The sequence below is a fragment of the Gobius niger genome (genome assembly GCF_951799975.1).
Source record: "Gobius niger genome assembly, chromosome: 1".
NCBI lineage: Eukaryota > Metazoa > Chordata > Actinopteri > Gobiiformes > Gobiidae > Gobius > Gobius niger.
In genome coordinates, this window is record NC_136852.1 from 16,302,107 (window position 1) to 16,425,600 (window position 123,494).

The 123,494-nt window shown below is 42.0% G+C and overlaps 3 protein-coding genes across 4 annotated transcripts; 1 reads left to right on the forward strand and 2 right to left on the reverse strand.

Annotated features, from left to right (window-relative positions):
* Positions 1 to 21,731: 21,731 nt before the first annotated feature.
* On the reverse strand, positions 21,732 to 81,271 carry arhgap35a (Rho GTPase activating protein 35a). 2 transcript variants are annotated; one of them, XM_079556160.1, is made up of 8 exons: positions 80,593 to 81,271; positions 58,473 to 58,583; positions 36,947 to 40,767; positions 32,923 to 33,061; positions 26,806 to 26,883; positions 25,063 to 25,194; positions 23,839 to 23,944; positions 21,732 to 22,792 (listed from the first exon to the last, which is right to left on the reverse strand). In XM_079556160.1, exons 3-8 carry the CDS (start codon positions 40,658 to 40,660, stop codon positions 22,285 to 22,287), a joined length of 4,677 nt encoding a protein of 1,558 aa, XP_079412286.1. In that variant the 5' UTR covers positions 40,661 to 40,767; positions 58,473 to 58,583; positions 80,593 to 81,271; the 3' UTR covers positions 21,732 to 22,284. The 2 variants fall into 2 exon arrangements, with proteins under 2 accessions (XP_079412286.1, XP_079412287.1); XM_079556161.1 differs by lacking the exon at positions 58,473 to 58,583.
* Positions 81,272 to 83,844: 2,573 nt separating this feature from the next.
* Positions 83,845 to 87,986, forward strand: ap2s1 (adaptor related protein complex 2 subunit sigma 1). Its single transcript, XM_079556296.1, has 5 exons — positions 83,845 to 83,958; positions 84,482 to 84,631; positions 84,836 to 84,949; positions 86,365 to 86,424; positions 86,870 to 87,986. The coding sequence occupies exons 1-5, from the start codon at positions 83,956 to 83,958 to the stop codon at positions 86,969 to 86,971; spliced, it is 429 nt and encodes a 142-aa protein (XP_079412422.1). The 5' UTR covers positions 83,845 to 83,955; the 3' UTR covers positions 86,972 to 87,986.
* Positions 87,987 to 91,182: 3,196 nt separating this feature from the next.
* Positions 91,183 to 95,147, reverse strand: rab4b (RAB4B, member RAS oncogene family). The gene is made up of 8 exons (XM_079561533.1): positions 95,001 to 95,147; positions 93,776 to 93,856; positions 93,489 to 93,603; positions 93,317 to 93,379; positions 92,377 to 92,531; positions 92,207 to 92,302; positions 91,815 to 91,989; positions 91,183 to 91,711 (listed from the first exon to the last, which is right to left on the reverse strand). The coding sequence occupies exons 1-7, from the start codon at positions 95,014 to 95,016 to the stop codon at positions 91,874 to 91,876; spliced, it is 642 nt and encodes a 213-aa protein (XP_079417659.1). The 5' UTR covers positions 95,017 to 95,147; the 3' UTR covers positions 91,183 to 91,711; positions 91,815 to 91,873.
* Positions 95,148 to 123,494: the final 28,347 nt, after the last annotated feature.

The window sequence follows — 123,494 nt, forward strand, 5'->3', positions numbered from 1 at the left end:
ACGAAGTTGACACATGCAGCTGATCATTGCATCAAAAACACCATTAAAAGCATCACTCCTCTGTTTCACTTCAGCATGAAATGTCCATTATCAAAGTGTGTAAAGTTGGTGCTTGCAGAGGAGTGGAGGCAGAGGAAAGGTAAAGAGGGGAGGGAACACAAGAGAGGAGCAGCTTGTTGCATTAGCATTCCGGCTGCACAGAGGCTGTCTGTTTGCCTCTGGCAGCGGCACAGAGAGGGGGACACTGTGTGCATCCTCACTCAGCTCGTCTATCTCTGCCTCTGTCACTGTCTATCTCTCCTCCTGTCTGTCCCTGCCTGTCTCCCTCTCCTCTCCAGTCTACTCCGTCTGATACCTTCCTCACGTCACGCCTTTTCCCCACTCAACTCTTTACCTCGAGTCTCCTCATATTTCCCTATCAGTCTATCTCCAGCTGTCATCTGATTGCTGGTGTTTCTTTTGCTAATTCCTGCCTCGCGGCCCTCTCGCTTCACCTCAGAGACCTCGCACAGTCCTTCACTCTCTCCAGATGAAAGTGTTTCCTTCGGAGAGTCAAGACCAACAAGTTATTCACAGAGGAAAATATCATAATATAGATTCAACGTTCAACAAACAATTCTCGGCTTGAACAATGAGGCAAAACATTTCACATTTCTCTTAATTTCAAAGCCTACAACCAGACATGAGCTGGGACAGTGTCCAATTTTCCCAGAATTCTGCTAGGCCCTGAAAAGTCCCAGCACAAATACTTTATTTTATTTTCTAAAGGGTTAGCGAAAAAAAACACTGGTTAATGTCGTATTCTTAGACGCAGATTTATGTTCTGAAGCCTTGCCGTTAATTCAACCTGGGAGACTAATTTCAGCATCACCTACCTACAGCCAATGATCGCTTCCAAGCGGGCCACACCTCCACCTCAGCCATCAGCGTAAAGAGCTGCACCTCCGTAGCCGCCAATCATCGTCATCGGTCCCGCTTTAAGCCTCCAGCAATCATGGATCATTCGCTTCCCAGCTGTGCTGCGACCCACCTCCGCCCCGTCTCCCCCTCTTCTGCCCACGGCTTCTCCCTGCTGCTTTCTTCATGGGGCTCCATACCAGCACCAGTGTCCAGCCTCCGGGGGAAGACATCCCTGACTCCAAGCTGTTCATCCATACTGACTTTCATACATACATCGATCTCTACCGCCGGGGTCTGATCGCCAAAACTGATATACATGTCAATAAATCTTCCTAATCGCTGCTGTTGTCTGTTTGAGTCTATCCAGGTTGAATTCCTCAGTGGGTGCCCAGTCACAAACTAAAAATAGATGCGGGTCTGAATAGATTTCACAAACTCTTCCTCATGAGTCGGGCACTCTCCTTTTAGAAATGAGCGGAGCATCACGCCGGCCGCAGGAAAAGGCTCTTGTGATTTACAGGCCATATCTATTGAATCATTTTGTAATCAATGGGCCTGGGTGTCAAAAGATTTGGGTGGGTCTCGTGCCCCGCAGCACCCACTGGATCGCCGCCAATGGTTATATTTAGGGATTTTTGACACATAACGAACTGAATGTTTATGAATGTAATTGTTGTTTTAAGTTTATAAATGATGAAAAATTACACTGAACAGACATGTAGTCATAAAAACACCATTCAAAGTCTGATAACTGTTTTCACACCTTCCACATTGCGCTGCGTGACCTTCTTCTACATTGTGCTGTCTATACACAAACGCATGCGTGTTTTACAGAGGGCGTGCGGTGCCTTGGTGGAGGTCTGCACTCTGAATGGGTCTGTAGTTGAAAAATGCTTTCATACACAAAACTCTGCTTTTAGAAAATTCAATTAAAATGCAAAATAACACCAAACAGTTGCGGCTAATCTGAGATTTAATTTGAAATGCCCAGTGAAGCTGAGTCACACAAGTCTAAATGTATTCAGGTCACAGTCATTGGACGCCAGTCAAGAGCAAAGTGTCGGCCCCTCCCTCTGTTGCCATGGCGATTTTAATAAACACCAGCCTTGACCATGGCGGGCATGAAGATACATAAAAAGCAGTCCATTACAGAGTATCACTTTCAGTTTCAATTATTCATTGAATGCATTAAAGGTTATATATCTGAATTAATTATTCAATGTAGTTTCTGCTGTAAATGAATACAAGTGGAGGAATGGAAGCTCAGCCAAAAAGCAAAAACAATATTCACTTTTAATGCTACTTTACTGCTACAAGACTTTACAATATGCAGAAGGACCAGTTCACTCAAGGTCTCTGTATAAATAACTCTTTAGAAAATATAAAAATAAACATTAGAAATACTTACATAGAGCAGAAAAATGGCAGACCCATTTTTCTGCCATTATGAAAAAAGAAATGGAAAGAGTCTGAACCAAACATTTGTGTTTGAAATTGCTTATTTGTTATAAGGGCTAGACACCAACAGTATGTTGGACGTAGACACTCAAACCGACAGACACTCAAATATAAAACGTTACCCCCGGTGATAACACTCCTTGGGTTACAATAGTTTTAAAAACAGCCACAAACGCTTTTGTTCTGAAGCGCAGCCACAGAGATGTCTGAATGTCACTCACAAAACAGACCTACAGTCAGACGGCATTTTCAACATAACCCAGTCTAATATATACCATGAATAAATAAAGACAGAAAAGCACACCCATTTGTCTCAAAACAGTCTCTGGATTTGTCAAATCTACACTGTGTGAAAGAAGCATTTAGGAAATCCAACTTTTGTCAGCTGTTTTAACCTGAGCGTTTTACTCACCTGTGCTGTATAAAGTATTATAGAGCCAGCACAGGTACCGGAACAAACCAACTGAGGGTCCATTCGAGTTTCAAAGGGTCGAATAGAGATCCTTGTCATTAAAACATATATTGCAACAAAAATTTAACATGAGATTGCAAAATGTTTTTCGTTTGTTTTTTTATTGTGACTTAAAAGTGCACTATACAACTTCATAAAAAAAAGTTGATATTATTGCTTATTTGACCTTTCAGTGACCCAGCGGATGCTTGGGTGGTTAGCATAGCGCCTTTACTTACCATCCCGAGGGCTAGGACGCTCCAGGATCAACTGTTTTGTTTTTAGGCTTTTGCTGCTGATTGAACCGTATCCATGGTTACATATACAATTCATTCGGAAAAACCTACCAGAAATCCTATTGATCCTGAAGCATCATAGGAGCCACCGGGATGGAGAGCGAAGCATAACACCCTTACAGCCGCTGGGTCACTGAGAGGTCAAATACGCATTAATAAGTTGTGTAGTGCACCTTTAAACACATTTATTTTGCAGGGATCTCTTTGTGACATGCACTTCAGTATTTCTGATCAAATGCACCACAAGTTTCAAGTCAGAAAACACCAGCGGCACAATCAGTCTCTTCTGTGCACAGGAGCACAATTACTCCTAAAACAAACTTTTTCAATTGTTTTCTACTCTTTGTTTTTTACTTAGAGTAGATTTGAAAGTAGATATTTTGCCCGTGTATCAGATTTTTACACCGGATGCCATTACTTGTACTTTGGGCTTGGATTGAAGTGGCGCCCTTGTGCCCTTAAGGTGAACGTCGCTATCTGTGCCACAGTTTAAACACTTGCCGTCACCAGAGGAGAAAAACCACCAAAACTCCAAAGCAATCGAGCATAAACAACACATAATAATGTTCAGTATAATACACAGACGATTATTCCGCTTTATCGGATTAACTTTGATTATAATGGAGGCTAAGTAAATCATCGGAGGCCAGCAGAAGCCAAGTCTGTACCGCAGCAACTGAGACCAAAAGCATTCAAACAAATTAATAGTCCATTAAACAAAGCAAGGAAACCTGGGCCCGCACTGTGTCTTAAAAGCGCATTAGCATTTGAAGAGAGCGCGGTCATTTATCTGCGGTCGGACCGTGGGCGCAGGCTCAAACTCCGGTACGGGCCTCATGTTTGGTGTTTTTATGTTCGAGTGACATCCGGGCGAGGTCTTAATCCTCCAAAGTACTGTAAGTGATGGTCCCACCTAACCCTGGCGCGATCAATTCTCGCCCTCCTCGTCGCCACACGTTGTCACCGCGGCTCATCCTTCTCATTTAAAAGCTACTGTATCTCCCTGTTTTCAATTAATCTAGCGGTTCGCAATGTTTGCCCTTCCACTTTCTTCCCTTGTCCCGCATCCGTGCATCCATCTTGTTTTGCGCCTGCCCCTACCCCCTTCTCCGCTCTCCCACCCCCCCCGGCCTATAGGCGCCGGCTCTGGTATTCCCAAAGTCATCTGCAATCAGACATCTTCAATGGATTAATTACACTGTCCTCAGCTGGGCCTGATTGAGCGTCTAACACATCCAACGGCCCACCTTCCTCCACCCACTTATACAACACAGCGGTCTTAAACGCCGCGCCTTTTCATCGCTTTCATGTCTTTGGCCTCGGCTTTCTCCGGGATCGCTCTCCACTTTTAACTCCAGACGTCACCCCCAACCTCCCCTCTCCCCCGGAATGACCACAGAGCACGCTCCCCGTCTTTTCCTGAGATGGAGAATCCCCCTAATTGGACATCGATTGGAAGTGGGCCTTGCCATGATCTCTTTGGACTACCAGGATCACCTTAACCGATGTTGATGTGCGCAAAGACAGAGAGAAAATAGTTTATTAAAATGAGGTTTGTCCACAGCGGATTGCAATTAACTTAAGGTATCTTTTTGACGTACATGAGCGAGCATAAATCTAAAGAAAAAAGTACTAACAATAAATAAATAGAGCTGTACTGATACTGGTATTGATTTTATACAGTTTTTCAAGTGGTATTAGAAAGTGCCTGAATAAAAACCTATCCAGTGTATTTGTAGAAGAGGAGTTTATTGTGCTGTGGCTAATGCGCCCAGCAGCTTAAGAAACTGCCTTCATTTAGACTTTAGAGTGGAGGCAGAACACTGGACTCGAGTAGTGTAACCCACAGTCCATGGATATTGTTTATAAAGTGGTATGGGCCTTAGCGTCATTGTACAGGCTTCAATATTGCTTTAATTCACAAGTCGTGGTATCGGATTGGTGCTCGATATCGGCAACAACTCTGAGCTATCAGCAGTGAAAAGGATTGAGGGGGGAAAGGTATCAGTCAAAACTACACTAGCAATGAATCTTTCTTGTTTTTGCAATACAAACAAAGCAATTTATAAGATGGAACATGTACACTTTGGCATTTATCATGGACATCTGGATTTGAACCAGAATCTTCTAAATCAGGGTTAGAAGCTGAAACTATAGCAATAAACAATTAGAAACATCAGTGTTCTTTCTTCTGAGTCGTCAAAAAGTTTCCTAAAATTACACTTCTTGCTTTAAGCTGATACCACTGCTTTGATACAATAATAAGATATGCAACACAGTGATCACATCTATAAATAGTTGGGCCTGACCGATAGCCGATATATACATAGGCCGATATTTAAGTAATCTAATTTGATAGCCTATAGCCTTTGTCAGCCTATAGTTAAACATTTATTATTATAGTAATGGTTTCAATCATAGAAATATGTAGAATGGCGGCGCGTGTACAGGCTGTGGCCCGGCACTTAAGTAAACGGCTGGTGGTTTTAGTATTATGTTTGATAATGGATACCGCGTATGCTGCAAGCACGAAATACAGTCGGCGCGAGCTGGTAGACATCGGCTATTCTAGCTTTTAATGCGGTGCTTGTAATGTGTTTAGTTGTGTTTTTACTGACCACTTACCTGTGCCCTTAAATTTCGTTGTATTTTACAGTGACAATAAATTAAACTAACTAAATATATCTAATAGGGGTCACCCGAAGTGGGTTTTTTTCTGCTTTTTGATATTTTTGGCCAAACCTTTTTTAAATGTCTCATCTACTATCATGTGTACAATGCTTCTAAATGTGTCAATGTTGAACTGTGACAGCAGGGGGAGCTGTATGGGGATATAGGGCTGATTTATTCAGGACAATTATGTTTAGTAGGTGCTTCAAAGGGAGCTTCTCAAAAATCAGCAGATTCCAAAACAAAAAAAGTCTCTATCTCTCATGGTTCCGAAATAACCTCTTAACCCCCGCCTTCACCAAGCCTTTCTCCAGTTTGGCTTTACCCAAATCTAAAAGCTTCTCGAGTTTACAGCCTCTAGGCCTCCTTTGAAAGCTAAGACCTAAAAAACTGATTGTGACTTTGTAGTTGTGTTGTCGCTGCCTTTTATTCACGTTTTTAAGGCATTTTTGTTTTTGTTTTGTTTGTTTCTTTGTCTTGTTTTCGTAGTTTTTTAATCATGTTTTCGTCACGCTTTTTTGTTGCTCACTTGTCGCTCTTTTATTGATTTTTCATCACTTTTTAATGCCGCTTTTGTCACTTGTTTATTGTGTTTTTGTCACTCTTTTGTTGCTTAGCGTACTTTCATCCTCGTTATCATCGCTATTTTGAGGCTTTGATCTAGAAGCTTTTAGATTTGGGTAAAGCCAGCCAAACCGGAAAAAATGTGCTCTGTTCAGGTGAGGGTTAAGAGATTAATACTGTATATAAAATAGGTGTACAAACTCGGGACCGTGATGTTTCTCCGCACCCCTGAGGCCTAGGAAGTTCTTTTGAAGCTCTGACTGAGCTCGGGAGGTCACGATCACGGAGATATCAGCCTTTTTATTTATCAGCCCAATATGTCGGCCAGAAGATCCAAGTAAAGGCAGTTAAACAGTAAAGGCACAAATATCATCTTCTACTTAGCCCCATCTTGAAATAAAAGCGAGTCTATCATATTGTGCTCACTGGACAATTATTTTTTCTTTTCTTGCATTTAAAAAAAAGTGCCAAAACCCAACAAAACTATCCCTGAATGGCAAGACGCAAAAAAGAGAGAAAATCATGACTCTCCAGCTGTTAATGTTACTGGTCTAATAAAGTCGCGCAGTTGGTCGTATTTCATATATCATTCATGATTCATTCTCATCATGAACCGCTTTGACAGTCTGCAGTGGAGTAACAGTGCTATAAAACAACTATAGGACATAAATGTCACAATACGACACGAAATACAGTTGGTCAAATTTCAGCACTGGTTTGAACGGAAAATGATTATCGCAGTGGTGCTGATGATTTGTGTTTTAATTGAGTTTTCAGAGAATTGAGCTGTGGAGCGAGTGTAATTAGCACAGTGGGAGATCTCGGCGCACGCTGTACTTATGAATAAACCACAAATCATGTACATTGTGTTTGAAAAATGGAAGATAAAAGGAAGACGCGGATACAAAGCTGATCTCGGTGTTCGCATGATGACGACGCGTGGGATATACTGTATCACAAACCGAGTTGATTTGCGGTACACGAGATCATTCTGAACGTATTAATCTTCCTGTTCATCGTAGATTAGAATGGTTTTTTGATCGCTTTTGCTAACCATGTGTGCCAGGAAGGGAAAGCATATTTAATTGCAACTGACTACAAAATTTAAGAGTTGTTCTTCATAATAATAATGTTCTCTGGAAGTCAAAAACATAATATGGCTCCAATGGGATTTATCTTGTACAAAACTTGCTAGTTCAGATCTCATGTTCTGATGTGATTCTTGTATTCCTCTCACAGTTGAGAACCGTATGTCGATGTTTAACACAGAAATCGCATATCTATTGTTTATCAGGAACAAAACAAATGCTGTGAAAACGTGTGCAGGCCTATTGCAAGTGATTCACGAGTCCAGAGAAAACTTTTAGACTTCTGCTCGCAGTCCTTTACTTACGCATAACCGCAGTGTATTTTTCACTGTCCCCTCACACATACACACACACACACACACACACACACACACACACACACACACACACACACACACACACACACACACACACACCTACTCCGCATCAATCACAGATCCCTGAGCATAACCCCAAACGCCGGGGGCTGCTTTGAGTCATTCTAAAATCATGATGGATGACAACTTCCCAAAGCAATCCCTCTGCGTGCCAGCATCATTTAACTAAAGGCATCGCGCTGCTCCAGCCGATTGCGACCCTCTCTCGGACCCACCTTTCAAACACCCCCCCCCCCCGCCCACCCCATCCTATAGCAGACGTACCGGGGCAGCCCCAGAAGAATGAGCTTTCCCCTCAAAGTTTCAGATGCGGAGGCCGTATTGTTTTTTTTTTGTTTTTTTTCTCTCCTCCCACTAGTTGTAGAGATGAGATTTGAGGAGGTTAAGCTGACCTCGGGCTGGTGCTTTGGAGCGGGCTTACCCTGGAGTGCGAGATGACAAAACATTTAGTCCGATCTCACTCGCGGCTCGCTGACAGGCCGAAACAAAAGAACAGCCTCGGAGGAATTTCAAATCATTGAGTGAATGTCAATTAATTTCACAGGACGGCGTTGGAATTGATTAGAATATAAAACGATCTTTCTTGAAAGCAGGGGGGAATTGATGTCCAAGGCCTTCAAACATAAGACAGAAAAATGACAAAATGAAAGAAAGACGGCTCATTTGGTGCATCTCTGGAGTGTGCGTACGAGCGTGCGCGCGTGTGTGTGTGTGTGCGTGCGTGCTCAGGTGTGTGTAAAGTGTGTGTTTGTGAGCTCAGCGGTTTGTTGCACGCTTGGCTGGCGGGCTGTGTGTAAAGTAATTAACATGATAGCCTCCCTCTCAGCCTGATAGCCCGTTCCCTGCAGCGAGGTCGTTCTGCAGACACCCGCCGCACGCACCTGTCTCACGTACAGCGGCGCCTCTCGATGCAAACAGCCGTACATGTTTAACCCACATACATCCCGCTATAGCAACAAACACAGACGCCGTATACGGAGGGGGCAGCGGCGGAGTCACTTATAGAGCACACTGTCGGACTTTCAAACGCATCTGACAAATCACGCGCAAATGAGGCGAAGGAAAGGGCCCCAAAAACAAGAATCTTATATGTCAACGTCAATGCTTTACATACAATCCCCCCTGAGGCTTTCGTGTTTGAACAACAAAATGAAATTTGCATGTAAGCTGTGGTAGAGTATGGTAAACATGAAGAGGCATGATGAAAACGGGGTAAACGGGGTTAATTCAGGTTTGGAAGAATGATAACAATTAAAGCTGCAGTCAAAGTATGTCTCCTTGGGTCCAAAATATGCATAAAACCTGCGAACCCTGACAATGACAAAACACATATTGCCAATCCAATTGTGTTTACGGGTACTTGTCAGAAATATCACAATAGGTCATGCTCACGACCTTGATGAAGCCATAATCAAAGATGGAGGGCAGGGCACTATACAGGTACCGTAAATGCTTAATATGATCAATATTTGGTCGGGAATTGGTCTCCAGACCAGCCATATTAATATTGCTGCAAAAAGTTCTTACCTCTATACTTAGTTGCCCACCACCTCGGTTTTAAACGATAGGCTCTTTAGGATGTGACATGTGACATGTGACATGTCCAAAATTGAGCAGCCCAAATTGTAATGATTTACAGTTCATATGACAGGTTTTAAATGCGTTTGACTCATTTAGATGAATAACATCTGTTGTAAGTAAATAATTATCATTTTATTTCAGTGAAGCAGCAATTTTAATGAAGAAATGTTGGGCAGAAAAGTCATTTATATTTGAATTTTTAAGCAGGAAGTCACATAGGTAGAGGTAAAGATTCAGAGCAGTTTGACTCATTTCCCATTGGCATAACATGGTCGGCATGACAACAGTTTAAAATTGTCACTTCCTGTCTGTGTCCAATCAGGAAGTGAAACTATAAACATCACAAAAGCGGTCAAACTAAATAAAGCTGGGTAAAATTTGTAGCAAAATCTGAAATATAATTGTGTTAACTATGTTTTAGCAGAAATTGTGTCTAATGTGTCATATGGACTTTAACCTCCTTATTATATTAGGTTTAAAATGTTGTTCATATTATATTACTTTCGTTAATTGTACAACTTATGTATAATCCTTTTGAAAAACATCTGCATTTAAAAAGCCAAAATAGATAAAAAGTCTAAAAGAGGCATAAAACTGGCAGCCTCTCACTTTTGATGTCTGAAACATTTTCTTATTATTGCCATGGATGTACTACATTGTTCAGCCAAGAAGCGCCAAATTCTACAGGATTGAGGTGAAATAGAGACATGATTGAAACTGACAGCAGACCTGAGACTTCACACCACTGAGGAAGCCATATGGTGATACAATATGGCACATAATCAACATGAAGAAACCCGTTACAGGCTGATTTGTGATTTCATTTTATCAAATCATTCCTCCTAAAATCGGGTAATTCTTCAAACTGATGAGTAACAAAGTGAGGTAATGAGACCACTGGTGGCTGACACATGCTGACAAAATCCTTTCATTATTCTCCAATACAAGCGCTGGTTTTATCCGCAGCTTTGCCAGGACCTTTCCTGTGGTCGTCTAATCCTGAGACAGTGGCGCGGCGCGGACCCCAAACACCCCCTCCAGCCGCACACAGAGCCTCATTTGCTGGAGGATTAGAGTGAGGGCACCGGGGTCAGAGAGAAGCACCCAGCAGCCCCTAAAAAAGCACAACAGCACGTCCTATAGAGACCAGAGTCTGAGAAGCGCACACACATTAGCACTGTGTGGACAAGGCGCTGCTATAAAGTCCAAGCAAAACAGCATTATGCATTCACGTACTGTAGGTGGGGAGGCAGCGCTCAGCAGACGCGCAGCAAAACACAGACACACATTTGCATGAACATGTGTGGAACAAAACAAACTGACCTCAACTCTAACTCAAAGAAATAACTAATACGTCTGTGTGACTTTACAGAGCAGGGTCAAAGAACTTCACAAGAGAAAGTTAGCAGCTTAAGGTGCTCTGAGCAGAGAGACGGGACAACAGAGTGAGCCAGAGAAAAAAAGTGATTGTGAGAGAAGAAGAAACATGGTTGTGAAAAGTTCCAAAGAAGGCCCTGCAGTGGGTTTAAATGCTCTCCTGCCTCGATTACTCCCTCTCTCCTCGCACTTTCTCTCATGCCTTTCATGAATTAAAAGCACGGCCGGTCTGTGGGGAGAAGCATAGTTAATTCTGATCAGATCTCCTCCTCCCCCCTCTCCGCCTCGCCCCTCCTTCCTCCCTTCTTCCCTCGGCGACGGTTGCCGTGCAGTCTGACAGACGGAGATGGGATCTGACAGTAAACAGGCGTGTGGATGCCCGGTACGTGATTGACACGTAGGCAGGTCGGTGGGGGCCCGCCCCCCTCCTAATCCTGCCCTGTCAGCTCTAATTGGGGAGGTGGGGCTCTGTGTCACCAAGGTGACTGATTGACAGGACCCCAGCTTTGCATAGATATGAGGAAAAGGTGGAGAAGTTCATGCATGGCATAACACTGTTAACACTACTATACTGCTAATAGAGATATGAGCTGGGGGTGATGGGCCCAGAGCAGGTGAGCTCTCATGAACATGCCTGAGCACACAAATAAACCCACAACAATAACCAAGAACAACATAGACATGCATACAAGATGTCTGAACGCTGGGAGCATCTCCAAACACACTGCAGCAGCTCTGAGGAGAGCAGAGGTTTCCAGTGGCACGAGTGCAGTGATACCTGAGGCATGGAGGAGCACTTCACTCTTTTGGGGCCACAGAACAAATGGAAGAGCGCCAGACAAGGTGCTATAACACTCTGACCCGTCAAACAGCTCTGTATGAGGTAATTAAAGCAGTGCCTATAGAGAGATTTGCATATACATGTGTCCACCTGGACAAGTGCTCCTCCATAAAGCAGTGGTCTGTTCAGGAGGTCAGCTCTCCACAGAGCACAGAGAACACATGGACATGACTGGACAAAAGACTACACGCTCCACATCAGGGGCAGCGCAGAATATTCATAACTTCAAATTAATCTCACACCTTCAAGGTATAGCGCTGTTGGTAAAGCGTAATTATGTGTGTTGAATTAACTCTGTTGCTGGAGGCATTCACACAAAGTATCATTAAAATGCTAAGTAAGTGCATTTTACTCTCCAAAGAAAAGTTTTATTATGAATTTGGCTTCTTTCTGCAACTAAACAAAATCAGAACACCAACTTGTTTTTATTATTATTACCTTAACATAATGTAACATAAAGTAACATAATGTATGGAATAAGTTGATGCTTGTGCAACTATTAATTATTACTTTGCTATAGACACTTAGGAAAAACTCAGGAAAAAGCTGAGCTGTTACAGTATATGCAAGTCTGAATTTATTTTAGTAATGGCGTGTGTGCATACCCAACTACGAGCCAAATATGTGTGCAGGGTTTTGATTGACAGCTGCCACTGACCCGTGCCAGTCAGAGTGCCATGCTGCGGGGCGGTGGGGTCGATCGCTACGGAGACGACCTTCGCCCTCATCTGCATCCTGCCTTCATTAGCGGAGCCCGGCAAGGAGAATAACAACCCAATAAATTAATAAAGAGAAAGAGAGAGAGAGCGAAAGGGGGGGGGAGAGGACGAGAGGGGAGCTGCTGGAGCAAGGGTAAATCGGAAAGGGGAAGTGAGTAGGGAACACAGGAAACAGACCAGAGGAAAAGCCAAGAAAGATTTGCGCACTGGAGAATAAAAGTGTGGAGATGGAGTCAGCGGCTCTGGGAGTAAAACATAATGCTTAAAGATGGACAGAAGGCTCAGCTCAAGTCGAAATTCTTACAAACTCACACAAAGTTCACCGAATTCATCCATAAACAGTTCGGAGAAATGCATGTCACGGGTTTGTCGCGGTGGCTCGGAGCCCTGCCCAAACAAAGCTGATACATTGCCATCTGCACGGGTTCCTAAATGCCAGGATATACACGGGGATCCCTAACCGGCCCACGGAGCAACATATCGATGGGGCCAAATGTTCCAGATTTTTTTTTTTCCCTCCCTCTATATTCATGAAGTTGGAGAAAGCCCCCGCGTTCCAACCACACAACAAGACGGTTAATAACCAATGAGGTTTAATTGTGCTGGCTACACGCTGCGGATCGTGTACATAGAAGTAGAGGCTCGGGACGGTACCTCTGTGATACCACCACATCCGCAGAAAAACACACACAGAGAAGAGGCCAGGGGGAAGCTACTGTGTAAATAAATTATGAACGAGGATGTTACGTGAAGATAGACTGTTGGTGTGGAGTTGTCCCTTGAGGAGACTAGAAATGATGCTTTCTCATGTTCTGGCAGACTTGTACAACATACTGTATCTCCCTATATGACTGCGTCTTCATCAGCAACAGAGGATAGGATTCGAAATGTATTCTTAAGAGAAAGCGCAACTGGCTCCCACTGGTGGATTATGTGTTAAATAAAGTTCATAATATCGATGGGCGATAACGTGCAAGTGACCAACTCCGATAAAGTTGTCAAGTTGAGTAAGTGAAGAGCACAGTTTACGAATTGAAGTACAATCTTTGGGACTATGCTGTTAGAATGAAATGAATGTGACCCTTTAATTAGTCAAGAAGTTCCTATTTCAGTCAAAATTGTGCAGCCCCAATGTTTATTTACAATCAGCCCTTTCCTCAATAATGAAAAACTATGCCATAACCCCTCCTTGCTCTCTCATTAATAAAAAGTAAGATTCAATAGCCAATTGCAAACTTCCTACACGAGAACACATTGTGGTTTGTGTATATTAAAGCATTCAGCCACAGTTGGAGAGTGCCAGCCGCAGCCAGTGAACTGCTTTGGAAAGCTAATAGCACTCATGATATGGGCAAGGCCTGTGCGCGGAGGAGCGTCTGTCTGAATGAGCCGCGCTGCCTGCTCAGGGTCGAGGAGCGTGAGCGCTGAAGATTGAGGCCTGCTGCGCTGAGGAGGAAATTCTCAGGGCGATCGATGCCGGGGATTAGGGCCGGCTTTGGGGGCTCAGAGGCCTGGATCTGAGCTGTATTCTCAGCGGGGCCCTTGGGAGCCGACGAGGAGAGCTTGAGGGGTAGAGGAGAGAGGGGCCGAGGGAGAGGGGAGACGGGGCTAACCTGAAACTGTCAGGAGGCTTCACACGGGGTTGGCCAGCCTGGGAATAGGAGGGCGCACCAGTCCCAGCTGACATTATAAATGACGCCTGGACTCTCCGCCACCCACTCCGATAAACAACGCGCTGACCACTGGAGCTGGGGGAGAAAACACAGGGGAGTGTAGAGGAGCACATTAACAACTAGGAATAAAGTTACCGAACCCACGTCTGCACTTACTTTTGATTTCCTCTCAGCCAAATGGGTAGTTGTCTTCGGAGTTGATGAGCCACACAACAAAAGGCTGCCTGCGCCCGTGTATGTGTGTGTGTGTGTGCGCGTCTGATGCTCATGATTGGTCAGCCCGTTCAGCAGCTCGCCGCGCTCCCCCGGGTGCACGCGGCTGGATCCATGATTCATTTTGCAATGAGGGGAAGAGGGGGAAAAAACAGGAGAGCGCATGTGAGAGAAGAAACAGCCAAGACCACTGGGAAATTATACGGTGGAGCAGCGTGGTGGATCTGGAATTAAACGGCATAATTAATCGAGCAAAAAAACAAGCACGTTGCTCATACATTTATTATTTGCATTTTTTCCACTTCAGGAGATGTAATCAGCAGATATATGTCGGGGGCCTGAGCTGTTTGATCGCGACCGCAAGGCCAAGCCTCCCGCACCGGCACTGACCCTAGAAGTGTGAAGTGCGATATTGATGTGTTTTTTCCTGCACGTCAAGTATCATCTCACACACGCCTTCATTGTAATCCAAACAACACAAGCGTTACCGGCTCGTTTTCTTTGTTGTCTGTTAAATTAGGGTGCCGGGCGAAAAAGTCTCTTCTCTCTGTGGACTTGTTTGACATTACGCCGTCAGAGCCAAGATAAATCTTAAACAACACCTGATTGTACATGTACACACTTCACCGATACATTTGAAAGTCATTCCCCTTAAAGGTCAAATAAGGTCATTGTTTGCTCATTAGAAGTTAATGCGCCTCGGCTGGTCTCTGTGCATCACTGTGACAACACTTTCCCCAAATCTGAAGTCGTTTTCCCCATTTTGGCAGAGCTCGGTGCAGATTGGGCACAGATGATCTGGCTTATTTAAAGCTCTGTTAGGCATCACATGAGGCTTACACTTCTCATTTATCAGTGTTCTCTTATGGAGATAGGGTAATTTAAAGATGATGCATGCTTATGACGGTCTTCAAAGCCAAACTGCACCCTTCGGATCATAACTTTCTTAAAAGACGTCAGGGTATTGCTGTTGTCGATACTGGTGTTGATGTGCAAAAGACACCACTTTTCGTTGTTGATTAAATGGGGCTGTAAAGTCGATTTACATTAGATGGTGTTTTTACCTTTAGCTTAAGTAATCGCACTCTCGAAATGCTTCTATGAGGTTCAAAATGATGGTACATAGTAATATTATAAAGCTGCGGTGCACTACACACGTGACGCACTGTATCTAGACCTAAATCTAAAGAAACGGTAGGGACATTTTTGACTTTCTTTGACACCAGGCATTTTCATAAGCGTATTGAACATTAATGCACAGTATATCCTTATGGGATTGTAGGCCATATATTACTTTCTCTTATCTATATCCGGTCCGTCTGCCTCTGATTTGTGCTGCTGTAGAAGCGGAACAGAGTTTGTCTTATCCTCGAGGTAGAGATTCAGCAGCCTTAGAGAAATAGCCTATGATGCTGTGATGATGGCATGATTTCTGATGTGGTGCTGGGTGTATCGCACTGGAATGTCTCTGCACTTTTTTTTTTTTTCATCTGGTCCTGAATTAAATGCTTTTTCTTATTGGACATCTTTGAGAAATTTGAGTAATAAAATGATCGCTGTAATGTTAGATGGCCCATGATAGGCGGATGACAGATACTATATGTACTGCGCCCCTGGAGTGAAAATAGCGCTGGAGTTTAAGTGCAGATAGTGGCAATTATGGGATTTGATAGGATTTAAAACTGTGCCGTTTAGTCGTGCCTAAGCCCCACAATGACTATTACACGTAAATACATCCGGCGAGCACTTTGAAACGTATCACTTTTCATGTGGTCAATATGGCTTGTTCCTGGAGCGCCGTCATCAATCGCGGTATCAATATGGAAATAGCACGGTGACCCAGACATTAATCAATGGGCTCCTCGGGGAGGAAAGGGAGGCCAGGGCCACCTCAAAGCATCAATGAGACAGATCGGCCCGCAGTCAGGCTCGGACAGTGCGTATTGATAAGAGCATTTCCACCTGTAGCGGGGCGCGCGCACGCACACGCGCTCGCCGGCCACATCTGAATTCAATACCCGCCGCCGCAGCTGCGAGCTCCAAGCCCAGAAAGACACGGTTGAGCGGAGATACGTGCCTCGACTCATCATAAGACCACTCTCTTATTCTCCATATATGTCCCCTTTCCTCTCTCTCCTTCCTCCCCGTCTACCTCAACTTCGAGGCCTAAACAAGCAGCTCACGTATGCGCCGCTACAAGGACTTCAAATTAACTTCTTTGTCTTTATTCTGAGACTTACTTTACTTCACACTCTCTGGAGTTTAGTCAAACCTATTTTCTTTCTCCAACTTCAAACCGAGAGGGGGAGAAGGGGCTTCACATCAATGCGGAAGTCTTCACATGCGGCTGTCTCTGCGCGCGCGGGATTAGCGGAGTCTCTGCGCTCACATCCAAATCTTGACCCAATCAATTAGATCAGCGCCTCCGATCCGCGGCACAAAACCCCCGCTCTACAGAGGCACAGTGGAGGCGACCAGAGTGAGGCAAGCAGGCCTCCTAGTGGCCATGCTCTGTACACACAGGGGGGAATCACAATAACAATATTAGTATTAGAATACCATTATTAGGGCAGCTGTGGCTACAATAATAGCTTACCACCACCGAGTATGGAGTGAACGAATAGTGCAATGTAAAGCGTCTTTGAGTGTCCAGAAAAGCACTATATAAAACCAATGCATTATTATTATCATTATTACTGGATTCTTATTCAATTCCATCGGTTTATAGTTAGGTAGGCTCAATAAAAACAAAATTCTGTGGGGCTCCCTAATAGGGTAAATTATAAATAAAAAGGTTTTCAATATTTAACCCTTGTGTTAAATATTTAACAAACCACGTCGAACTATGGACCAAATATAAGATTCTTTGTGTGATATGATAGAAAATAAATAGGTCTATTCACAATTACTTAGTTGATAAAGGAATGATCTTGGCAGACTTTTGCCTTTTGTGAGCGCCAAATTATTGGTCGATGATGGAGGAAAGGAATGTTCAATTGTAAAAGTAGGTATAAAAAACATAAACATACAGTTGTGCTCAAAAGTCTACATACCCTGGCAGAATTTTTGATTTATTTTTGATTTTGGGGGGGATTCTTTTTCAAAGAACATGAAAACCATTGTGTGAAGCCATTTATGGTGAAACAACTGAGTTTGCCATTTTCAAATCATAACGAAAAAAGAAGGTACCAAAATGAACCTGATCAAAAGATTACATACCCCGGTTCTTAAAGTACTTCCCTCTTTAACAGTAGGACAGCTTTGAGTCTTTTGTGGTAGTTGTGGATAAAGCTATTCATTTTTTCTGATGGTAAAGTGGCCCATTCATCTGGACTGTCTTGCATGAACTGCATGTTTGCGCTCCTCCCACAGTGGTTCAATGATACTGAGGTCAGGAGACTGAGATGGCACTAACGGGACCTTCACTTTATTCTGCTGGAGCCACTGACATCAGCGAACCACCTCCATGTTTCACAGTAGGTGTGGGGCACTTTTCATCATAGGCCTTTGTTGACAATAAAAAAGTGCACCATACCTACTGTGAAATATGGAGCTGCTGTTAGTGAGTAAAAAAAAAAACTTTTTTGTGTTATCTGTCATGTTCTTTGAAAAATAGTTAAAAAAAAAAAAAAAAGAATGATGCTTTTTCACCCAGCATTTCCTAATTCCCCATGTCTGGCATATTTGACCATGTCCATATTTGGCTTGGGCACAAACCCCTTGTGTTCTTCCCCATGTGACACGTTTTAAAGGTTACAGTTCAAGGGTCATGTGTTCTGTGTGCACACGGGCCTGCCCTTTTCTCTCCCAATCATCCTCGCCTCTCTCTCTCTCTCTCCCTCTTCCTGAGCCAGAACGGAGGGATGAGCCCCAAAGGTCATGGCCATGGATTTCCTTTGGTTTGACTCAATGAAAAGGTCAGCTGGGTGCACCAGGAAATGGCACCGAGGCCTTGGTGCAGCCCGCACTGGGAGCAAAGTCCTTACATTACCACAAATGGCACACACACCAAACCACTGTCACCAAATCTGCCCGGGACAACCCCAAGAGCTGACATGACCTCATCTGGACTCCCCCGGGATGTGGTCTACAGATGTAAGCGTAGACAGACTGACGGACGACGGTCACAATTTCTGAAAATCCTAAATAATAAAACGGGTGCACAAACAGTGAAATGATGCAGCATGTAATAAAATATGCACAAGAAAATAGAAGCAATTTAATCCCACTCATATGGCATTGAAAAAGATTGAAGAATTCTAAAACTATTCTTTTAGCGAGAGGAATTTGCACACAAAGAAAGCAAAGAATCGTACATTTTAGCAATAGGTAAACGGAAATGTTTCAAAAGTCAGGTCTTGGTTTGGCAAACAAAGCCCAATGTGCTTTTGGTTTCATCATACGGTAAATAAAAAATACACCTTTTGTAGCTAGTATTTCATCACTCTGCAAGCTTTGACACAGCAGAGAAGATGATGTGAAGCATTAGAGTTCCAGATTATGCTACAGTGGAAGATTAAGATTATGCCAAATGAAAGTAGACCTAATAGGAACCTTTACGCGTATTTAGACTGAATAAGATGGCTGAATTGCCATTTGAATGGTTGCAATTACCACAAAATGACACATGGTCTTAGTATGGAAACCCTGCAGTTTAGACCTCTACAAACTCGCATTAGTTCAGCCGTTCAGTTCTCTTAAATGTTTTTGCTCCAGGACACGTTTAACATAATCTGCTATGCAAACAGTAGAACACGAGAAAAGAGTCAGGAAGCAGTTCTTTACAAGATTTGATTTATTTACTATAATACAGATCACGTAAGGCCTTGCTGTATACACCATTCCCACTGAGACAAATTATCAAACTCAGCAATAAGGACAAGTTTAGTAAATGTTTCTTTTTTTTTTTTTTTTTTTTACTTTACAGTACTTCATTTTTTATTCTTTTCTTTAACCCACATCATTTCATCTTTTTAAATAGTGAGAGTGGTGGAGCCCTCGGGAAGATTCATGCACTATACCGGGCTGCTCTCTCAATCTTTCACAAATTGTTAAAATGCTTTGTATTTTTTTTTTTTTTGCTCTTTTTTTTTTTTTTTTTTTAGAAATAAAAACATGAAAAGAAACATTTCTCAATCACCACTGACTAAAGGGCAAAAGTGTTAGACCCCTAAGATACCGATAAACAACCATTTGAATATAGATCTGCTTTTATGTATTTTTAACTTAACAGACATCTGCCGTCATTGTTGCAAAAAAACAAAACAAAAAAAAGGATTCAAAATGCAGCCATGTATCGCTGAGCCAAGTCGCACAGTATTTTTATCCTTCCGAATGTTTCACTTTGCCTTTGTCTCGACTCAAACAGTTCAGTATCAACACACCCATATTGAGTAAACCACAAAACCCACGGTTAGTGTAAGCTCTCGGTGGTACATGAGTAGAAACAAGTTACTGCCTGTAAACCTTCTCTGTCACAAATGAACACCCCAGAGTTTCCCCAAATCGACAGCCTCCGCCATTTGCTGTGTGCCTCTCGAAAATGTCTCAGATCCTCTTTTTTCTCCCCCCCCACAAACTTCCTGTAGATGGTGTGTGTGTGATACTAAATAACAGCTAATATGGATGGCGACTGCATTCACGCTTCAGGTTGTGGATCGCGGGTCATGCTGCTTTTTGTGCCGAGCATAGCCATCAGCGCTTAACACCTCAAACACAGAAGACACGACATGCACACTCGCTGAATGTAAATGCAAAGATCCCTTTAGGGTTCACTGATTGCATATTTTCAATACAGTCCTCCATCAACAAATTACAATATGGAAGTTTATCTCGACTGCACTGATGTAGTCGACACGATTCAATTATTTTACTTTGACAAATTTATTTCAGATTTTTTTTTTTCATTGTTCACTCGACTAATCATTTCCAAACACAATTACTTTTTTTTTTGCTAACCAGAGTTGACCTGTGATCATTTTTTACCTCCTCTGGTGATCTACAAAATAACATGTAAACAGAGGTGCTCCTGTTCCCAGTTTGCAGCATGTTATCCTACAGCCCAAAGCGGCCGCTGAAAGTAAATGAGTTTCTCGCCAAAGAAAAATACTACAAAATGGCTTCGGTTATTGTCAAGTCCGCATCTTAAACCATAACCCGGAATGTGTACAGGCTTCAGATCAACTACACTATAACAGGGCCTAATATCTCTGTGTTGATGCAGGACTGTATCGTGATAAATTTAAAAAAAGGACACTGCACATTGGTATCTCCTCGTGCCCAATCGCTGTGGTTTCCATGGAAACGGCAGGCCGGGCTGAGGAATCCTCCCATGGCCGATTCCGGTCATGCAGACACATGAATGAATGGATGGGTGAATGACTCAATGGCCTGTCTGTTCCCCCAACTGTCTCTGGGACAAGGAGCGCTTAGGCCTAAGGGGAAGTAGTGGCAGGGCCAGAGACAGACGAGGCTCAGTGGTTAAGTTCATCGAGAAGGCATCACGTCCTTAATGTCCAATCCAAAACCACCACGGTTGACACCCTTAAATTAATTCAAGTTTTCACTTCAAGTGTCGTGAAAGTGGTTTTGAATTTTAGGGTTAAGTTAAACATAGAAGATCAAATGTGTTCATCGCCTTCTACTTGTAAAGGTTTGTGTTTTGGGCAAGGCTAAACAAACAGTCTTCACTTCCCTTAATATTTCTGCAATCAATGAACGATTACAATGCTACACAGAGAAATTGCCCATGCTCCCACGGCAGCATTAGCTGGCGCGAGCTGCAGGCCCCATTTTCCTCCTCTAGATGTCAGTGGTGCGCTCCCAAAGACAAGGCGTCAATAAGAAGATGGACCGACAAAGTGAACAGTGGCTGTCATCATGTCACGGCGAAATTAAACGGTGCCTTCAACAAAGTGCTCAGGAAAGTGCTTTTGAACAAGGTCCTCACTGTGAAAAATGCAGCAATCGCTTACATTCAGACCAACACGGCATGAAGGATGAAGATGAAAACACCAAAACCCCAAATTCCCCAGACAGACCCGAAAAAAAAAACAAAAGGTGGTACATGCACACAAACTCGCAAGAATATCCAGTGAACAGCCAGGCTATTTTCACATATGTAAAGAAAAGAAAAAAAAAAAAAAACAATGAATGAAATGAAATCAGCTGCAAAACCTTGTGGGCTTTTTTTTGGGGGGGGGGGAGGGGGGGGTGGCTTTGCTATTAATTTCAAATTCGAGGGAGAGCACACACAGCGAAACAGGGAATGCCAATGTGTGAGAGAGTACCCATGATGCTTTGCGCCAAACCTGCTGCCCCGACATATCCAGTCGGTTGACATTTCTTCCTGTGCTTGGCATACCGCCCCGTCTGTCTTGTGCATGCGTGAGGGATCGCTAGATAGGAATGTGAGAGGACAGAACATTCCAATGGGTGAGCAAATTTTCTCGCTTTAAATCCTCTGTACAGTGGTGCAATCAAAACAAAAAACAAAAACGAAAAAATGTCCAGTTTTCTCTCTCTCTCTCTGCTCCTCACGGCCCCAGTCGCGGTTATGTATTCACATACGACAACAACAACAACAAAAAAGGTGTTCCGGCCACCATTGTTCCCAGCAAAGTTAGTAGAGGCTCAGGGTTGGAGGGGTATGGGGGGGGGGGGGGCGGGGGTGCTTCAGAGGTACACTGGCCAGATAATGTTTGTGAATGGTGAAAAGTATTCCCCAACTCCTGTTCACGATAACATCAAGAGTCCCTCCCCGAGTCCTCTATAAGCAAATCCTGGCAAAATCTCACTCTTCATATTTTAAGTAGATTCTCTAATAAGGCAAGGAGGGCGAGTTTAGCTAAAGTGAGAGGCAGAGGGGTGACGTAGTGAGGAGCAGCACGATCCTGTGGCCAATTTACGAAGGAAAAAAAAAGAAAAGAACAAAAAAAATCCCCTTTCTGCCTTGTGCTGAAAATCAATTCTCCCTAAACGTACTGCATCTTTCTGAATATCTCTCAACTTTCTCTTTTCTCTTCCTTACCCCCCCCAAAAAAATCCCATGTTTTCTCTTTCCCTTGATCTGTTGGTTCACAGCGTGTGTTGTTCCGCGGCGGTGTGGTGGTGGGGGTGAAGCGTGGGCGGCAGGAGCGAGGGAATGGGCGACTGCGGCGTCGGTGGCGGGGAGTTCTGAGGGGACTGGTGCTGTAGATGGTGGTGCTGAAGGTGGTGGTGATGGTGGTGGTGGTGGTGGTGAACGGGCGGGCCGTAGTGCGGGATGACCGGCGGCGTGGCTGGCATGACGTAAGGAGCAGGGGAGGGGGCGGGGGAGGGAGAATAGCCCCCGGCCATGCAGGAGTAGGCAGAGGTCCCGCCCCCCGAGCTGAGCGTGGAGGTGGGCGACCCGGGCAACTCGGCGAGAGGCTGATTGTAGAAGAAGTAGGAGCACTGTTGGATGAAGCTCTCGATGATTGTCTGGTAGGTGCGTGTGGCGGTCAGCGCGTCCATGGTGGTGAAGTCCGGCCGCATTAGCGTCGGCCAGAAGCAGATGGACAGGTTCTCGCTGGTCATCAGGTTCAGCTTATTGTGCTGGCTCACCCTGCAAAAATAGAAATAAAACGATGACTAAGGAAGCCCAATATAGGTTTACCACTAAACATCCACAGAAATAGCAAATTAAAATGTGCAAAGGTCTTCCTGGAGATTTGAGACCGGCCTGTGCTGTGACAATGTTCAAATCCAGGCTATTTATTATCTCCACTTATCGCTTTTAATGTAATAATGACTTTTTCTGTCATATTGATTTTATGCACTTTATACACATCTTTTTGTCGTTAAGTACATCAAATTGCTTTGTGTACAAACTCGCCTTGCTTTTAAAGCTTAAGTTATAATGTTGTGCCAACTCCAAAACGTTATTTAGTATCTCACCACCACAGTGCAACATGTGCATATGGTCAAGCAATTTAAAGCATATAAAAGGATTGTGATAAACTATGCAGATAAGAGTCATTACAGTGACCTTCCAGCACAGTGCAGTGTGAACAAAGTCCTCTGATGAAGCTGAAAGTAGTTCACTTAAGAACTTTTTATTTGCAAATGTGTGCTCTTAAAGGGGCTGGATGCAAGTTGGCCATTTTATACTCACTACTGCCACCTCAGGTCATACGTGTAACTGCACCGTCTATATTAAGCACGTGCATGACGGCACTTCGGACCCGAAGTGACACCTTTTTGAGTGAAAGTGCATTTTAGAGGCAGTTATGGTGAACAGGTCTGGGCTCATTCTACACATTAGGACATTGTTGGAACATTTAGGGGGAGGAAATTAGATAATTGTACCATTTTTAAACTCCGTATTGTCCCTTTACCTTAATGAACACAATATTTACAAACTTATATACTGTATGACTCGCTACCATTGCTTCACTTTGGTTAAGGGTGTAGTTTCTAAAATACATCACACATGCAGCATCATCCTGACCTATGCAGGAATAAAAAAAACTACAGAAAACAATTCTTCAAGAGGTTTGAATGAGTCGATGTGAACAAGGTTTGTGTTGAGCTGACAGTGCGGGTGATGTCACCCCTGGGAGCCTCGAGTGTGTGACCAGCACATCTATATGGAGATGTGGGAGCACTCACTTGTTCAAGTGGCTGATGACATATTTGAAGACCTCATAGTTCTCCTTGGGGAAACGGCGCAGAATGTCCTTCATCGTCTGAAAGCGTTGCTCTCTATCGTTGATCTCTGAATAGTGATAAAAACAGGTCAGAAGGGAGACGAGTACACGAGGATGAAGTCAAAGCTTAATTAAAGTCGGTTAAAGTATTTGTATCTCTAGCTGAATGGAATTTGTTCTTACAACTGTCTAAGACCTTGTGTACCCAGTAAATTGAATACGACTGAAAAACAATTCAAGGAAACACAAATGCAAGGCAGAACCGCAGCCATTATAAAAGGATAGACTCATGAGGAATCCACCCATCGCAGTCTCCCTCAGATTACAGCCACTCTCAGAAACACGCAGGGTGTGTACAGGCTGATGGAGCTTGCAGTGACTCAGAAAGCTGACGTCACTTACAACACAGTCCAGTTTGTGTGACTGAGAGAGTGAGCACCAGTGAGAGCAGCAGATGTTCCTGCTATATTACGAACATCTTTTACAATCACAAACTGTAGCAATGTATTCCCACAATGAGGTCAGTCTGGATCAAAAACATATGATCGGTAATGACTCCCAGTTGTTCCTGCTGCACGCCCATAACCTGATCAGACTTTGTCTTGAGTTACTAATTATCACAAATAAACATTATCAGCTTATAATTAATTACCAATTCAAACATAAAACTTAATCCTGGAGGCTTCAAACCAATAGAAGCCGTCCTTTAGTCTCTCACACTATTCTCCCTTTAGTCTGGCCCCGAGTGCTTTATCAGGTCTCAGTCACGGCTGAAGGGTCATTGAAAAAGCACTCGCACACACATACGCACATACGTGTGTGTGTGTGTGTATACATATTTATGCAGAGCTTGGAGAGCCTCGCCTTGTCTGTACGGCTAGGCACACTTCAGCTATGCATTAACTCTCCATTCCCGCAGATTACAGCACGTAGGTCAAATAGGAGATGGCAACTGTCTCTCACATATGGTTTATTAATGGCATGTCCACAATCATTGTGCACTGCCCCAACTACACACCCACTGCTCAAAAATGCCCTGCAGAGACGTCATTTTAAATGGCATTCATGGCACATCCTTAGTTCCATGACTTTCATTAAAGATGAGTGGATTTTGGAAAATATAAAAACACCTTGCTTGTTTTCTAAAAGAGGTAACTCTCCGACAGGAGGACGTCCTGAAACTTACTGAATGCCTCCACCAGCTCGATCTGCATGCTGTAGGGCACCAGAGGATCAGGCAGCTCAGAGAAGAACGCCTTCATGGCTCCAGCCACAGTGTTGATGCTAAAGTCCTTCTCTATCAGATCCAGGTTATAGTCTGAGAAAACAAAGAGTGGAAGAGAAAGTTCATCATCATTGTTACAACAACATTTGTCTGTTTTCACTTTGCTCATACCTCCACATCACAATAACAGGACAATATGGTTCAAATGTGGGTTGAATCAAGTAAAACATTGTTCTGAACACAGACTAATGTAAAAGAAACTGAGTAGCACCTGAAGCAGCCCGCATCCCACAGTTTGAGAAACACTGGTCTATTTCTCTTACTGTTTGTAAGATTGTTGTAATTAGATTATTGAGCTGCTGCAACAACACAATTTCCCTCGTGGATCAATAACCTTTGTAAATCAAAGTCTAAAAAAGCATGTTATTTTTTCTCAAATCTTTCACACTATTAAAGAGAAAAGCTGCAATAAAAACCCTTGACTGTTCCCATTTTCTGTTCTGAAAGTTTCTTAAGTGAGTGTGGCGTGTCTGTGGCCAGTTTGCTCTCTAATGAGCTATTTGAATCTTCAGGGAGCTGCAGCTGCCATCTTCACCAAGAGACACCTCCACTGTAGTAATTGTAATGTCCCATGTGCTTCAGGTTTGGAACGATTCTACACCGAGCTTCACTTCTGATTACCTGAGTATGATCTAACCTCACCCATGCGTGGATACCAACGCACACACACACCCACGCACGCACAGCATTTTGCACCGATATCCATCTCACCGTCGGCACGCTTCATTAACCAAACCAATCTGGAGGTAATTAACTGCCCGTGGCCTGACAGACACTTGCTCACACACAGGGAGCACTTGTACATGTACAGACACAAAGGGGTTAGGCGGAAGATTGAGGAGGCACCGGCGCAACAAAAAAATACCTACGCCAATTCTCTTGTTAGAACCAATGCCGCTTAGTTCATTAAAATAATGAGGTATCGTTACAAATATAGGCATCCGAACAAACTGTACAGTACATTTAGGGTTTAGGTTTTAAGAAAGGCCTGCCTATTAAATGGTAAATAGTCTCCATTCATTTTTATTTTATTTGTTTATTTGGTCCGCCATCCTGGATTGTAGCTCTGGGCTAATTTCCATCTGTTGTCCCCCCCAGTCACACTCTCAAACGCATCCTCATTCATCCTGGCCTATTGTACATGTTTTAGTGGTGGGGGAAGCTGAATTACTTGGAGGAAACTAATGCAGATACGGGGAGAACCTGCAAACCCCACACACGCCCTGTCCGGGGATCGAACCCGGGGCCTTTTTGTTGTGAAGCCCAAGCACCAATTGTGTCGCCGATTAATATTGCACTTTTCCACCTACATTAGGCACTCAAAGCACCTTACATCGAGGAACCGCCCAACCATTTACACTCTCATTCATACACCAAAGACCAAGGACCCTACAACAGTGTGCGCACGCAAACCTGCTGTCGAATGTGTTCATAAGAATAGTCTATAGCAGGACAAAAAAAACACACCTTACAATTTGTGAAATGGTAAATGGTAGCCAGAGCAAACAGCATCATACAGAAACCAACATGTTAAGTGATAGTCCTGTGTTGTATGTGCACATTTTGTAAGTTTCTACCTTGCTCAGTGTGGTTGTTGAATCATCTTAAAAACGCAGTTGAGGGAAAAACTTTTAAAAAACCCACCTTGATCAAACTGCCGTTGCATGCTCTCCATCTCTGCCTTGTTCCCGCTGACCCTGTAGATTCCCTCTGTGCTCAAGCCTGTGGGCAGAACATCAAACAATAGTTATATTTATTAATATAAAACAATCTTTACACAACTTAAATTCATTATATTAACACACTTTTCTTACACCAATAATAAAGTATATTGTAATGAAACATGGGGGTGTGGCGTGAGGAATAACACCCCAATCATAATCCAAAGATGCGGCTGACAAGAGCTGAGGATGTTGGGATTGTCTTTGTAATTACAAAGATGGATAGATTTATCAATATGTAGCCCCAGAGGAGGATAATTACAGCCTTTTGGATGGAAATGGTTTGTGCAAAGAAGGTATTGTGAATATATTGATAGTGGGAAGCTGTGGTAAGAGCTGCCAGACAGAAAGTCTAAACAAAGACTAGAGAGATCCATGCATGTAAGGGACTTGAGGAGCCAGAGGATGCAAAAGACAAGTCAGATAAACAGAGTAGATTTTCTGTGCCAACTCCTGGAAGTAAACATCACAAAAGAAGGGTAAGCTAGGATCAACAATAACTGCGAATAATGGCCTAGTTTGGAGGGCTATTGTAATTGTGTGCAGCTAAACACGCCATTAGCACTATTTATTAAAGTCATAAAGCAGGGCTGCTAAGAGGCCACTTGTGCAACGTGACAAGTTTAAACCTAGAGCCGCTGCAACCAGGAAAATCACTCACTATACTCTCTTGCTCCACTTACTATAAAGAGACCTTTACACAGACTATATAGAGCTCAGAGAAGCAGCCGTGCACATACCACAGGTCTTTAGACACTTTATATCAAAGCACAGTAAATCATTGGCTGGGTCTTATTAAACCAAAAGCAAGACTGTGGCGCTGCCAGGGACAAAGAGGAAAGAAGCAAAATGAGACAAAACACTTCTGGAAATAAAAGATGTGGCCACTTTCTATTGCTGTTAAAAGGCAGTGATGCATTATCCACTTTCACTTTGATTCAAAGGTAACAACAGATTTCCGTCTGCTTTCTACAAACCTTTATGGCACTCATGAGAGTTTTTACAAATGAAGTACACAAATCATGGTAATGTGACCACTGGCGGATTAAATGAAATACCCCCCAAATGGCTCAATTATTATTGCATCTGTTTGTGAGTCAGATATACAGCAGGTAGAAGTAAACAGTAGGGGGAAAATGGCAAATACAAGACATTTGAGCAGGTTTTATGGGGGCAACTCTATTACTTTGTTCGGAAAGGGGGGTAAGAGGCCACTACAGCTTAAGTGTGGTTGAGCTGGGGTTAGTTGTGACCTATCAACCTAATGCCGATCGTTTGTTTCATTATGATATTGTAAATGTTCATAATGACCGTCCTTACTATATTCCAATTGTTTTAAATAATAATTTTGGCATGACTAAGACTAGAGTTATACTTGTCATGATACTAAACTTTCATATTTGATATCAATTCTATGAAAAACCTCAACCATGTATTATGTTACAATGACATAGTCATCCCATGTAACCTGTCAATACCATGTTCACATCTTAACACAGGGGTCTCATGACACAAACCGGAGTTTTTCAGGCCAAGCCCCCGCACACAGACAGGAATCTAACCGTGCAGCTATTTCTGCTGAATATTCGTTTGACAGTAATATGAATTATTAAAGAAGTAGGCCACCGTTTTTCCATGCTGAGATATGTTCTTACCTGAGCTTAGACGTGTTGATACGTACCTGTCACGCAAAAACTTTGACTTATCTGCGCGGACGTTGAAGTGCTTGTTTAATTTTGTGTGACTAGACTTGGATCGTGTAACTACTTTCGTAACCGTATTTAAATGGGGAAAACGTGGAAGAACTTGGTCACTTCTAAGGAGAGGAGGAGAGGCTAAATGCTAACATCCTTTTTGGTCTTTTTGCGTGACTGAGTGCACGCATAAAGACCAGACAGTTACGCATCAACTCGTCTAACCACAGGTAAAAACATATCTCAGTATGCAAAAACTGTGGCCTGTTCCTTTAACACATGATCCTGTAGTATGTAAAGCATGTACATTCAATAATATAGGTTTAGGGGCAGATAAGATCATGTGTTATCAAAAATGTCAAACCAAATGAGTTCAGGACCCTACAGTTGTAGCCTATACCTCCGAGATCCCCCGAGGGGGTCATGGCCTAAACTCTGAAAACACCATTTGGCTTATAATCATGATTTTAGAGACTTTTTTAATGGAAACTTTTTTTTATACCCAATTTCACTATTTTATCAAAAAAAATTCTTCAAGATTAGGAAATAATTTCATCCCAAAAGGCTAACTGATAAAAAAGAGCAAATTACAAATATCTATGCCAGTTTGTATCTAGTTTAGTTGCTTAGTTTTTGTGTAAATTAATATCTAGAATAGATTTTTCACAGCAGTCTCGCATATAAAGGTAATGTATTCGAATAAATGCACTGGGAGCCACCAAAGTGACAAACAGTGAAGTACATTCCCAGTGGCTGTGTGTGATCTTGTGTTCATTAATACATTTTTCAATTTAAGATAAGGCCTGTGGTACTCCGGCGCAACAGTGCAATAGTGGGAGACAAAGCGTGATCCTGGGGGACTCGGACAGATAGGGAGTGGCAGAGAGAGCCGTGGAGGAAATGAGAGGGCTCTGAGTGAAGGCATACTGCATCGATCTCCTCTCTTCTGCCAATCAATTATCCACAAAAGCTTTTCAAAGCAGACACAGGGAGAAAAACGAAGGATGGGAGGAGAGATACAGCGAGCTCGAAAAGTGTTGAGAAGCCGCGAGGAGAGGCAGACTTAGATAGGGGTAAAATAGGAGATAGTGGAGAGCTTGTGGACATGCAGCAGCCAGTGTCACGCCGATGGAGGAGACAATGAGAAAAATGAAAGGATTAAGATAAGGTGGGATATGGAGAGAGATAAAAAAAACCCTACTTGAAACAACAAAGCAGTGTTAAGAGAATAGAGAACAGACGGCAAAGTCCCATAGAGGAAAATCCAATAGAGAAAGAGGATTAAAAGCACTGGGATGAATTGTAAGGTAGGCTCTATGAGTAAAAACAGCTCCTATTCAAGGTCAATCACTGAGGCTTACTGATGTCAAGGGAGGCTTTATTTACAGAGGCTTGGGGACAGCACAAAGGAAGCTGGAGATTCCTTGTGGCTGGATTAGGTAGAGGGGCTTTACCATTTCATTTATATTATTATATTATTATATTCGATCACACAGTATATTAGGGCTGATTGGGCTAATTCTGGGGGCATAGTAGCACAGTGGCCAGTATAAAGGTCCCGGGCAGGTATGGCCTTTCTGTGTGGAATTAGATTTTTCTCCCCATGTCTTGGGGGGTTTCTCTGGACGCTCCCGATTCCCTGATCATCGTCCCCCAAAAACAAGCACAATGGGCTAAAACATTCAAAGGCGGAGGGAGAATTTCCCAAAGGGGACGATAAAGTCTTGTAATTACAATTCTGTCTGGACTATACAGAGACCATATTACAAGGTTTATTATAAATCATTAGGGCTGGGACGATCCACTTCTGTCACGATCCGATACATATCACGATTCAATGAGTAATTATGATGTGTAATATGTTTATCTTAAAATGTGTAAAAAGAAAGCAGTCATGTGTTCAAAGTTTATAAACCAACGGCCATTTGACATTTATTGAAGTGTTAAGATTGAAAAGTACACCAAAAAAAGTCACCAAAAAAAGCAACAAAGGAGCGACAAAAACACAATAAAAAAAGCGTCGAAAACACAATGAAAAAGCGGAAGAAAAAAAAAAGAGCCACAAAGAAGCAACAAAAGAGCAACAAAGACAAAAACGTGACAAAAAAAACCTCCGAAAACAAGACAGAAAAAAAAGATGACAACGAGAAAAAATCACTATCAGTTTTGTGGGTCTTAGCTTTCAAAGGAGGCGTTGCACTGGCCTATAGGCTGTAAGCTTTTAAATTTGGGTAAAGCTGAACTGGAGATAACCTCCTCTTAACCGAGCGCGCTATAATCAATCTCTATCAGGTGCTCAGGTGACATCTTACAAAAAATCTTCAAAAATGATCCATGAAGTCATAATTAGTCTTAATCTGGTAGCGGCATAATAAAAAATAAATGTTGGGTGCAGCTCCATAGCAACATGAATGTGACATTGCAGCTCATGACACCAGAGAAGCCAAAAACACAAGTAGAGATGGGTCAAGCACACAGGCTGACACTGCAGAGCTGCGCAGTTCACAGCATGTTGCAGTGAGACAAAACTCCTGCTGATCCCACATCAGCCCAGAGCTCAGAGTCTCTGTGGGTGCAGCAGCCGGCGACTCATATAATAGCTCTCCATGGAGACAGTGAGGCAGTGGCTGGGTGCTGCCCTTTGCGTAGCTATGGAGTCGCGCACAGCCAGTAGATATGCCCGCACACGCTCGCGCACTCTCAACACTTCAGCACCCGACGCCCGGGCGGCTGAGAGATAACAGCAGTCACTACAGATTGATTTTATATAGACGTTTCTCTACACTCCGCGAATGCGTGAAAATAACACAAAATAGCAAATCCTCTTCTATTATTTTCAAGGACAAAGGCAGCCCGCTATGGCACAAAAGAGGACCAACAAAGACATCGCAAGGTTGAATAGAATATTAAATGTGTGCACAGGACTACTTCAGACCAGCTCAGAATGTCTAGTATAGCTCTGACTGACAGCAGTTATTTCGTATGTGTGTGTGTGTTTGGGTCTAGCTCAGACAGCTCAACAACAAACCTAATAACCTTGTGGCTTCCATATACAGAACAGAGGACACAAAGGAGGAAATACTGACAAAGAAGTTACAACTATTGTAGCACACGCCAATTCTCTCGCAGCAACAAAGATGTTGAACCAATTCCTTGTTGAGTCATAGCTGTCCTCAACAAAGTCATGATCCCAACTACGATCTATGTATGTGGGAAAAAATGTCTGTTATTGATTCACCCACGTCCATGCAAACACAAATATTCTCGGGACATGTTTGAGACTCGTCAGGAGAAGCACTGAAGCTTGCATTCCTTCAATTTCCTGCGATATCGATCACAACACGGATCCATGAGGCAGGGGAACATTACCTGGCATGCTCCTGGCTAAAAGCGCACAGACCGGAGAGAGCGGGGTACGCAGGAGCACACGCAGAGTTATACGGCTGAACCAGGAAGTAGGGCAAAAGTGCAGGGGGTGAGGTGATGACAGAAATAGATTTATAGGAAGATGAGAGAAATCAAAGCTGACAAGTGACGGAGCACAGGAGAGAGCGGTGAAGACGGGAGGACCGATAACGGGACAAGGAAAGATGTGGAGAAGTACTTGAATGTAAGGGTAAGGAACAATATTTAAAGAAAGATGTAACGTGGGCACTTGCAAATTTAGCCTTTCACATAGTGTAGGCTGTTTAATTTAATGTTTATGAGTCATATATACAAATCTTACACCACCTTAAGAAACTGTTTCCCTCCTCCACCCAGAAATAATGTCTTCGACTGCTCCAGTTAACATCTGACTGGGGTGAGGTGGAATCTAATGTGATGGCTTGTTATCTAAAGCTTGGCACGCTAAGGTGGACCAGCGCTGCCTTTTTCATGGTTTTACAATCAATCCTTTTAGCTAGGGAGTATACAACGCAGTTGCAAGTCAGTGAGCAAAAAGAATAATTCAACCATAAAATGTGAAAGCTACATTTAGTCATGGGATGTAAAACTGTTGACTTGGTTGTGGTGTAACAGCTGGTGACGGAGACGAAGGCAAGCCGGCAATGAGACACCACCAGAAGTGCCCTACAGGGGGTCTGGCATCTGGAGGACAGACTAACAAGGTTAAGAGAGCTGAGCTAACCACATCTGTGCCGCCATTAGTCTCCAAAGAGAGTGGAGAGAGAGAGAGGGAAGAATATGCAACACCGCTGTTTTTTACGTAATGACAATCATCTTAATTACAAAAAAGTTAAGACATTAGCGTGCGTTCATAGGGATTGCATTTTGGTGCAGAAAAAAAACACACACCCTAAAATGAAATATGAAAAATGTTAGTGCTAGAGTCACAATATTCTTACCTGTTGTTTCGATGAAATGGATGCACTTCTCAATGAAGGTGGGGATGGGCCTGTCGAGAGTCACCACGCTGGACAATGGCATTCCAAAATAGTTGCTCTCAATGGGTTTGGATATTGAATGTCTCGGTTTGGCTCGTTTCTGATGGGAATAAAAATAACAATTGGTCAGCAATACGCTTTAAAGTTAGTACAGACAAAGTCTTGAAAAATCCCTGACCTTAAAGGTATCAAGTTTTGTGTTTATCTTCTTTCATGAGACACAAACACATGCATACACCCGTCCCATGCATTCTTTTAACTGTAAACTGATAATCACACATTCCTGTCTTAATCCTGTTCAGATACACATCACTTTCCTCCTGATCTCTACTCTCAACATTCCTCATTTTGCCCTATCAGCTGCACTGCACTCCCTAATCAAACTCAAAGTCATTGTTTAATTATTCTCCCAGTCTGTTAAGGGACTTCTAATACACTGCTGCAGTACTTTATGCCTGAATGTGGCACCAGCGGTTAAAGTATTGCATATTAATAGTGTTTAGAGCGAATGTTTGAAGGCCCCTGAGGCCTGGATCTGTAGTAAGTCAGTCAGCCCCCAGAGGGGCTCCCTGGCAGGCAGTGGGTGAGACTGGAGCATGCTTGGCTGGGCACACACAGACAGGGTGCAGCCCAGGCCTGACAGACACAGAGTACTGCTCATTAGAGGAGATGGCCCAATGCGCACTCGGCTCCAAATACAGCCTCAAAGCAACGGACAAACACTCGCACCTCCATATTCTCTCACCGAGGGAAACAAGCAAACACTAATTAAGACTGAGCTTATATACACACTCACCTGGGCCCTTTTTCACTGCCTGCAGTTCAACTATTAGATTAGGGAAGAGATTACTGTTTACATTTGCCATCAAACTAACGCAGCGGTGCCAACAGTTCTTAAATTCCAGGAGACTCTTTCAGTCTGTCTGTAAACTGTAGCATTCGCTTCTTCATATTAGCAAACAAATAATGGGTACCTGTCGGCTCCATAAAACTGGTTTCTCTTACAAGGAACTGCTTTTTGAGCATGCTTGTTGCAAACCCGTCTATATCGGTCTGTTTGAATACATTTGTTTTCCCTTTGGTAACTGTCACATGTCTGATGACTTGTAATGATAGCTACTGCTGTGAGCGCCGTGTCCTTGACAAGCAGCTAGGAAATGTTTGTTGCTGCAGAATTTGTTATCACTGCAAAATACTTCCTCTCTACATGTGACTGGTATTTATTTTTTCCCCTCTGTGCGCAAAGAAATTAATGTCAAGACAGCATAAGGCAATTGCTTGTTAAGGGGTCTGCTGTTTTTCCAGTTCCAAGTAGTTATTTATTCATCTGTGTCCTGTCACACTGATTCTTGCATACTGTCAGGGCTCTCTCTCTCCAACTGTCCTCCTCCTTCCCTGTAGTTTAGCCTTCTGGCCACTCCTTTAGAGGATGCCTGGGACAGGATATGCCAGCACAGAAGACACAACACATTTTCACCACAAACGATAAACACGATGACACTTCTTAACAACATGTAGGCGGCATCTCTGACTGTTTTCATACACAGCATGCACATGCTTCCAGAATGAGATGGTAGCAATGGCATACATGACAAAAATATGACAACAAGAGCTCCCTTTAGGCTCCTACATCTTCCCTGCGTGTGTTGTCTTTTCCTTTGATTATCTCTCTTCCAAGGACAAAGACACTAGACTGGAACTAGGTGACTAAGGAATCTTAAGCATTCCTCTTTGCTAGCTGAGGAGGTTTAAAAAAACACGTCTGCAAGACTGAGAGGAAACATTTCCGGACTCTCGCCAAGGGAGGGAGGGACAGGCACACTCGGTCACTGCCTGGGGCTCAACTGCATTTTAACATGGGGTCTTCTGTGGTTTACATAAACACAGCGCTTCACTTACAGGGCAAAGAATACAAATAAAATGGCAAAATGGGTTTAAAAATAGTGTTATCTTATATTATTGGTTGAAGAATAGCAGAACCCAAATTGCACAATCTAAACATAATTGACAAAATGAGCAACCTAGCCCCACTGGATTATGCCATAGCTGCAAGGGTGTCAGAATCATTTAGTCTACTTCTCTTTCTGCTTTATTGCTGCGATTGCCTGTAAATCTGTGAATTATTCATTTATCTTTTTGGCAATGTTGAGAATAACACAATTTTCACTCTCGGCAATTGGCAATCAAGCTACACTGAACTGAAGGAAACTTTGAAAAAGTATTTAAATATGCTGGAAGACAAACTGCAACAAAAACGAAACCCTCCATTTGCATCATAGGTCCCTCGTCTTTGTGAGAAAACATGAATCGTCCGCAGCACCTTCTGACAGCCGCAGTCATTATCACAGAGGCACACAGCCCTTGGAGTCTTACTCAGCTGGTACTTTTGCACCGGGCCCAAGTGTAAATGAACAGCATACCAAACTGATAAGGCCGACAGGAAAAGGTCAGAGGTGCAGCAGCAGTATATATGTGAGAGAGACGCTGAAATGACACTAGGGTGTTGTGGAGAGGATAAAATGGACTATGAATCAGCAGGACTAGAGGTATAACTAGGGCTGGGTACTGTTCAACGCTAACAGTGTGGGAGCAAAAATAAAAGTTAAAGGGATATTTCAGGATTTTTGACATAGGGCCTCATTTCCTAGTGTTGTTGATTTGTGAAGATTGAAAAAAAAATATTATTCCTGCAGTACTTTGAAGAGTTTAGTGGTGCTAGGCTAGAGCTAGCGCATGTCTATGGCAACTCGTAGCCTGCATTAAAAACCTCTTCAAAATCATCAGCTAGTCCTCCAAACTTTACCATATCTGATTTGTAGAAAGCTCCTTTGTGAATCCCATGTGTGGTAATGCCGGCCGCAGGTAAACAAACTACTGTAGATCTGGAAACCTAGCAGATCATTTCACCGCGGCATAGCTTACAATCAGGAGGCTGATGCTGCTCAAATAAAAGTTATTTTTAATGCAAAATGGTTATATTTCAAAACTTATTCAGTCAACACAGACATTTATATCGGTAGTCTGGTGTTATAAGTGATTTGCCTCAGGTGCACTGTGCTTGGGTCAGACCGTTTTTAATGCAGGCTACTAGCTACCATAGACATGCACTAGCCTAGTCCCACTAAACTCTTGAAATAAGTTGAAATATAACTGCATGAATTGAAAAAAAAAAATATATATATATATATATACATCTCAAGAAATCAACACTCTGGATAACTAGGAAATGAGACCCTGTATCAAAAATCCTGAAAAATCCCTTTAAGGCACAGGGAAAAGATTAGTACCTAAAACTAGTAAAAAAAAATATTAGATATTACGTTTTGCTGTCTGTTCGGTCCAGAGACAGCACTTTAAAAAAAAATGTCACAGTTCTAACTATTATATTATATTATATTACAGCTGAAACAGTTTGGCTATTTACATTCATTATTAAATTTATGAACATTATCATTCTGTTTTATTGTTCTACATCATGAATTAATAAAAAAAGAGGTACCAAAAAAGTATCACTGAGGTATTGAAAATCAAGTGTTGTGTTGGGAAAAATGAAAGTCTCCCTCCCAGCCCGAGGTATGACACATCAATGGCGATAGATAAGATAAGATAAACGGTCACATAAGTTTGGGTAACATCTGGCAGCACACCTTTAAATACTAAATAAATGTGAAAAAGTCTAACTGAAAATGGATTGCAACCTTAAGCCACCATTTGTGTATGCTTTGCACATGTTCATGATGTGGCCATTTTAAAAAGTAAGCGCAGAGCAATAAGGAAAAATATGGCATGAACATGCATTGTGCATTTTCAAAGAGCACGGCTGCAGGATCTTCAAAGACTGGGAAGTGGGAACTCATTAGTGCTTTCACCGTTTTGTCACAAATATTACCAAATAATTATGACAATATTGCAATGACATGTACCATTATGCTTGAAGTAATTAATAACTCTTGCCAGCAATACATGTTTACATTGTTCTGCTTACCTTTGTTCTGCGAAGACTCTTCAAGATATTTCTTCTTTTTGGGTCTTCAATCTCTTCTATGGAGTCCTTATGTCCTCCTCCATCGTCAGCTTTAGGTGGGCCGCCCATCTCATCATCGCTACCTATTGAAAAGCTAGTCCTGAAACTGCTGAACTTCCCAAGTCGCTTTGACCTGTCCCTATAAAGCTTAGGCTTGATCCCAATTGCAGACAGCTTCCTCCTTCGCTCCAGAGAGCTGCTGTCGGCCTCACTGTCGGAGCCATTCCCAGCGCTACCATTGGAGTGGCCCTTGTTGGCATTGCGGATGGTGATGATTTTACCCTGTGTGCTGTCATGAGGAACAGAGTAAATGGTCTCCTCCTCAGTGGGACGCGGCTTGCTCACTGCATCCATCGGTTCTGCATAATCTGACGGGTCATACCCCCCTTCACTCCCCGGAGCCCAGGTGACCGTTTGTGGTAAGGAGCGTCGGTTTGTTCCACCCTGTTGGTCCATGTATGGGCTCAAATTGACCTTACGGACAGGCTTGGGCTTGACTTGTGGAGGAACCTTATTGTTCAGCTTGCTTTCAAAAGTGCTGATTTCAGAAATTACTGAGAAATTGTCACTTGAATCTAAATCTGTGAGCTTAAAGTTTCCCAGGTGGGAGCTGAGACTGCCCACGTCAGAGATAGGGTAGGGGGGTGAAGGGTCGATGTCATCCTCTGAGTCAAGCAGGAAGTTAACTGGACTGGGAGAGCCACAGCGTGGACTGAGACTCTCGTTGGTGCATGCCTCTGCTACATTGTCATACATATGAGTAGCTTCTACAATAGTGCGCTGTTCCACAACCTCTTTGAAGAAGGATTGAAACAGATCTATTTTGTGAAGCCCACCTACTACACCACCATGCCCACAGATTACTGTGTTGAACCTGGCCTCTATTTCATGGGCTAACTCGTCTCCCTGACTTACTTGCTCTTTGGCAGAATCTGAGTCTGTCAGCTCCATCTGACTTTCTCCGACTGCTAACAACTGAACTGGGATGATGTCTTGAACATCACACAAGAAAGCACACAATGTTTCCAACGATGCCTTTCGGCGAGCAGAATAAACCGCAATGTAGCCATGGACCAGGCCTGTCTTACGGAGGGCGAAGGAGGAGTGGAAAGAGAGCAGGGACAGCTCAATATTCTGCCTATGACCTCCAACAGTGAGGTCCAACAGCACTGAGGTCCCACTGCTGAGGCTAGAGGCGGGACGACAGTGTTGGGGCAACAGGAAAGGGGCGAGGAGCTGGTCTAGGTCATATGTGTCTCCACACATCATGCACATCACTATCCGCAGGTCTGCCTCCGAACCGGACTGGGACTGAGAGTCTCTGAAAACTGAGGAGGGAGGGGGTAAGGGAGGAGAAGTACTACCTATGCTTCGGCGTGTCTCGAGAATATTTTTGAGCATCTGGTTGATCTGCTTTTCACTGACATTGCGTGCATATCCCGTTCCAGGAGATGCTGGATCTAGATAAGCACAGAGCAGCTTCCCAGCAACCTGCTGGCCTTGATGGATAAGTATCTGAGCAGTCTCTCCACCTATGTCTCCTATGGAGCCCACTCCTCGCTTGGTGACAAGGAGGAGGGACAGGGGAAGATGTGCTAAACTATTTTCCCTTTCCCTTCTGCTAATAGTTGATTCCCTAAGTTTCTCTAAACTTTCTACAACATACGAAAGTGATTCTTTTGAATTATATAAACAGAGGCAGCCGTGAGGTGTGAAGGTTGGGGTGTGGAACGAATTAACTGGCAAACGTACATTGCCCTCAATGGGTCGAAGGGCTAACTCATACAATCTGCCATCGAGCACATACCGGTCATCACTGGTGCACAAAGCTCTGATCTCATTTGCCATTTCCCTGGCGAGTCCATCTTTTCCCAAGATGACCAGATTTATCCTTTCAGCCCTCCCCCCGTCCTGTCGAGAGCTCTCTGATGAGTATCGCGTAGGGAAAGTAGTGGCCAGTGTTTGTTCTATTTTACTGTCCACACAGTGGGGACTATTTGGACAAGTGTCTTTTGTGGGGTGATATACAAAGTGGATATGTTTCAAAACGAGGGCATCCCTTTCTGCTTGCAGCTTGTGTAAGGCTTTAAACCTCTGCTCTTCACCAAGCACATCCTGAATGGCTCCCATTTTCTCTTTACTTGGTTTTGCATCTACTTCTAACTCATAAAAGAGCTCAGAATACTCCAGCAACAGTTCCTGAAAGTCTTCTTTGGCTCGATCAATGATCTCCTTCTGGTGCTTGTTGTAAATGTCCAGATATACTGCCTCATCAAGCCACAGATATAAGTCGTCACGCATGATGAAGCTGCGGGCCTCTTCCCAGGGTTTGCCTGGTGTAATGAATGGAGACACACTTAACTTCTCTTTAAACTCCCATCTCAACTCGGCCCGTTTGCGCTCATTCCTAAGTTGCTCTAGGTGAGTTTCATAGAGGGTCTGAGCTGCTGGGGTCTCAAGTAAATCTTGAGGGATTCGATCGTCCTCTAAGTTGTCAATATGAGGTGTGGTTTCCCACGGAGTGTCATCCAACACCACAAACCACTGAGAGAAATCTCTCTTTGTTTCCAAGACCTTCTGAACTCCTGACCAGCTCAGGTGGTCTATCTCGTCTAGCTCTGGTAACAGCAAGGACAGAGCCTGAGGCAGCGCACTAAGGTAGGCCTTTCTCCTCCTCTCGATGTGGTCTTGCTTCAGTCTATGCACGTGCTGCTGGAACAGCTTCTTGGCTTTAGCCGTTCCCTCCAGAAACACATATTCCTTGTATTCAAGGGCAGTCTGCATTCTACGACTGACACTAGGCCATGTCTCATTATGGTTTTGCACAATTCGGCCAACTAACCACTCATATCGATCTTTGGCCGAGGCAATTTGTTGACTTTGCTGTTTCAGCGCCTCAAAGTAAGGGATGATCTTAGGTTTTCCCCTGCTCTTATCGATTAGCTGAACTAGTGTTAGAAAAGCTAGATCCACATTGATATTTGACCGAGCAGAAGTTTCTACCACCTGCAGGTTCTTCTTTGCTAAAGCAAACGAGTGAGAGTCTTTGATGTAGCGTTCAACCCCTTCATCACATTTGGTGAGAACAATGACTACAGGCTTTTTAGTTTTGGCTAACTGGTTATACAAGTTGGTGACAAACTTCATCTGGTCCTCAAAACTTCGGTTCATGCCTCTGCTAACATCTATAGAGAGCAAGTAGCCATCTACCATCAACTTTCCTTCAGGCATTTGTTTTTGTTCAAAGTCCTGCTCCAATCCCAACTGATCTGTGCAAAAATACATCAACTTCTCTGCTGAAGCCAGCTTAGTGGATGCTGCCCTCTTAATGTAAGGCTGGAGTGCCGTGCTTCGGTGCGGCTGAAATGTTTGATCATCAATGAACTCAGTCTGCTCAACAACATTCATACGGCACTCCTGGCCCTCTTCTGACGTTCGTGAGGCCTCTCCCCAGAACAGGAAGTGATCATTGTTCACCACACGGCCTCCGAAGTCACTGGTGCTCAGGACGGAGGTGTGGTCCAGGTAGAAGTCATCCGCACTAGGCCGAACGAAGCGATTACACAGGCAGGACTTGCCCACTCCACACTGGCCCTTTTCCTTCTCTGTTCCAGACAACCCAAGCACAACCAGGTTGTAAGTGGGCGTCCGGACATCTTGCTTTTTCGCCATCATCCTCGCTGGCAGAGACTCATCCTGCCATGCTGGCCTCAGGTTCTAGGAGAGGTGCAGACGGTCGAGGGGGGGCGCTTCCATTCAAGGCGAGTTCACTGGACTGGGATCTGGGGAAAGAAGAAAGAGAGCATATATTAAAAATAATATGTGTAATAATGTGTAAGCTCTCAGCCGTTGTCCATTCTAGATGAAGGTTCTTGAGCAAGCATCTGTGCTCTGTAGTACAGTACAGACGATGACTCAAGAACCATCATCTAGGATATCAAAGATTCTTTTAATCTGCACATAGTTAACCAGACTGCTCTCCGGTTGTGAATACACTGGGGTCAGTGGCACAAAGTATCCGTTCTTATTTTTGTTTATCATCTACACTCAGCATCACGCTTCATGAACATTATGAACAGCAACACAGATTCAAATGAACAGTCAGGCGCAAACAGACATGACCACACACTGATGCAAAGTGCCATGCTGAGCTCCCTGCGCCCTGAATGAGCGAAGCACAAGAAGATGAAAGCAGATAAGTGTTACACAGCTAAAGTTACTAATTGGACAACTAGGGAAAGCCATCTGCATTTTAAAAAGCTGCACTGTCTTGTGGCTGACTTGTCTCTATCAAAAAGATGCATTCCCATATTTCACAATTAGAAACTACAAATATTGAATAAAAAAGACATGGGCAATGTGCCATCTCAAATGTCTGGAAAGACTGTGTATATCTCCAGCTGATGCAACTAATTGGTTGTGCCATTAAATATACAGCCACAGTAATGCTAAAGCTAACAGAATCCAAGGCTCAAAATAATTGGAGTAGTTTATGTGAGAGCTCATTGACAGCAAAGTGTATAAAAGCTAAAGAAGTGGAACACTGTAAAGAAGCCGACACGCACTACATCTGTATGGGACCATCCCTCTGTCATAATAGAGCAGCTAATGTGGTAAAACTGACATTAAAACCATTATTACTGATGAATAGCCCTTTTGACAGTCCGCTCAAAGGGGAGACAAAAGCACTGCTGCAAACAGCCAACTGCAGACAAGAAACTTCAATGTCTTGTTGTATGCTCTGAAAATGTTGATAGAACTAAACCATTATTACTAGACAGCCTTTCAACAAATGTACAATCTCTCATCTTAATTGGATCCAAACAACAAACCAATTGTAATTTCTGAGGCACAAGACGCTCAATAGCTGAACATCAAGCAAGAAAAGATTCTCGACTCTACAGGTAGGTGAAATATCAAAAGACTTCTTGATTTTTTTTTTCATATATACTTGCAGCCAGGCAGGGGAAAATGCATAAAAAATGCATCAAGGTGTAAGAAGAAACAGTGAGTAAATAGGTAAGTCATCTCAGAAGTGCTTGTGACAAAACCAAATGCATAAAATAACGTAAATTGCAATTTCATGGCTGCAATTAGCAAACAAAGACTGCAATTATTTAGATAATACAACTTCCCCTGAAAATGTGAAAAAAAAACCCGTCTGTCTTCATATTTTTTTTTTTTTTTTAAAGTGCTTACTAAGGATAACCAAAAAAACAGCAGTTCTGTGTTAATGCATTTGAAGTTTTTAAAGGTGCATTATGTAACGTTTTATGTGAAAAAAAGGGGATATTTGTGCATATTAGACCTTATAGTGACCCAACGGCTATAGGAGAGGTGAGAATGGTGCCTTTACTATCGATCACGGTGGTCTCTACAATGCTTCAGAATCACTTGTTTTGTCAGTTTTCTAGTGAGAGGGTCCGTCACCAGTGAAAACCTTCTTAACAATTGATGCTGGAGCGTCCTAGAGACCACTGAGAAGGAAAGTAAACACGCACATTACAGCCGGTCACTATAAGGTAAAAAATGCACAAACATCAACTTTTTTTTTCCACATAAAAAGTTGCGTAATGCACCTTTAAAATATGCACTGGTAACAAGATGTAAATCGCAAATCTAATCACTGCCCCCATGTATGTATATTCAATGACGGATGTGTGAAGTCAGCAGGCTAAAGGTGCACTCATGTGTAGCCTCAGTCTTGTTTTCATAGTAATCACTCGCTGCAAAAGTGGCCCAAGGATATTGCTTAGTCATAATTCATTACACAAAAATAAGCAATATATTTGTTTATTAGGGCTTTAATTGAATATGGCAAAATGTCAAGGCGCTTTTTGACTTTCTCCAGCCATGATCGAGCCGTTCTGCATCGTCTGGCTGCCCACTGAGCTGCACAGAGCCTTGGATTAAGAGATAAGTGCTGAACCTGCTGCAAAACAACATTAACAACATAGGGCCTCGAGCACAAATGCTTCATCTTATTCGACTGAACACACTGTCCATCACCAGGTCATGTGTGAAATACATTTGGAAATAGTTTTGTATGAATGTGGAATTCCATAGGTCTGCGAGGGCCTGGAGGCTAACTGCGCTAATAACCAATGCAGTCTGATGCTATCGGCTGCAGCGCACCCTGGTGAGGGAAAGGTGCGCACGGCTTGAATGCAAAAACACCGACTGACACACAGCAGATTATCCTGACTTGAACTGTCATTTTCATATTCCGCACTGATGTTAGGCAATCACATATATTGTTATTGAAATAAAAGGAAGTGATCTTTGGATAGCAGTTTAACATCCTCATTGCAATAGCAAGTCATTTTTCTAATATAATACACCCAAACCATCTATAACAATGATCAAAACCAGTTCAAATTAGAAAACAAAGAAAATGAGTAACAAGGCTTTATATTATCACAGGAGACGTTTAATAATGTCCGTCCCAAGACAACTCTCCAGAACCTTGACACAAGCAATCATAAGATTTCCTTCTCTGATTTTTACTTTCTTCTATTCTGTCAAAAAGTTAGATAGTACACAGCATTTGCAATCACAGAGTAAATAAACCCAATTTTACAGCTGTGTTTGGTACAAGCCGTATAAAAAGCTGTTTATGTAGATGCTTCTCTAGTTGCATGGCAGCATTTCATACACAATCAATGTCCACTTCAAAGAACTATGAGAGCGCTGATGAGTGGGGCTTGCTGGCAGGGGAGTTGTAAAGCAATCAGGCAGGCAGTCTGGCTGTCCACCCTGAGGCCACTGGCTGCTGCGCATGTCCAGCCACATACCAGCGCCAGGAGGCCCAGGGCTGCTCTGAGCGGATGCACAAATAGGTTAGGCCTGCGCTACGTGTGAGTGTGACCCTGAAACACAAGGGGAGACGGAACTGTCACTGCGTTTACATGCCGCCATGAGAATCTCAATGTTGTACTCTGATTGGGGAGGGGACATTTCAATTTTTCCAACATAAGTCCGCAGTGAAGACATGTGCCGGTAACATTTGAGGAATGTATGGGCCACTCTGTTGGAGACCACTGCTAGCTAGGATGCTATGAGAATCACATTTCTTGTAGATAGCAATATAGATAACATTTCCTATTTTATCATGTTTAATGTACTTTTAAGAGGTTATTAAAGCCATATGCTTCATTTGAAAGGTTACACTATGGTTAAATTGGCATGTGACACACTAAGAGCACGACCGACACCATCCAATAGGACGAGTGAGTGGGGGAAAAGTGTCAACAATTTAAGCATATATCCTAAACAGAATTATTGAGTAACTATGAGGATTTCTTGACAGTTCATTGGGTCAGATCATTATTTCATATGGCCCAGCGCTTGTTATGTATGTGGTGAGAACATTCAGAACAGAAAGTTTGAGGTATGGTTATGTACTTTTGGAAGCTACCAAGAAAACTTTGTGTGGTATGGATATGGATAAGGTTAAGGTACACTTTCTTGAACCCATAGGGAAATTTGTTGTCTGCATTTGACCCATGACATTCAAAGTGGCTGGGACAACCTGCCAGGAGCAGTGGGAGATCCAGATCATCAGTTCGAATTATATTTAGCACTAACTCGCTGGAATATTAGCCTACTGTGCATGTTCTGCACACACCTGATCCAGCGTTTGCATTTAAGATACAGCAAATTCAAAGACAGAGCAATCGATTCTTATAAGTAAAACAAATGAGGGCTAAGCGTTTTAAAACATGAGGAGGGGGAGAGCAGTGTATGATTAGTTGGTTGCAGAAGGGAGAATAGAGTGAATGGGTAAAAGGATCACAGTTAGAGGTCAGTGGCCCAGGTCATGTGATCTGCTTTGGATTCCCCTGAGGCGCAGAGGTCAGGGTGAGGCCTGCTGCATCCCTCTCTGTGTCTGATAACCACTAACCAAGTTATACACACAGGCGCTGCCCAAATACCACATCTCCATTTAGACCAGCGCCTCACGAAACACAACACAAGTTTAACTCTTCTTAAAGTCAACATACACTACTGAATCTTTAAAATAATAGAGAATGGAGACAACTCCTCCTATGACTTTAACTTCAGAGTAAATTTCTTTTCTACAATATACGTATAGTGGATTTAGCAAGATGATTCAAAACATTGTAGCATGGCACTTGCTTCTCCATACTCTCACCATAAATGCGAACATAAATGGACACACGTGTTGAATGCCTCACATATTAACGTGCTTTTTTGAGAAATCCTAGCACATAGTTTCCCTTTGGTCAAACATTACAAGCCACAAAGCAGGATAACTGGCAGCAGAGAGATACAAAGGTCGTGAAAAAGTGGTGAAACAGTCATGCGGCTCATAATGACGCTGAGCCAAAAGTCTTTCCCTAAAATCTCAGAGTCACTGCCACTCCTTTGCATTATCCCGGCAACAGATTTTTCCACTCAGTGAAACGACGCGAGTGTGGGACTGCCCGGCCGTTCACCATGTTATTTTTTTGGACGCGGAGCATTAAACTTATCACAACAGCCAATCCTTCAAGTATTTATATTCTGTTTTTCTCTCCATCCTCCGTTTCCCACACTGCCCCTCCCCCTCTGTGGAGACTTGCTATCCATTAGTAAGGAACTTGGATGGTGGGGAAGGGGGCAGTGGGTGGACTGTGCATCCCTCAAAATGACACCGCTTCCTGCTCGGGCTCTGCTCTTTCCACAGTGACATTGGCAAAAGGCTGGGCACACCTGCTAAATTACAATAACAATCCGGATTTATCGAAGTACAAGGACAAGGCAATGTAGAAAAAAAACACCCTCATTTTTAATGCATCTTGGACACGTATGACTTTATATAAATAATGCCTGTTGGTCTTATGGAGTCACTGAAGAAAAACTACATTGGACCCTACCAAGGCTTTTTCTTTTCAAATATTAATTTCCAGAGGGGTCTAAAAGAAGAGGCTGCTAGGCCGTTTTCCCAATTCTTTATTATAAAAACACATCTAACTGAATGCATCCATCCATCCATTTTCCTCCACTTGTCCGTTTCCGGGTCGTGGGGGGCAGCTGTTGGAGCTGCCCAAATCACATTGCACCAGACCCTATTGCTCCTCCTGCAGGTGGTGGGTCCACAGAAGGACAGCCTCACGATTAACCGGGCCTGTTGGTCTCTCATAAGGAGCTTCTGAACCGCTCTTTGTTTGACCCGTCACCTTAGGACCTGTTTGCCATGGGTGACCCTACCAGGGGCACGAAGCCCCTGACAACAAAGCTCCCAGGATCATTCGGGAGCTCAAGCCCCTCCACCAAGTTAAGGTGGCGGTTCCAGGAGGGGCTAACTGAATTCAGATTAGATTAATAGCCCAGCCCTAACAAGTACAATGCACCACACCATTACAATGAGTGGAAGACAATGCAGTGTCTACATCCAAAATGCATAATGTGTCCACTTTGATAAAACATTCATCTCCATCTGTGAAACCTCTGCACATGTAAACTCCGTCACAACAGATAAATATAGCTTCTGATGTGGCTCGAGGAAAGTTGGTCAGTTTTGTGTGGGATTATGGAGCGGCTGTGTGGATTAGCCACGGCTAGTTGCGTCGTTCCATTCACAAGCTCACAAGTGCTGTCAGTGCATTAGCATGATCCGATGGTGTGGTGATATAACGGCATGAAAAAAAGAGCAAAGACAAATCCCCTCAGGCCCCACTGTCACAGTGCACATCTGAATGTGATTATGTTCAAAAGGCCGCCGTCACATCGAGACTGTAACACACACACGGCCATTATGGATCAAATGATGACAATGGCCATGTCTGTAGTATCTTTTCACATTATGCATGCCTTTGATCATGTATGTTTCATGTAGCCTGGCTATCCGGCTTTCCCATTGTATTCGACAAGTACTCTGATACCTTTGATTGTAATTATAGTGGGACTAACAGGACTACAACATACAGTATGTAGGTGCTTTACAGGAAGGAACCAGTCATCCATTCACTCTCTCATTCACACACCAATGTACGCAGACCCTGGAGGCAAGTAGGGTGAAGTGTCTTGCCCAAGGACACAGCGACAGTGTGCATTTTGCGGGAGCTGGGATTCGAACCCACGACCTTGCGATCACAAGACGACCCGATATCCCACCTGTGCCACCGTCGCCCCATAATGATGCTACTTTGAAAAATTTGTCAACTCAAGTATGCAAATGTAAGCGGTTGTTAAATGATTGTGTGTGTCTGTTCATTTTATTTGTTTCAAGCAGACACAGCCGGTAGAAATGATTTTTATGCAGTTTCCATTAATCATTATTACGCATCCACTTATACTTCAACTAAATAGAACTTACAACACGACATTGCTTTTCCTGCTACATATTTAGCTCCAACAGCTACAGCGTTGGCCCATGATGCACCACACAACTGGATGTAAGTCGACTTCCTGTGTGTGGCTGGCATGGTTTAGATATAATGTAGTTTCTGATAGAATCCCGCTGAGGAAGGTGGACAGACAGACAGAGGAAGGAAGGATACGGGCGCTGAGGGCAAAGAGGATAAGAAAGACAAAGAAACAAACACTAAACAACGCAGGATATGACATATACAGCCACATTGAGAATGCATGTAAAAGTGCAGACAATAGTGTTGGATGGTAAATACTGTGAATACGGGCGGTCTATTCGGAGAATGGGGATCACGCAGAGAGGGCACCGCCAGGAGTAACTGCAGTTAACCTCTTTAGCAACACACTGATACCACAGCTATATATAATGTGCTGGTTACACACACAATGACAGCTGGAAACCGGAGCACCACCTGGGTATATGCTTCCACTGACACTGTATTTGCAACATTCAGAAGAGTTCTTTTATAGATTCCACACTGTCAGAAAGAGTGATAGCGTAGCACTTTGTCACATTTATGACGGCCGTAAAAAAAAAAAAAAAAGCAGAAGCACAGAACTATTACTGGAGAGGGATGTGGCTACTGTCACTTCCCTGTGTCACCAAAACCATGGAGAGCCCCAGAGACATTCCCCTTAGAGACAAACACATCGAAAATTCTATCCATAAAATTATATGACATTGTTATTGAAAGACTTGTTATAAGTACTGGTAAAGGACGCAGGCTGCAACTCATAAGGCACTGATGACTTGCAGAATGTCTCTCAACGTGCTACATTCCCTTTCATGCTGGCAAAAAATTGACTTGTTAAAGCAAAATTATCACCAAATATGGAAGTGAATACGTCATATTTTCAATTGGGATTTACCAGGTTACAAATCAACAAATTGTCTAGCATTTCAGTTCGTCAGCTTTATAGGGTTGTTGTCCAGAATTAGTCTCTCATCAGAACAGGCTTCGTCAACAACTATTCATCTCTAGCAGCAGGCTGTATTCTGTTCTAGTAGGGAGGAGTCCACCTTGTCATTGACTCCACTGATAAAACAGGTAGAGCCAATAACATGGTAGATCACGCCATAGTAGAACAGTGAGAGTCCAGCCTGCTGATAGGGATGTTTAGTTGCTGACAAAGCCTCTTGTGGCGAGAGGTGAATCGTCCTCAATTCAAACACAACCCAACACAGATGATGGATTGAAAACCTTCGTCCACTATAGAAAAGTCCAGTACGACAAAGAAAAGACAAAAACAAAAAAATGTGAAAGTTTATGTAGAGGCAGGAGAAATGAGGAAGTGTGACCATTTTAGTTTCTTTTTAGATTTTAGTGTCAAATTGCAATGGCTGGAAAATCTATTCACTAAGAGTTTTTGAACAGCCCGTGGACATCTTCAGTTCATCTTCTTTATGTGCTCCAATAGAGGCCGTTATAGCCTCTCCGCCCGAGCCCCTGACAGCTCCTCAGACAGTCTGCTGCTGGTGATATTAGCATACATCTGATCTCTGCTCCCCCGCTACAAGGCTTGTCGGCATCAGCACAACTGTACACACACGTTTAGACACGTAATACAGTTGTCCTCCCCAGCCAAACTCCAAGCAACAGCACAAACAACCACTCCAGGATCTGTAAGCAAATATGTCCAGTGGGCTCAGCGGAGGGAGTTATGAAATGCAGACACGCCAACATACTGTACACCTCTTAGGGAAGAGGAGAAGGAGGCACTTGCTCTTGAAAGGTGGGTGTACATTTCGCAGTTTAGATTTCAACTGAATTATTTGATTTTGAGTGTTCAAGTATTTAGCAACAGAGTAAAAATGTGCACCATATTCCTCAAATTCTCCTGCTTGATTGAACAGTGTCAGGCAAATGATCCAGGAAAACAATCCAGAGGAAAAGAATAATTGGATTGGTATTTGATCCTTTGGTCAGTTTGCTAATTCAACAAAATGTTTAAGATATTTTCATTGTATTATAGTTTGGATATTTATGGCTGTTTATGTTCAAGAAACTCATGATCCTTGATTACAGTCACGTTGCGTATGGATTGGATTGTACGGTTTTAGTCTTCTGCACAAAGCATTATATTTAACATGCATAGAAGAAGACATATGTTTTTTAATAAATTGCTCTAGTTAAAAACACAACTTGCTCTGTTCAATAGTGACACTGTCAGCCTATTTGCCTGCAGCCCTTTATCGAGTGTAGTGTGTTGTTAAAAAACATCCACCTAAAACCCAGACTGTCGTATGTTGGACTTACTTCGACACATTACTCCATGCATTGATATGATTATATCTCATTTGCAGCAGAGCGCTGATCCTTCGCTAGCATGGGGCCGCCAACGTGAGCAGGAGGTCTTTTCCAGATGGTGAACAACATGGAAAGCTGCGCACGCTTTGTAGAGACACGCTGCTAACTCCACTCCACCGATTTATGCGTGTCCATTTGCAGGTTTGTGAGCCTGCCAGTAGCATAAATTAATGACTTTGACAATACCACTTCATAACTAGATACTAATAATAGCACAATGCTTTTAAAGTAACTCTGCCTCATCTGACTACCTGATTATACTGACATACAAAGCTAAGGGCATCTGACACGAACAGTTTGTTTGAACACACAGTATTGACATAAAAAAACGAAGAACGCTTAAGTACTGAAATTGCGTCACATAGAAAGTCAAACACAGATCAATTGCTTACATATTAAAACTTAATATTGCTTTGCCCTCCAATCAGCAGAGGATGGTGCAGCCAAAGCCATCCCATCTGGACATGTAACCTGCAGCCTTTGTGTATAATAAGGTGTTATGAACTCTACAGGGAAATCTTGCATCAACCCGAGATCAGCCCAACTGTTACTAGGTGACAGATGGCCCCTGCGCACACACCAGCAACCACCCTACACCTACGCCATATGCTCCAACATGGATACTGCACGTTCACATCCCTCACGCCCTCCAACCCACTTCAGGAGATAAACTTTAAAGATTATGTGTGTGTTTGTTAAACTGTTTCTTCTTTTTTCCGCAGAGGGAAAAGTTCACGCTGCTAAATCTTGAGACCAATTAAAAACAAAAGGAGAATTCGTGGCCAGGGGAAATGAACGATAATGTAAACTAATTTCTAGAGAACAGTGAAGAGTGTGAACTCAGAGACGAGGCTGTGAAAACACGTGCTCATCATCATTACTGGCTACACCATGTCTCTGTGGCGTTGGCAAAGGTGCTAATGGGTCGGACTGGGGAGCAGTGTCCTGTGAATCATCGCACCGTGACGAGAGTGAACGCAGACAAACTAGTCAATAGATGCCACTTCCATTCCAATCTCCTTCAGAGGCTAATACAGCAGGCAGCAGTGATAAAGGCACGCCTGGACTCTTTTCTGCCAACTGGATCTGACAGGCTTTCCACTGTGAAACAATAGCTAAGATGGAACATGTCGGCTTTTGTTTGTGTAATTATTTTGTATTGACCGAGACATATTGTGTACCCTCAAAAATACTGAAAATCAACACAAGCAGAGGTGACAAAAAAGCTCATTATGACTAAATAGATTTGAAGAGTGAAAATGGTTTTCAAATCTACTGAAAGATTGTATTGTTTGTCGACATGTGGTACAAAATTGTATATTTTATTGCATGGAGAGAAACTAAAATCACCATTCTTTGAACAAACTGCCTGTCACACAATCGAAAATTAGGAGAAAAACATAAGACCTGTTATTAGGAGAGGGAGGTCTGAAACCAAAATGAGCCAATTAAAACAGATTGATGCACAGTGAAGTTTGCTCTGTAATGTGGTGAGCGCAGTAGAAGGGGGAAGTTAACACAGCAGCTTCTGGTAAGTGCTTAGCACTTGTGGTCGGATAATGGCAGACAGACAGTGGTTTACAATGGCCCGTCTACTGCTCGTGACAGGCCTCTCTACATGTGTAAAGTATAATAAGCCCTGGTCTTTCAGAGAAACAGCACTTTCTCTTCCTAATCATCTTCCACTCCAGTATCAATGGACACTTTAAAGTGTTGTTACGGAGTCAGGAGCTGCCACACAGGCCACAGATTGCAGTACGTTTGAAGAAAAGCAACACCTTTCTCAGGTAAGTGCTCAACTACACACACCTTAAATCACCACAAGGCTGCACCGAAAGGGTTCATGAGACGTGTTAAAAGGAGGATGACAATGGGAGGAAAAGAGCGCAGTATGAAGAGAAGGACCAGCACCAAAGACAGATTCACTGCAGAGGGAGAAAGGCTAATGATACAATTGAAAACACCTGAACCTGCCACTGTGTCAATTAACCATAATGGCTTTTACTGGTTGCCACAGAAACCTCCTGTTGGCTCCAGAGGCTGCTCTTCTTCTGTCACTTTCAGTTTTCACACTCTTACTGCCTCCCGTGTGCTCACCACAGAGCGATTCCAGCAGAGGCAAAAGAAAGACAAACAAACACAGCACTTCCACGTTTTAATAAGCTACAACCAAAGTAGTCTTTGCTCTGTCTTAGCGGGGAGTCTCTCCACACACACACACAAAGTGGCAATAGTGCAAATCAATCACGATATGGGACCAATTTGAATATCTGGACAATGCTGGTCGGAGAGGTTATGCTTGGTCAGCCATTTTAAAAGTTTAACTCCTGTTAATAATAACATGACATTGACCATCTATCTCTAACAACTGACATTTCTCCAAGTGCCATTGTGTTCTTCATTTAGATTACACCAGCACCAGAAGGCAGTATATATACATGCCTTTGTCCGGTAATAACAGAGTGGAGCAGTAATTTTCTCATCACCGCCTGCGTATGGCTAAATGTGTTTTAAGGTAATGTCTCGGCTACAGATAAATTGGTGTTTTGACGATCAAATCAACCCATTTTGCTTGATAGCTAAAAGCGTTCACATAATTTCTGTTTTATTTGCATAAAAGGTTTACAATTATTTTTGCCATATAATAATATTGTGAATTGATTTAAGCTGAGAATAAGCGGCCAATGCAATTTTCTTTTGAGATATTTTTTTTTTCTTTTTCCTATGGACATAATGGGCCTGATTTTGAGATTCTAATCACAGACTATAGCGTAACATATGGAGATCTTGCAGCTCCTAGACTTAGCGCATTTGCGATGTACAGCAGCGATTTTCCTCCAACCAGACTCCGTGGCAAGGGGGCGAGGGGGAGGAAGAGTGTGGGGGAGTGGGGGGTGAACATGTGCTTTTGTTTTGGTCACGTTAACGCAATTACGGCCAAGCGAGTGCCGACCCGCGCCACAACAGGACCGGCTGTAGGCGACATCCCTTTCTCTCTGGGCACGGACATTGTTTAGCTCACGATGGAGTTAATCGCATTTTTAGTGTGAGCCTATAATGCTTAAAGGGGCTAGATGCAAGTTGACCATTTTATACTCACTACTTCCATCTCAGGTCATACGTGTAACTGCACCATCTATATTAAGTTCGTGCATGACGGCAAATCGGACCAGAAATAACAACTTTTTGAGTGACAGTGCAAGATTTTAGAGGCAGTTGTGGTGAAAAGGTCTGGGCTCATTCTACACATTAGGACATGGCTGGAACATGCAGGGGGAGGAAAATAAGATATAATAATTTGATGGTATATTGTGGAGCAAATAATCTTTGAATCCTTTTTCTAACATTGCGTCAACATCATGGGAATTATTTATCTACATATAACATAACAAATGTTTAACTCGTATGGCTTCACTGAAACCATGGAGGAGTTTGATAGCACAGGCAATACAGCCAATACAGACCACTTTAATCGATCTGCGACCTTGACTGAACTCCACCTCCTCATCATTTGTAAAAGTTTCTATATTTATTCTCCACTAGTTTGTAGGGCCCTGCCTGCCCTGTTGCTCTCTGGGCATGGAGAAAGAAACTGTTTTGCAAGAAGGGTGCAGCAGTTGGCATTTCAGTGAGTAACAAGAAAACGAGCAGACTGTTTTAGAGCAATTCTTCTGGCAGAAATCCAACTGTTAACCCAATACCTCACAGCTATCGACAGAAATCCACAAATCCAATTATACACAAGCACTGCTACTGTTTATATGCACTGCCGAATTCATATTCAAATTTCAAATGCTGATAAATCACTAAATCGATTACAGACAAACTAGATAATGGTGGTAATAACTTGTGAAGATGATATGACTCTCGCCCTAGGGTTACATTTCTAAAAGGTAACTCTAGGGCAGAGTGGCATGAGGGGAAATGTCGATATAGAGTTCAGGATCGTGATGTCATATCCCAAAGCATTGTGGTATTTGCAGCGTCCTTTTTCCATAACAACTAATGGGGATTTTAAAAGCTGAATACAGTGTGTTAGGAATGACTCTGCATCTTATGGAGTTGTTCCACAGCTCTTTTCTCCACTTTAGTTTGTTTTTAGCTAATGTTAGTTTATGGACAACGTTGGCTAGTACCCAGAAACATGGTCGATTTCCATGGCAACAGTGAATTTCTAACTTTCTAACTTTCCTAAACACTTTCAGCACTGTATGTTCCATTACACTTAAACAGAAATGTGTTCTGTTTAAACCTTCTCAAAAAACTAAATTAGGAGCACAGCCAAGCCATAGACTGTAAAGAATAATAGACGACTCATCCTCACTCCTCCCCGTTTGCAATTATAACTACGTTCGAGGGGGAAATCGTGGAGGATTTACAGTCTCCTCCTATCCAGCTCTGACGAAGCATGTTCCTAATTAGGGCAAAAGGGCGGGATCTTCACAGCAGTCTCTGCCCTCGCTTGACGTGTAGTTCGCTCGTAGCCGCGCCTACGCCATAACCTCTAATGCAAACGGCCTGTCAATCAAAGCCCGGCCCTCATTAGTATACAAGATTTCTAAAATGTACCTTACAAAAACTCACCTGGAGGAATATCTAGCTGTAGAAAGTTAAGTAAAATTAGGCATCAGGCTTTAAAGTTCCTTTTTAAAAAGGAACAGGCCACCGTTTTTACATACTGAGAAGCTAAGCTCGGGTAAGAACATATCTCAGTATGGAAAAACGGTAGTCTGTTCCTTTAATGTGTCTAAAGTGCAATGCTTGCTCATGGAGAACTAGCTTGTTCTGCCGTCCCGATATGCGAGATACTGCAGCAATGTCGGCCCCTAGCGTCCATTGAGCAAAGCTAAGCTAAGATAAGACTAAATTATGACTAAGAATGAACTTTGAAGTGACCATGCATTTTTGTCTTCGATGGAAGGCAGTGACTTTGTGATGTACTGTGGCTTTATGCGATGTGGGTATTGCATCCGCTAAAATTGCTCCAACGATAATTTGTCATTGTATTGGAGAGCCCTCAGTAGCACCATGACGAACACAGTCGGGCTAAAATTCAGCTTTAACCTTCTCTACTCTAAACAAACTTAACAAATCACACCTCTTTCAATCCTTCAGCCCAGTCGTACATTGTTGCGTCTTAGGAGAACTAGCGGCTGTTTTCATTTTTACCACATCAAAAGATAAAGAAAATATGCAAACATTGTGCGCGACGCCTCAACAGGCACTGCAACCATAATGACCTTGACTAGGCTCATTCATGACGCCGGGCTATATCTGAAAGAAAGGGGACAAAACAAACAACAAAACCTGATAAAATCTGGCGAAATGGGGGTGTGGGGGAAGCAGAGGAATAAACGAATTAGGCCAGATAAAGCCGTGTTCCTATTGGACTCAGGAGACACACTGCTGTGGGGTTTTAGCAGAAGAAAGCACTTCAGGAAGAGAGAGGGAAATCAAAAGCGCCACACAATCCTAAAGCCGTCACTACACAGGGTGATCAGAGACTAAAGATATGTTAATCCACTGGAAGCTACAAGGATTCCTCAAAAAAGTGCAATATCCATTTCAAGCCATTACGGTTGAGAGTATGTGACAGGAGGGCAATATATCAACAAATTATCTTTATCACAATAGGTGACGGAACATCTATACCAGAAGAAGCTAAGAAATATTGTAAAGTTGACATTTACACCGCCTATAACAGATGGTAATTCAAAAATGAGCAAAAGATCAGTTTTAGTTATGATTTTCTAGCCTTGTTTTAGTACAATCTTCATTTGATTGTATCGAGTTTTGGCACAAATTGATAAAAAATATATATTTTTTCTATTTAATGGAACAGACGATGTTGACTGGTTTCATTAAACATGGCAATAATATTGTCACTGCCATATTCAAGACAGGTGTTGAATATCTAAATTGTTTCTCATGTCACGCTGCCCTGGCTCGAGTCCAGCAAACCTCTCTAATGTTTAAAACTTGAGCGTCTCTCGCTTCAGCAGCAGAAAGAACCTAAATCAAGCTCTTGGCACAATCAGAGCTGGACGATTATGAAAAAGCATCAAATTAGAAGAAATGTCCAGGCAAATTGCAGCACTAAAGAGGGGAAGGGGGAGGGCAGCTCGAACACTATCAAACATTCTTCACACAGGCAAATACAGCACAGCTTAAATTAATCCACTCTTCTGTCCTCCATTAAAAGGAGTCTATCCCATCATCTTCCCATTAACAGAGCTGTCAGGCTGTCTGTTTGCACAAAGAGGTGTTTACCTGCTGCCAGATTCCCATTTAGATCCCAGTTTGAGCGGAGGGAGGTGGGAGCGTGCACCTGTCATTGTCCGGGAACAGAGCGCAATTTCCTCGCCGTGACCCGAGTGAGACGACTGAGAGACTTTAGAAATGCACAGTCACAATGTATGGTCTCACAATCGGAGACCACAGGCATTCAATCTACAGTGAAGTCAGAAAATGTTCACATCCTTCCTTTTTGTTTTATCACATAGCAATCTTATACTACTGTCATATAAATGTGTTTTCTTTTAACCCTCATTCTCCGACAATGAAACAAAAATGCAATCGGCTTTATTCAGGCATGCTAAAATCTACAAATGACCTTCAACTGCCAGTGCGAAATGTAAATACATACATTTAAACCTGTCGGACAACAAATTAGGCGTCAGTTTGCTTACAGTAATCCTCCACCTGCTCCACCGACAACAGTCACTCAGACGTCGAAGGACATGAAACTGATCTGACCCCTTTGTCCTGTTGATACCAATCAATTCTGCAGCGCAAGCAAGTTATGGAAAATAACCACAAAGAAAGAGAGTAGCTCACAAGGACTTGCACGATGAAGAGTTGCGGAGCCGCTCTCAGATAGACGTTTTATGGTTGTAAATGGTTACCGTAAGAGCTCCAAGTCCTTGGCGTCACACTTCTTCAAAACCTTTCAGGAGCTCATTAATATCGGTACCACAGCAGGATGGACCAGCGGGCACATTCAATAAAGTCTTTACAAGTCTAATAAAGGCTTTAGAACTCCAGTATCCTCCTCCCAGACCACAAACCTGATCATTTATGCAAGTCATCGTCTGGGAGGGGAAAATGTGCAGAGAGGATTCTGAATCGAAGCAAGAGTTCATGATGATGGTATTATTTACTACAAACAGAACAGTGTAGAGGTTGTCTGAACAGCAGTTTGAAAGATTCCGTACCTGATATCTCCCATTCTCTATGAGTGACAGAGGGAGTAACAATATATACTGGGGCTGAGTCCCTCAACTACTGCTGTGCACTGGGTTTGTGGCACAAGTACTTGAACGATACTTTTCATTTCTATATCCTTATATATCATTTGCCTTACGTAAATAACATTGGCCACCGAGATGGCAAAGTTTTCTTACAATGTTCCTGTCAAATAAACTAATAAATCAAGTACAAATTTAAAGTTCTTCTCATGATCTGAGTTTGGACAATCAGGTAACTTTCTTTAGCCGTCTCAAGACTAATCCTTAAGACTTACTATCTAAAGACTTTCTGGAACCATTGTGATTATTTTATTTTGTACCAAGCCCTAACCCCAACACATTTCTAGCTCTCACAATTTCCTATCATGACAACACCCACAATTCTGGTTAGTAATCAATAAAAATAGGTCAGACTAGAGGTCAAACAATCTGTTTTTTTCTAAGGCCGATGCCGGTTTTTGGGGATTGTTCTTGGCCGACGCCGATATGCCCATCTAATATTTTACCAAAAAATGGTCTGTAGTCCTATAAAAATACAAATCCTTGGTCACTCCAGCAGTGTTCAATTTTATTTTAGGTGTTTCAATCATAGTCCCAGCTTTGATTAGTTGCCGTTAGCTTTAGCATCCTGCCATTAGCATTAGCGTACTGTTGCTAGCCTCGGCTTTTGTGTGGTGATCATTAATACAATTGTGGGGGTTAAAACTAACTCCGAGATTTAATTCTCCAGGTTCGGTGCCTCAAAATGAGGCGCAGAATGTACATATTGACCTAAATTGAGGTTTAGTGAAACTTGTGTTACTGTTTTACAAACTTGTGGCTAACCAATTTTCATCGCAATGTTTCTCTGTTCCCCTGAGGCATGGGAAGTTTGGGGGGGGCTCGTTTTAAAGCCCTGACATGGCTCTTTCCAAAGCAAAAGTCGGGGAAGTCCTTCATTTTCTGTCCCAAAGATATTGGCTTTTAATTGGCGTTAGATCTGCCGATAGCCGATATTGTAAAATACCCAAATATCGGCCCGATATATTGGTCGACCTCTAGTTCAGACTGCTCTGCAAGCAACGGTCTAACATATCGCAATGTACTGCTTTAACAAAGTACTCTATGGGGCAAAGGGGATCTTTCTACAAGAAAAAGTTAGTTACAATACGAGGAGATCATTTTGCATTTAGTTTTCACAACGTATTTAATTTAATTTATACAATAGATTGAAACAGGGATGCATCAACAATACAAATCTTTTTTTAGAGCAGGTAATAAGGACTATCACTTTACTATTCACTTTGCTCTCACTATTCAGAATTGAATACATTATCTGTCTGCCTCTCCACCTCGGCCAGATTGATGTGAGAACACCACAATGCAAGTACATAATTCTTCATAACACTGTGGAAGCCCATATGTGTTGAGGTATTTACAGCCTTCTACTTGAGCCCACTGGGGAGACCAACTATCCATACATCCACACAGCAGGGGAGGGGGGGGGACAAGCGCGGTGAGCAATGACTCCTCTGTAAAGCCATACGTCTGCAGCAAAGGGGAAATTTATGCACACACCTGACAGTATCCAGAGGCAAATGATTCCAGTTGTGCTTTGACAGCGTTTTTTCCTGATCCCTGGCTTCACACACCGACACGCACTAGCACAGGTGACACCTTTCCCAAACCCTGCAAGCCAAAGAAAGCACATGTAAACATAATTACCAATGCAAATTACATGAAAGGGAACTCTAATATAATCCGACGTAGAGGGAGCAGTAACCAGAGGCGGTCGGTCTTGGCTTGTAGCTGGTGCAATCACACTTCCTCCACAGGTGCGTGACAATACTGCAAACAAAGGAGTTGGGGACCATGCGTGCGGCTCGTCGGCATCTTATAACAGCTTCTAACCATTTTAACACAATCCGCCATTAATTTAAAAAGTAGTACACCCACGGCCCATGTGCAAATGACAAATAGTGACTCGGTCTATAATAGGAGAGCTTGTAGTAGCACAAAGACAGCTGGACTCGACTGGTGACAACACTCCCATTCAGTAGCATGCCCTCAGAGACTACACAGCTCGGCATACAACAACTCATGTCAGCCCCCCCCTTCTCCCCCCCCCCGACCAATACACATGTATCAGTGTTGTTTCAGTGTGTCCGCGCGCTCGCATATATTATTCATCGGCAGGGGAGCGCGTGAAGCAAGTGTCTACGGTAGCACAGATAAGAGAGGCCTTATTTCTGAGCTGCTATGAATAAATGTATTGTAATGTACATGGGCAACAGTTAATTGGGTGTTTTTTAAGGAAGCAAGTGAACTCTTCTTTCTTTTCAAGTCTGGGAAAAGAGATGGCGGCATTGTTTGAAGTCCATCCATAACAACACATCCCTATATAAATCACTCAGTCAATGCAGACGGATGATGGTGACTGGGGCTGCAGAATCTATCTGAATATTATGTGACGTTATTTCCATACCACGAGAAGAGATATGTCGCAAAATCGCTAAGGCGTTCCATCATCTGACTTTTTTTGGGGGGGGAAATGTGTGTTAAATGGAAAGCACACTTTTGTATTTAGCTAATATTTATATAAAAGGTCTATCCGGTCTATGTTCATAAACCATGTTGCTAAAAGCCTTTAACCTCTTAACCCCTGCTGTAACTGAGCACATTTTCTCCAGTTCAGCTTTACCTACATCTAAAAGCTTCTGGAATGGAGTTAACAGCCTACAGACCAAGAGTAACACCTCTTTTGAAAGCTAAGGCCGACAAATCTAAACAGATCTTTTTCTTGCTGTGTTGTCATTTTATTCATTAATTTTCTTTGTTGAGTTTTTGTCAATTTTTTGCTGCACTTTTGTCGCTTTTTTGCCACTTTTTTGTTGTTTTTTGTGGCTTTATTTTGCCACTTTTTGAGGCTGTTTTGTTGCGTTTTCATGCCCATTTACTTCCTGTTTTTGTTGCTATTTTCAAGAAGCTTTTAGATTTGGGAAAAGCCAAATTGGGAAAAATGTGCTCAGTTCAGGTGGCAGTGCAGAAGAACAATATTTGTTTGTATTTCTATTTTTTACCGGTTAACTCTTCAATGCAGCACAGCCCTCGTGATTGGCTGCTATACTTGGCCTCAAAGCACACACTTAAAAATACATTATGAACTATTCCAAAACAATAGGACTTGGAAATGTGTTGGATCAAACTTGATAACAACCTTCTGTTATACAACTGATGTGTGGAGAAAGTCATTTGCGAAAGGAAATAGGACAGAACAAAAACATGTCAGAAAAAAATACTACATGTTGGCAAAAATGAAATATCAAATATCAAAATCATCACGGTGAGAGATGAGAGAAAAGTGAGAGGGAAATGAAAGTGCGTCTGTGAGATGGTAACGCAGGAGCTCTGGGGGGGCTTAGCGTCGACATATTTTCAATTTACTCTACAACCTTGAATGTATCAAACGCGACACAGGCAGTGGAGAAGTGTACTGATCTGCTTTTTTTGGCTATTCGCGGGAACCCTCTGTGTGTTGTCCAGAACATCTTGGCTAACAAGCCCATCCTGTCCACCCTCACACTGTAGTCCACGCACTACGCGGTCTGTTTGCACAAAGCCAGACGTACACAGTGGCACCATCCACAAACTATTACACCCAGACTATCACACTAAAGGCGCCCGGGGAGAGAGGGCCCGGGCAAAAGAAAACGTTTCTCTTAAAACAAAAAACTAAACTGGCTCTTGATGTTGACTCTCAACGTATGTATTTGGACTGCACAATTAATTGCAAATATCTGTTTGTGTAGTTGCAATAAGCAAATTGTGCGAGCTGCAAATACGCTTTGCAAACAACAAAATACTGTGTCTCCATTGAGTCTTTCAAACTTGCTAACTTTACAGTAGACCCCGTGAAATGGGATTTTTGTGGTAGTTTAGCAGTGGGATGCACCGATTCGTTGCTGGTATCGGATATCGGAGCCTATACGGGGAAAAAAACTATATCGGGTATTGGCTACAAATATCCGATACTGAACCGATCCCAGTTTTGGCTCTCACCGTCTCAAGAACATAACTTTTACCACCTAATTCTCAGTGAATATGGGCATGCTGTATGTCATTGTAAGGAGGGCTGAGTCCACAAACACATTTTTGATCGCCACTCAAAAGGCCGCGGTTAGCTTCAGTGCGCTAAAGCTAGCATGCTGACAAAAAATAATCAAGGCTAATCGAGGCTCACATAGAAATACCTAAAGTAACCTAATAAAATAAAATTGACCACTGCTGAAGCCAAGTGTTTGTATTTTAGTTTAAGAAATAACTGATCTAACATATTTGTAATGATTAGATCACTTCATGTGAGTTGTTTATATTAAAGCAACATAAAGCCTGTCATATACTAGGATATATACTAGGATATTTAGTGAAGAAAAGTCCAGTGGTCCATGTTAAATGTTTATCCAAGAGTTGAAGAGTCAAGAGATGTAATTAATAATTGATCCATAATATCATGGCCATAAAATATAGCTTTATTGATCTTAAAATGGAGAAAAGAGTCATTTAAATTTTTCACTCAGAGAAAGCCACATTTAAGAAAGTGGTATCGGTAAGTATTGGGCATTGGCAGATTCTCAAAACCCACCATCAGTATCGGGAGCAAAAAAACTAGAACGGTGCATCTCCAGATTAGCAGGTCATACTTTCAGTCTTGCCTGGCCTGCCAGACACTAGGGCTGAAAGATATATCGTTATCGTATCGATATATGACCATTCAAGATATCAATATCGCAAAAGAAAAATACATCGTTATCGTATTTATATTGAGATATGAGCATTCAAAATATTAAAATTGAAAAAGCAGGATATAAAACTATATAGATTTTCATCAATAAAACTGAAATCTTTTGTATTATTTTATTTTTCTGAAAAATGCTTAGTTTTCACCTAATCCATAGTTATATCGTATTGTCGTATCGTATCATATCGATATATCTGGCATGAATATAGAGATATGAAATTTTGTCTATATTGTTCAGCCCTACCAAACACAGCTCCTTTCTGTTCAAAAGAAGAACATCTTTTCACGATTTGACCCACATCCACGTCCAATCACGCACCGAGAGACGGAAGCTGTCACCTGTCACCTGTCACCACCAGGAAATCCTTGAGATCATGCTTGCTCCCAGACTACACGTGTGTGAAATATCTATGAAAAAGCATGTAGTTTGGCAGGCCAGGCAACTTTCAGTCTGGGTAATGTTTTTCAGACAATTACCACAGGAAGCACGCCTCTTTTCTCCTAATGTTTGGGGCGGAGGAACTGTAACAACTTAATTTGTGGTTTTGTAAAGGTTGGCATAATAACCAGCTGTGAAACCCACACTAAATGAGTCAAGAAACAATAGTGATTTGGCCGATAAAGCTTTGCACCGGACAACATTAAGTTCTATGGCGTATATCCAAGTGTACATTAGCCAGTCATTTCAGATGCTGTATTGCGAGACAGCAGATTGGATGTGTGGCTGTGTTTATGCACTAATATGAATAGCCTTGGCACAACCGCATCAGTACATCAGCTATAGTAGTAATAGGAATCCAATATATATTTATATTATTGTGATAAATCTATATTGTAGAATGCAGCGGTGCAAAAAGCATCCCCACTGGTCTTCAGAGATACGGAAAAATTGCCAAAGCGAAATTCATCTTTCATGACCGTAGAACTTCACAAGCGACTGGTTTGGTGTTGCTTGAGTAAAAAGGACACGACATGTTGAGTGTCTAACTGTGCATAGCTGTGATGCTGCCACTGCTGGGATGGATTAGGTTTCCATTTTGACCTGGGGGGGAGGAACAGTCGATGCAAATCAATAACTTATTTTGACCACACTGTACAGACTGTGAAGCTAGTTTTTAAGCATGATTTTTTTTTTAAAGATACAAAATTGTGGTTTATCTGAGAAATATAAGTTTTGAACTCAACATTTAGTTCACTGGGCTTACTTTAAACACAACCTGGAGCAATATTTGAGAGAACACTGAAATATGAGCTACAAACCTAATACAAGAATTGCATGCATTTCAAGACAAAGCTAAAGAGACTAAGCTAAAGTATAAATTCAATTGGAGATTAATTTGACGTTTTCACATTATAATATATTACCGAATTATATTACCTAATTAATTACAGATGCGATTGACATGTTAAATCATTTGCTGACCGAGTTCGTACTTCATTTGGGAGACACTGCGAAAGAGTTTTTTTTCCTTTATTACATTGGGAGATTCCGCCGCATCTGTCCCACCGTTTTACAAGTAAAGCCATTAAATCCCTTCATGCATGTGCTAAAGTGGTGCAGTGCAGGGACTCCGGGACTTGCAGGATTGTTATTGCCACATGAGCTGAAACAAAGATGCTAGAGAACATTTAAATATGTATGCTTTCACACGGAGGCTTGCAGACTGGAAGGCACAAATAGGCATAATGGGAAGTCGGTCAATGAATGGTAAAGGGGGGGCAGGCCGGTGCAGGTGCTGTGTCGGTCGAAGATATGGCTTCTGTCCACCTCAGCAGTTCTAAACACTGGCACTTATCTCAGCCCTCCACAGTCGGAGAGGTCATTGGTTTCCGCTGCTCACCTCCGCTGCCACCGTCTTCTCCTGGACTCAATTCTGCTCGAAACATTTTCTCCCTCCGCTCATTTATCTACACCTCGCTTTCACGCGTACTTCTCTTTCTTTAATCTTTTTTTTTTCTTTTTTCTCCCCTCGCACACACGCCTCACCTTCCCCGCTCCTTGTCGTCGCCCGGTGCTCTCGGCAGAACAGCCCATTCAGCAACTAAACAAAGCTGCCGACAGCATCACACGGCGGCTAATCAAGCACGACCAGAATGCAGCGGCTTTGTGGTTCACTCCCAACAGCGGTTTGGAGCAGAGGGGAGAGGGGAGGGGGGGGGGTGCTGGGGACGGGGTCAGAAGGCAAGGGCAGGTAGGGTGACACGCAACCCAAAAACATGGACGGAGGGGCCAAACCTCCGAGGTGCTCTTAACCAAGATCCCGGCTCAGTCGCTTCGGACGCCCACTGCTCCTCACAGGTTGCCCCAAGGCAGAGGCTGAAGGACGGGTCACATTAAATACAAAGGACACATTTCCCAACAGGGACAATTAAGTCAATTAAGTCAAAATATTTCCATTGCCCCTGTGAAATCAAAGTTGATTTATTAACCGAAAGATAATGGGCATCGTTAAAACTGGCAGATGAATATAAATGTGTATTGTCAGAAAAGCACACACGTTTTACATTTGCCCACAACTACAAGCACTTTTCTCAATACAAATTAACAAGACTGCGACAACAGAAAAGCATGAGGTAAGCTGAGACTTACAACCATGAATAACATTTGCAAATTCGAAACATTTCATTGATATAGTGCTACGTTGTTTTGCTACGCTTTTGAGACGGCGGTGATTGGGATATCCCAGAAAAAGTCCCTTCTCTTCCCGAACAATTTTAACTGGATCCAAATTCCGGATTGACATGTTGACTGTTCAAATGTTATTTGCACTGTAGTGTAAAATCAATCTGACATAGTTCCTGGAACAAGCTTCTGTTTGCTGACATTAACACAGATGAAACTACAGAAAAAGTGCATTCATTTCTGTTATTCGACTTAAAGTGTTAGATAGACTCATAACATGCAAAGTGAGATATGTATAACCTTTATTTATCATTTTGATTATTATGGCTCAGCTTGTAAAAAACCCAAATAAAAAAATCGCATAAAATTAGAATATTTTGAAAATGGACTGTATACCATAATCATCAACATTATAACAAAGGCTTGACATAGGTCACTTTGCATGTGATGGGTCTATATCATATTAGTTTCACATTTGAAGTCGAAATACAGAAATAAATTAACCTTTCAACGATATTCTAAGTTTCACTTCTATATCGCAAACAAATTGGTACATGGCAACAAAAGCTTGATTAAAGGCTTTACCAACAATTCATATTAAGAAAAATACTAAATAAATTCAAAAGTAACTTGCAGGTCAGTTTCAAACATAATTCTAACATACCAGGCAGAGACACACTGCTTTCTATGAGCCAACTCCATTATTCTATTCCAACTTTCGATTTGCCCAGTGTTTTTACTTTAAATGAGCCAAGCTCTTTCACAACTTGTTGTTGCTGCAATGCTGTCAAATTAAAAAGCAACAAAATACAGATACAAAATTCCCTTTTATGTTTTATAAGGGCGGCGCATGCAGCCAGAACAATTATCTGAGTGAAGAAGACCTAATGACAAGCAACCAGCAGCACACACTGAACAATAATGAAACACAACAGTGGTCAGCTGCAGCTTCAGTCTGGACAGTGCACAGAAAAGAGTGAACACTGAAAACAAAACACCAAACACTACTCAGAGAGAGCTGGCAGAGGGAGATGTGGTGATAGAGATATGCAAATGGCACAGCAACAACAGCACACGGCTACATCATGATCTCCATCTCCACACACGACACAGTGAGACAGAATGCCACAATCTTTTTTTTCCCCGCTCATACATCCGCACAGCAATTCTCATCAAAGTGACACTCATAATATCAACATCCCATCATGTGGCGCTGTAAACAAGGCAATTACAACAACAGCTGAAAGAGCTTTAGCATTTTAGAGGGTCTAGATCTTACAGCTTTACGTGTCACCCTCATAATGGGGTGCAATGCCAAGTATTTAAATGTCTCCAATCACACTGGACGTCACTAAAAACATGTGCAATAGGCCAGAGAGAGTGCGAGGACAACAGACGGAAATGAGCCCATGGCTACAATCCGGCGTGGAGTGTACTGCACTGTCCAGGCCAAATAAACAAATAAATCATCAGGATAATGCGGTTAAACATGCCATCGTTTTTCCATACGGAGATAGATATGTTCTTATCTGAGCTAAGACGAGTTGATGCGTACCTGTCGGTTTTTTACGCGTGCGCTCAGTCACGCAAAAAGATGTTGTTAGCAATTGGCCTCTCCTCCTCTCCTTTATGGGGTTGAAGTTCGAAGTGACCAAGCTCTTCAACATTTCCCTTATTTAAATACGGTTTGGTGAGTAGTTACACGATCCAAGTATAGTTACACAAAATTAAACATGGCGATTTTCATGTCGTCAAAGTGCTCCTAAGATGTTCTTACGCCTGACAATATAGTACCCCTTTTTATCCTTGTCATGTTTAATTTTGTGTGACTATACTTGGATCGCGTTACTACTGGAAGAGCATGAGAGAACATCTTTGGTCTTTTTGCGTGACTGAGGTACACATCAACTCGTCTAACCTCAGGTAAGAACACGTCTCAGTATAGACACAGAAGGCATCTCGTCGGCGTAGCCTCACAAGGGGGAAAACAGAATCTTTTGGGAAACACAGATTTTCACTCTTTTTAGCCATTTTCTGGCTAAATATACACTTATTTATCACCTGCAAATAAAGTCAAGTCTAAATCGGGTCCATATGGATGTTTATTCACAGCAGATTGTTCAGTAGAAGCGAAAAAACGGCAGTCATAGCAAGCGCTAGCTAGCGTTAGCATTAGCACGTTGCAAACATGTAGCATCATGTTAGCATTCTACGTTTTCTTTATGTATTTATGGGCTGTTGAACCACTTTGCTCCTCTCCATGTCTTTGCATCTTTATTTAGTAGAAAACTATATTCATAATTCAGCATTTGTTAATATTTAGAGAAAGTTTTATTCTCAAAATTGTTATCCCCCTTAACTGTTTTCAAACATGACCATATATGGGCGACTCCAGAGATGCCGTCTGTATATGGAAAAACGGTGGCATGTTCCTTTAATTGTTGGTCAAACTACTGCTGCGTTTGCGTCTTAGTCTCCAGTACATTGGCTAGTTTGTTTTGGTGTGGCAAGTTAGCTCATACAGGTGACGGCAATATCTTTCTAACAAGGAAGACAAGGCGGGTTTATTGACAGTGATGTTCGTCTGTGAGAGCAGGATCCTCTCGTTTGCATGCAAGATGAATTGATTGTGATTGATTCCAGCGAGGAACTATGCAAACAGTCGCTTGCTCTCTCAAAGTTCCACACCGTTACATTTGATAGTTAAAAACTTAGGCCATTTGCATTCGCTCTATTGAAATCTGACACTGAGCTTATCATTCCCCAAAGCACATCCTGTCCTCAGGTAATCCCGACAAAGCCAACCCCCCCTGGCCGTTACTGCACCTGTGAATACATTATTCAGGCACAATTCAGACTGTATAACATTATAAGCTGCGATTTAAATAAACTGTCAACTCCCCTGCCTCTCTCCCTTATGGCTTTTGTTTGCCAAGAGAAACCTGGGCCGCGCACGGTGCCAGCATTCCCTAATGAAAAACAAAACCGCACACAAGAGGCTGAATGTAAATGAGCAAACACGTCAAATTTAGCAGTAATAACTTTTCTAAGGGCTTGGGAAGACACGCCTTTACAATTAAGCCACGAGTGGAGAAGATTAGCTGCCAGAGTGTGTTAGTAAACGGTGTGTGCGCAAATGAAGGTTTTGTTTGATGCGTGGAATCTATTCAGGTGCACCAGACAGAAGGGAGGAAAGAAAAAAAACGAAAAAAATTGAAATGAAAGCTGCTTGAGTGAGGGCAGAGGGAGTCAAGGCACTGAGATACAAGGCTGGTGATGAGGCCAGCGGGTTCGTGATGGCGTGGAGGAGAGGAGAGCGGGACGCAAGGATGGGATTTTGAGTCTTTTTTAACGACATTAGTTCCGCCTCACTCCGGGTCCGTAGATTATGTCTAATTAAGAAGCTTAACATGGCTTAAAAGACACCACACAGAAAGCACAAGAGCCTTATCTGTCAACCTGCTCAAATGATTCTCCGCTTCTCGCTTTCTTCCCGTGGCGCCGCCAACATAAATTCCCTTCGCATGGCCTTTATGCTAGACAGATTAGAGGCTACGACATGGGCGCACGAGCCGAAAGCAGCCTAGCAAGCCTTGGCGATGGCGGCGCTGAGAGACCGGGTAGAAAGAGAGAGCGTGCATGTGCGCAGAGGAGCAGTAGGGAGGCAGAGGCAGGCAGATGCTTCCTTTCAGCAGTCTGCAGCAGGAGTGAGTCGATAAAAAAGGGTGGGGCTCTCGAAACACAAGGCCTCCTGTCAGCCCGGGCTCTGGAGATGCACCGAGACGGATTTGGATCTACAGACACTATGGTAATAAGAGGACAAACAGTATTACGGGCGGTCATTGTGAGAGAAAACCTACATTGTTGACTGTGACATTTTGAACATACCACAGCAAATTCCCTGTGAACGGCATTGAAACAGCCATCTCTGATCAAAAAGTGAATTCTCTGCATGGTTTGTCTTTTTCTCACTGCAAAAGCAAAATAAATGTTTTAGCATCTTTTCATCTGTTCACAATACCCGCTAATTGTGCTATTGTTATCATCCAATGAGCCCGCAGTCTTGCGTGACACAAACACCTGGTTGTGAACGGCAAATTTACATGAACGAGGTGGAGATGGCTGCGCAAAGTAGGTCACTGCTTGTTAAGACTTTACTCACAACTCCGTTCCAAACAACATTCTGCTGCCCACACTGCTTTAGGTCGACTACAAGCCTCCCTTGTCTTCTTCTATCAGCACATCTGCTTTGGCAAAACATCACTGATGAGCAGCTTTCATGTTCCAGGTACTGGGAACAGGATGTGGACCTTATCTGGACGGCACACAGACGGGTACTTCTTGTTGACACGCGCAAGACGAGAAAATGTGAGGGGGGAAAGTGATGGGTTTAGCCAAGTATATTGTATGGGCTAAGTAGAGAGTTGTAGAGCAGTGAGCAACATTCAATAGCTGTGCAGTCAGCAGCCAAATAATTCCTTCAACTAATGTGTCACACTCGTGTCCCAATGCTTTTATGTGAACCATTGGTTTATTGTTAAATATAATGTGCCACTAATCCCAGAATACTAAGCCGTTTTTACGACACTATGCAGGTCTCTATAGTTGCCTATTGAGGCTTTAAATAAATGGTAGCTTTAAAGTGGACGTATCATGCATAATTGCGGCTTAAAATATTAATTGCCGTGATGAACATGCTTGAGCGGAAAAGCACTCCGAACGGATCCGGTGATGGATTACGTGCTTTAAAAATGCACAGAGAAGTTCTGGGTTACATTTATTATGCAATAAAACAAGAAAGTTCAAAATGGTGCACAGCCAAAAAAGAGAAGGCCTAATTAAACAGGACTAAACAAACGTAAAAGAAGTGAAACGCTACAGGTATGTTTTTGACGAGGGACCTGTGATATGAGATGTTTAAAAGCTCAAAAGGAAATATTGACTATGCATGAAAGTCCCCTTCAAAAATGTGCACACCGGCCGGGAGCAAGTGAGGAAAAGAAAAGGTACGAGTGACAAATCAGTAGATAAAGTCAAAGCCCGACGTTGTGAGGAAAGCGACTTGAAGAGGAGGGAGAGATGAAGAGAGAAGTACTATCTGATAGAGGGGATTTGCCCTTCCATGGAACAGTAATTTACTAAAGCCATTCTACACATGGGCCCATCAGTGGCGATCTGCTGGCAGATTAGAACGACACAACCTCATCCCTCGCTTTCTCTCCAGCCAATCAGGGCGGGGCGGCTGACGTCGGGCAGAGGATGAAGAGAGGACACCGGGAGGGGACTCAAGAGGAGGGGCTAAATTTCCTGTCTCATGGCTCGGGCAGCGTTTTGGGAGGCCTCATACACAAGCTCGCTCATCCACATGTACAAAAGATTGGATAGAAGTCAAAGGCTATTACGGCTGCAGTTTCCAAGCCCGGGGATGCGGCGGCTCGCACTGTTGGTTCGGATTTAGCATTTATAATCAGTTTCTGCTCCTGTTTGTTGTCCGTTCAAAACAGTTCTTCCTCCAAAAGTCCCCCTTCAGTGTCTATAGAGTTAATGACTTGGGGGGAGCTGCTGCAAGTCAATGACCCAGCAAACACTTAAACACAACTTCTGTGTCCGTAAGGGAAAACGGGCAGATGGGTATCACAACATGTCAGCAGGGAGAAGAGCTGGAGCAGGGGTTGAAGATGACGGTCTCCGTTAGCTCAAACTCTTATTTTCTCTCTTTCATTATAACGTTTGTTTTCACCTCTTAGGAAACACACAGCGTGTTCAGAGATGAGGATTGAACTAAAGCTGCATGATTTGAGGAATAATAATTGCAATTTCGTTCATGTTTTGTGTTTCAAATTCACCATTCAGGAGCATTAGCGCATTTGAGTGGAGGCTGAAATATGAACCTCTAAACAAATACAAGAAATACAAGCATTTCCCAAAAAAATGTTTGTGGTGGTATTAACGACAAGGTTGGCTGGATTTAGACATAATAAGACACCGTGGACACAGGATATTTTGTTTGTTGCAAAGGAAATTGTCCTGCCAAAACAACTGCAGCCTTGGCGATTTGGTAATTGTGACCATTCAGGCGATTAATTGTGCAGTGCCAGTGTGAACCATCTTCAGTCGCTGGGCGCTAAACCCACAGCATCAACAGCCACTTATGTTGGAAATACAAAATCTGTGAAAAAAAGAAAGTATTATAAAGTCCTTTCAACAAGAGATGCACCGATCCAGATTTTTTGCTTCCGATGGACAGAATTGTTTCTCTGTAAAAGCTGCAGGGATGTGGAACTCGCTGCCATTGACTGTTCGAGAGAGTAGCACTTTACAACAGTTCAAACTTAATCTGAAGAAGTGGTGAAAGACGGTCAGATTTGTGAGCATTAACACGGGGGTTGTAGTAAAAGTGAGAAGGTACAAGTTTTAAAAAAAATTGTATATAATTGTAATTGCTATTGTAAATACTGTAAATATTGTATCTGAATGTTTGAGGTGATCCTTTTGCCGGTGCCTTATATGTATTTTATATTGTGAACGAACTCTAAAGTCAGATGCTCATTGGTCACTGTTTAAACCTGCTGTCACTTTGCCTCTGCCCAGGGACAACAGATGAAAATTAGCTTGTAGCTATCTCTGGTCTGTGCAACACATTTGTTGTGCAATGTCCCTGTCAAATAAATAAATAAATAAATAGATACTGGGGTTTGAGTATCTGCCAATATCCGATATTTACCGATATTTACCGATAACAAGAGGCTGTCTTAAAAGTCGCTCTCTCCGAGTGAAAATTTTAATTGATTCTTCTCTCCATTTTAAGATCAATAAAGTCATATTTTATTGTCATGATGTTACTGATCAATGATCAATTATATCTATTGATAAACTAATGGATGAACATTAAACAAGGATCACTGGACTTTTCTACACTAATTATCCTTGGGTATATTACATTAATATAACAACTCACATGAAGTGATCTGATCATTACAAATATGTTAGATCAGTTATTTTATAAACTAAAATACAAACACTTGGCTTCAGCAGTGGTTATTTTATTGTATTAGGCTTATTTATTTCTATCATAGTTCTGACCCAGCCTTGATTAGTTTTAGCTAGCATTAACATGCACCTGCTAGCTTTAGCATGCTATTGCTAACACGGCGATCAAAAATATGTTTGCAGAGGTTAAAACTAATTCTCCAGGTTCTTAGCTTTAAAACGATATACAGCATGCCCATATTCACTTAGATTTAGGTGGTAAAAGTTGTATTTTTAAGGCATTTAGAGCCAAACTGTAGCCGATACCCGTTATCGTATTTTTTCCATTATTGGCTCCGATATCCGATACCAGTATCAGTGCATCCCTAGTCCTTTCAACATAAAAAAAATAATAATGCTAGACTGACACTGCACAGCACCTCTTGGCATCAGCTCAAAACTATGTATTTCCTGTGTTCCTCTCTCACTCACTGACATGTGCAAAAACAAACAATGAGCTGTTCTTTTCCTCCTGCACTCCGCCGTCGCCGCTTCCCTTTCTCCGCTGGGAGCTGCTTGCCCAGCCTCAGCAGACCTCCGGGGGACCTCTGGGTGCCCTGAGGAGCGGCTGACATCACCCACCCGTGTCTCCACAGCCAACTTCGACCTCTGGGAACGCGGGCGGAGGAAAACCACAGGACAGAGATATTGGCTGTTGTCCCCGATCCAAAACTGCACATGAAGAGTTACACAATTTCCAAGAATCTGATCTGCTCCGGCCAACCATTGACCGACTGGGGACTCAAAAATTATACTTTTTCATAGCTGGGAATGTATGTATGTATGTGAAATAAGCAGACTTACTCCTTGGCTATTGATGTGTTAATCTAAAAAAATTAGTAGAGCAACTAAGATCGTGTCAACACTTGGACATTCGCCAACAAAAAGTCACAAGCCAAATATAGAACCCACAGAGGACAAACAGACTAGCAGCTTACGAACAAGAGAAACCAGTGTGTTAAAATCATGTTTGTTGATGTGACTGAATTACCTCGTTATATCATGAACCGTTACATGGACATTGCCCCTGGTCTGACATTGCATTGTGCAATACTGGCCTTACACTGGTCTCTGCAGTTGTTGGTTCTGCTGAGCTTAATGGCGCACAATAACAAAGAATGTGTTGCTATTAAAACAACAGGATTCCTGAGATGAAATTCACGTCAAACCTCTCTCGGTTTCACAGAGTCGTGCTTCTCTCTTCATGTTATTTCTTTGTGGCTGGCGTTTGATGTCAGTCTCACACACAAATACATATGTACACGCAGTGGGGGGCAGAAATAATAGGAGCCTCAGTCTCATCATTCCAGTGACTTCGTTGGTGTCAATTTGGGCAAAGGTTTGACACAGAACTCCAATAGTAAAAGTAATTGGCAATTTCTAGACATTCACTCTGACATGTAACTAAGGGCAAATGTCATTACGATCTGAAACTCAACACTGAGGGAAAACTCTGGTTCATTGTCAGTGACATGGAATGGTCAGAATGCGATCATCTCAGAGTGACAAAACGACAAAACGAACGGATGTCTAATAAGTGATGTTTGCTTTCGCCTGATGTACTTTGCTTGTGCTCAGCTGCATTACATTACAAACACTATACATCCACTCCATGAGACACTGTTGATACATTACTCATAGTTGGAAGCTCTACATGGAACTGGAGACATTATTTTTTTACATTTCAACTCTACTGGACAGGACTGATTATTGTCGTTTGTACATTTTGCATAGAGAGGGGTAGGGTTTTCTTTGTTGTTTGTCTGTTTTTGCGTACATTGGTGTATGAATGAGAGTGTGAATGGGTGACTGGTTCCTTACTATAAAGCGCTTTGGGCCTGATAAAGGTAGAAAAGCGCTATATAAGTTGAGTCCATTTACCATTTAACTGCTTCTAAGAATCTCCAAAAACAAATGCAAATCATAAGTTATCACTCTGCCTTTCAATGACAATGCAATGTTTCTATGACAAACTGTCTCCAAAGGCTTTAATAAATATATAGGTTAGGTTTCAATTCTCCATATAGCAGCGAGCAGAGCGGTGAGTGTAATGTATGCTCCACCAGGCCCAGCTCGCCCTGACCTGACAAACAACATTCTGCCACATTGGGTAGAACGGCCGCCATTCCCACAACTGTGACTAATTCAAGAGTGTTGCGGCGAGCCTGTCCCCATAACGGCCAATCCTTAAAGCCAAAACAACTCCTCTAACATGTTTACATTCTTCAACTTTCTGTGACTCTTATCTGCACCACGTACGTGTGACGTGCAGGGCAGTCACATCTGACGCAGCCAGGGCAAAGGTTGCACTAGCTTGAAAGTGATGAATCATTACTGAAAATAAGCGTTTCAAATCTGAGGTGAACATTTAAAATAGAAAACTATAAACATTTATGATAAGTTATATTAAACATACACCCAAGTTAAAACTGCTTTAAATTAGTGCTCATTTCACAATACTGTTTACGCCGATTGCTCCTAAATTATTTTGCATACAGAAATGTCTTCTCGAGGAACAGACAATGGGTGATGGATTAAGGTCCATTTTTCAACCAACCCAACAGGAATGTTACAAAATGGTGGATCCTCAGGAGCTGCAGCACTGCAGCAGGAAATGAACTCTGACATAAGAGCTATGGACCTTGGGGCCCCAATTGCATCCTGGGAAATAATGGCACTGAGAAGAGAAACAACTCGTGTCACCTCCAGAAAACGCAATCCATTTATAGTGTTCCAGAATAAAACGCAGGTCTATCATTCATGAGAGTTTCCTCTTAAGACTCAAGTTTCTAAGGTGATTCATCACTGATAACATTTGGTCAAAACATAAGTGCTGTTTGCACAACACAAAAAATCAGAGTAACAAGGTCAGCAGTAGCCTGACACTCTCCAGACTGACAGACGTCTCACTCCTTTATTACAGGCAGATGGACTCCAATAGAAACTACAGTAAAGAATGACACTGCGCTTGTCTCTAGCAATAGCTTTAGAGTGCCTTTGCCATCCATAAGATCCATCTCTCTGTATTACCACAGCGAGCAGACGCTGTTTTATGGCCGTTGTCCCAGTGAGACAATCGCATGGACATCATTAGCTAAGTGGTGTGTGGATGACAGCGGTGGCGCTTGCTGTGATCAATACGAGCTGGCCCTGGCGTCCTGCAGCTGGGCAGTGCTTACTCATCAGCCTAGGCCTCCGACTGGGGCAGTGATAAGCGATGTGACGCTCCTGCACTATCGCCCTCTGGAATAACAAACGACCATGAACAGCCACCTTATCGTCTCACCTTAAAAGACAATATGATGTTCACTGTCGGGCAGCGGCCGAGCAGCACACGAGAGGTGACTCCAGGTCAGCCACTGTCGATCAGACATGTGTGTATAAAAGCCGACCTGTCATCCAGTACGTCTTACTTTCAACCTTCACAACTCAAAACATTTTCCTTTATTTATCAATGGCATTTTTGGTTTTAATCATATTCCAAACATAAACTTACAAATGTTAAACACCTGAGGCTAGCTTCAAACGCAGAAAAGCAAATGACAACATTTCTAAAGGTTGTGGGCCAAATGCCTTGGTTTTGTGATTGCAGTCTGGACGCAGTGTCGGTGCATGTTCACTGGGGAGATGCCGAAAGCCGACTCAGTGGTGCCTCTATTGCCCTGAAGTGGCATCTCACACAAACATCTAATGACAAGGTGGTGCCCTTCCTGTGTCCTTAACCACAGCTGACAATAACATCACAGCGAGGGACAGCGACGGGCAAAGAGGACCCAAAGGAAGGGAAACAAAACAACCGATAATGATTAAATAAGTTTGCAAAGTGTGACAAGTTTGATGGCTTAGGTCGTCTACCCCCCGTTTCTCATCATCTCCCACTCTTTCACTGTTCATCACCCTCTTCAGGAGCTGATTGAAACTGCCAGCTTTAATTAGAGGACCACCTTGCCACCTTCGGCGTCGCTCTCCTTCTGTCCGAATCCTGCAAAAGACACTTTCCATCAAGTTGTCAGCAACTACACGCATCAGATGCCATGACAAATAAATGGCAGCAGAGGCTCACGCAGATTGAGCACTATGTTTACCGTTCTGTCAGTATGCATCATGTTTGGAGAATATCCTTATCTGAAATGGCAAGCCAACAGCTATTAACAAAAACAGTATCTTGGAGGGCACTGATTACATCATTAAAGGAATAGACCACCGTTTTTCAATACTGAGATATGTTCTTACCTGATCTTAGACGAGTTGATGCGTACCTGTCTGGTCTTTATGCGTGTGCTCAGTCACGCAAAAAGACCAAAGATATTGTTAGCATTTAGCCTCTCCTCCTCTCCTCTATGGGGCCAAACGGGGGTGAAGTTAGAAGCAATAAAGCTCTTCCATGTTTCCTTATTTACATACTTTTACGTGATTCGTTACACAATCCAAGTATTGTCATACAAAATTAAATATGTCGATTTTCTAACCGGAATAAAAAGGGGTACTATACTGCAAGGCGTAGTAATATCTAGGAGGAGAGGCTAAATGCTAACAACATCTTTGGTCTTTTTGCGTGACTGAGCACACACGTAAAGACCAGACAGGTACGCATCAACTCGTCTAAGCTAAGAACATATCTCAGTATTTAAAGACGGTGGCCTATCCCTTTAATAAGTCATATTTTGCATTCTCTTGGGCTATTTGTATTGGTACCACATCTTTCTTTAAAACATAGATGTAAAGGAGAGTACATTTTCTACATTCAAATGCTAAACTTTTATATTTTAAAATATCTCTACAATGCCTGAGGCTAAGACAGCTATCTAAATGCAGCTCATCAGTTAGGAAGTCAAATATTCATGAATTTAGATTAATGTGCGTATTATCTGGTGAGTGGTATCATACATTTTTGCAATATTTCTAGTATGTAATCGTTAAAACATCATCAAAGGGCGGAGGCGGCTCAAAAGACCGGTTCAACAAGCTAACCAAGCCTTAACACATAAAAGAGCACGTGTCACGACAAATTACAGCATGCTTTACCTGACAGAAATTACATCCTCTTTACAACAACAAAAACTTGTGTGGCATGTTTGAATTATGATTTATTTTTTCTCTCCCCCTCTCGTTCCCACCAGCTGGTCACTCTCCAAACACACCGGCAGCTATCGTAGGTGGACTTCCTGCAGGAAACCTAGGGGCGCCGCAAAGGAGAATCTCCAGAGAGAGAGACAAACAATGACGGGGGAATTTATCCAACTGCAGCCCAATTTAGGAAACGCAGTCTGGGGCCCGTTCATGAGCTAGGAATGGGCTTTGCGTATCAGACAATACTGGCCCATTGATGTTCCAGTTTTGAAAAGCATTAATGTGAACTCAATCTTGATTTCAAAAACATAAGTCATACATACAACCGTAGTGAATATTCCTACTGGATATGAACTTTTTAAACTCCAAGCAGTGACCTAATTTCCCTGGTCTCAATCATAACATCTTATCTATGGACCTGCTGACTCATGGAATTCAGCTGTGGCCAATCAGGAAGCGGCAGGTTACTTCTGGCCGTCATTGATTGGATGATCCCTGAGCAGACAGCTGAAAGGGCACATACCAGGAACACAGCCTTCAGCACAAACTGCCAGCGAGGCCAGGTTTGCTCACACTCTTCCTTTCCACACTCACCCCTCAGGCCTTTTATGCGTCCATCAAAAACTCCTGTGTTGTTTTCGTCTGAACAAATCATACTGTAATTGCACTTCTAATGCACGATAATCAAATAGCTATTGAGGTAATATATCCAATGACATCAACATAAATTTATCAGGTATGAGAAGTGATAACACAGTAGTTTAGATCTGAAATGCATACGATTCTTGTATTAGTTTAGCGGGTCAGATCTCAGTAATCTCTCATATGTTATGTAAAATGAAATGAATCTGTATTTTAAAATCATAGTGTAGTGCAATACTTAATAAAAAGATATTGCAATTAGATTTCCTTTCCAAAGTCCAATAGACCTACAGCTAAAAAGTCCATTCACTTTGCCCCTGAGCTGTGTAATTGTATCTGCAAAAGCCAAGGCAAGCTGTTCACGTCCAGAGGCCATCGCTCCTGTGCGGTTTACCTTCATCTCCATGGCCACTGCGCTTTCAAACTGCATCCTTCTCCTTTTGGTAACACATCTAAAAGGGTTTTGTAAAAGACAAAGGCCCCATGGTCACAATTAAAGCCTTAAATCATAAGCTTTAACTTTGCACCGGCGTATCCCACTGAATCCATTTGTATTGAAAAAGCAAGACACTAGAATGGATTTGAGGAGAGCGAGCGCAAACACAATCTTATTTAAAAGGGTAATTTTTAACATGTACATTTGTCCTGGAGTAATTGTAATATTTTATCTTCTTTCCGACTCTAGGGATATACTTGGCACATTCGGCATATCAGATTAGGGGTTTGTTCCCTCATACATAATTCCATCATTGGGGATAAAGAGTTCATCCCTAACAGAATAAGAGCCTATCTATCTATAACTCTGCCCCATCTGCAAATCAGTAATGAGCGGGCTATCCCAAACAGGGAATCTCAGTTCAACCCGAGCAAGCCACACTTTCTAATGGAAATTCAGATACAATCATCCCAGAATGCACTTCTCTCTGCCTAATAAATCGGCAACTAGAACAAGGCGGCCATTGAGGGGAGAGTGACTGTAATCTGGTCCAGCAAACTCCAAAGCTGCCCGCTATAATTAGCTCCTTTCTCCATCAAACACAGGCTAACACAGCCTCACAAGGAGGACCTCTCCTGTAGCAGCACAGTTTTCCAGGATCGGAGATATGGTTTCTCCATGGAGTTCCCCCCGGTGTTGACAGGTACACTACTGGGAGATCTACATAGAGGCAGCCAACACCTCCATTCATCCACACAGCGGTGTGGAGCAATAAAAGCCGGAGCCGACACAGGAAATAAAGCAGTGCGAGCCAGAGCACATTTAATTTGAGTGGCATCGCAGGCTAAAAACACATCAAAATAAAGCTCTCAGTCACTCTGATGAGATTACCGATTGAGGCCACCAAAACTCAATTAAAATGACTCATCACATTCATTGCTTAAGTCAAATATTGTCAGCCCCTCCAAGCATAACTCAAGTTATTTTTGGCCAAATTGAGATCAGAAGGCTTGTAAATGCAAACAATATGAAAAATGGAGGTTATCATAATCAAAGTATTATCCAAATACAAACTTCAAGATGACATATCACAAACCAAAACCAAGAATGTCCATACAAGAGTAGCTTTCTCCATGTTATAGTATCAGTCATTGTACTTTTTCTTCTTGCTCTACCCTGTGTAGAGTTGCAACAATGTCTGCTTCAGACACATTTAAATTAGTGACTTGGGTTTAACATCTGATGCCCTTCCTCATGCATTGATTCTGGAATGGCGTGAAGAGCTCTTCATGCATCGCATCAGCTGCAAACATAAATTGTAACTATGTTGATTGTATCAACCTTGATAAATAAATAAATACAATTGTGAGTCACTCCTTGTTGTTGGATTACATAGTCTGTCCAAATCAGTCAAAAAACTAATCCATACACAATAATATCAACTATAATCAACAAGGTCAGATTAGTGTTATGTTATGTAGCTATTTAAACACCACAAAGTTGCTTTAAATATTCCTTTTGCCATTACAAAAGGACCTTAGTGCCACATTACCACAACAACCAACACAGTAAATCACTTGTCAGTCCGTACATGTCCAGTCAAGTTCCACCCAACACTTAAACCCAATGTTTATCTCTTGCTATATGGGGCAGAATCTCCCCTCACTGCCCTATATTCAACCGAGTTAAAGCCAGCCTCGTCTAATCCCGGACACATGCCCCAGCCCAGAGAGCCCAGCCATGAGACACACAGCGGGACTGAAATTGTTTTTTTTTTTCTATTCCGGTAGCTATAGCTGGTGCTTGGGTAAATAGCACAGCGATTAGGGCATAGAGAGTGTTCCTGGAGAGGAGTGACTGCGCAGCAAAGGGCCCAATCAAGCAAAGGACACAAGTGCTGACAGCTGCTAATGCATTTACCTGAGAGCACAGAGAGCCTCTTCAGACGCGTGCATGTTTAATTCCATTACATTCTTATAATTATTTTAATCAAAGGCGGAAGTTAGAGCTGTCAAAGCGTAAGCACCGTGGGAGAGGTTATGAGTCAGATGTGCTTCAAGAGGATGTACTCAAAAATCCATATGGACAAGGCAGTTGTGCTTCTGTGGGTTGCTTTGTGGTTTTAACAATGGCATATAGGCGGACCAGTGCCCTTTACTGCAATGAGTCAAAACAGGATCAGTTCTTTGGTGGAAAGGTTATAAAATGTCCAGCTCAAAGTAGAGATATGACATTCAACAAAAACAGGTAGAGTGGCAAAGTCCAGTTAAGGCACTCTGACAAATAGGGAGTGGCTGCCAGAGCACTGGACTGTGCAGATCAACTTATGACACCAAATGATGATAATGCTTGTGTTGTTAATAACTATTTTTACATTCACGCCATGGAATTCTCACAGATATAGCCTGGCATTTAGCAGCCATTCTATCAGCCCGGCTTCTTCACCAAAACTGTCATATCATGGTAGAAACTGAAACTGAGAGAAAGACTTCCTAAATCTGTTTGCATTTGGACATTCACCATTAAACCAGAGATGGCAACAAATACCATTTACAATTGACACCCACAGTAATGACCAAATGAGGTCGTTCGGGAGCCCAAGTCTTTTACTAAAGTCATGTCTAATTCTATGAGGCAGCTTTTTGAAACCCTTACATTAAAAAAAACACAGTCCAGGAGAGTTCCTTTAAGCCTGACCAGACCAATGCATTCCAGGTGTTATTCTACAAACATTTTTTATGTTTAGACACGATCAGTTTTATGAGCCCCTTTCTCCTCTTTAAACTCCGTGTTTAAACAAGCATGTCCAACCAACCAGTGCCTTCAACAGTGCCACAATGTAACACTATGCGTCACCATTTCAAATAATTACTGCTTTAACTATTATTTCTGCAAATCTCACGAGCCCCTGGGGGAAATGGGTCGACTCCCAGTTTCTTGTTATTCGTAGAAATCCAGGCAGGCAGGCTACAGTGGAAGGAAGGGAAGACAAGCCACTCAAACTAACGCCTCTAGCGTGTGTTTTAGAGCCTGTTTAAACATAAGGAGTGAACCTTTTCCATGTAGAATTTGGTGTAAAGGCAAAGAGTCGGATACATACCATAGCATTCCTTGCTGTGTCCTAGTAGTCCACTCTCCTCTGCGTCCCCGGGTGAAAGACTTCGAAAACACGCAAAAAGCACTCCCCGCAAAGCCTCACATCGATTAGTTTTTTTTTCTCTAAACAGCCTTTCTGTCCATTACTTCCCGCTTTAAGTGCTCTTGTGTCTAAAGTTTGTGGAAACGTCCTGCATATCTTTCTTGCTCCTTGTTTGAAAAAGGGATATAAAACAAGTATATTCTCGCGCAGGAAAACGCACAATGCTGCTCAAAAAACTCTCTGGCTGGGATCGCCTTGTGAAAAAGAAAGAGGGAGGCGTTGCAAAAGCGCTGTTTCAGTATGTTTTCCCTTCTTGCTTCACCACCACGTTGTTTAGACCAATTATTATTTCCTTTGTTGTGTTAAAAAAAAATCAAACAGTCCGTAGGCTACGATAGGAAACGCGGTTGGTTGGTTGGTTGGTTAGCGAGCGTCGCCAAAAAAATCGCAAATGCTTTCACTGATCGCCACCTCTGTCAAATGTTTTCCTTCCTAACATTAAGCCCCGGACAGGCTCAATGTGTGACGGTGTGCACAAGTCTGTTTTTTTTTTCAGCTTCCCAATAATGGCGGACCTTCTCCCGAATCCAGCATCTCCCTCCCATTCACACGATCCATGCGCACATAGAGGTACACACGCGGAGAGTCTCGCCCAGCGGTTCATGGGCACAATTACAACACACGCGCACTTAAAGTGTGGCTGCACTTTCAAACCCGGAGAAATACCTAGCCAAGGTCCAAACACTTATTTCAGTCAGTCAGTTGATTTGTATTTTTCCTATGTACAGAGTTAAAAACAAAATAGCCTAAATAAATTAATACATTCATTAGCCTAATTAATAATAATAATAATAAAATTAAAGTGATAGTCTGGAAGTCTAAATGTTTAAAAAAAATATATATATATATATATATAAAATGCGCTAAATCGACCACCTGGTCTTACATTTTGATGTTGAGTAATAATAATATAGGATAGATTTTATTTTTTCCCCTCCATCCTGGATCTCAGCAACTACTCAGAGTCTGGCTTCCTCCCGCATTGACCAATGAGACGAGCTTTTCCTGTGAGCCAGCCTGTCAGGTCCAATCAGGAGGGAAGGGGGAGGGGCTTGATCGTTTATTAAGATTCTGTTCCTGCTTTCCTCATTTTGCAAACTAAGAGGGCTTTCTGGTGGGGAGGAATTGGATTGTTTACTTTCAAATTTCACTCTATCTCTCATCACTTGCAAACTTACAGACTATCACTTTAACTTGATTCTATACACTCTACAGACTGTCATTTTATGTGCCTTTCCATTTCCCAATCCTCATTCATAGTTTACTCTTTTATTCCATGTCTATTCACCCTGAAGGCGATACATTTATCATGTTATTAAAGTAAACGTTTCTGCTGCTGAATAATACAGCATGTGTTTTCCACAGACTCATAAATCTGGATCATTTACTTTGTCATTTGCACTATTGCACCGTGCTTCTTCTGAATTGCTTTCTACAGAGTAGTCATCAATTCCTATGACACTCATAATTGACTGTTTTTATATATACAAACTTCCTTAATAATAAAGAAAGCACTGCTTGATTTTCATTGGAAATGTCAAAACACAAATGTTCAGTATATTTTTGCTGTGTGCGGCTTTAAGACCAGTTTAAATATTAGCCTTTAATAAACACAGTGAGTCTGAGATTCAAGGACAGTGACCTCTGTGTGCATGAGTTGCGTGCTCTGTCCAATGGCCTTAGACCATTTTTTCCTGCAATATTTGCATGCCCTCAATTACACAATGAGATTAGTAGAGGTCAAAGTGCCTGATAATCCACTTCTGTTACATGTCATGTTGTCAGGATCAGTGTTGCTATTAAAGGAAATATGCAAATGTACTTACATTTGTGATATATGATGAAATTAATATGTTTAGATATAAACATAATATTAGAACAATAAATAAACAGAATGCAGGCGTTGATGATGACAATGACAACAATGATTATAATTGAATATAATTTTTTTATCGTCTTTTTTAATTTTATTTATTTTTTTCCCATTACACACGAAAGCTCTCACATGCACACATGCACATAAACGCACTCACACACACCCGCCCAGTACGCCTACCAATACAGCCTATGAAATTCTACTCAAAGTTTTCTGGTTTAATGTCACGTGAGATCTGTTGTCTGTTTGTTCTTTGTAATTGTCACAATAAAATTCACAAAAAAAAAAAAAAAAAGAGAGAGTAAATACTACTCTGATAAAAAATGAAAAAAATAAAAAAATAAATAAACAGAATGCAGAACAGAATACAAGCGTTTTTCCCCCATTACATATATGTTTTAATAATTGAAATTGAATTTTTTTTTCTGCGACTTACCTCTCCAACATTGTAACTTAACTGGGAGCAGAGACATCTCCAGCTCGTCTCCATGGAGATCATTGTATAGGCAGCCAAATATGAGAAATTGGTCCTCATCCAAATCCATTCTTTGATTACCCACTGCAAAATTATTATTTGCTGTGTCTAGCTGATCATTAGGAGCATGTTTGAGCACAAAATTATCCAAAATGTTACACAGTGAACCTTTAAGGTACACAGTGCTAATTAATTACTAGTCAGGACACCTTTTTTTCTTCTATTTTATCTTCTTATCTTATAAATAGACATGATGAGATGACTGTGGTGACACATGATATGACATTCAATGTGTTAATTTGTTACATTAGCTTGTGTTAGCTTCATAAATTAATAATTATATGAGGATAATTTTAGTGCTTCTTGTGTCATGAGGTGATTGATGTTACAAAACATGTCATTATTTATGTTGCTGTTTCTGTATTATTTAAAACCCCTTGTGAAAAAAGTCCAATAATACATGTCTGAGTCCGTCCAAAAATTATGCCAAAAACCCGTGTAAGAGCAGCAAACCTAAAGGTATGTCCCAATGTTTGTCCCACTTTATTTTTGTTATACTAGATTTTGAAGGTCCAGGATTCAGATGAGTTTGTTGTTGATGTATAATTAAATTAAATATATATTTATTTTATTTTTATTTTATATATATATTTTTTTTACGTATTCCTGCATCTCATGTGATTAAACGTAAGCGTCATAAGAGGGTTGTGGGTATTGTAGTTCTGCATGTACTGCGTTTTACGTTAATCGCCAACAAGAGAACTACAACTCCCATCATGCAATAGGCGGAAGTGTAGCGTAAGCACTTCCTGTTAGCTCCAAGAGGATAGCGGACGAGCGATTGGACATTTTAATGAATAAATTGTACAGTTACTAAAATACAGCGTGTGGGACTCACTGTAAGGCAACTAAAATGGTACGTATTGCACAATTGAGCTCTACTATGGTGATTTCTTGGTGTATACATTAAATCGCTAGCTTTAGAGCTCGCAAATAACCTTATCAGTGGAATGTAGAGGCCACTTTGCTAATGTTAACCATAATGTTGCCTTCACTACATTTGTTCACAGAAAGATACTGATCCCCAAGTAAAGTAAGGTCATTTAAACATGTAATAATTGAATATAACATACTAGTTGGCCTGGGTGTGGTCTGATCGATCAAAGCAGTTGACAGGCAATGGACAAATTAACGCCCATGGGTTTGAGCTTATTATTATGATTTTATTTGTATCGGAATTGGATGTTATTGTGCAGCTGATCGATGGTTTGTGGATTTGGCACTGTTCTGTCCCCCAGTGCTGAATGTCTCTCCCCGCTTTTCACCCACTTTCGTCCAGAGCTGTCCTGTCAAATATAGTCTACAGGCCTAGAAATAAAGAGTTACAGACTATTGTTATTCATTCACATTGCTGAACACTGTTGTGATTTCTCTCATAGATCCGCTTCATTCTCATCCAAAACCGAGCTGGCAAAACGAGGTTGGCCAAGTGGTACATGCAGTTTGACGATGATGAAAAACAGAAATTAATTGAAGAGGTCCATGCTGTTGTGACTGTGCGGGATGCTAAGCACACCAACTTTGTGGAGGTTAGTAAAACAGTTGGAAAAATTGTTTGATATTCCGAATAGTCGACAAAATCAATTTTCCAGTTTATTTGCATGTGTTAAGTTTGTAAAATTGTCTATACCGTGTAAAGTCTTGGATCAAACATCTTAGAATTGCTACCTTGCTTTGTTTTGCTAGATTCCTGTGTAAGCCTTTGTTTTTGGTGATACTCTGTTCTCCCACAGTTCAGAAACTTTAAGATTATTTACCGACGCTATGCTGGGCTCTACTTCTGCATTTGCGTGGATGTGACGGATAACAACTTGGCATACCTCGAGGGAATCCACAACTTTGTAGAGGTAAAGATTTAGTAAATGAACTATGATGATTTAGTTGTCATGGTCTGGTTGATTTTAGGAATGGCTGTTATTCATTTCCTGGAAGTTCACCATCTCCTGTTTTCCATCTCTTTTGCTTTAGATAGGTTGAAGTAAATACAATAGTATCTACTCTATACTGTACAAGCCTTGTCACCTTTATGTGGCTTTGATTTCAACTCAAGGCTTAGAACAATTAAAGTTTTGTTCTGACTTGACATGTCCTTTTGTCAGGCTTGAATAAAAAAAGATTAAGAAAAAATGGCAGTGTAATCCACTGTTGGCTGTAAAGTTTGAGAATGAGCTTTGTTGCCCCAAACACTGAACTTGTATGAACATTTATTTCAATTATTATTCAATACTTTCTTATCCATTGGTCTCAAGTGATGAAAAATGATGAATGAAGATTGTTGCCATGAGTTTGTGCAAGCTCTTAGTAAAATAGAGGTTCTCCATTTCAAACAAAGGTTTCTAAGCCGTTCTCTACTCTTGTTTAAGCGTTGGACATTTCATCTCTCATCCAAGAAGAGGCACTTACTTTTAACCAGCAGACACTCAAACCTCCAATATAAGGGGTTTGATAACAATTCAACAACATGACTCTGAATCATAGTGTTAGTCAAAAAGTTTAAATGACATGGAAAGTATTATTTTGATTTAATAAAATGTGTAAAATATTGTGAGCTTGGACAAGGTTGTTGGCAGAGAGACTGTCATCATGTCCTTGGGCGAGACACTTCACTCGCCTGTGTGAATGCAAAGTTAGTGATGGGTGGTGGTTGGAGGGGGCTATAGCAGATCTGTTTGCTCTATGGCAGCTGTGGCTGCAATAGCCTTCCAGCTCTTAATGAAACTTGTCAACTCAAGCTTGTAAAGTGCAAGGTTTTATTATTTGGAACCAGACCACCTTGTGGATGCCCAATCTCGTCAGATCTCGTAAATTGAGTAGGATTACTACCAGGGGTGGAGACCGTGAGGGAATACCAGGTAGCCTGGATGTGTGAGCGGTGTCTGGTGGTCGGAGGGCTTGTTGGTGCAGATGTGGAGCCGCACATACCACTGTGTGGAGTGAATAAAGAATTGTCCATTGGAAAGTGCTTTGTGACCTTAATTTCCGTTCTCCATTTTAATCAGAAGTGCAGTTTGAATTGTCGAAGTTAACTACATTATTATACAAATCAAATGATCTCTTGTAGAAAACTATTACAAAAGATACAATTGTATTAAACTGCTATATTTTTCTGGAGGTGTTTGCCGTTGCCAGCCTCGCCAGTGCCACACTGTTACTACAGAGTCTGCATTTTGTTGAGGATGTGCAACAACTGTGCATTGTGATTAATGTGTAATGTATTATTTTTATTTATTTTTTAATAAAATTGATGTCTGCTTTCTTCAAGGTGCTGAATGAATACTTTCACAACGTGTGTGAATTGGATCTGGTTTTCAACTTTTACAAGGTAAAGATGTAACTGAGACAGTTGTTGATTAAGTTTATCTTTACAATTCATGAAAACTGATATACAGTATTATTGGCAACAGTAATAGGTGTCGACGTAAAATGCTAAGCAACTAACAGCTCCACAGTCCTCTGGATCTGCTGTTGCTCTGCTTGCTAATTACCAAAGGTGTCTAAAACACCCACAAGCTTAACTTAACACGGCATCGCCCACGTGTCAGTCTGTGATTTAGCAGTACAGCAAGTGAATAAATTACATTCACTGAAACTATCAAATAACTCCTCATGCAACCTCTGTTATAGTCAGTCTGTCATCACTCTATAGACAAGAAACGACTGTTACATAGTGCACACACAGTAAGGGCAAGAACTGCGGTCTAGTATAGAACTGTATCACTGTAATCATCACAGACCCCTCTCAAGCTGTCTGCTCTTGGCTCTTACAGGTCTATACCGTGGTGGATGAGATGTTCCTAGCCGGAGAAATCAGGGAGACGAGTCAGACCAAGGTGCTCAAGCAGCTCCTCATGCTGCAGTCACTTGAGTGAGACCATCTTTCAGTACTGTCCAATCCTGTGACCAAGCACTCCACTGCAAACGACCCTCTGTGGCCCAGGAGTGTATAGACATGCATTTAATTGTAATATTTGCGTCATGGCAGTCTTTAAGTGGCAGTATTTTGACAGTGCTGCGAGCTGAAGCCAACCACTAAGACTGCTGATCATTTCAACATAGATGTCATTTCTCATTTTGAGTGTCTCCAATTGTTTTTTTTACTCCTTAGTTACTCTTTTCATATCTCCCCCCTTTCATATACAGTAATTGTCACTACTGTTACTAACAGACACCACATTAAAGCAATCTGCTGGCATAAGCTTAATAATTTGTATGGCTATGCCTTGCTTCCCATGCATTTTAATGCTTGACCACTGTTCAGGCTCTTTTGAACACTCATCCTTTTAAGAGTTTGCCTTTGGACTCATTTGGTGCTCTGTCAAATGCCCTTGTGGCTAAAGAAATATTGCCATCACTGAAAATCAAAGTAGCATTACTCAGATGGCAGTTTGCAGTAAGTGGTGTCTGCTAGTCACATTTATTCACCAATGCTCTAAATAATAAGAGGCGTGTGAGTGGAAATATAAAGATATATTTTACTTGAGGCAGTGCTGTGATGTTTACTTTGAATATTGTGTACATATGTGTATTTTGCATTTGTTTGTGATCCATTCATTCCAGATAGATGATCTTCTCTATTCTCCTCAGTGTCAAAAACAGGCATTTCCTTTTGAAATTAATGGGCTTTTAATCATAATTTTAACAACCATGAACTTGGATATTTCACTTTCCCTTAATGGACAACTAATGTTCAACCATCTACCATCTAGCTGTCAATGGTTGTTCAGTGTTACACGTCTTTTTTTTTCTTGCTCCTTGTCAGCGTGTGCAAGTCTGTGGATGGAAGAGTGTCTGTTTATCTCCCAGTTAAGCTGGCCAGTAATCTGTAAATAACCAAGACAAATAAATGAAGTGAATTGAAAACTGCCATCACAGACGAAAGGTGTTTTCTATTTGTGTGCTGGCGCCATCTTGTGGTACATTGATTATTTGACTAAGATCAATAAATCAGTCAACATATCCTCTTCAGCTACATTAAGTCACACCGGGCGTTGCTCCATCGACCTAAGACATAAATCTAGACTAGGCTGATATAAAAGGCATTTACTCTTCATCACACAAGAGCTTTGATATACTAACCTCTGCCGCCTCACCGCCTCTGAAAAGACTGGGAAGAAATGAATCAAGACCCTGTTGATCCTGCTACTTAAGTTTTATGAAGTGAAACCTCCTCAGTGCTGGACATACTTTAAGTACAGTAGGCAATATACAGGGGAGGAAGAAATGGCTCTCGCAAATGTTAAACCTGTTTCTGATTACTACTTTAATGTAGCTTTTAGACTGACCAACTGTGCGCCTACATATATTGTATTCAGAATAACAGCATTTAACCCAAAAGTTTAAAAATGTTCCAGTAGATTAAAAATGTAGTGCTTAGTTGACACTTGTTACAGAAACAAAATAAAAAGTACAAATTATAAGTACATTTTATGATGAATACTTTTTACTTCAACATCACTACATTTTAGAGCCTGTACCCATTAAATTGGGTTAAAAGTAAAAGTCGTCTTTTTTTTGTGTGTGACCTCTCTAGGATTCACTGGTTTAGTCCCAGTTTAGAGGTTTACTCCTTTAGACCTGGTTTAGATCTGGTTTAGACCTTGTTTAAATCTGGTTCAGACCTTGTTTCGATCTGGTTTAGACCTTGTTTACATCTGGTTCAGACCTTGTTCAGATCTGGTTTAGATCTTGTTTAGATCTGGTTCAGACCTTGTTCAGATCTGGTTCAGACCTTTTTTAGATCTGGTTCGGACCTTGTTTAAATCTGGTTTAGACCTTGTTTAGATCTGGTTCGGACCTTGTTTTTTCGATCTGGTTTAGATCTTGTTTAGATCTGGTTCAGACCTGGTTTCGATCTGGTTTAGACCTTGTTTTGATCTGGTTTAGACCTTGTTTAGATCTGGTTTAGACCTTGTTTAGATCTGGTTCAGACCTTGTTCAGATCTGGTTCAGACCCTTTTTAGATCTGGTTCGGACCTTTTTTAGATCTGGTTCGGACCTTGTTTAAATCTGGTTTAGACCTTGTTTAGATCTGGTTCGGACCTTGTTTTTTCGATCTGGTTTAGACCTTGTTTCGATCTGGTTTAGACCTTGTTTAGATCTGGTTCGGACCTTGTTTTTTCGATCTGGTTTAGATCTTGTTCAGATCTGGTTCAGAACTTGTTTAGATCTGGTTCGGACCTTTTTTAGATCTGGTTCGGACCTTATTTAAATCTGGTTTAGACCTTGTTTAGATCTGGTTCAGACCTTGTTTAGATCTGGTTCAGACCTTGTTTAGATCTGGTTCAGACCTTGTTTAGATCTGGTTTAGACCTGACCTAGTTTAGTCCGGGTTTAGATCTGGTTGAGTTCCTGTTTTTGACCTGAGTTAGTGATTTACTTGTTTAGACCCGAGATTCAAATGATTAAAAAATTCTACACATTAAACCCTTACTTTTATCTTTTACTTATAAACTACATTTTACAATGCATACTTTTTGTTTCTCCATTTATTCATTCATTTTTAACTTAAAAAAAAAAAACTTTTTTATCAGATACAATTTTTATCAGATACTTTTACTTCAGTACATTTTTGGTCTTGTATCTGCACTTTTACTAAAGAATATTGAGCTCTTCTTCCACCACTGATACACAGATCAGATACAGATACCGCTGCACTAAAATGCAGTGAAGGAAAAGCTCACAGGTAGCCTACTCTTACTTTACCGTCCCACACTTATGTAAACTAAAAGTTGAAGCATTTTGATTTACTTACAGAATTGTGCTCTACAAAAATACACTTTCCTACTGTGTGCTGAGGAAAACAAAGACAAAAACATAACTGAAAAGCAATACCTTTACTGAAAATTGCATAATTACAGTCAAAGAGCAACAGTCACTCAACAAACAATAAACAACTCTTATTTACAGCTTAATTTGATGTACAGTAGTATGCAGGTTTATCATACATAACACATTTGTTACTAAGCAACAACTGATTTGGAGTCAAAGTGAAGTTACCATGAAAAACAAATGTATTTAAATGAATGTTTGCCATTTAATTAGGCTCATAAAGATGCAAAGACCTGTGTGCTACAACAGACGAATCAGACTGATCAGTGCCTCCCGCTGCTCAGGAAGTCGACATCCTTTTATCATGACAACCACGTCAGCAGCGAGCCATCAACAAACCATCCCACGCAGCAGGAGTGCGGCAACTGACGTGAAACACACGCAAATCAGTTGTTATCGAGTAAGAAATGATCACTACGGGTATACTCTAATAATATTACAGTTCAAGTAAAGTAAAATGTACACTTCTATACTTACAGCGTAATAATTCAAAATTAAAAAAGTAAAAGTGCACTTGCAGAGGGAGCGAGAGGATACCAGCGATATTGTGTGAAATTTGCATTGCGTCGGCCAATGTGGCTTGGAGTGTTTGGATGATTGTGTCGGTAAATCCTGCCGTCAGTGACTAAGACAATTATAGCAGTGCATTAAACTCAAGGGTAGCACTTTACTTTACTGCACCGTGATAGCATGGCAACGGTGTGGTAGTAATTCAATGTAAAGACTGTACTTACGGGGGGAAAATGGCTAGTATTTTCTTGGTAACAACATGGAAACAGGGTGACAAAATCCATTACCACTTATTATCACTAGCTATTGAGCTGTATTGATCCTACTACTGTGCTGTAAAGTAAAGTCTCCCTCACCTTCAGTGTTCGATTGAAAAGTCGCAAATACACCATGGCCGATGGCGCGTTTCGATAAGGTAACTGGGTAGCAGGATATACTTCAAGAATGGCACTGAGGCATAACCTTAATGTGGTTTCCTGTTTTGGAGTTGGTTATAAAAGTGCAGAAGTTGTCATAAACATTGGTAAGAAGGTTCACAGCAATAAAAAAAAAAACAGCATCTACTAAAACATTTTTGTGCTTTGAAACTTCACCCATTTCACTTTTAAGGGGAATTTACAAGAACTTTGTTTCGCTGCCATTTTTGCTCTGATTTGCCTTTTTCTTCTTGCATATTGGTCCGGTGTTGAGTTGATTTTCCAGATTACTTCCATATCTCTCTAGTTGACTTCTTTTCCAGAAATCCAATTTGAATTTAATAATCTATCTAATCTAAAAGACCAACATGTATAGAAAAGCATGGCTTACATGGGTGGATGAGTGTATGAAAGGACCAGTGGCAACAAGTCTACCGGCAGACTTTTGCAGCTGTTAGCAGACAAATCTTGAGAAACTGCTATTTGCCATGTTTTACTTTCTCAGGATTTGTCTCAACTTGCAGTCAAACGTCAACATCATATGAGGACTGGAGGCGTCTATGGTACGGCTCAGTTAAAATGAGAAAAATAAAACAGATTATGAAGCTTAAGTGATCATGAAAAGCAAAACTGTTAATAACTTAAATAGAAACCATTATGTGCAAAGCAGATATGAGCATATTATTTTAAAAAAAAAAAACGTAAAATGGCAGGGCGTTGTCCGCACACAGCCATGACCCCCCCCCTTTTGTCTGAAACTAGTGCAGGGTGTCGGCCCGCACTGATTACTCCATATAATCCAGGTGATCCCGGGAGAGTACTGGTCCCACAAACCCAGGCCAGAATCACCTTGATCTGCAAAGAGAGAAAAAGGCAATAAAAATTAGACAAAACCAGAACAAGCTCAAACAAAGGGCGATCTGTTAAGTACATAACTTTGACAATAGGACACACTGACCTGTAGGGGGTGTCCGGTCAGTATGGGCCAGGGGTTGAAATGAGGGGTGCCTGCATTCCCTAGCAACTACACTGCTGCTTATTCTGTGTGGTGGTGTTTCGTGGCTGTCGCAGCTGCCTCAGTGAAGCGTCTCCGTACTGAATACCTGATCCCATCCTCTCTGGGTCCAACTCGCCTAGGGAAAATAAATAGACTAGTCAAAATCTATCGAACCAAAATCCCACCTGAATCGTTTGGCCCGGCAAACACATAAAGCAATGAAAGTTACATGAGGCGTTAAGTTTTAAACAGAGACATCACGGCTTCTAAATGTCGAAAGCATGCAAATGTGTCCGCAAGACTAACTGCTTCAAACACACCTCCTTCGCAAACAAATGGCTGGGAGGTGTTACCTGTATCTATCTTGTTGAGGATGGTGCGGGCACATTTTAGAAAACCTTCCTCCACGTTTTCTCCAGTCAAAGCACTCGTCTCCAAGAACATCAGCTCTGTGGAATAATACCAAAAAAACAGACATAAGAAATCCATTTGATTTATTTTTCTTTTATTAGTTTTGCTTTACCGTTTTCCTGAGCAAAGCGAGAAGCCTCGAGGAAGGTCACCTCCCTGTCGGCATCCAGGTCCTTCTTGTTGCCACATAAGATAATCACAATGTTCGGGCTCGCCAGCGTCCGTGCGTCTGTCAGCCAATTGGTCAAAGCGTTGTAGGTCTCGCGGCTGAAGGAAAACACAGAAACACAGCGGATAAAGTGTGGAGTGCAATCGCAGTGTCCCAGGAGGTGAAATCAAGGGTGTGGGTCCACAAATAATGTTCAACAGATGTGTTCACTCGGGTGACATCATTTTCAAACATCTGGTGGGGCCGTTTTCTTGAGTATACTTTCTAGCAAATAGGTCAATCATGGGAAACTGTATCATGTGTTTGTTCATTTATTGGTCTGTACATAAAGTCATAATGCACCATGCAACCAGACTGTGTGTACTTATGTGTATCTTAAGAGCACATGCCAAGGCCCGAAATGATTTAATGTGGCCCTTTGAAGTAAGTCTCTAGCCCATTCCTGTGCGGAGTTTTTGATTCTTAAAGAAATAACCAGTTTGCTCACTCCAGCCACTAGGTGGCAGCTAAAATTTTAAAAAGTAAAGAATTCCACATGTGTCCAGCAGAGGGCACTGGCATAATAAGAGATCAGGATATAAACAGCATATTACAGCCATGTGTTAAATGGTCAGTATGTCCCAGGACGGCTGTGGCTACAATAGTAACTTGCTGCCATCGAGTGTGGAGTGAATGAATAATGACTTTATGTAGCACTTTGAGAAACATGTGACACAGGCTGATAAAGAGCAATAAGTGTAAGATGTTATTTATGAGGCCACAGTCCTTTACAATATATGCGGCCCACGACCCACCGTGGAGGCTGAATTTCGGCCCTCGACACCCCTGCATTAGAGTATACTATCTTACTGGGACTGAAGCCAGTTTATTGAGCAGCAGGTACCTGGTAATGTCATAGACGAGTAAAGCACCGGCGGCTCCTCGGTAGTAGCTGCGTGTCACAGAACTGAAACAAAAAACGTTTTTTATGTGATTATGACGAGTTGGACACAGTCAAAGTGAAGTTAAAAGTACGGCATTGTGGTTGAAAACATATCCAAAAACAGAGCTGGTACCGGAAGCGCTCCTGCCCTGCGGTGTCCCATATTTGTAGTTTTACTGTCTTTCCTCCCACATTCACTACCCTTGAACCAAACTCCACTCCAATGGTGTGGTTGGAGTCCTGCTTGACTGCAAGAGAAATTTTAAATAGAGTAAGAAATACAGTTTACAGTATACACTAAAAACACAGTTACAGGTATGCTGACCACAAAATTACTGAATTAAAAATGTGAGACTGGCCCGATATTAGAAGATGAAAAAACAACAACAAAAGTATACAAGAATGGGACAATGAACTTACATTTGTTCTCAATGAACTGATGCAGAAGGCAGGACTTGCCTGCTCCAGCACTGCCAATAACTAGGAACTTGAACAGGAAGTCTGAAAGACAATATCTTTGGATCAATACACCATGGCTATGAGGGAGAGTGCACTCCTCCTCCACTCTCTTCTCCACAGAGACGAGCCAAGGCATTCCCCTTTAATCCTATTGAATGGCCCGACTTAGGCTTTTAATCACCAAACCTTACATCTAATTGGATAATGTGCCACTTATGACACACATTATTGTATGCTTTTGTTAGCCTTTGACAGATGTACTGAGGTAAAAATTATTTAGTTTTAAATTCAAGCCACGCCATTAATAAACATATGCGATTTGCATGATTAGAAGATTATTTCTAAAGATTTTTTTTACAGTAAACGACTGATGATAACTTAAATACAATGTTACTATACTATTTTGATAGAGAAGTATCAAAAGACAGCCCAATGAATAAGAAATGAATGAGTGTATTACAGCACTGATAACATAACGCTGACACCTTTACACTGAGTTTGCTGGAATAAAGTGTCATAGACCAGGCCAGTCAGGACAGTGTGTGTGATGATCTAATGGTCTGTCATATCAAAACTACTGGGTCGAAAGGACACATCATTAACCCAATGCAAAACGCGTGTACTTTTCAACTATCATCATTTTAACTATACCAGAAAACACGTTTGGAGACTCGGAGTAATAATTGACCTGAACAATATGCAAAACTTTCTAAGACAACAAGCCTGTGTGGGCTGAGCTGAAGCACAAGCTTGTACTTCCCTCTACTGTACGACCAGTCACATATTAAAGTACTAAAGCCACAGATACAACTCCAGCGGCCCATTCTTCATATACATATCCTCGCACTACAACATCTTTCTCTATGTTTACTTAAGTCTGTTTACCATATGTTAAAGTAACTGCGTTCAAGGAAGCAGGCCTGCCCTGCTTCCTTGATTCTCTGACGTTAGGGACACCGGGTGAATAAAGTACTTATTCACACGATAAAACACAAACCGTAATAATCGTGCTATATCGTCTAAAAGGACTCTTGTGGTTGCAGTGACATGTTAGCCTGAGCTAGCTTCCACACCGAGCTAACTTGGTGCACTGGCTGCCTGTCATCTGTCACATCATCGCCCGAGCCCCATGTAACGATAGCCTTGTTAGCACAAATCAAAGCTATGCCCGCTCTCCAAAACGTACCGTATGTCTCAGACATGTTGAAACTTGCTGTAAGGGAAGAGACGCGCCTCCTGTGGCCTCCAGAAACTGCTATGCTAGCCCAATACACACCTGTTTAATGTGTTTATCTAAGATGCTAGATGCCTCGTCGCTCCGCCACTGGCACAGCGCAGCGTCTGACGTCATCCTCCCTTCACTCGGTCACTGGTCATTTTGGGCGACGACTTTTAGTTTTTACCAGTGAATGGCTGACTTTAATATTTATATATTTAAGGTGCGTCTATATTGAAACGATTTTAGCATTTCCCCCGTAAGATATATATTTCCCCTGACTTTGTTCCGGGTACTGTGCACAATGTTGTGCAACAAAGGACCACACGATGGCAGTCAAAGCTAAAAGACCAAATAACGCTGGTCGGTCTCAGATCAGTACCAAAGGTTAATCTCACATTTACCTTAAAGCTGAGGTACCTCATTTTCCTGCACAGTGAAATATTTTTATTTGGCCCAAACTTGTTTCTAGCTCTCACATTCCCTCATGCATGTCCAAATTGTTCAAGCAAATTGTTTACATGCATATTTCAAGCCTGTGTACAGCTGGTGGCAGAAGGGGTGAAGAAGTGAAATTTTCACATATTTATATTTTACTTCTATCACTCAATTTAAAAAAAAGGTGACGACCATGCAAGGTCTTTGTCTGCTGTGTTTACATTACAACATACTCATTGGTGATAAAAACAAATTTACAGTTAAGTCAGGTACCTCAGCTTTCAGTTACAGAATTATTCTGCCTATATTTTATTTGCTGGTCACTTATTCTGTTTGTCTCAAGGAAATATATAGGATTATTTGCCATTTATTGATTCAAAATTACATTAGGAGTTTTAATTTTAAGTTGTAAGGTTGGAATAAACGTGCCTCTTGTCAAATTCATTGTTTTGTGTCGGATTATTGTTATTTTGTTCAAGAGGATGAGAAATACTCTTGTTCTTTATTCATTGCTTCATCGCTTGTCCATAATAGTGCACACTCTTAGAAAGCTGGACTGCCCAAGGGCAACAGGTGATAAATTACAGACCTATTTCTTGGAGTTCCTCCTTGTCTTTGTTCTGCTGTGGCAGTTCCCTCATCCTCCCCAGTCCTGTTAAAAGCTCTTTTCATTGAGATTAAAGACACGGGGAACCCTGGGCTCAGCGTCGTGTGGGGCACGGATGTTTTCCTAAGGTGTGCTACAAGAAAGGGTAGCCACAAAAGTGGGCAGCAATACAAAGGAAAAATGGGGCTTCAGTTTCCATCAGCAGTCATGTTTACCCTTGTGAGTATCTCTTTGTGGCCTTTGCTTCCCCTTGTACTTTGCAGCTGTCTTAAAACATATAGACTGGTCTGCTTGTATAAAAAAGGGGGGGCAGACAACTTTTGACTTGTGTAAATCTTGCTCTTCATGCGCCTTTCATCTTTTCTAAGACAGTATCATTCTAACATCAACAAATGAGTTCATGACAGGGTATTCCCTACTAAATCTGAACCACATTTTTTGCATCCATCATGTCAGCAATAAACAATGACTCATTTTCCAGAAGAAGGTTTGCAGCGGTTGTTTGGAGACAGGTGAGCTCTGTAGTGCGGCATAAATACAGGAGGTGCAGGTCCCATCATGAGTCACCCTGTAAAACATAGCATTTTAGCACCCTGCTGTTTTATACACAAACATAGATGGATGGAGACTTACAAGGCACCATAGTGCAAGGTTACAATGCATCAGTGCAGAAACATTGCAACACGGAAATGTTTACAAGTACTTACATATTTTCAAATATATATTTGTTTGCATGTCAGGAAATAGTTCATAACATTTTTAGTCAAAGCATAGACCAAATACATTCATACACACCCCAGGCTACTGAGCAGACTGTATAGAAGGAAGTGGCACATGAACAAAGCTGTTCTGTGATCTTTGAAATCCAAGAAGAAATGGATGTGAACAGAAGGGGGGCATCTCTTAAAATGTCACTCATAAAAAGTTTAACATACAGTATCAGGCTCTTTACTTCCTAATATAGAAACATTAATTAAGATCATAAAGATTGATTTTAATACTGAAAAAATAGGTAGAGATATAGAAAAAGCTAATTTGGAAAAAGTTACTCGCTGATAAAAATCACAATTTAATTTTGTTTCGTGGTGAATAGAACTCAAATGTTGCACAATACATTTGACAGGATGGATTGTTCATTTTGTATTTTATACATTGAAATCCTGGACCATAGAAATGAAGATATACCTTAAATGTTGATTGTGTATGATCTCAATCTGGTTTTGGTTACCGTAATATAATTAAAGTGTGTGTTTCTAGGTCAATATGTTACATTAGATGCATGGTGAGAGAGGTCAGAGTTGAGAGGCAAACAGCAGTAAACGTGGGGAGAGTCCTGCTGACCTCTCCAATGGCAGATCTCTATCTAAAGCCTTTTGCATCTATATCCCCCGTATCAGTGCAGGGATCTCGGGCCATCTCACCTCCACGTCAGCACCTCTGCTTTCCTTCCACCCCTCACACTGTCAGGCTAAATTACAGGCAGGCATATGCCTGGAGGTTGGAAACACAGAAGCCAAATGTTGCCTGTGGCTTTAGTTTTGGAAAGACATTTTATCTCAATTATTGTTTTGCAAATCTATGGCCTTTCATATTGGTTGCAAACATGGACAAACCTCTGTACACGTTTCAGCCCTTGCAGGCCTTTACCAGGGTAGGTTATAAAGTACAGTTGCTTGCTTCCCTATAGCAGTGAGTAGCAGAGGTACTTTACTCCATAATGTAACAGTTGTAGTATAGCTATAATTTTATGACAGTAGTAGTTAAAATGTATTCAATGTGGTATGCAGTTTTTGTATGATAGTGGTCAAAGAGGTGAGAGCAAAATTAGTAGTACAATGAAGTGTAAAAAACAAAAAGCAGCAGTTAAAGACTTTTCCCTTACTCTTTGTGTATCAAACACTGTTTCACAAGATCTGTCTTCTAGTCATATAATTTAAACACTTTAGAAACCAATTATCAACAAGTTCCCGTGTTCAGTCAGCTCCATTGGCCCTATCACTCTCCTTATCTGCTGAAAAATGAACTCTGTCATCAATCTGCTCATTAACAATATTTTCTGCTGGATGTGACTTGTCCAAGAATCTGCATGATGTCATTCGCCTTGTGTGGAATTCATACGGGCAGATCCTCTTGCAGCTCCAGGGGAGAGAGCTTGTCCTGTCTTCTACCCAAGCAATGCAAATCACAAAAGCTTCATGTTTCTCCGGTGGAGGGTGGGATTTGACCGTGTTGTTGATTGTCAGTTCGTCTTTCACCAGGCACTCAAGGGAAAGACCCCTCCAGAAAAGGAAGGGATAGCAAGGACTTCTGGTAATGGCCCATGCTGCACGTTCACAATGGTCGATGTTCACTGAGAAGAAAAGGTCCTTTTCCTTCACATTGAACAGAGGTTTGTGTGTGGAGGTGGCAGGAAATCCCCATGCTGCTGCAAAATCTCATGGCCCTCAAAACCCAGTGTATTGTTTCATACATCAAACTGTATACATTATTACTGGTGTATTTTGAAGACATCAGGAAACACAACGCAGCTTTGGACAATGCTATGGTTTCACTCAGAGCAAAAATATTAATCTCCTTTAAGCCATTTGTATACTCCTACAAGATGAAATGTAGGTCAGTATGATTTTTTTTGTGTGACAGTGAAAGGGCCTCACCGGGTCCTGCTCTTCACGTGTGCGTCCACACAAGTCGCTGCTCGCCTTTGGGTGGCCCCACTCATGTGTCATTAGGTGAAAAAAATAACCCAGGGGAGAAAGGAGGCGACCATGATGGATGACATCGCTGACCACAAATCAAAGCTGCTTCTCCAGAAAAAAACACCTTTAGTGCATATTTTGTAAACATTCATTTCTTGACATTGTCACTTTTATGTTAAATTTCACCTTCTTATTAAAACAATGACGTTTACTTTACTTTAACGTAATGTGGTTGTTAAATTTGTCCTCACAAGCAAACTATTTTTAGGTTTCCACCCAAAAATGATTTCTGAACCAATAGTTTTTTATTGTTTTGGTCCTATGTTAGACTGGGCACATTAGGGTGAAAGGGGGTGAAGAGCAATGAGGGACATTCAGCAAACTGTATTAGACTCAAGCCCACATTACTGAACAGTTTTTGTCATATGTACAGTCGCGTTAAAGGAACAGGCCACCGTTTTTGGATACTGATATATGTTCTAACCTGACCTCTATGGGCCAAACGGGGGTGAAGTTAGAAGCGACGAAGCCCTTGAGTAGTTACACGATCCAAGTCTAGTCACACAAAATGAAACATGTTGATTTTCTAAGATTTTCTAATAAACAGGGGTGCTATATTGTGAGGTGTAAGAACATGCGCAGCAATATCTTCACTTCACTGCACGGATATCGAAGTGCTCCTAAGGTGTTCTAACGCCTCACAATATAGTTCCCCTTTATATCCATTTTAAATCAATATGTCTCACATTGTGTAGCTATACTTGGATCTTGTAACTACTCACGTAACCGTATTTAAATAGGGAATGCGTGGAAGAGCTTGGTCGCTTCTAACTTCCCCCCTGTTTGGCCCCATAGAGGAGAGGAGGAGAGGATAAATGCTAACAACATCTTTGGTCTTTTTGCATGACTGAGAGCACGCACAAAGACCAGACAGGTACACATCAACTCGTCTAAGCTCAGGTAAGAACATATCTCAGTATGGAAAACGGTGGCCTGTTCTTTAAACACTATACAGTCGGCACCAACATTTCTTTATTTTTAAACATGCCACATCACCACAGTTTGTTTTAAGGAAAAAAAAACTTTAAAAAAACATCAGGTTGCTACTATTGTCCATGTCATCTACAATTTTGTAAGTGTGAGGTTTTTGCCTTGTTGTGATTTTGCCGATAACAATATGATATTTCTTATTGCTCCTCTTCTCTCTCCAGTCTGACCTGGGACAGACCTGGATGAGTCTGATCTGGGTTAATCTCTGACGGGTGCGCCCCAGGCCCATGCAGGTGCTCGGCCACTCTTCAAATCTGTTTACTCTTAATCCATTTGTTACTGCTGTCACTTCACTCACGAGACAAAGAGCCGCTGTTACTGCACCACTGTCTGTCTGAATGTGTGCGCTGACTAACTACAGTGTCACGGTTTACAAGGCTGTCAGAGAGTCAACATGTTACCAGAGCTTAGTTAGAATCCAGGTATTGAACTAGAAATCTCTCTGTTGAATACCTGAGAGTCAATACAACTTTATTCAAAGCCTATAGATAGTAAATAACCAAAGTGCAGCATGAAATTTTAGTTTTGCATCTCTCAGCTGTTGCTCCTTCCTCTCACCTCAAAAGACAGAGGCTGAGCAAACACCACAGAGGCTCACTTTTTGGGCTGGAGTGCGCCCAAGACCGTTTACACAAGACTCCCTTCTTGGGCCACCTTGTCATTGTCTCCTTTTAATTGTGCAAACACTGTGGATTCTGACCTGTCATTTTGGCTCAATTAGAGCACCCACACACCCCCGCTTTCCTCTCCCGGGCTCCTAGGTCACTATTTTCCTAACTAACCTCCTCATTTCCTTCAGGGGTCACGCCTGGATTGAGTGCCTTAAGAAGTGCAGATCAATAAAGTTGAAACGCTTTCTTTTGGGCACAGGAGATTAGCCTATATTGCCTCCAGGGACTGAACTGTGTAAAAAGGACACAGTGGAGCAGAAAAGTGCTTTGTGGAAGTGACAGTTCTTCAACATCTCCACCAACATATTGCATGTGTGTCCTAGTTTAGGAATGCACCCCATCCATGATAACTGATATAACTATAAAGAGCAATGATTATTTCTGAATCCAATGGTTAATCCATGCAACAACAAAGCTAAGTAAGCTAAAATCATCAAATAAGCAGGAAAATATTTATGTTTCTGTTCAGTTATTATTAGAACTAAATTGGTGTACTCCCATAGTGATATTGTTAAAGCCACCAGGGTTATTGCATTGTACCCTTGTGAAAGTTTCACTTGCTTTTTCTGGGCTTTATGAAAGGATAAGTAATAAACTGGAGTCATAACATAAGGTCATCTCCCCCCGTTTTCCCACACTCACGTTCACATTAACCTGTTCATCCGCAGAGACCTCCAGGCACTACCACCCCCTCCCGGCAACACCGTCCTGAAAAGGCACTCCCTTCACTGAGTCCCAGCAGGAGGCAAAGGAGCGCAGAAGCTGCTGCTCGCGTTCCCGTGTCCAAGTGCTGAAGTATGGGGATGGGAACCTGTGCGAGTGCTGGTCTCCCTCATTACTTTAAGTGACGTCTAGACAATAAAAACATATGGAGAGCATGGGGAGAGCAGCCTGTGAAGCCACACAATCGGCTATTGATTACAATCTGAGGCCCTTAAAGCAAACTGTTCCCTTTCAGATGCACAAGTGTTACTCATGCAGTTTACAAACCCTCCAGGGGCTTAATATCAGGTTCAGAGGATCAGTTAAAGACGCACACAAAGTGGATCAGGAGACAATATGAAATAATTGCCATGAGCTAAAAACAGGAAGTAGAATTATTTGAGCTTTATCAATAAGCAATTAGCTAAACAGGCTAATAAGTCCAACAAATAGTCTGCATAATGCAAAGATATAAAGCTCACATTGTGCTTTCTTTCCTTTTTCATAGAACCATCTGTGCCTACAGCAAAGTGTTAATGTGTGGGTTAGTGTAGAATTCTTAACTTTTATTCTGAATCAGTAATAGGATGTGGTTTTCTGACAATCCTAGGATCAAATGCTTAGGTGGAAAGAGGGGAGGGGCGGGAAGAGAAGGTAAAATTTACCTGTCAGAATGAGAGATTAGAGGAAACACTTTTATTGTTGTAAGGAGGAAGGCAGAGGGTTTAGCCAGGCTGGTTTGGGTTTTGCCTGTAGCTATGCTGAATCAGCAACAGACCGGCCGGGACAGGCAACCCCCCTGACCTCATAGACTTCTAGACACACTCCTGTGGTAGTTATGTTATTGGCGCTATATATATACACTTTCCTTAACACAGTAATCCTTTAATTACAGAGCCCACCTGGGGGCCTCACTCTCCTGATCACTTTCCATGATGTCACTTCCTCTGCTCAAATCCCTCTCAAAAATACAACCCATAGATACAATGTTTGTCTGTGGAAAAAGTGTCATAAAGGCGTATTTATTATCAGCACGGTGAGCAAACCAGGCAATTTCCAAGGCAAACCCATGTCAAGGTTTTGTCATAAAAAGCAGTATGATATGCTATATGTAACCTGTAATAAAAGTACAAGTTACCAATGTACAAGTTACCAAGGAAAACAGAACCAAACAAAAAATGCAGCTGAAAATGTAAAAGTTTGTGTAGACTAAATTGTTAGCTACAGTATTTCACACAATTTCGAGTCAGCCATCACAAATTCCCACAACACCACCATTCTGCCAGGTCTTCATTGGCTTCCAGTCAAATTTCACAATGACTTTAAAATTTCAGTCCAGTCTTTCCAGGCATTGCGTGGTCTGGCCCCTCAGTATATTGCTAACTTGTTGTGCTCCTACTCCTCAGGGTGCACCCTGCAGTCTTCAGGCCAGGGTCTCCTGAATGATCCAAAGACTCGTTTTAAAACTGGGGATGATCTGATCTGGCACTCCAGGCTGTAGCCCCTAAAGAATAAGAATAACTTGCCCCTGTTCCTCCATCTTAGAAGACTTTGTTTTTTAGGAAAGCTTTTGGTTGATGACTTTTCAGTTTTGTTGTCTATTTTGTGAAGTTTCGTATGTTGTTTAATCAGAATAGTTTTTAAAGAATAGTGTTTATTTTACTATGTACAGGACTATTTTTTATCAGTGAAAAGCTCTTTAAAATTAAACTTTACTTACCTACTTAGGATACTTAATTACAATGTGTTCTGTACACAGTTATAAGCTACTGTGAATCATTTGGTAAATTACATTGCCCTCGGTGCTCTTTTAAAGTCAAAAGCTCCATGTTTTTGCAAATGTAAATGATAGTTGATGCATAAAGATACAAAACAGGACACAGTTAAAAGGCCAAATTTGTTGTCCACATGTGACTGAGGCATGTTGTCCCAGGATGCCGAGACATGACGCTATTTTTATGTTTGTTGGTGTGGCTTTCTTTGACATACAGCAGAGAAAGAGAAACTCAGGAAGTTTGTCCAGGGCTTCCAGTTATTGTGTTTGCCCCCTGGGTTTTATCCTTGCCCCTTTCAGCGAACAATTGACTGGGCTAAATATGGAGTTATTGTCTTGTTACAGAGACATGCGGAGCAGCAATGGAAATGCTTTCCAATAAAGGACTAAATACCATGATACAGAATAGTTCCATAAACATGGGAGTAAGTGCTGGCAGGCTGTGAAATAAAACACAAATCTGTCATCACAAGGAAGTCGGCTGAGGACAGCTATTGCTGCGTTGTTTATGGGGCGACCTGAATGTGTTTGTGTTGACAGTAACTGAAGACACACCTGCAAAGACAAAGTGCGTCTCTTTGTCTCGTCTGGAGACAGCTGCAGGCACAGGCAACCCCACATAAGCACCAGTGTGTCCCACTGCAATAACTGATTTATGAGTAAAAGTAAGTTTTCACCACAGTCAACATGAATTCTTTTGGTAAGACAAGACAGATGTGTGTGTCGACTAAAATGACCAACATTATCCCAACATCTCAATTGTAAACATGTAAATTTGCTGAGTGACAAATAAATTATGCTTATTCTATAATAAATACATTCTGCAGCAATTAAAGGCACACAGCATAACATTTTGGATTCAGGTGCATTTAGGATGTAAATTAGGGCTATAAAAAGAGCCTTTTCTGCTTCACTTATCCGCTCTCCTCTCTGACGTCACACCTGCTGCGGGACTGAAGTTGTTTAGTTGTTCGTTGTGTCGGGAGCGTCAAGCCGGCGACGTACTTTGATGCTTCTATGCTTCGTTGGTAAGCGCGTCCCTTGTAGATTGTGCAGTGTCAATGTGGGTCTAGGGTCTGCGGGCTCGTAGAGTGTTGAGCTTCATTTAAATTTATGGTTGGATCTTTGTTGCTCTATGTACCCTGTGAACTGTATTTTTGTACTCGCGTTCAATGTATTTAAAGCGGCACTAAGCAACTCATGCCCCTAGAGGCCATAAGCGCCACTGCAGGCATTGTAGCATGCGTTTTTTTTTTACTCAATAATTGTCCATGAGAGTAAATACTACGCTGACAGACAAGACAAGGGGAGAGAGGGATATTGTGCGTACAATTACACAATGGAGATTTTTTTTTTCACTCAAACTTGGCTGTAAATAATGTTTAAGTGGCACTAGCCTGCTGTTAGCTTTGCCCATTAGCCTGTTAGCTCCTTCTTCGTGATTCCATTAGTGTGTATTGGGGCCTCCGACCCGGTGCAGCGAAGTTGCAATTGTGTGTTTTTGGCCAGAGACACCAGGGTGAGCTGAAAGACCCCCCGATCATCCCATTAACACTTGCATTACCCCAGAGGCACTACGGAAAGGATTTATCAAGGAAACAAGTGACTCATTTGCAGGGTCCTGGCAGCAACGTCATGCCTTCCATACTCAACTTGTGCGTTGCGGCAACCTTATTTAACTACTAAACATCCCTCTGCTATGCATGGATAAGGGGCATTTCCATGAAGCCATGCAAGGTAGTCAAATAAAGCAGTTTAAGGAAATTAAATCAGTTAATTTGAAATACTGTCAATATTTTAGCAAGCTTTTTCACACCAATTCACCAGCAATTGCAAAGTGGTCAGTGAAATAATCAGCTTCTCCCATGTAGCCATTCAAATAAATCACACTAATCTCTCCTGACAGCCCTGGCGAGACAGCCCCTAATAAATGCTTGGGGTGAACCTACAAACAGCAGGGAGGCCAACAACCACACACATAATGAGTAACAAGTAGATAGTAGCCTTGACAAAATGTTTGTGTATTTTGACAACTTTCTGAATGGCAATTGATGTTCCAAGACTGTCTTATGACTACATGGGATATTCTTTGAAACTAAAAAAGAACAGTGAACCCAAACAAGCTCAAGTTAAACAATAATATTACTGCTACTAAGTGTCACCGGGACTAGATCAAGATCAAATCAGGGATCGACCGGGTAAATAAGTCTAAAATAGATCTTAAGTGAATTAAAGCAGTTCTTAGTTTATCTTAATAAATCCTTATCGTAGTCCCTCTGGGGGTAATACAAGTGTTAATGGGATGACTGAGGGGTCTTTCATCTCCCCCTGGTGTCTCTGGCCAGAAAACCACACTTTCAACTTTCCCTGCTCCGGGTCGGAGGCGCAATACACACTAATGAAATCATGAAGAAGAATCGGTCCAAGCTAACTGTGGGCTAGCGCCACCTTAGCAGTATTTACAGCCAAGTTTGAGTGAAAAAAATAATCTCGACACCTGCAGTGGCGCTTATGGCCTCTAGGGGCACGAGTTACTTAAGTAGTTCTGCTTAAAGTCGTGTCTCAACTGGGTATAAACCGAAACATTCACACACGAAAAGGAAGCCAACCATACAAAAAACCTTCTGGACATAACACACACACAAAATCAGAATATGCAGGACACCAACCAACACACTGATCGATACCTTTTATTGTAATAATAAATCACTAGTAAGCAGCCACAGTGCTCCTAGGAACACAGGTGACGAGACGGTCTCAACTCCTCTTCAACGCCCCGACCCGGCCTGTCGCACACGTAGCGCCACACGTTCCCACACACTGTCGAAGTTCACCTCTGACTTTTAACCCAACAGAAAAAGAAAAAAGGAGGGTCGGCCTATGGGACCACCCAGTCAGGCTCTTACGGGGGCCCCCTGGGGAATGGGATGGCTGCGATGGGGTGTGGGGGCTAAGACGACACGGGGCAGGCTTAAAGCAGGTTGGGCGAGGGAAGAAGATCAGAGCAGACATGTTGAGAGCGGAGGATGGGTGGAAGAGCGGAGGTGAATTATTGTGAAAGGGGACGGGGTCAGGGTGGGTATATAAGCAGAGAAGTGGAAAATACCCACTTGTGTGCTTCCCCTGGGGGTAGGATCCTCCACTAAAAGAGAGGCATGTCACATGCACCAGTAACTTTCCTGCAGTTATTGTAGTTTTATCACACAGTACTTTATGTTATACTCAAAATTAGAAGTAAAAGCGCTCACATATAGTTTTGAAGGGTAAAAAGTCACATGGCTGGAACTATTCTCTAATTGTAACTTCATACCTAAACATTTACCATGATACATCCATATAATATCAGTTTAATGAGACTACAGCATAAATCCAATAAGGGAGATTTGAAAATAAAGCCAAATTCAAGGGGAAGGACAGTGATTTGTAAGCGTGGAATAGTTGTGTAAAATAATTAGGTAATTAAACTTTGTTGACGGGCCCCGGGCGATGCTAATTTCCCATACAAATCAATCATTCTCTTGCATCACTGCTGCGTAAGTATATTGATTCAATGACCTATTCAACTCAGTTCACTAAATGGTCTTCCAGTAAAGATACAGGGCATGTTTATATTAATTTCGCACACATAGAGGTGTTTTTGTTATAATTTTCAGTGCGGGTTTGAATAAAAGTGTGATCTGTTCCCGTAACGTGTCATATTGTGTCGACTCCTAAATGTGTGTTTCTCCGAAGGCTTGCGGGTTTCTTTCATCAGCGGCTCTATGGTTTTCACTTCACCTGTGTCATGTCAAGTTTGGTGTGGTGCGGCTGCTGGTATGCAAACAAAGCATTCACACGACACCAGGCAAACATGCTGGTCTGTGAGCGACAGTGGAAACAGCCGCGAGCAACATGAGGTCAAAGAGGTCAAAAAATAACTTTTAAAGCAGTACTAAGTAACTCATGCCCCTAGAGGCTGTAAGCGCCACTGCAGGTGTTGTAGCATGTTGCGTTTTTTTACTCATTAATTGTCCGTGAGAGTAAATACTACGCTGACAAAAACGACAAAGGGAGAGAGGGATATTGTACATCCAACTACACAATGGAGATATTTTTTTCACTCAAACTTGGCTGTAAACACTACTAAAGTGGCGTTAGCCCAGAGTTAGCTTTGCCTGTTAGCCAGTTAGCTTCTTCTTCATGATTCCATTAGTGTGTATTGCACCTCCGACCCGGTGCAGGAAAGCTGCAATTGTGGTTTTCTGGCCAGAGACACCAGGGGGAGATTACAGACCTTCCAATCATCCCATTAACACTTGTTTTACCCCCAGAGGGACTACGGAAAGGATGAACAAGTTACTTAGTATGCTTTAATGATAACCTGTTTTTGTCCTCCTAAAATAGATTTTAAAAGGCTTATTCCACAGTTCACACAAACAATGCACGTGTGCATAACTTTATCATAACAAGTTTATATTGTAGCCTTCATTTTCATAATTATATGCCTGTATTTATACATAAATATAACACAAATCAAAGTTAAAGTATTCTATGTATGAAATGAATTCTAAAGTAACGGGACTATCAGTTCAGTAAATATTTTGGCTGCTCTGCCCACCTCTGGACAGGAACTGGATCAGTTTACACGGCGTCACTTACCTGCTCAGCTCAAGTCTGAGGCGGCCCGAGGTCTCACATCAATGGCAGCTATTCATGTCACCGCAGGAATGCCCCCACAGACGCGCACAGTGATTAATTGATGCTAGATAAAGTGTGGTGGAAACGCGCTTAGATAAACAGCCGTGTTTGGAGGAGGTCGTGCAATGTGTCTTTGAAATTTTACTGCCACGAGTTCCCTTTAATTACGCCAAATCCCATCAGATTGTAGCACTTTCTGGCTCCAATTCAAAGAGTGAATCAAAACGGGCGGGTTTAAAAAAAATATATTATTAAAAAAAGGCACATGCAACCATTTTAATCACTCACAAAATAGAGACATTTTCGGATGTTTAACAATTTTCTTCAACGTATGAACAAAGGAAAGCTGTCTGTGTTTCTAAACTGTTGTCTATAAACTGTTGTGTATACAACAGGCCCTAAAATCAGGCCCTATACCTGATTTTTTCATTTCAAACAATAAAAGATGAAACCACTCAATAAAAATATTAGTCAATGTCCAAACTCATTCCTATTTTTTTCTAATATATTTGTTGCATCCCTCTTCACAGGGATTAGTTTAAAGGCTAATTTCACAATTTGCAGGGTCACTTTTCAGGGTCACTAAGCCTGTAAGTTCATGAAATTGATACAAATGCTTTATAATTGATGCACAGTGTTTTCCCACAAATGTCTGAGTGTACAATAAACTGAAGGAGGACAAAACAAATTTAATTCTATAAAAATCCGTAATTGCTCCTTTAAAGGGGCTAATCAAGTTGGCCATTTAATATTCACTACTGCCACCTCACGTATGTATGTACGTACGCATGTATCTGCACTTTCTATATTAAGTTTGTGCATGGCGGCAATTCGGACCCGAAGTAACAACTTTTTGAGTAACAGTGCGGGATTATAGAGGCAGTTGTGGTGAATAGGTCTGGGCTCATTCTACACATTAGGACATGGCTGAAACATGTAGGGGGAGGAAAATACATAGTTTTAACATTTTCAAACCCCATATAGTCCCTTTAAAGGCTAAAAACATAGTTAGCACAATTATATTCAAGATTTTGAAAGAAATTTCCCTCAGTTTTCTTAAGTTTGACATAGTGACATAGAAAGAGGCAAACCATTTCAAACTGTTTCCGTGCCAAACATGTTATGTCAATGGGAAATGAGTGAAACTGCCATGACCTTTACCTTTCTCGATGTCACTTTCTGTCAGTAGCTTAAAAAATCAAATAAAAATAACTTTTCCACCCAACATTTCTTCATTAATTTGCTTCTTCACTGAAAAAGCATTCAAACCTGTCATGTGCACTTTAATGAAGTTACTCAAGTAGAAGTCAAGTGTAATGCTGCCCAACTGTGGGTCTGGTGTGTGGCAGATGTTGTGTGTAACTGGAGAGTTACTTTCCCACAGACGACCTGCCCCGAGTAACAGGGACCATCCACCCGTGTGTGTCTCTACATATGTGTATACTTGCACTTGTATGTGCACATGTCGCGAGTGCCACATACATGCGAGACATATGGTCAAAGTCCGGCCGTGAGATAGCCAGTTGTCTGGGGTTTCTCACGCTAAAACCAGGGGGCTCAGGTGGATTTCTTCTTCAGGACAGCGCTGCATTAAGTGTCATAATCATCGGGCCGCTCAGCTCTGACACTCGGTGAAATGAGAGGAATGCGAGCAGATGGCCGGGGCGGCTGATAATGACAGCGGTGCGTGTGGGAAATGAAGCAACATCTCTGCAGACACTGATAGTGGAGATGCGCTTCACAGGCCAACGCAACATGCTGACAACTCTCTAGTCCAAATGTTTGTGCGCAGCCAGTGACACGTGTCTGGTTTTGCTGTTCTTCTCCAAATACAATGTGACCTGAGAGGGGTCGCACTTCAAACACGACAGGGTCGGGGATTAAAATGGCATTTTCAACACAGAGAAGGGATAAACCAGGATTATTTATTTCAGGTGATGTGGTGCATTTAAGCAAAGAGTGTAAAAATATGAATTCAAGTTGAGAAATACAACATCCAAATAGTGTTTTTCACCTCATCTGTTTGTATTTCAACATGAACTGATGGGAGTGACTCAAATCAAATAAACATGATTGAACTTTGATCACTAAATCTCTCTCACATGCCGGTTCTGTTAGCCTTTCAGTTCTGGGAGGTGTGTTTAAATTGTATAGACAGTCAGACTTGCTCCAGAGGAAACTCATGTAGGGTCTGAGAGAACGCACAATCTCCACACAAATGATTCCATCCTGAACGGGATTACAACCCAGGACATTTTAACAAACACCAAAACATACAATATCCTATTCTGAGGACATCACATCACAACACATCACAAAATGAAAGTTGGTTTTAATAGAGCAAATATAAACCAGGACAGTACGCCAATGACACAGACTTACTGAGAAATGTATGTGTAATGCGTCTTTAAATCTGATTTACTGGTATTATAACTGAGCTGGATAAACCCTGGTGTTTGGGATTTGAGCTGACTGGACTGACACGGCCCTCATGTGCCCCGAGAGGGTGGGTAATCTCTCTTTTCGTCACGGAAGTGGATATAAATATAAATATCAACTATCTTCCTGTAAAGCAATACTCATCTGGAAACCTTCCAATAATCTACTTTACTGTTTCAATTGCTGGGTTGCAGGTGACATCACAGCGTTCTAAAGGCCAATGCTATTGTATATTGTATAAATTATTTTGTTTTTGAGGACATTTTTGGTCTTGTACAGAGAGATCATGGACCCAGTGACTGATATTAACGATATTTTTTCTAATTCATTCATTTTCTTTTGAGCTACGACTTGTGAAAGTGTAATGCTGTTAATAGGAAAAACTGGCTCCTGCCCCCCACTGGGCCCGATGACATCATCACATTCTAGAACTTGCAACCCAGCAATTACCTTTCCAAACCTTTTGTAGTCACAGATAGTCACATAATATACAATTTATTTGGTCAGTAGTTTCAAGAGATTATTTCAGCTAAAGTATAGTAAGAGCTCTCTTTTCATCATATGCCAACCCCATATACACATCAGGGATAGTATTCATTTCATAAACTGAAATTATTTGTCACAGTCATAGACAAAGTCATATTTTTGCTGACAAAAATTAGACAAAAACTAATTTGATTGATTAATTTTGTTTTTTCAAGAATGGGCACACCACACCACGGCATGTTTGAAATCGCCGCCATTTGAGTAAAAGGTGAATACATTTCCAAACTCAAGGACCCACAGCATCAAAAAACATTTACGAACAGACATGTCATTGTGGTGAAGAGTGGTGAGAGACAGTCTGCATAATGTCAAAATGCCGAGACCCTTACCCTGGGGGTAATACAAGTGTTAATGGGATGATTGGGGGGTCTTTCATCCCCCCTGGTGTCTCTAGCCAGAAAACCACACTTTCAACTTCCCTGCCTCCAGGTCGGAGGCCCCAATACACACTAATAGAATCACGAAGAAGAAGCTAACAGGCAAATGGGCAAAGCTAACTGCGGGCTAGCGCCACTTAAACAGTAATCACAGCCAAGTTTGAGTGAAAAAAATGATGTCCATTGTGTAATTGGATGTACAATATCCCTCTCTCCCTTTGTCTTTTTTGTCAGTGTAGTATTTACTCTCACGGACAATTAATGAGAAAAAAACTGCAACATGCTACAACACCTGCAGTGGCGCCTCTGACCTCTAGGAGCATGAGTTACTTAGTACTGCTTTAACCACAAGCCTCACATTTTCGTTAAAAGTATAAGATTAAAGGGCAGCTGATGTAAAAGCTGCACTACTGACCCCGCACTAAATAGGTTATGGCTTTTGTATTTGTTGAGCTTTTAAGACGTTTATGGGCTGGTCCCATCTACAGTTACCACTCCGGTCTTATCTGCACTGTTGGAAACTGTTTTGTAAAGGTCCGAAGTCCACCCACACTCGCACACTAACCCTCAGAGGGCAGCGTGTGTTTCCAGTAAGGGCTCTCCAGTGCAGCCTCACTAAGCAGGTGTGCTTTGTAAGGCCTAATCCCCTCAAAGCACTTTCCAAAAGGCCCCGATATTTACTGTTCTCCCTCTTCTTAGTGAGAGGCATTGACGTCAGCGCGGCACAGTTACACACAAGTATCGCAGTCAATCTCTCTGTGCTTTTTATGGTCCAGATCCTTTGCACCGCAATAAGATTTACTGTAACGTCTCAGCCCAAACCCTTTGCTTTCGCTTCATCCTTTGCTTTTCTTCCTGAACCCCAATCTTGTCCTGTCCAGAGGCGCACCGCTGCACTCATTTATAAGCCCCTCCACAACCCCCCTTGTTATGTCATCCACTGTGTCGGCAGCCCCGGGCCAAAGTCAATCAGCTGCCTCATAAAGCACCTCGCAACACTTTCCATCAGCTCGCAGACTGGACTGACCTCTTTTCAATAGACGCAAGGGTGACAACCTTTAAGGAGAAAATTCGTAGACAATATGCATGCTTTTCTCACAGTAACTTCTTTCACAAAATGGTTAGATAAGCTAATAAAATTACAGATCGTAATGTCACAGAACAAGAAATGGTATTATGCACTTTATTAGGTTAGTCTGCGGACAAATTAAATGAAGGAAAATCTACAAATGAAAAAAGATTCTTGGAAGGAATTAAACCATAAAACAATAAAAGCAAAAGTGATTGTGGCACCAGGCTACGATCTGTTGTATAATGTGATGTAACACATAATGGGGTTATTCTTTAACTCAGACCTGACCGCATGTCGCTGATTTGCATACAATGTGCCACACAATTGTAATCGGCCTTGCACACGCTGAACTCCTAACTGTGGATCACTTTTCATCCTTTTCGGTGTAAAACAAGAAGATATACCCAGATTTTTATAAGTAAACAAACAGCTAGCTTATGAGCTAAATACATTTGAGACCTACAAATGTCTTCTTCTGAAACACTGAAGAGGCACCGAGAGCCCCCCATACGTGCAGCACACTGGAGGCATCACAAGAGGCACTACAGGAAACAAAAAAGGGTGAAAAGGAGGAGGTATCTGGGCAAGACTCACAGTTAAGCTACCTTCTATCCCTACTATGATTCTTACTATCTGACTAATGTTCGTTCACTGGAGAATAAGACAGATTATATTTGTCTGCCATGCTCTTCCCAGAAGATGGTGAAAGACTGCTGTGGAGCGGAGGAAGCTGCGTAGGAGGTAGAAGAGGAAGGAGGAGGTAGAGCTGACCAGTGCGGGACACCACGCTCTGAAACAGGGACAAACCCAGGAGGTGCAGCACCGTTTCAGAGGATAAAAGGAGCAGTAAAGGCAGACAGCCAGGTTTCCTCCGCGCATACTCTGGCTTCCCCAATACCTCCAAAAATGCTGGGCAGGTTGTCTCCACAGTGGCAGCGGCTCAGGACTAACCCAACACCTGAACAATTGTATAAGGACAATAAAGCACTTACTTACTTACTTACTTTCAATTCTCCTCATGTGTTGCTTCGAGAGACGCAAATGGTGAACACAAAAGATAATGAACAGTGAATTTCTTCAACCTGACCATGAAGTTTTCGAAGGAATGACACTCCTTTTCAGATGGCAACTGAATGGTGATAAATCGGAACATATTTTCTAAAGTAATGATGTGCACCAGAATTTTTTGGTCCCTTCTGTGAATATTCCCTAAAAACAAAAATATGTCTCTTTACTCTGGAAATGTTGATTGATGAAGTTATACTTTTGTCAAATATATATAAACATTTAGAAAATAGCATAATCATAGTCTGTGTTAACCTGTTATCTGGCAGTTTAGGGTGAGGTTTAGGGTTAGAGTTAGGGTTAGCATTAATGCATATCCAAATCCCAAAGACTATTGACAGGACAGCTTCAGCCAATTTGCCAGAGTCATACCTGATTTGAAAGCCAAGAGCTTCCCATTTCTAAAAATGTGTGTAAGAGAAATCACATTTGCCATCCCTAACCTTAATCATAACCCTAGCCCAAACTCCCTGATCGTGGGGGACACCAAGTAACAGGTTAACTCTCAGTCATCCGGTAATACAATCATCATAGTCATTAAATGTTCGCACAAAGCAACATTTGCACATGCACAAACCATGGCCTCACTCTGTGTCCTTGAAGTGCAAGCCGGCATCTGCTGCGGACTCCAAGTAGGTCATTGCATTTATATAACACTGCGGACTCATATATCATTCTATATTTGTGTGAAGTCTTTTTGGGGTCCCATCGTGCTCCCGTCCTGCAGACACACTTACAGTAAGCCTCTCTCTCTGCATCACATCCTTACAGTGCCCGTCTCACTGTCTCACTGTACTGCTCGTAGAGTTCGGTGGGCGGGCTTGCATGTGTGCCTATCAGTCAGCCCATTGTTCTGTCAATGGTACTCCGAGTGCAGAGGTTTTGGGCGGGGGGGTTATGTAACAGTGGGGGTGATGGAAGGATCGAGTAATGCATATGGGCGGACATACTGTGCACTCACTGTCTTTCCATTCTGCAGCGTGTCAGGACAAGAGAACAGAGGCTAGTGTTTATCCGGGTCTACACTTCCACAAACTCATCCATAAAGACTTTTTGGCAGAGAAAGATAGGCCGCATGCCCTCGGTAAACAGGCTGTTGACTCCCACTGGTGCAACAGTTCCCGAATGAACTGCCGGGATTCAAAAGTGGGACACAGGAAAGTGTTTAACTTGTGTTGGACTGTTTTCTTGGTTTGTTTTGCTTGCAACTGATGACTGTGACAACGACTCTATTCAATTGTGGTCACGGTAACACTTTGATAAGAATAAATAAGGGGCTTGATGTGTAAAAAATCTTATGAAGTAATGGCAGTGTGTTCACCTACTTGATGATACCAGGTCTTGGTCACACATATTTCACATTTTTTTTCCACCCCCGGCGTTCGTTCATAGTGACCTAATTGCGACACCCATTTCCACATCACACTTCCTCACCTGTAATTTCCTTTCAACAGCACACCTGACTTAATAACAGTAGTCATTGTTCGCTGTAGCCACAACACAAACTGCAGGCCGTCCAGACAGCAACAACCCAATTGGTAACAATTCAGCCACCCTCCTGTGCCATTAGTTTCCATGTAGAGGAAGAGACACACATGCTGATGACAGCGCTGTTCCAGCACACTTTTCCACCAGGAGCATGACATAACAACAGATATGTGTACTTTAGAGGTGTACTTTACTGTCCTAGCCTGGAAACTTGTTCTCTGTATTTGATAACTGCTGGTAAATGTGTATTAGCGCTGTGCTGTCAGGTGAAAACAGTAGTCAGACATGTCGGTATGTTGTAGTGTGATCAGATAGGCTTGTCCAGTCTAGTGTCATTCTATGTTTAGATTCAGTCTGGGACCTTTGGCTGGTGCAGTCACGGGACAAACACTTGAAAGGAGGCAGAGTGAAAAGAGATATAATGTTTGTTTGTTTTTCTAAATAAACATAATAAAACAGAATGCAAAGAATCACAAGAACAGCAACAGCCCAATCTATTCAAGATTATTGGCTGCACTTTGCAATATCATTACGGTACAGCACTTTGTGGCCATACCGCCTTTGCTCTGCCCGATCCCGTCAGACCTTGGAAGCAACCCTGGTTGGTTCTTGGATGGGCCACTGTTTGGTAACACCAGGGAGCCTTGGCGAATGTAGCGAGTGAGTGAGTGGTTGGTGGTGGTCGGAGGGGCCGATGGCGCAGACTGGTTGCCTCGCTTCCGTCAGTCTACCCCAGGGCAGCAGTGGCTACAACAGTTGCTTATCACCACCAAGTATGGAGTGAATGTGTGAATGAATAACCACACAGTAATAACATGATGGAAATATCATGGTAACTATAGCTTAATTAGAATGTATGTGTTTTGTGGCTCTGTTTTCTTATTATTAAAAACTGCCTAAACAGTATTTTGTTTTTAGATTTAGAAGAGTTATATTACCATAAAATAGGTGTGATGTGTGTTCTGCTTCCATATATTTATTACTGTGCACTATTACTGTGCTGTAAAGTAAAATGCAATATTATTTAAGCCACTGACAATGGATCAACTAAAAGTGTGGATATGAACAGATGGTATAAAGTTTATGAAACGATTTACTCCTAGTTTTATCACCAAGAAGTATCTGACTAAAGTTGAATGAACAAAAACTGATTCCAAACAGTTGAATCCTGTCTTTATTGCTAAGATTAGAGGAGACTCTGTAGTCTTGCCCCACTGATCAATTATGGTGGAGCAAATTATACTTTTGTATTGTATATGTTTTGTAACATATATAAACAATGCTGTGGGTCAAAAGTAACGTAATAATAATGATTGATGATGAATTTTACGAGATGATATACCCGATTTGTACTTAATTTACCCAAATGTAGGTATTTTTTAGACTGATTTAATCTTGATCCAGGCCTGGTAGTAAATGTGTTGGCACTGGGTAGGAAACGTTTGAGAACCACTGCACAACACTGTGACTATAGACTGTAAATAAATTCATAAAACATGCATAAACTTGTGCGATTGCGGCTGTATGACTTTGACATATTGTTTTATTGGATTGCGCCCAAGGACACAGTTAATGGTGGGTTATGTGAGAAGGCTGAGAACTATTGGAAAAAGGACATACTGTACATAAAACAGCGTGACTATAAAAACACCAGCACTTCACTCGTTATTATAATACACTACTTGTCTGGCTCTGAGCAGATCGAAAGGCTTGAAGACAACAACAATACAGAATAGTGAGTTTATAGTATAGTATGTCAGTACGCCTCTGTGTCACATGGTCCGTTCTGAATCCACTGACTCCCACGAACGCACGACACAGAAACGTTCATTCATGCGCAGCGCGACAGAGGGAGCTTGTTCCTCCTCCTCGGCTCACAGCTCCGAGACGCCGTGGCTCTAGCATTTCAAAGGCCAAGGTCAGCGTGGTCCGCATTCACCAAAGAGCTACACAGTAATGAGGGCAATTAGGAGGCGGCGGCGAGGGATTATCTATATCTACTTATATTCTATAGAGGGTAGGCACTTTTAAATAGAATTAAAACCTTCAGCGTTGGCAAATTGAGTGGCAGATCAAAGAATTATGTGGCAGAGTGTCCACTCAATTTGCTGCTGTTGCCATGATGGAATTGCCACGCTGTTGCTATGTCATGACATCACACCCTGGCTCTTTATTATTTTACATTTCTACTTTGACCCATAAATAAAGCTCATCATCAATTGGTAGAATACAATTTGTTATAACAGCACAATAGCACCACTTTAATATTATGTGGCCTTAAAGTGCATATGACAGTTTTTGTTTTTTTGTTTTAAATATGAATTATTTAGATGGATAACATCTGTTGTAAATGAAAAAGAAAAGTAAATAATTAATATTTTATTTCAGTGAAGCAGCAGTTTTCATAAAGAAATGTTGGCCAGAAAAGTTATTGACAGGTAATGACATAGATAAAGGTAAAGTTTCAGTTTGGCACAGCAACCTCTCTCTATGTCACTTCCTGTCAATGTCCAATAAGGAAGTTAAACAATAAACGTCGTAAAAATGGCCAAACTAATGAAAGCTGAGTATGATTTCTAGCAAAATCTTGAATATACTAATATAATCGTGTTTTAGCAAAAATCGTGTCTAATTTGTCATGTGCACTTTAACCTCTTAAAGCAGTACTAAGTAACCCGTGACCCTAGAGGCCATAAGCGCAATTGCAGGTGTCGTAGCAAGTTGCGATTTTTTTAACTTGTCCGTGAGAGTAAATACTGCGCTGACAGAAAAGGGAGAGAGGGATATTGTACATCCAATTACACAATGGAAATATTTTTTTTCACTCAAACTTGGCTGTAAATACTGTTTAAAGTGGCACTAGCCCCCAGCTAGCTTTGCCCGTTAGCCTGTTAGCTTCTTATTCGTGACTCCATTAGTGTGTATTGGTTGCTCCGGTCCGGTGGCAGTCAAGGGTGGTTTTCTGGCCAGAGACACCATGGAAGACACCTCAATCATCCCATTAACACTTGTATTACCCCAGAGGGACTACAAAAAGGATTTAGTAAGGTAAACAAGTTACTTAGTACTTGCTTTAACTATGTTTTAGCAAAAATCGTGTCTAATGTGTCACATGCACTTTCACCTCTTAAATCCCACCTGAACCAAGCACATATTCTCCAGTTTGTCATTACCCCAAAATAAAGATTCTTGAAAAAAGTGTCATAATAGTAACAAGAAAGAAGACGGACACAAGGATGAAAGCGCAACAAAAAAATACATTAAAAAGTGACAAAAAAGAAACACAAGTGTGACAAAAAACAACTAAGAATGACACGGCAACAACGCAAATCAAAAGATCCGTTTAGATCAGTTTTGCACTCCGTAGGATTCAATATCCCCGTTTGAAATCGATGCTGATTTTTACCTGCCTTCTTTGCATCTATATTTTATCTTGGTTCAAAATGAAATGCAGTTCCTATAGTGAACGTTTTAATATATTTGCTTACTACGCCCAAATAATGAATGAGGCCTTCATCAACTTCAGGGCACCATTGAAAAATAAATATTGATGCAGCTCTTCGGTTCCACAAATATTTGACCTTCCATGTACCACCAGGCCTCGATTCAGACTGGACTAAATTATGCCTGAACTAAACCTGTGTCAACATAACGTTACTTTAACTAATGAAACCGTCTCTAAAGTAAAATGAATGAAGTCTAAAACTGCAGAGTACCACTTGTGATTTGAGTAGTTTCTTACTTTCTCACAGCAATGACGTGGTTATTGTGTCTTTTCCGGTACAAAATGTCTCTCCATTGGAGTGTAGCTGTGTTTGTGACTCTGTAAAATCCGGCTGCAGCCTTTTGTTGGGCTTCTTGTGGTGGCGAAAGCAGCTTTGTTACTGACACAGAGCAGACGTCATAGCCCGTACCCCACACATTCAAGCCCTTTTCGTCTTCTTAACAACTCCCCTCTTGACGTATTGTTGGCTGACGCTTTGCAGGCAGATAGAGAGAAAGAATGGACAGACCCAGTCAAAAAGAAACTCCTGCAAAAGCATCAAAGCCAGCTGAAATGAATGGAGGGACAGGATGGCACTTTTCACCCAGGTTCTTTGCAATAAGCCTTGATTAAATAATGACATTAAGGCGAATAATAAAAAGGATTTTAAGGATCCGGTAGCTTTGTGTTGACAGTTTGTTCTGAGAAACTTGTCGGTTAGTGACGGCATGACTGAAAGTAAGAATTGCACTTTTGCGTTGCAGCTGTGTTTCTGTTGAATATTTGCTTCTTGTAAAGTGAGGGAGAGCTGGCAACCTGTTTCCCATCAGTCATTGTCTTATCAGTCTTATTGCTCTATCATGTGTTGCTGAGATAAACAACATTGCCTGGCAGTGCAACAAAGCAGATACCGCAGCTGATTTACTGTGTAATTATACTTCAATAAGACACATTTAGTCCAACTGATACCTTATCCAATGTCACCAAGTTCAGAGTTGTATAATATGCAGAAATACATGCTGTCATAGAATGAGGTAAAAGACAGAGCATTTTGTGACTCTAATCAGAAGTGTTTTTTGTTGGTGACACAGCCTCTTTGAGCACTAATCTGAACATGGAGTATCTTGTTGTCAGCTCTTGCTATCACACTGTCACTCTCAAATGGAGCTTGGGGCAGACATGTAGTCTGGACAGTGTCTAGGGTCAAGGCCCCCCTATGGAGCACTCTGTGCTGGTCACATCCTGTCCGAGGGGGGGCAGCTCGGGCTCTTCTTACCGTGGGAGGTGAAGGCTCCAGGGGCAAGGGTCACCCCAGCTTTCTCAGGTTTCAAAGCTCGCTATAGGTTGGGGTCCCCGGGTCAGCATGGGTAGTTTAGCTCTTGTTAGGGCCGCATGTCTTTGTGCCCCCCACAATAATGGCTTCCGCAATTAAACACTAAAAATGGAAGCAGTGATTTCCTTGGGATAATGATGATCAACGGGACAGCTTGAGTGGGACGTCACATGATCGCTCTCTGGGGTCCCTTTACCTGCAGCAGGACAGAGCACACATTGAAACAAAGTCAGGGAATGTTACCTTGGTAGTATGTGATTAGTGGGTAATCAATCACCGAGTGCAGCTCTGCTTTTGGTTTCAGCGGACAAACACAGCCTCCGTGTGAACTCACTGTGGGAATAAAAGACTCTTATGAACTACCACTGCAGATAATGCACTGGAAGTTTGTGATTCATCAGAGTCAAAGTGGATGATCTCAAACAACACTAACAAACCCTGAGCCAAACAGAAGACTAAAGGTCATTTGGCTGAGTAAGCAGTCCTGATTGACTCACTGTTTCTTCTTTTTAGCAAATGAACGCACAACCTGAAAGGCAGGATAACAAGCAGGCTGGGGAAGACTAAACAATAAAGCACAGCTAAGACTGAAACACACAAGTAAAAAGTTCTCAGAGAAAGCGTTTAGATGACTTGTAAATCATGCTGAATCTTGTACTTCAGTCGGCTAAAAAAAAATAAAGGCCTCTGTGGGCGGATAGAAGTAGGTTGCTGCAGGTGTTATCTGTGTTATTGATAAAAAGTTCAGTGCACAGTGTGCCGTGAGGAGAGGAGCGGGCTACATGGGGAGAGAGAAGAGGCTTACATAAGCAGCGATCTGGCAAACTGCTGCAAGCTTTAAAACACTTCAACTACGATTCATTCTGTCAGCGAGCAGTGTCTCCACTGGCCAACCAACAGAGTATATGTCCTGGGCCATTGCCAAAGACTGTGGAAGAGATCAGTGTCACATTAGTGGGAAATCGCCTACTACAGGTTATGACTGTGGCAACCTGTTTGGAGATGTTAGAAATGTAAGACTTTCACATTGTGGGCCAAGGGTTTTTGAATAAATTAATATGTCAATGTGCAAACACAAAATTAGGTTTGGGCGGCGCCTCAAACATGTCCCCAACTTACAGCTACTCCTCATCAATTCTCCTCAACTTAACCTCGTTTGCTCCAAAAACCCTATTCTAAACCAGGAAGTTTGTTCAACACCGCTTGTCACGTTTCTCTCAAACTCATCCTCTTGCGCTCCCTGTTCATGAGTAAGAACTGGAGGGAAAGATTAGGGTTCTGCAGGTGAGTAACAGGGACAGATCACTCTCCCAACATCCCACGCTTCCTGCATCTGACTTCCTGTCTATGACTTCCTGTATTGAGCATCCTGTTACGGCATTCATAGGCCTCATTGTCTCTTCAATGATGGCTTTCTAGTCTAATACTAATGCGCTAGTTTTATAGAGTGCTTTGCCAGTTGCTCAAAGTTGCTTTATAATTTATTCATTCTCTCCTCTTACTTTGTGGTGTGGTCTTGGCTAAGATCAAAACATTTTGAGTGACACATGGATGAGCTTCTGAAACGTGACTGCAACAGTCCTACTATTTCATCACTGAAATTTCACAAGACAAAGAAGTGACAGTACACACAAGACACCTGAAAAATAAAAATAAAATGATGAGTCAATGTAATACTCATCAATAAGTAAGTAGGTGCTTTATTTGTCACTGTACAACGAAATTGAGTCCCCGTCGCCATTGTGAGTCAACCTGACCAGCAAGTTTTTGGAGGTAGGCGAAACTGTAGCACCCGGAGGAAACCTGGCTGGCTGCCCTGTGCTCCTCTGATCCTCTAAAACAGCTGCACTGCCTCCTGAGTTTGTCCCTGTTTCAGAGCGTGGTGTCCTGCACTGGTCAGATCCACCTCCTCCTTCCTCTCCCTCCGCTCTACAACAGTCTTTCATCATCTCCTGGGAAGAGCTTAGCAGTTAATCTGTTTTATAGTTAACGTCCATTAGCCAGAAAAATAGAAGGCATGTTGCTTAGCTGTGAGTTTTGCCCGGATACCTCCTCATTTGTCTCTTTTTTGTTTCCTGTAGTGCTTCACCTGTGCTGCCGGTGTGGGCGACTCTTCAGTGTTTCAGAAGAAGAAATGTGTAAGTCTCAAATGTCTGTAGCTCATAAGCTAGCTGTTTGTTTACGTTTCAAAAGCTGCTTTCTACAGGACCATTATGGACTCTCTGCTGTAAAAGAAAACACAAAAACACAGCAAAGACGTACAAAAGCATCCAGTAAAACAATGTGGAACACAGAAACCACCAATGCAGAGAAAGACAAAAAACGCAGCTGTACCAAGAGAGAGGGAGGTTGCTCGTCACACGTCACCTTTTGTGAATCTGTTAAAGCGAAGGATATTGGATTTGTGTTCAAACAGGTCAGGAAAAACATGCTTTTATCTCTCCCATATGAGGGATCAAAGCAGCGCGGGCTTGAAAACAAGGACTTCGCCATCAAAGCAAACTGATAAAAAGAGTAAAGATGGAGACAGAAACAAGAAGAAGGTTCACCTCAAAAAACATCAACATGTTTATTGCTGCAAAAGAGGTCAGTAAACCCATGAGCCATTTTCTTTATAGGGAACAATGTCCATCTCATGGCCAATCAGATAATAGGGGACATGTGGCCTGCGGCTGTGAGCCAATCAGCCGCGCCCTTAGTGACATCATGTGCACAGTTGGACTCGAACCAGAAAACATGATCCACGAGAAACGAAAATCTGATTCAATCAGTCCCTAAAGTCACACCCAAAAGTGCACTCCCGTTCCTTCAGCAAGATCACGTTCTGAAGTTTGGCTAAAAGGCCTCGATGACCCACTTACAATTTGGGCCTAAGCATCGAAACTAAGTACAGTGCAGGTAACACGAGAGGCACCACGTGAAACAGATTCTTTTCAAGTCAGCAGCCCCCAGCATATGGCTTTCTTTCCCTGCCTGTTATAAATGCTAAATATTTACCCATTTTCTGACATAGCCACAGTTAATGTTCAACCCGTTTTAACAGTACAAGTGGAGTTTCTGTGGCACGGCCCTATCACAGCTGCTTTCAACTGTATGCTGTGTACACTCAAGCATGTTAAAATGTAAGCTTTTAAAATACCAAGTATGTAAGTACAATACACAGCTATTCTGACCTGTTAACTCATCTATTCTAACCTATTAATGATTTAAATAAAGACGAGTATCGCTCAAGTAAATGAAAAGCAACTATTATTTTGGTAAAAAGTCAAGTATGTTATGTCTACTATTTTGTCTAGCACTTTACTATTGTACAGTACCAAGCAACCACTAAACCAACTTCGACAGGTGTATCAAACCATAGTTTAACTGCACTTCATAGTGGCTTTTACTGCTCGTCCTTGAGGCTAAATTAAAACATCTTTACCAACACTGTACAAGTGCGAGTGCACGAATGATTATGTCCACGCCTGGAGCGCACACATGTTGGACAGACCACAGGACAGATGTTTTGGGGGACGGGATGGGATGCTTTATAAAAAAAGACAAAAACAGTGTTGGTGTTCAAAGAGAGACGGCTGACCCCGGGACACAGTGACTCAATTAGCTTCCCATAATGAGAGCGCACCGTGGGGGGTTTGTATAAGCTTATTAAAACATAATCCTGCCAGCAACGCCACATTGTAGCAACTTGGCCAGACAGAGCCACGATGACATAAAATGGGGTTTCATAATGTTTCAATGTTATCATACTCTGGACACATAGTTAGGAACATTTTGGTCATGGTTATGGATGGCTTGAATATAGAGGAGATGAACAAATTAGAAACATTTCCAGTCGGATTAACTAAACAAATAACAGATTTGCCTTCTTTATTTTAGTATATATCTCGCCTCAGAGCTTGAACACAGATGACAATTTCAGCCAGCTCTTCCTGACCAAGATGCTTAAAGGAACAGGCCACCGTTTTTCCAGACTGAGATATGTTCTTACCTGAGCTTAGACGAGTTGATGCGTATCTGTCTGGTCTTTACGCGTGTGCTCAGT

Excerpts from the sequence above, each read along its gene's own strand:
- arhgap35a (XM_079556161.1), bottom strand. The coding sequence starts at position 40,660 with ATGATGGCGAAAAAGCAAGATGTCCGGACGCCCACTTACAACCTGGTT. Across the intron at positions 33,062-36,946 it reads AGAGTCTTCGCAGAACAAAG|AAACGAGCCAAACCGAGACA; the intron begins GTAAGCAGAACA and ends TATTCCCATCAG. Across the intron at positions 26,884-32,922 it reads CCATTTCATCGAAACAACAG|GCTTGAGCACAGAGGGAATC; the intron begins GTAAGAATATTG and ends TTCTGCCCACAG.
- ap2s1 (XM_079556296.1), top strand. Across the intron at positions 84,632-84,835 it reads AGCACACCAACTTTGTGGAG|TTCAGAAACTTTAAGATTAT; the intron begins GTTAGTAAAACA and ends GTTCTCCCACAG. Across the intron at positions 84,950-86,364 it reads GAATCCACAACTTTGTAGAG|GTGCTGAATGAATACTTTCA; the intron begins GTAAAGATTTAG and ends GCTTTCTTCAAG.
- rab4b (XM_079561533.1), bottom strand. Across the intron at positions 93,380-93,488 it reads GCAGGGCAGGAGCGCTTCCG|TTCTGTGACACGCAGCTACT; the intron begins GTACCAGCTCTG and ends TTTTTGTTTCAG. Across the intron at positions 92,532-93,316 it reads CTCGTCTATGACATTACCAG|CCGCGAGACCTACAACGCTT; the intron begins GTACCTGCTGCT and ends GTTTTCCTTCAG.